Source organism: Vigna angularis, chromosome 4, assembly GCF_016808095.1.
Source record: "Vigna angularis cultivar LongXiaoDou No.4 chromosome 4, ASM1680809v1, whole genome shotgun sequence".
In the NCBI taxonomy this organism is placed as follows: domain Eukaryota; kingdom Viridiplantae; phylum Streptophyta; class Magnoliopsida; order Fabales; family Fabaceae; genus Vigna; species Vigna angularis.
Genome location: NC_068973.1, coordinates 29715295 through 29849215, shown reverse-complemented (window position 1 = coordinate 29849215; position 133921 = coordinate 29715295). Strand labels below are relative to the sequence as shown.

The 133921-nt window shown below is 32.7% G+C and overlaps 8 protein-coding genes, 1 long non-coding RNA gene and 4 pseudogenes across 13 annotated transcripts; 10 read left to right on the top strand and 3 right to left on the bottom strand.

The window, feature by feature from the left end:
* The first annotated feature begins 12923 nt into the window (after nt 1–12923).
* LOC108331398 (histone-lysine N-methyltransferase ASHH2) lies at nt 12924–28484 on the top strand. 3 transcript variants are annotated; one of them, XM_017566041.2, is made up of 19 exons: nt 12924–13229; nt 13413–13504; nt 13594–16365; nt 16535–16757; nt 17055–17221; nt 17345–17424; nt 18117–18248; nt 18339–18455; nt 19248–19340; nt 20454–20531; nt 20796–20852; nt 21594–22365; nt 22442–22497; nt 22832–22911; nt 23037–23119; nt 23237–23316; nt 24190–24269; nt 27051–27096; nt 27246–28484. In XM_017566041.2, exons 3-19 carry the CDS (start codon nt 13647–13649, stop codon nt 28347–28349), a joined length of 5967 nt encoding a protein of 1988 aa, XP_017421530.1. In that variant the 5' UTR covers nt 12924–13229; nt 13413–13504; nt 13594–13646; the 3' UTR covers nt 28350–28484. The 3 variants fall into 3 exon arrangements, with proteins under 3 accessions (XP_017421530.1, XP_017421531.1, XP_017421529.1); XM_017566042.2 differs by having other exon boundaries at nt 13413–14478; nt 14578–16365; XM_017566040.2 differs by having other exon boundaries at nt 13413–16365.
* Nucleotides 28485–29899: 1415 nt separating this feature from the next.
* Nucleotides 29900–33136, bottom strand: LOC108330873 (glutathione S-transferase TCHQD-like). 3 transcript variants are annotated; one of them, XM_052876192.1, is made up of 3 exons: nt 32970–33136; nt 31757–32097; nt 29900–30814 (listed from the first exon to the last, which is right to left on the bottom strand). In XM_052876192.1, the coding sequence occupies exons 2-3, from the start codon at nt 31963–31965 to the stop codon at nt 30220–30222; spliced, it is 804 nt and encodes a 267-aa protein (XP_052732152.1). In that variant the 5' UTR covers nt 31966–32097; nt 32970–33136; the 3' UTR covers nt 29900–30219. The 3 variants fall into 3 exon arrangements, with proteins under 3 accessions (XP_052732152.1, XP_052732151.1, XP_052732153.1); XM_052876191.1 differs by having other exon boundaries at nt 31757–32058; XM_052876193.1 differs by lacking the exon at nt 32970–33136 and adding an exon at nt 32135–32953 and having other exon boundaries at nt 31757–32058.
* An 8963-nt stretch (nt 33137–42099) lies between these two features.
* On the top strand, nt 42100–43825 carry LOC128196269 (putative wall-associated receptor kinase-like 16; annotated as a pseudogene).
* Nucleotides 43826–44024: 199 nt separating this feature from the next.
* On the top strand, nt 44025–44851 carry LOC128196268 (putative wall-associated receptor kinase-like 16; annotated as a pseudogene).
* Nucleotides 44852–44944: 93 nt separating this feature from the next.
* LOC128196267 (wall-associated receptor kinase 5-like) lies at nt 44945–45881 on the top strand (annotated as a pseudogene).
* Nucleotides 45882–58562: 12681 nt separating this feature from the next.
* Nucleotides 58563–62498, top strand: LOC108329951 (protein kinase STUNTED). The gene is made up of 10 exons (XM_017564356.2): nt 58563–58965; nt 59055–59152; nt 59376–59625; nt 59705–60406; nt 60490–60738; nt 60885–61048; nt 61126–61205; nt 61303–61450; nt 61550–61699; nt 61963–62498. Exons 1-10 carry the CDS (start codon nt 58794–58796, stop codon nt 62209–62211), a joined length of 2262 nt encoding a protein of 753 aa, XP_017419845.1. The 5' UTR covers nt 58563–58793; the 3' UTR covers nt 62212–62498.
* Nucleotides 62499–63313: 815 nt separating this feature from the next.
* Nucleotides 63314–64487, top strand: LOC108331061 (NAD(P)H-quinone oxidoreductase subunit M, chloroplastic). Its single transcript, XM_017565678.2, has 2 exons — nt 63314–63852; nt 64039–64487. Exons 1-2 carry the CDS (start codon nt 63400–63402, stop codon nt 64222–64224), a joined length of 639 nt encoding a protein of 212 aa, XP_017421167.1. The 5' UTR covers nt 63314–63399; the 3' UTR covers nt 64225–64487.
* A 13785-nt stretch (nt 64488–78272) lies between these two features.
* LOC108332148 (UDP-sugar pyrophosphorylase 1) lies at nt 78273–85283 on the top strand. The gene is made up of 17 exons (XM_017567311.2): nt 78273–78428; nt 78518–78622; nt 78709–78825; nt 78970–79110; nt 79399–79489; nt 79864–79991; nt 80357–80428; nt 80568–80632; nt 80929–80989; nt 81088–81205; nt 82074–82198; nt 82431–82507; nt 82825–82930; nt 83109–83168; nt 83452–83532; nt 83983–84222; nt 84829–85283. Exons 1-17 carry the CDS (start codon nt 78381–78383, stop codon nt 84994–84996), a joined length of 1803 nt encoding a protein of 600 aa, XP_017422800.1. The 5' UTR covers nt 78273–78380; the 3' UTR covers nt 84997–85283.
* Nucleotides 85284–94332: 9049 nt separating this feature from the next.
* LOC108318851 (probable calcium-binding protein CML44) lies at nt 94333–95152 on the top strand. The gene has a single exon (XM_017556185.2). The coding sequence runs from the start codon at nt 94542–94544 to the stop codon at nt 95007–95009; it is 468 nt and encodes a 155-aa protein (XP_017411674.1). The 5' UTR covers nt 94333–94541; the 3' UTR covers nt 95010–95152.
* Nucleotides 95153–100762: 5610 nt separating this feature from the next.
* Nucleotides 100763–103482, bottom strand: LOC108330079 (BTB/POZ domain-containing protein At4g08455). Its single transcript, XM_017564551.2, has 2 exons — nt 103041–103482; nt 100763–101466 (listed from the first exon to the last, which is right to left on the bottom strand). Exons 1-2 carry the CDS (start codon nt 103356–103358, stop codon nt 101017–101019), a joined length of 768 nt encoding a protein of 255 aa, XP_017420040.1. The 5' UTR covers nt 103359–103482; the 3' UTR covers nt 100763–101016.
* A 12154-nt stretch (nt 103483–115636) lies between these two features.
* On the top strand, nt 115637–126626 carry LOC108331594 (PHD finger protein EHD3). The gene is made up of 7 exons (XM_017566389.2): nt 115637–115717; nt 115986–116329; nt 117773–117952; nt 118052–118384; nt 123229–123318; nt 123450–123494; nt 125400–126626. The coding sequence occupies exons 2-7, from the start codon at nt 116033–116035 to the stop codon at nt 126330–126332; spliced, it is 1878 nt and encodes a 625-aa protein (XP_017421878.1). The 5' UTR covers nt 115637–115717; nt 115986–116032; the 3' UTR covers nt 126333–126626.
* Nucleotides 126627–128034: 1408 nt separating this feature from the next.
* On the top strand, nt 128035–130885 carry LOC108330027 (uncharacterized). The gene is made up of 5 exons (XR_001832287.2): nt 128035–128498; nt 128604–128674; nt 128931–129059; nt 129878–129959; nt 130223–130885. It is a non-coding gene; the product is annotated as an uncharacterized LOC108330027 (long non-coding RNA).
* Nucleotides 130886–132738: 1853 nt separating this feature from the next.
* Nucleotides 132739–133921, bottom strand: part of LOC108330440 (uncharacterized) — an 8525-nt pseudogene continuing 7342 nt past the window's right edge.

Genomic DNA, 133921 nt, shown 5'->3' with positions numbered 1-133921 from the left:
CCTGTTTGTCGGAAAACTGATAATGCACCTTCACGTGGTTCAACTTGCCATTGCATTTCATTTCTGACATGAGTGGGGGACAACATGAAGTTCTTGAAATAATGTGAACAAAAATACGTTGTCTCTCTATGCAAGTAAGCTGCACAAATTGAGCCTTCTACTCTAGCTTTATTTTTAACTGAACGTTTAGATTCTCCCATAAACCTTTCAAATGGATACATCCACCTGTATTGCACAGGTCCCCCAAGCCAAGCTTCATATGCAAGATGAATTGGAATATGCTCCATTGAATCAAAGAATGCAGGAGGGAATATTCTTTCTAATTTGCAGAGAATAATTGGGATATTTTCATCCATCTTTTTAAGGGAATTCTCCTTTAGTGTCGTGCAACACAAATCTTTAAAGAAGTTACTGATTTCTATCAGTGGATTTAACACGTGCATTGGCAAACAACTGAACGCAAGAGGGATGAAAGTCTCCATGAATACATGACAATCATGACTCTTCAACCCTTGAATAGTACTATTCTGAACATTGGCACATCTGGACAAGTTAGAAGCATATCCATCTGGCATTCTAAGCTCCTTGATCCATCCACACATTATTCTTGCCTCGTCTTTTGACATGGTGTAATTTGCTTTTGGTTTAAATAATCGGCTGTTACCTTGCACCTTCAACTCTAAGTCTTTTCGTCCACAATACAAAGGTAAATCTTTTCTTGCTTTCTCATTATCTTTTGTCTTACCTATAACATTCATAACTGTGTTGAAGACATTGTCAAAGAAATTTTTTTCGGTGTGCATGACATCGAGGTTGTGTCTTAGCAAGTTGTCTTTCCAATAGGGAAGTTCCCAGAATATGCTTCTTTTAGTCCAATTATGCCATTCTCCAAACCCTTCTATCCTATTCTGACTAGATTCAGTGACTTTTGGATAGTCTTTCACTCTTCTCCAAACGTGTGATCCAGTCAACTTGGGCGGGGGCATATCCGTTTCAACTTGCCCTTTACGAAATGCCTTTTTGTTTCTTCTAAAGGGGTGATCAATGGGCAAGAACCGTCGATGGCAGTCAAACCAACTACTTTTCCGACCATAACTCAATTGGAATGACTTTGTATGTTCCATGCAATGTGGACAAGCTAATCGACCATGCGTGCTCCAACCAGATAACATGCCATACACTGGGAAGTCATTAATAGTCCACATCAAGACTGCCCTCATAAGGAAATTTTGCTTCTTTGAAACGTCATACGTCCAAACACCATTCCATAACTTCTTCAAATCATCAATCAAAGGTTCCAAATAAACATCAATCAATGATTTGGGATTAGATGGACCTGGTATTATACACGATAGAAACATGTAAGGCTTTGTCATACACATCTCAGTGGGTAGATTGTATGGGGTAACTATCACGGGCCATCATGAATATGGTGATGCAGACGCCTGAATGTACGGGGTAAACCCATCAGAGCTTAGACCAAGTCTGACGTTACGTGGTTCGCTAGCAAAGGATGGATGTTTACGATTAAAGTGCTTCCAAGCTTCACCATCAGAAGGATGAGGCAAAAATCCAGGAGTTTTGTTACCATAATGCCATGTCATGTGTTGTGATGTTTGCATTGAAGTAAACAATCTTTGTAATCTTGGAATTATAGGCAAGTAGAACATGGACTTTATTGGAATTGGTTTTTTTTGCCTCCGTCCAGCATGCATTGTATGATATCGAGGTGAGCCACAAAACTTGCATTCAACCAACAATGCATCATTTTTGCCACTGTCATTGTCATAGAATAACATACATCCATTAACACTACAATCAATCTTCTTGACATCCAATCCCAACTTTGAAACACATTTTTTGGCTTGGTAATAATTCTTCGGCATGAAATTGTTTGGTGGTGTCAAATCTAACATCAATTTTGTATAGAACTCCACTGCTTGAATGGGAACGTTCCAATTAGATTTGCCAGCCATGAGTCTAATGCACACTGACAATTTTGACTCAGATGAACCTTCAAATACAGTTAGATTTGCCTCTGTCAGTAAATTGTAAAACCTCTGCGTCGTTTCATTTGGAGGCTCTTCATCATGACTATCGTCTGCTTCTTCACCATGGTGATGAAGAGCATTGTCGACCATCTCTTGCATATAGGCAAATTGATCTATCTCAGATGTATGTACAATAGTATTCGAACCTGATGCAAGCCGTTTTTCAGCTGTAGTGGAGGTGGAAGGAATTTCTTCACCATGAAATGTCCAAACCCTGTAATTAGGCATGAACCCTTTTTGGTAAAGGTGAACTTTGACGACTTCATCTTTCAAAATCCTTGTACATTCGCACTTGATGCATGGACATCGAATCCCTCCATCAAGGGCATAATATTGATATCGTGGGGCCGTCTCCACGAACTCTTCAACTCCGATGACAAAAGATTCCTTCAAACCTCTCCTTCCACTATAACAACGGTCGTACATCCATCCACGATGGTTGGGAAGATGGGCCATGTTCTGTGACAAGCCAAACAAATAAAAACTTAGCCAAAACAGCAACACTCCATGTGACATAAGTAATAAACATATTACTACTCAAGTCGAACATGGAAGGCAATTTGAACACTATGGTCATAGGCATTCAATAAGGGCATGCAAAGAGAAGTCCTCAGTATTGAAATGCCTTAGACATACTAAGGGGGGGCTGTGTATTAAAGTTGGAGGAGACAACTTATTACTACCGAAGTTCTCTTCTCTAGAGTACTTCCGAATATTTTTTAGGTTCTAAGTGTTTAGTGCATTTTTACCCTTCTCATTGCTTTGAGAATGTGTGTAGTACCATAGGTATTTAAATGACTACTTCACTTAATCAAGTTATAGCCTAATAAATGAAATACAAGGTAAATGAACATACCATATAGACATCAACAAAATTTAGGCAATCAAATATCTATAAAAGCATGGATATATACTACATTCTAACTATGGATATATTTAGGCAGTTTGCAAATTCTAACCATTCTAGTGCATTTTTAGTAGTCATTTTGAAGAAGAAGAAGTTGTATTGGGTGTCTATTTCCGTGCAGCAGGGATTTTGTGCTATTTGGCAGTTTAAACAAGTCATAATTGTTGTATTAAACTTGTTACAACATTCAAAATGAAGCCAGATTCATGTATGTGCAATTTGCATATTCAAACCTCATTTTTTAGTGAAATTGGGAACTAAAAGGGTGAATCTGGTATACAGTTTCGTTTTGAACCCAATTACAGTTCAAACAAGTTTAAATTGATGAATTCAAGTTGCTGAAAATTTATTAGCATTTTGTAGAGAAATGGCTCATGGGACCGTCCACCAATGTTTATGCCACATTCACATACAAAAGAAATTTAAAACCATTTGGTTGGAATGCAAGCTCACGTGAATGCTTCTCGTTTTAGGTAAGTAATATGTTAAGTGGAGTAAAGAACACATGGCCCCGCTAGCTTGGAAAAAAGAAGCCTTCATTTTGGACAAAGAAGCAACAAGTTACGAAGGAAGCAATTCTCATTCTTTTCTTTATGAAAGCAAATGGCCAATGCACATAATGGAGGGGGCCACCACTTTGAAAGCTCACATAAAAAAATAGGAGAGGGAAGTGGAGTTGATGGCTTGTCATGCAAAGTGCTGAATTTGTTGAAGTGACATTGCTACAAAATAATAATAGCACATAACCCCTCATTGAACGTCCAAAGAGCATTTGCTAGAATAAAAGTGGGAGCCACACGGTTTTGTTGAGAGGATTTAGTTGATGGTTTCACGTTGGAAGCAACACATACTAGGCTTGAAGTGAAGTAATGAAGGGAACCACATTGAGGAAAAGAAAGCTCACGTCCACAATGGAAGGAGCTCCAAAAATGTGTTGATTTTAATACAATTATTACATGGATTTTATCTATTCCAGCACAAAAGAAAGAGTTCACGGCCTAGGAGCATTGTTTACATTTATTGCTGGAAAACACGGCCACTTGGTTACAAAGGATAATTCATATTTGAAGGAGTTACACGCTGCAGTAGTTTGGAGGGAGCAACACTTCATCTTTGTTCAGTTTTTAGAGAGTCACGGCCCCACCCAAAAGAAAATGCAGCAGCTGCCACCTAAAGAGGAAACCATCTTTCACACTTCCAGCAAGTGGAGTTCACGGTTTTGGAATTAATTTTGGTCCAGCCTAGGAAGGTGCACACGTGAAAGGCTATACTTCCACGGACCAGCAAGGCAAAAGAGAAGAGTGAAGGCTGATTATTTTGTTGGAAGAAGGTGCACCACGCCAGCAGCAGTGAAGAGGGTGTCTCAGCCTTGCTGGAAGAGAAGAGAAGAGAATAGGGACGTGTTGGAGCAGCTGAGTTTGAAGAAGAAGAAGTTCAGCAGCGGGAAGAAGAACATAACGTCCAACTTGAAGCCACCTTCACGGTGCATTGAAGGTTCACTTTGCTAGAGAATAGGAGTGGCACACATGTTGTTGAGGAAGTGGAGTCCAGCAAGTGCAGCAAGCATAAGAGGTGCACAGAGAATGGATGGTTCACGGCAAATGAAACAGGTCCAACAGCTTGGTTGAGCACTTCACGGTGGTTGCTGGAAAAGAAGATGAAAAGCGTCCAAGGGCAGCATGATATCCAGCACGTTTAGAGGAAGAAACACACACAAAAAAGCATCACCATCCAGCATGCACAACAAAGGAAGCTACAACAGTTTGAAGTGGGAGCCCACATATTTTCTTGGCACATCTAGGAGTGAAGAAAGTCTTCAAGCTATGGAGACAAAAGACAAAACCTTGCTGGAGTCAAGGAAGGCTTACGGGAGTAGGTTCTGAATTTGGGCTATAAAATGGCAGCAGCAGAGCAGAGAAAAATCATTAGATTTTATATTAGAATTTAGGGAGTAGTTTTAGGACAGCAGCCACGTTTTATTTCCTGGAGTTCATTTTTCCTCCTCCCCTTTGGGGAGGTTTGGGTTTTGTCTGTTTCAATTTTCTAGTTTCAATGTATTGAATTTTAATTGTTGTTAATGGTAATTTCCAGTTTCTGTTCTGCTAAAAATTTCAGTTGTGCATTTTAGTTCTATCAAATCCTTCTTCATCAAGTAGTAAGATTAACGGTAAATCAATCCTAAGTTCAGTAATGTGAGACTTCACTCACACTCATACACTATAATTTGTTCTTACAAGGGATTTCCAACACTTTTTTCTATGAGATAACTTTGTTAAACTAAGTTAATCTATATGAGATAACTTTGTTAAACTAAGTTAATCTTGTAATTTTTTTTGTGTCTTGTACATCATCATTTTGTCCAAAATTGTATCAATTATTTGTATTAAAAGAATTAGATTATTGAGGTACTATTATTATTAAACAGAGAAATAGCCATGACATGAATGAAATATGCAGCAAAAAGAGAAGGAGCAAAATTGCATTTCTGTGTTTCACTTTCCATCATACAGAAAACTAACACTTCTAAATATCATACAAACATTACCCAGAAGCAAATTTCAGCAATCACGACTTTATGAAAGAAAGTCTCTCTAGAAAGTGGCTAAAATTTTCATCAGTATCCAACATGGTAATTCTTACGTATTTTGGACTCACCCCAAAGTGTTTTCCACTTCTAGTTAAGATGTTGTGGCTCGAAGGAAGCTTTCGCAATCTTCCACGTTTCCCTCACACTTTAACCACACAAAAAGCTGTCAAATCATCAAATATGCATAAAATATAAACAATGTATTGATGTAAATTGAAGTTAATTACGGATACACTTTTCTTAAAAGCTAATCACAAACAAAATCACTAAACAAGTAACTGAAAACCATATTGAGAAAGACGAAATGAATGCATGAAATTAAATTTGTGATGAATTGAGCAAGTAAGTACCTGGTTGAGGCTCCAAGACCTGATTCAAAAAAGTGCAGAATGATTGTGAAAATTTAGGCAAACTGAACAACTCACTATGCTCCACCACCAACTGCAACAGCAAATCACCTACAAGTCTTATTGCTGCTGATAGGCATCACTTTCCAGACCAAATCAATGCACTAGAACAAGTACCAAGAGAGTGAGGTGTTGGGTTAACTTCAACAACACTTTTAAACCATTCAATCAATATCAAACTTCATTTCTAATAAACACTTTTAAGTAATTAAAAACCACATAAGCTCTACAACCATACAATTCAAATAAGTAATGAGAATTAAAAATGAGAATCAATTATCAGTAAGGATTGTCACATTCTTTTGGTGCAGGGAGAGTAACTGAAGCTCTTCTTCCTCTGCTCCAACTCTTCACTTCACTAAGGATTGTCACATTCTTTCTTTCACAATGAAGAAAGCATCAATTAATCTCTACCAAAGCAATGAAACTAGAAAAGTTGTTATCACTTCTCTTCCTCTGGTTGCATAGATTTTTACTTATGAATACATATGTCTACTTTCACTAAATCCAAATAAAAAAACAAAGTTCTGTAGACTAGTTGCCTTTCAATATATATATATATATCCATAACTTTTCAACCAACGAAAACACCATTGGTTGCTTAACTAATAGAACAAAACCTCTTCCTAAAATGACATACAATTCTTACTACCCTTGTGCATGTTATGTTCTCTACTTGAGTGCATAGAATCTGTATAAACATTTTTCTGGACTAATCTTAATTGCTCAACTTCCTGCATTTGGTAATCTTTTATGAAATAACTTTTATGAAGTTTGTACTAATTTAATCCATAATGGGATCTCTAACATTCTTCGTATATATGAATATTCTTATTAGGCAAGGGCTATCAATTTGATGCACTGTATATGGCCTAAATTTTCAGTGAGGAACAATGCACCATCACACTTCAACCTAATATCTCTTCCTTCCACAGAAACATTACATTCTCTTCATAAAAACTTCATAATTAATTGAGTGGTTTTAGGTCACTTCATATCTCCTAGTTGATAGTCTGCAGCTAGGTCTAGTTTATTAGGACCTTCTTATGCATTTAATTGAACCACCCAGCCTTGACTCTGCTGTTTCTCCATTCTGCAACAATTATTAGTGAAATTTTCTGTATTTATGGGAACTGCCACTATCAATTGTTGATTCTATGTGTTTCTGTGAAGTTTCAATGTTTGTGCACATCTATTTTACCATTTGAAACTTCTGTGTACTGTTCAATTGGTATGTTTCCAGCCAATATGCAAAATCACTTCTTAAACCATCAATTTTCACTAATTCATCTATTGTGTCATGTTTCTTAGCTTCCTTTAACAACTTTAAACTTGTTAGGATGTTTAGAATACACAGTCTTAGGTAACTTTAGGTCAATTCCCATTTTGTAACCTACTAACTACACTTTTTAGGTCTAAGTAGCAAAATTTTGGGAAGCTATAGTGATTTTGATGGCCAAACAGATCAGAATTTAAGTTTAAGTTTGGCTGATCTTGTTGTCTTCAAAGATTTCAAGAGTCTCAACTTGAGCTATAGTGATTGGGCATTAGATTATGCAGACAGTGAAGGTTATTCTACACATTCTATTTCTTGATCACTATGTTAAACATGAATAATTATTTCCATTTAATTTTAATACTTTGCAGGGTTGGAAAATCTGGAAGTCCTTGACTTCAGTGTGAAGATAGAGCTGGATAGTTTCACTGTTATCCTAGTTTGTTTGAATTTCCTTCCATCTCTCAAGTCTTTATATTTATCATCCAACAGGTATTTATCACACAACAGGTTCAATGTATTCAACGGTAAGGATATATATTATAATGATGATGATGTGTGATAAGCATCTTTTTAATTTTTACTTCAAAATTGGTTGGCTTCTTCTACTACCTTTGAGTACTAACACATGTCCATTCCTTTAGATTTTGAAACTCTGTCATCAAAGTTGCTTAGATTAGAAGTCCTTGACATAAGTTGGAACTATTTGACTAATGACATTTTGCAATCTCTCAAGGGATTCACGTCTTTGGAAGAACTCTATTGGTCAGTGTTACTATCTCCTTCCCTCCTTTTCAACCATTGATCATCAAATTTTAACACATGTAAACCTGAGTGTTGCAGGTGGATTTCAATGTTTTTTAAAGCTTCATTCCTTTGCTTCTTATATATGACAAGTTCTATGTGGTTGAAAGTTCAAACTCTATATCAGGACTATTGGACCATCCATGTTTGAAGCAGAGGCTCTTGGTTTAGGAGCTATGTATGAAACAGGGACTATTTGTGTACCTAAGCCATATAAGGTGACTTGCTGCTAGGAGTTGTAGTTTGGACCGCTACCTACTGGTGGTTCTTTCATCATCATGGAATTCATACAATTTGGTGCATCTAGAGGTTATCAGGTCAGAAACCTAGAAATTACTTCTGATTAGGAAAGTTATAGTATCAAACATTTACAATATATAACATTATGTGTACGTTGATTGGAAGCAGGTCAAGGGGAAGTTAGAGGTTGAAAGGTTCACTTCGTAGTTGATGTTTTGCGTAGTTAGAGCACACAGTTGCACGCATTAAAAGCAAAGGCAACAGACCAATAAACTTTCACACTGAAACAACATCATACACTACTGCCACAAGAACATCAAACATATTTAAGAACATTGTAACTCATAATGAATTCTTAAACGCACAACTTACCTCAACCAAGAAAGCCCATGACGATGGCAACCTTTGTACAGCACGACAACCACACAAGACCACAACGACCCCTCCAACAAAGTCCCTCAACCTAGTTCCTTCAAGTTCTGAGCACACTGTCCTGAGGTCGCCACAACACCGTCGTCACGCCGCGACCACCACCTTCGAACAGCCCCCTCGGAATAATGTACTCCCTCAAACACCACCCTCCTCACCGGCCCTATCCTGACGTCGACAGAACAATTGCAGCAAAAAAGGGGTTAATTTTGATTTCAGAACGAAAGAGGAAGATGCTTGGGGTTCAGAGGTCAGAGACAAAAAATTGGGGGAAAGCTTCTGTGGAAACTAAAATTTGGAGAATGGGAGAGGGAAATCCCAAATTTTCATTTCATTAGGTCGATCAATATACCGACGGCCTATGGGGCCTTCGGTAAACTTAAAAAACCTTCGGTAATCAACCACTTACATGACCGTCGATACATCCTTCGGTAAATCAACTTTACCGAAGGCCACAGAGGCCATCGGTATTATTCCTTCGGAAAATAACGCTTTTCCTGTAGTGTTGGAACTTGATGAGTTATCATAGACTTAAAGTCACTTGGAATAAGATTTGAGTATTCCTTGATTTTAACATGAAATTAGAATTGAGATATTTGTGTATGTTTCAGATTAAAGTAAATGAAATATAGTTTTGAAAATTTTAAATAATTTATGTTAATTTTTTGTTGCACACTAATTGTTTGATAAAAATACAAAAAAAAATATATTTCTGGGTGTTTTGGTGATATTTATTGTTTATTTGAGCTATGAATTGCAAGAGTTGTCATCATGTCTTGCATAAGTCTATGTGAAGAGAAGGATATTTAATACTTGCTAAATGTGATTGATGCACTTGGTATTTTCCACTAATATATCGATAGTAACAAAAGGCATGTTATTGTTACCCTTTTTTACTTTCAACAAGAAACTTATGCCTTAACTCCTTAAGCATGTTTTCTTACCCAATCTAGCCTCCATGTACACCATGATCCCTACAAATACCAAGAAGTATTTAGATAAGATAAAGATCAGTCTTAGCTTGCAAAAAAAGAAGCATACTATAAACACATTCATCCGAGGGTGCATCGACTCAAGGACATTGATTTTCTTAGCAGGAAGTCGTCGAAGAAGTTGGTCAATGTTCTCCAAAAATCTTTTATCCTCGTAATTCATCATACCCCTTTGGCAATCATGGTACCTATTAAGGATCTTAGGTCATATAAAAAGAAAACTTTGGCTTCTTATTGGCATAAAAATAACGATGCGTAGTTGGATTCATTATGACTCTATAAAACCTCATTTTAAAATTTTCAAATGATGATAAAAGGATGAACAAACATGACCCGACCTGGCTAACTAAAGATAACTAACTAATTAGGTCACCAAACTGTGTACTAAAATAATGAAGAAAGACTTGGGGTGAGGGCTTTAACTCCATAACCATGCATATGGCACAAAAGGCATGACATGTAACTCGATGAGCAAGGTTGCATACATATAGAAAAGATGTTCCTAGTATCCCTCTCAATTGTGACATACATTATCAATAACATAAACCATATGGACTGAGATGATATCGTCCCCAACATGCCCATTTATCATATAGTAAATGACCATTGGTATTTGGAAAAATGCTCTCTTACTTGAGGATCTACCCAATCATACCCATTTTATGGTGAAATCATCTCGACTTTTTACATCGATAACACCACTATACCTTGACGCACTCACCAAAGACCTCACCATCTTCTCATGCCTATGTGCCTTATCAACATTACTCGAAAACATACCAAAGGTAATGGACAAAGACACACCTGAATAAGCAAAACAATGCAACACTTTCCACCACAATATATCGCCTCTCAATAATGCGAATATCCATAAATGTTTAAAGGAAACCATATTTATAGCCACTATGGACAACCCTTCACCTGATCCCGCTTCATCATCAACTGTTATATCATATCTTACCAGATCCAACAGGTATAATGCTAAATTGTTGTCCTTCCTGAGTAACGACTCTTTCTAACATCTGTTAGACCTAATAATCAAGTCTCGTTATTTTTACGTTTCTCAAAACTGAGGGATACTATACCTATATGGGTAAAGGTAGGCAAAAAATACAAATTTTCTTTGCAAAATAAGATTCTCATATTTATAAAATGTTGAGTTTGAGGGACTAATGTGATATATGACCAAGATGATCTCATCAACTTAAAACAACATCATGTCGGTAGAGACATTTAAACTATAACGACTTGACAACCCAATACAAAGTTATATCGATATAAACATCTCAACAACAACAACAACACACCTTAACCCTAGTTAAAAGAATAAATGAGGATTAAAAGCAAGACTGACAGGGAGATTAAGACATAATATATATTAACAAAACACTAAATAACTTAAGAAAGGTAATTGCCTAAGTGACCTAGTCCCAACAAGATAAAAGCCCATGTAACATTGTTCACAAAGTAATTATTACACATTCATTATATCATTTATTATTGTCCTACACACATTCAACTTATATGTTAAAGTGTCTTTGTAGGTACCACTCTACCCGAATGTTAGATACATCTTTGCCTAATACATCTTAGACTATACTTAATGTTGGACAAAGTGCATCTAAAATTGAAGGAAGAAAGGATGTTTAGAAATACTATAATTAATATATATATATATATATATATATATTAAGATTGAGATGAAATACAATTTTAGTCCATAAATTAAAAATAAAAAATATATTTAATCCTATTTTATATTTGTATTTTATCTTTAATTATATTTTATGGATCCAATCCAAGCTGACCCACCACAGATTTGTTATTTTGTGAGCCAACTTAATCCGACTCAGCTATTAGCGAGTCAAAAAAATTTAAACCCAGTCTGACTCATCACGGGTTGATGGGTTAAACGAGTTGACTCAATGACTCATCTAATTATAATATTTTTCAATTCTAAAATAATTAAAAAAAATTCTAATTCAAATATGAATAAATTGCAATCCAAAATGATGTTAATCTTAAGAGATAATTCAAAATTAAAAAAATATAATACAATTCAAAATCATCTTAAACTCTAAATATAATTTAAAAGCAAAATTAGACGGGTTGATGAGTTAACCTAGCTCATCACGAATTCAACCATGGTGAATAAGGTTCTTAGTAGGCTAAGTTCAAAATTAATTCGTATCAAAATTTTAATATTTTTTCAATTCAATCCGACTAAAACCTGTGATTAACTTGATTAACTCACATATTCTAATCCATTTTAACAACACTTATTAAAATATTATTAATATGTTATTAATATATTAATAATTTTTTTCCAAAATATACAAAGACACAAAATGTTTTTATGAATGCTTTTAAGAAATTGCGTAGTATTTATGATTTTAATTAACCTACTGGAGCATATGCGTCAAATGAAAAATTGTCACGTCAGTTATAATTATTTGGGATACGTTTTTCTGTATATGTGTATGCAGAATACCATTTTTTTTCTTACATGCATTAATTTTTAAAGGAAAAACTGTTTAGCCATTAAAATTATTCTCAAAGCGAAGAGGATTTATTTGTCAAAAACCTAAACTGATAAGTAATAATTTATTACATTGTTATTCAATTAAAAGTAATTATAAAAATGTTTCCATTCCAAATAATGCAAAAATTGATGTTATTTTAGCTTCAATTTACTGAGTGCATATTTAATTTTAGTGGAGAATTAATTATTTTATTTTGAAGCGAAGAAAGTAATTATTATTAGTAGTAGCCAATAGCCTTTAGAAAATTATCAAAATGTTATCAACAAGAAGATATGCACAAACTACAAACAAACCGTCGCAAATATCAACACACTCAAAGACAATTTCTTTGGTCCTTAGCGTGTTCGCATTGAAAGTATTCCAAATCTCGATCAGAAGGATTCTTGTTTATTTTTTCTTTTTCTAGTTAAATAAATTTAATAATTTGTTTCTTTAATTACCTATTTAGACACATCGAAAATTTTGATGTGAAAAAGGTAAGGGTGGGAAGGTTTTAGGACGTGTCCCAGTAGGAACACGAAAAGAAAGAAAAAAAAAAGAGGAATGATGAGAGGCGCGTGGGGGCAAAACGGTCTAATCCACATTGAATTCAGGTCCTACCAGATTATTTATCATTTGTTATTTATCATTTATAAATCTATAAAAATAAATAAAAAGAAAAAGAAAAATAAAAATCTGGCTTGGGTCGCCAAAGAAAGAAGGAAACACTCTCTCTCTTCCTCTCTCGCGCTTTGGTTTTGTTTTGTGCTTTTTTTCTCAAACGGTTTGGTTTTTGTTTTTATTTTTGTTTTCGTTGACAACTTCACCAACCATCTTTTTCTTTCTCTCTCTCCTCTGCGCGCGACGCAGACGAAACTCTTTCTCTCTCTTCGACTCAGAGAGAAAAGAATATTTTCTTTTTTAATATTTATTTTTCTGAAGAAACCATTGTTGAAAACGCTTAAGCCTAACCTCCTTATCCTCAATCTCAATTCTCGCACATCCTGAGAGCAGGTATAATCTCTAATCTACTTCGTATCTCAATTTTCTTCTTCTGTTTTTTATTTTTTGTTTCCAATTTTTGCTATATATATTATTATTCGGTTAACGTATCTGCACCTAGGAACGCGTGTCAGCGTCTGCATTTTCTGTAAGTAGGGTTTTCTTTATCAAAATTTCCCCTCTCTTTCCGTGCAGAGCGTCTCAGGATAATGCCGCTTTCTAGGGTTTTCTTTCCGGGCTGTGGTTTTCCCGTGGAGGCAGTGTTCGCTACTCTGCTTTAATTCGAGGTACCGTTTCTTTGGGGGTGTGTTGTGAGGTATTGGTTGGTGCATTGTTGCGTTTCTTTTACCTTTGTTGGTTTATCGGATTTTTGAAGTTAATCAGAGAGTGACGGGTTAGTGGTGGTGCGGTGTCATTTATGATTCTTGAATGATTGAGATGGGGTCGTGTGGGAGATCTGCTACCGTTAATGATCCCTCTGGAGGGTCTGTTATTGAGCAGCATTTGTACTCAGAGGTTGCGGAGCAGGTTGTTTCTGTGCAGGAGTCTTGTTTGGAAGTGGCCTGCAATGTTGTGGACTCTAATGCTGACCTCTCCACTGTGACCGATGGTTATGTGGGAGAGGACCTTGTGGGTTCTGCAAGGTGTCTAGATGAGGGGTCTTGTGATGCTCTGGGTTTGGCAAGTGAATGTGAAAATGCTGATTTGTTGTCACTGGAGAAACCCGCTGAAGATGATTGTCTGAATTGTTTGGGGGTTTCTTATGGGGGCATTGAAGTTCCCTGTGCAAGCAGTGGCCCTGAGGGGAATTTTCAGGGTGAGGAAATCTTTGATCTGCGGTCGCGGCCCCTGACTACTGATGATTCCCCGAGGCTTTGTGCTCAGCAGGATGGGCAGAAAGATGATAAGAGCCACGTGTCACCTGCAGCAGGAGATGAGTCCCTCGTTGTGGGAGGCAAAATCGATGACACAGGTCTTCTTGGTGATGTTTTCAATCATGTACTTGATTTCAGGGACTCTGAAATGTCTTTGGAATTAGAATCTGTGGCTGACTTGTTAGTTGATTGCAACCAGCAAAATGAGCAGCAGGAAATTATGAGAAATGCAGATTCCTTGTTCAATGTTGTGGAAAAATGTGATAATCTAATTGGGACAGAAGCTGATGGATGCTGGCAGGTATCTCCTACTGCGGATATGGAAGTGCCATCTGGCGCACTATGTGCAGATACCGAAGTAGAGAGCACAAGTGATCCGAAAGATGGTGAGGTCCATAATAGTACTTGTGAAGAAAAGGTTAAATCTTTTGTTGATGAAGAAATCATTGTCATTAATTCATGTGTAAAAATATCATCCTCTCCAGGTTGCCATGGGACTGTTGAGAGCTCATCTGTAGATTCTCCTTGTGAGCCTGCCTTGTTGGATCCAGGTTGTGAAATGAAGAAAGATGTACTACAAATAGAAGATGCTTTCTGTAAATTGAAGGACTGTTCCTCAGAAGAAACTAGCAACTCTACCTTTAGGGAGCCGTTTTCTCCAGAATCAGGCCTGCCCTCGGTTGCTTCAATTGCCAACTGCTCTTCAAAGGATGTTTCTGATCTCCATTTTAAGGGTGATGATGTTTCTACTCCTGCTACCAATAATGCTGTGGACGATCCAGGGCAGATGGTTAATGATGGAAAAGAAGCACTTAATGTTGATTGTATCACTGAAAGCATTTCATTACTTTCTCAAAGGAATAGTCGAAGAAGTAAAGTAGGCCGCAAGACACAGACCAAAAAGGCTTCAAGAAGAGGCAAGAACAAAACCAAGGTGACATGTCCAAATGGGGATTACATGAAGTTATATTCAGAGGCTGCTAGAAAGAAAAGAACTTGTTTCTCCAAACCAGCTCGTTCTTCTATCTGGGGATTGATTGGGAATATTGAACATTTTTTTGAGCACTATAATGAGCACGCAGTTGGTGAAGCTGTATGTCAAGAATTTGGGAAGGCAAGAAGCAAGCGTCAAAGTGGGAAAACAGTTAAGAATAATGCAAGTACTGGCTCATTGAGTTCAGAACAGAAGTGTCCTGTTTCAACCACCCGTGTTCGTCTAAAGATCAAATTTGGTAAAGAACCCGATTTAAGTTGCTCAAATGTCTTGACTCCTGAGTCTGTTGATGGCTTGGCTTCTGCTTCCTACTTGGAGTCTGGTTCAGCTTCTCAGAAAATAGCCAGCAATCTCGAAGATAAAATGTTGAAAGTGGTGACATTGGGCAATACAGAATCTTTCAACAATAACGTGGATAAGGATGATCTTGTTCGAAATGGACAAGTGGCTAATAGCCCCATAGAAGGACATACTGAAATAACCGAGAAGGCAGATGGAGATGTAGAGGAACATTGTCTTGCAGCTCCTCCAGAGAAGGTGGTTGAGGCACTGATTGAACCTATCAACAACAAGGGTATGGATCCTGGAACTTCACCTGATTCTGAAGTGATCAATTCAATTCCCGAAGTCCATGTTGGAGAGAGACATGAAGATTTACATGATGCTGTTTTAGGTTCTTCTAAAGTGTTAAATTCTATAGTGGATGCCACTGTAAGTAGAAGAGGGAAGAAGAAAGACAAACTTATCAGTTCAGGTATTTGTATCACTGAAGATGAATCTCAAGGTCCACCTAGGAACCGTAGACGGAAGCAGTCAAAGAACCGCAGGGGTAAGAAAAATGGTACGGGTGCAATTAGCTCTTTGGATTTGTCTACTCTCACTCAGATAAGCAAATCTACGAGCAGTAAAGAATTATGCCCTGAATCTTTGTCCCTTTCTGGAGAGACTGAACTTGGACGCACTGCTGAGGCTTTGAAAGTTAAAAATGACATGGACATTAATACAAGTTGCAAACCATCAGTTGACAATGGATTTTCAGAATCTCAGGTTTCTGAGAATATGCCGTCTTCTGCAAGGCCTTTGGGTCGTAAACTACCTAAAAGTCTTAGACCCAGTAAAGTTAGCAGGACCAAATTTAAAGCTTCTGACTCGGCTGACAGGAAAAAGACTACATGTACACGAAAGGAGAAACAGAAAAAGCCAATTGTTAAGTCTGAAGTCAAGAGAAAAGGTGCCTCTCTTAAAATTACATGTGAAATGGAAGATCGCGCACATGCAGGTAGTTTTTTATGTCCCAAATTGACAGCATCATGTGTGGCATTTTATTTTTGCATTTTGGGTTAATCTGAGACTGACGTTGGGTCCTTCATGATTATCTAAATTTTTATTTTATTATTTTTTGATAGTTATATGATTTGAGAAGGATATGTTTAATTTTTATCTCTCAGAAGCAAATATTGGAAATCATAAACTGGATGCTGTCAGAAAAATTAATGCCGAGGACAACAAAGTATCAGTCAACGTATCTAGTTTGGACACGCTGTCTGGTGTTGGACTGGGTGGGCAACTTCCGTCTCCCCGTAATGCGTGGGTGCGATGTGATGATTGTTACAAATGGAGGCGAATTCCAGCTGTGCTTGCAGACCTAATTGATGAAACTAACCGTACCTGGTATGACTTGTTTCATTCATGTTACTTTATTGTTATTTTTCTATAATACCTACTCAGAAGCTGAAGAGGTAGGATATGATATAATCACGCATTTGTTTGTAATAGATTTTTTCACAATTCTCTTCACTTTTAATTAATTGACCATGTGCACCAGTGATTATTTGGGTTTTTGCATAGTTTTCATTAATTAGTCATGATTTATAGTTGTAGTTAATTGTTCCAGTTGTCTTATGCCCTAAACATACTTTTCCCAGTTCAAATAACTTATATATTTTCTTGGGTGATCTTCTTTTGAAGGACATGTAAGGACAGCAGTGATAAAGCTTTTGCTGACTGTGCTGTTCCTCAAGAAAAGTCAAATGCAGAGATTAATGCAGAGTTGGGATTATCAGATGCCTCGGGTGACGAAGATGCATATGAAGGCTCCAAAAATTTTAAGGAATTAGAATATCGGCCTCCATTTGGTATGCTTCATTTGTCATGAGTTTTTTTATTTTTTAAATGAAATCTAAGCTTGACAATATACTGTTTTAGGAATATCATTTTTGTCTAATTGTCTGATGTTTAGTTTGCTCTATGCATTGCAGTTTTCCAGGGGTCAACTTTTACCCATATATTCACCAATGAATTCCTGCATCGTAGCCATAAAACTCAGACTATTGATGAGGTCCTGAATTATTCTAGTTTTTAATTATTACAAATGAATATCATATTACATAATTTGATCAAGTTTACCTGTGTTTGTTTTAGAATACACAAGTGCTAATGTTGGATTAGTGAAACTGGTCATGTTGATTTCTTTTATATGACTTGCAGAGGGATTGAGAGCTTTGATTTGCATTACATCTGCATATGATCTTTCCTTATTGAGTACATACATATACATACATATACATATACATACATATACATATACATACATATACATATACATACATATATATATATATATATATATATATATATATATATATATATATATATATATGTATGTATGTAATATTTTAAAAAACACTACCTTACAAGCCAATAGATTTGAGTTATTAAATTACTATCTGAAGGAAAAGTATTGTATTGCTATATTATTGATTAAGATTTTCTCTTGATATAATTTTCTTTATATTTTTACTATTAGTACTATTATTACTATATTGTAAATTTGTGCTTTGCTTCTAATTTCTAAAATGTCTTTCTTTTGCTATTACAGCAGTTACTGTCAGTTTTATTTTACATTTTGATTGTGGTTTATTATTTAATCATGACGGATAGCACTTGGGTTTCAATTAAGCTCTTTGGTATTTGTAAATTGCGCATCTGTTTTATATTCCTGAATTCATTACTCCTCTGAATATGTATCAGATAATGGTCTGTCATTGCAAGGCACCTCAAGAAGGAAAGTTCGGCTGTGGGGATGAATGCCTAAATCGGATGCTTAATATTGAATGTGCGCAAGGAACATGTCCGTGTGGGGACCGTTGTTCTAACCAGCAGGTCTATAAACTTGTTCTTTTTGTGAAATATATACCAATATTTGGTCATTTTGACAAATTGCATGACTGTCAGATAAATGTTTGATTTCAGTTCCAAAAACGCAAGTATGCTAGCCTGAGGTGGTTTAAATGTGGGAAAAAGGGTTATGGACTGAAGGCACTTGGCAATGTTGCTAAAGGCCAGTTTCTTATTGAATACGTTGGAGAGGTAAAATGTACAGTTCCCTTTTATTATCCCTATACTAATTTAGTAGTTTTACTTATTATTTGTTATGATACATGTTCTATTGATTGTTGAGGATGATTATTAATTTTTATGATCATATTTATGCTTTGGTTCCTTATTTAAACTGAAGTTTTTGGGGAAGGAAGATTTAGTATTACCCTCTACGAAGTTATAGTTGCAGTTACGTTAAATTGGTCTAACCGAACTCTTCTCTTATTGTTTCATTCCCCCTACTCATTTCTTTTTGCCGAGTTTTAGTTTAATTACCACCATGCTCATCCTTAAAATGGAGATAGCTTGTCTTGCTTTTTTTTTTTCTTTTACTATTTGAATTACTCTTTAAATAACAGGGAAGAGCCATTGAAAAATATTAACGGTTTGGCTTGATTAGTAAGCAGTGAATATTGTATTGATACGTGATAGCACATGTGGAAAAAGCCATCACGTTTTGAGGGTAAAGAAAATTGTTTTTTTCTATTGGGATTGATTTGGTCCAACTTAGGACCACTGAGCCTTATAGTCTATGGTTATATTGGGGATGAAGAATAGCTTATGTCTGCCAATCAACTTACTTTTCTTGTTAATGGAGGAGTAAGAAGATTGAATGAATTCTGTAATTAATGGATTATGTTATATCTTGTAGTGTTGGAATTTGCACTGCTATTCTTTATTGGGGCATTTATGTGTTTTATGTTGTATATGCAAAGGTGATGCACAACTTGTGCACATCATTCACTGTTAGGAACTTAAATATCTAATATATGGTCAAAACAGGTGCTTGATATGCAAACGTATGAGGCACGGCAAAGGGAATATGCTTTGAAGGGTCATCGACATTTCTATTTTATGACCTTGAATGGCAGTGAGGTATGAATTTAACCTACATATTTGTGTTTTAGCAAAGTAAAATTTAACTGTGGTTGGGTTGGAAGTGCAATGGATTTGTTCATGATAGCATGTTACACAAACAATTGTTTACATGAATAGATAGTTAGTAGATGTCATTTAACTTCTCCTATAATACATTCCTATTCACGTGCTTTGGAAATTACCTTCTCTTCCCTTCTAAGAAAAATTAACAAGGGAAGAAAGCTATTTTGTTGGAATAAAATTCTTTTGCATGTCCTGATCTTCTAGGTGCTATGGGACTTTAGAAGAGCACATCATCCATATTACCTTCCCCTTAGAAATATCCCCGAAGAGAATTAAGAAATTCAGAAGCCATATCATTGTGAAAACCACACCTTTGAAGGGAAACTTGCTCTACCATCCTATAATTGATTGTGAAATGTATCTTGGTTGAAATAATTTACTGTTTGTGGTAAGTGAAATGAATATTCTGTTTTACTTTTGCCAACAACTTGATTGGGATTCCGCCCACAATTGAAATAGAGAAGTTAAAATTATGATTATATTTCTTGACTGAAAATGGAGCATAAAAGGGTGAAAGACCTCTCCTAAAGCCTCTTTTATACAGCACTTGCTGAATTCTCAAACGCTAACAAGTAACCATGTAGAATGATTCCTCTTACCCTTCCATTCTCCTATTTAGTTATGTAAATAATCCTGCTAACTAGCTGTTCTTAACGAGAACCTTTTTTTTTTCCAAGCAAATATCTTTGACCCATCTGTAATAACATAGCTTGTGTGAATGGAAACTTTGAAATTAAAGGATAGCTGTTTGAGGTATTCACACCTTTACTACTGATTAATCTGGATTGTGTATTTATTTTGACCGCATATTGTAACTGCCTGATATCTCAATACCGCAAAGCATATCATATCTGGATTGTTAACATGTTTCAAGTTTTTCAGTTTTTGCTATTTGCTTCATATTGTAACTAGTCCGAGCATTAGTTGGGTCTCGGGGATGGTGTCATATAGCTCTTTTAGCATGATTTGTTATTGTCTCCTTATTATTAGTTTTTCAGCTGTTAGTTATTGTAGACTACTTTGTCATTCACAATTCTTTATTTTCAGGTAATAGATGCAAGTGCTAAAGGAAACTTGGGGCGTTTCATTAATCATAGTTGTGATCCTAATTGTCGGACAGAGAAGGTGACTATTATTACCTTTTTTAGGTTTATTTAATAAAGGCAATGATAGTACTATTCGAGAACCGTTTCCTATAGTTACTGGAACCGTTTTCTTGACTACTTTATTTTTTGCATTTTGCTTATCTTTTACCGGGAAACGTGGATGTTAGCTTTCCTGAACATATTATTTAATGGAGTTTGGCATATTAATTCCTTGAGTATGGATTTCATAATTCCGCCATTGTTTTCAATTACTTGATCTTGTGTTTGATCCTTTTTTTAACAGTGGATGGTGAATGGGGAGATCTGTATTGGACTGTTTGCACTGAGGGATATTAAGCAGGTGTGCATTCTGCCTCCACTCACTATTTTCATGTGTGTTGTGAATTCCACTAAATTTTGCAGTTTTGTGTTGTGGAACATTGTTGCTTCTATGTTTCAGATTATGTGACCTTGGAAGTTTAATCAATTAACTTCAATTTCTTTTCTTGTTTCTTTGTGTATTATGATTATCGAACATGGGAAAATGTGAATCTCCTTGCGAAACTTTTGTATTTTAAGTATGAAAATGGTTGGTTATGCTGCCTTTCCATAAGATGAAATATAAAATATTTGGTCATTTGAGCCAGAAATAATATGCTTAATTGAACAAAAGGTTGGCTGATTAATGGTTATGGCTTCTTTTTCTTCCAATTGAGTTAAGTTATTCCTCTGTAACAAAACTTTCATAGTCATTTAATTTCTTGCTTGTAAGGGACCCGTCCTACCCATTTATTATTGTCTTTTTACTTGTATTTATTATTTCATGCTTGTTGCCTACCCAGAATTATTTGTGAACATTGTTACTTATACAAGATCAGCAAACATTCACGAGGTTAATAAAATATATCAATTCGAATTTTCTCTGTATATACTGAATTGATGTTTTCTATTTTTGGGGCGAATAAGGTAGAAGATTTGTGGTTAGTTTGAGGACTTGGAGGTCCTATTTTCATACCTTATGACTTTTGGATTATGAGACTAGAAAGCTTTAATGTTTAGTACTGTCTGCTAAGCTGAACTTTTTTACCAATACCTTTCCCAGGATGAAGAATTGACATTTGACTACAACTATGTAAGGGTTTTTGGTGCTGCAGCAAAAAAATGTTATTGTGGTTCACCTAGTTGTCGAGGTTATATAGGTGGTGGTGATCCACTTAATGCTGAACTGATAGTTCAAAGTGATTCAGAAGAAGAATTTCCAGAACCTGTTATGCTTACGAGAGATGGTGAAATTGAAGAGGCACCCAAGTATTTTAATAATGATGATACAGAATCTGCTAGAATTATGTTAAAAGGCAGGGATGTATTGGAAAAGTCGACAAGCGCTATAGATTCAGATGGTTCTCCAGAAAAAGAAAGTTTCATGAACCCTGCCTCTGCTGTTTCTCTGTTGCACAGCTCAGCAGAAATGGATGATTCAAAGGGCAAGTTACCATCTGCCATTCGAGTTGAAGAAATTTCTCAACAAATGGAGGATGTAACAAGCAAACCCATGCCTGCCGTACAAGGATATGAAAAGGAAAAGGAATCAGAGTTTGCAGACAAAACTTCTTCCACTCAAAGATTAGAGACTACTTCTCCCCTTACAGCTGCTAGCAAAATGTTATCTAATTCGACTGGTAGTAATAGGGAATCCAAGTCTGAAATAATTGAAGGCAAGAAGAATCCCAAGTTAAATGGTTCTGTTAAAAAGGGAAAGGTCCATACTAGTCCTCCAAATGGCCTTAAAGCCGAGGTGACAGCCAATCGATTGCAGTTGTCATCTGTCAAACATAAAAAGTTTGAAGGTTCTTCCAATGGACGGTTTGAAGCAGGTTAGTCATCCTCATTTGTTTAGCAACATGGTCATTTAAATAATTTTTAATGGATAAACCTCTTTGTTTCCTGCAGTTCAAGAGAAACTTAATGAGTTGCTGGATGGAGATGGGGGAATAAGCAAAAGAAAGGTAAGTACTTTATAGTTGCCAAGTGAACATAATATTTAAAATAGGTACGTACATTTATTTGGAAGCTAGGGCATGAATGTATGCTCCAGCTTGTTTTTTCAGTTAATACAGGTTATGCACCAAAGCAAGAGATATCAATCTCTACTGCTGTAGACCTTAAATATATTCGTTTTACAAAATTACGGGAAATAGTTTATTTGTGTTCTTTTTTTTTTTTCAATTTTATTACTTCTGAATGGCTTAAAGTTGAAGGTATATTGTGGGGCTTGCTACCCTGGCAGTTTTATGTTTAGTTTTCACCGTTTGACTGCCCTCACCCGTTTTCTTGTAACAGGATGCTACCAAAGGGTACTTGAAGCTTTTGTTTCTTACTGTGGCATCTGGTGATAGAAGCAACGGTGAAGCAATTCAAAGGTCGTCTCTTCTCTGCCTTACTGTTTCTTCATTAGAGAACACATTGTATTCAGTTATATTAGATTTTCTCATGCTTCATGGACCTGTCAATACATTGTAAAGGAGATTTTAAACTTTGGTTGCAGTAATCGAGATCTTTCCATGATACTTGACGCCCTTCTGAAAACAAAATCTAGAGCAGTGCTGAATGATATAATTAACAAAAATGGTAATATATATTTGCTTGCTATGTGACGCAGTTTTCTCTGTACATATCTTAAATGTGTAAAACTCATTGGAAATTTTATTGGTTTTCCTTGTAACTAACTATATTGTTGCTTCTCAGGTTTACAGATGTTACATAACATTATGAAGCAGTACAGGCAGGACTTCAAAAAAATTCCAATACTGCGAAAGCTTCTGAAGGTGCTTAGACTCATATTTTAGGTTTTTGTTATATTCCTTCCTACTAAGAGGTTATATATATATATATATATAATATAATATATATATATAATATAATATAATATATATAATATAATATATATATATATATTATATTATATTATATATATATATATATTATACTATATATATATATATATATATATATATATAGTGTTTGGATATAGTATTTCAAAATTTCTTAAGGATTTCTTTTATACTAAAGACGGGTTTAAAATGCATAGGAATTTAATTGCTTCAAATAAATTTAGAAGGAATGTAAAAGAAGTGTGGAAGGAGAGTGGTGCTGTGAAGTCAGAGTGCACATAAAATTTCTGGGTGAGAGTTGACAGTGAGACTCTGGAAGAATGAAGGAATTACTTTTTTAGGAGTTATTTGAAATTTTTTCATTTTGCTTTAAAAAAATCCCGTGAAAAATTTCGATCTTTTAATTTTTTTTTATTAAATACTCTTAAAGTTATTTTGAATTGTGGTATTTTAAACCCTCCTAAAAATTGAATTCCTCTTGAAACTTCTTGCTCAGGGACTTCATTTTTGTGTTGAATTCTCCATTTTATATGATTGTTCTGATGCTATTTCTTCTATTTACCTAAAACGTAAAAATCTATTATGCAATTCTCGAATGGAAATGTTGTGAACTCATAAAGCTCATAATATATTTTATTCCTCTTCATTATCTGGAATGTTTAATCTGGTAATTGTTGCTTAGGTGCATAAATTTGACCATTCTATAGTATTTAATAAATTTGACCATTCTATGCAGTTCATCTTTCTTCATTCTCTAAGTATTAGTATTAAGATAATATATTGCTCGATCACCTCTATTTTTTGCAGGTCTTAGAGTACCTAGCAGCAAGCAAGATTTTGACACCTGAACAGATTAATGGTGGTCCTCCGTGTCATGGGATGGAGAGGTTAGAAAATTTTAAAATATAACCTCCCCGAAATTTCATGGGGCTTGATTACTTTTGTTTTATTGTAGCACTGAAGTATCAGTTTTCATTTATGTTTCTTCATCACCTATTTTTGTTTGGCAAGTATGAATTTGATTGACATAAGATACAAAATAACATTTTTATGTCAAAGTTGTTTTAAGCATGAAATATGTTTTCTTCAAGTCATTACCCTTTTCCTATTCCATATTTTTTGGGAGGGAATTGAATCAATCGACCCTTTGGTTTTTACTTACCTTAAATAATTAGGAGATGTAAAATCTCTTACAACTTTTTTTTTTTTTTTTTTTACATTTTACTAGTATGACATGACGTTTTTAGTAGTAATTGATAAGTATTGATATTCTTGGTGTACTTGAGATATTAGAGAATGTAATAGAAACTAACAATCAGAAGAAAGAAAATAATTTTTACTGAATATTGTTAGAAATATGATTTGATTGCTTTAAATAGAGAGATGTGACATGATTTCATAGCAAAGTAACTTATGAAATATTTCTCATTATTAGATATGGGTGGTGTCTTATTATTGTATCACTGCTTTATTATAAATAAGAATACTCTTGTTTGTAGCCGAGATACTTAATTTATTATATTCTTTCTTGGTTTCTCATTTCTCAACATGGTACTAGAGTGGTGCCATCCTCCAGTGATCTTTTTGTCAGTGATCCTTTCATCAAATAGGATGAATGAACTGTAGGAGAAGAGAAATTTCTCCTCCAAGGATTGCCCCTTAAGAAAGATCTGATGCTCAATTTTCTAATGACAACTTTTCTTAGTGTACCCTTCTTTTCTTCTTCCTCAATTCATATCTAATAAGCATGTTGACCAATTTCGCTTGTATTGCTTTGTGGCTTTGCGGCCCTGAAAATGAACTTTTTGGTCCGTGATCATAATTCCTCTTTCATCAACTTTGCATATTAAGTACTGCCTTGTCTCGTAATTGGAAGGAAATTTTGATTTTTGTAGCTAATATCCCAATGAATTTTTGAGTAGAATCAACTTTGCACTTCTAGTTAAGCATGCACAATATATCTTCCGTCAATATGGTGTCAATTCTGCCCCCTTTATGATTTTGGGCTAGCTGCGTTATCTTTGATGAAGCCCAATTGGAAGAATGTTCATTATGGAATGGTTGCTCACTGGTAGCGATGTGATAACCACACGGAAGCTGGCATCCTGTGGCTCCAGTGGTGGTGGAGAGATGTGTAGACAATATGTAACCTGGGCTTTGACGGCAGCTATTTGTGATATCTGACTTGGCCAAAATTCCATAGCTCTGACATCATTGAAGCTCTCATATTGACAGTGGTTCCTGTCTCTTTGCTCCTTGGCCTGTCCATTGCGTCTCCAACAACACCTTATATTTATTTTTCCCTTTTTCTTGTTTCTTTATTACCCTGACAATGATTTTCAAAACCTAAATCCTTTATTTGGTTGCTCCACCTCTTTCCCAATGTCATGCAATCTACATACCCCAAGTCAAGTTTTGACTTCGTCTCAGTATTGGGTTGTTCATATTGTCTCTGTTGCCTTCATCTACTGCACCTTACTGAACTTTTCAGTGGCACAATCCAATAGGCTTATCCTGCCACTCACGTTTCTTGCCCGAGAACAGGTCTCAACACCAGTTACTGGAGGTCTTGTCACTCTTTACTAGAATCTACATACCCCGAGTCAAGTTTTGACTTCATCTCTGTATTAGGTTGTTCATATATTGTCTCTGTTGCCTTCATCTACTGCACCTTACTGAACTTTTCAGTGGCACAATCCAATAGGCTTATCCTGCCACTCACGTTTCTTGCCCGAGAACAGGTCTCAACACAGTTACTGGAGGTCTTGTCACTCTTTGCTAGATTGGAGCTGCCAGTCTTGCCCTGTGGCATGATTATCCCTTGGATGGGTTTCTGTCTCAATTTTCTGTTCTTACTTCGAGGTAGTCAATTCTTCAAAGGCGTGGCTACCAAAGCTACCTCTAAATATTTTGATCAAAGTTGTAGAAAATTATTCTCAATCTGAATTTAAGATCTTTTTACTGTAGGTGTACAACCAACTCATTGCCACACCCTTCACACTTATAAATGCCAATTACAATGTATTGGATGTGAATGGATTTCTTGAACTTCAAATTTCTCAGTCCTAGCAATCCGCCCAATTGGGTCTGCTCTCACACATATTAACAGCTCTTATCTTCTGAACCCAAATGTGTGCTTCCTCCATCTCTAACTCTGATTGTCCCTTAAATATCCGGAAGGTTGAACCAAATTGTGAGGAACCATGAGATGGATTGATAAAGAAGAGATATTTCATCAAATAGGATGAAAAGAACAAAGACTAGGATAGAAGTTTCTCCTATAAGGGTTTTCCCTCCATAAAGAGCCAATGCTCCATTTACAAATGACAACTTATCTGAATGAACCCTTCTATTCTTCTTCTTCCCACTTAAGTCCTCTTATCCAAATATTCTTCCCATTAGAACTTAAGCTTTTGTAATACTTGGTACTCACGTCTCATGTGCCTAGATGTTTTGCTATTTAAACCAGTTCATAACATTGTCACTTGCCTATTGATGTAAACAACACGAAATTTTCTGCCCTTCTGTAGTTTTTGTTTTGAACCCTAATGTGGAATCAATTATTTTATTGCTGCGAATCTTCAAATCATTTGCACTTTTATTTTGACTAGAAAAGATGTATTTTTTTCTTCAAAAAATTTGCACTAATAATTTGTTTTTACGTTCAGCTTTAGGGAGTCAATGCTTTCTCTGACAGAGCATGATGACAAACAGGTATCTGTTATGCTAACTTGTTCATTTCTGAAGCGCACACAAGTGCCAAGAAATGTTTTAGATGATTTTTTCAACTATTTGTATATATCTGTTTTGGGGACAAATAATAGAATCTTTGAATATTTTTGTTGCTTTGTTTGCACGTGTAGGTCCATCAAATTGCTCGAAGCTTCCGAGACAGATGGTTTCCCAGACCCAACAGAAAACATGGCTATTTGGACAGGGATGATAATAGAATGGAATCTCATAGAACTTTCAATGGTAACAGATTTTCAGCATCACACTCTCATAGACATGAACAGGATTTAAGGGCTGCAGAAGCAATGGATTGTAGTCAGCAGTCTATGCACGTGACAACTCCAGTAGATGCTGATACCCAGGAAAGCTGTCCTGCCCACTCTGTAGATGGGGTTGAAATCAAAGGACCTAAAAAACGGAAGCGCAAGAGCCGATGGGATCAACCAGCGAAGTCAAACTCACTTTCTGATGCCGTTATGAGCTCCGTTGGTGAAAGCCAGAACATTCATGAGGATGTTCCACCAGGGTTTTCGTGTCCAATAGGTCCACTAAATGCTTCTTCCCTAAACTCTGGCAATCTTGTATTGCAAAATGCAAGCCGTTCTGGATGTCCCTCTGATTTAGTAGTTGGTCATTCAAAAAGGAAATTTAATTCTCGCTTGCCTGTGGCTTATGGAATGCCATGGTCTGTTGCCCAGCAATATGGAACACCTCATACTGAATTTCCAGAGCGCTGGGTCACTGCACCTGGCATACCTTTCGTTCCATTTCCTCCACTACCCCCATATCCTCGAGACAATAAAGACTCTCAACCTTCTAATAATTATAGTGCTATGATAATCGATCAGCCTGCTGAAGCTATGACAAGAGATCACTCTGCTGAAGTCAAGGAGGGTGATAACAGTAGTATGGTCACTTGTTGCGCAGATGATATGATTCCCAGCACAACTAGTGCTAACCCTGAAGAGTCAAACCTTCTGTTTGAGGACAACGAAGCCAAACGAATGAAGGGTGACTCCCATGATTTGGTAACGAAGTACTATAGACAGCAGAAATGGAATAATTCAAAAATACATCGACCATGGTTCCGGAGGAATGCATGGAAATGTAATGAGAACAACTCTAATGGTGATATGTGCAGTATAGATGTAGATGTACCAAAAGAGTCGGAAGATACTTGTGATGCGGAGGATGCAATCTGTAGAGAGGAGAAAGGTGGCAATAATATTTATTAGCATGCACAGCAGCAATATTGTTCACAGGAAAAAAAGAAATTATTTTTGTTTTCTTTTTTCTTCCTTATACATTAATGTACTGTCAATTCATTCGTTCCTGAATCTATTATTCAATGAAAATATCATTCAATTTCAGCATTCCTCTCCTTCACTTTTTACCCTACATGGGGAACTCCTGTTCCCAATACTGATCCTGCTCAAACCTTCAAGACGGGGTGAGTGTTTATCTTGACTTCTAATTCTCTCTCAAAATGGAAAACCTATTGATGACTTATAAGACTATTGTTCAACTGTTTCTCTGATAAGTAAAAGTAATTATTACTTCCCTTGCTATCTTATTCCTGTCTGATTTATTAGTTGAATCCCAAAGATCATTTATTTTCTTTGCGTCTCATTTATTTTGTATTATTTTTGTATTATTTTTAAAGTTGGTTCTTTGGTTTTTTCGGATACAAGTGTTTTATATGGTTCAAAACTTTCGAAGTTACACCTGTAAATGTCTTGAGAAGGAGGAAACGTTTCAGTTTTTTTATAGGGATTTCCTCCTTCTAAATTCGAAATGGTTAATGGTTTGCAACTTTATTTTGCAGTTATTTTGTTCTTGTAAAAATTGTTGATATTGATGCCTTCACCAATGTAGGTGAAGATGTCAAACGAGCTATTATTTTTTATTATTTAATAGCCTGCCTTCGATTGTTAGCTTATATCTCTAAAACCGGCCAGAGTTTAGAAATTCAGGTTTCATTAAACGTTTGGGGTTCTAGGTTGTTCCTTTCTATGTTTGTATGAGTGTTTTGTTCTAGTTTCCATTTCCCTTTTTTTCTTCTTTTAGGTAGAATGTTAAAGTTTTATAGTTGCTTAACATTACTTTTTTTCTTTTTAAATATTATGGTAAGATTCTGAATATTTTGAAATTAATAAAATAATAGTATTAAATAAATATGATATTACCATTTTAAAATTTACAAAGTGGAATATTTAGTACGTTTTTAACATTTAAAGCAGATAAACATTATGAAAATAAATTGTTTTGTGCTTCTATGATTATGTTTTAACAAAAAAGTACAATAGTGTGTATGTTAACAATAATAAATATATTTACCTATATTCGTTATTCTTATTAAATGTATTTTTATTTATTTTAAAAGTTGTTTTTAGCTAAACATAAAGTATTTTTTTAAAGTAAACGAATTTTTTACTCGTATTCTAACTTGAGTCGATTTTTATATAAATATATTGATTATTGAACTGATTTTAATATACCAATAAGAAAAGTTTATAGTTTTTTTAACATAATTATCTTAAAAGTTCATTTTAAAGCGTACGAATCTGGATTTCGGGTTAGATGACAGTATACTTCTTTTTCATTTACCTTTTCAACATATTTTAAATTTTTATTATATCTAATATACATTTTCAAGCAGTGAGGATTTGGTCATAAACTTAAACTCCTTTTGATTTTTGATGGTCATACAACAAAACAGAAAGAAAATGTAGAACACTAGAGGGATGAGAGTACGTTGCTTTTGCATTTACAAATACTAAATAAGTGTACACAAAACAAGTAACGATTCTCATATGAAGGAATTCTTCCCATATCAGGGTACAACATTGCACATAAATTGCTAATTGATTGAACTAACACAAATCCAAGCTCAGTACTCAAATCCAAGCTCAGTACTCAGCATCACCATTTGCTAAGGGAGAAAGAAAAATGAATCCCCCTTTTCTCTCCAAAAAAATTATTCTTGTCACCAAAAAGGGAAAATACAAACAATGTTTATGATAACAACAACTCATCTACAACACACAAAAGCTCTTTCTTATATTCACTTATGCAGTTTTCTTTGGGCAACTAACATACACTTCATCAATATCTCTTCAGCAAACTTCTAACGCGAACAAAGCACCAAGTTTTTAACAATGTCTTATGCTTTTTCCAACCATCAAAATACCTACCAATCACTTTCTTATAACTAGGCCTCTGCTGAACCAAAACCCAATACTCAGCAATGTTTGGCCTCCCAGTTATGTACTCTTTCTCTAAATCCAAGAGCACTAAACGAGACAATACTGGAACGAGCATCACATCAGCCATAGTAAACTCTTGACCTGCTAAATAAGGTGTTTCACTCAGCTGCTTCTCTGCTTCATCAAGCAGCCTAATCAAATGCTCCTTGCTCCTTATAAACACATCTGAATCTTTCACTCTCTCTTCAGTCTGATATGCTTCTTTTAACTTCTTATGGTAAGCACCTGCTAGTTCTGGTGACTCAGACATTCGAGCAATCACCACTCTTCTTAAGAACTTAGAAACATATATTCTGTATTTCTCTGGTACATGGGAAAGGGAAAAATACTTTGGATTCCACTCTTGTACCTTCTGCATCCATTCAATCACTTCCTTGTTACTGCTACTGATATTTTCAGACCCAGAGGAGAACACGGCAATTCTTTCTATGTACCTGAAAATCCAATACCACTATAAAATGTCCACTCATAAAGTTAACATAAAAGCATTTGAAAGTAATTCAACTTCAACATTTAGGTTAAGGGATTAAGCTTTATCAAGCAACTGTGGAAACCACTCCTTTATCCACAGTAGCATATAGAATGCTGCAATTGTTGCTCTAAGGGAATTGACTTGGAAAGTGATAAATCGATAACGGATTCTCTCGTGCAGAATTTCCACATGGCCGTGTCATGTAAAAATTGTGTTTTTCTCTGTGAATTTCACAAATTTTAATATAGTCCTACCTACTTAATTTCTATGAAGAGACATTTTTCATTTGAAATTATGTTCATGTGGAAACTCAACATGAGATAATCCATTCCTTGATAAAGATTTCGAAAGAAGCTCTGTCAGCTAAATATATTTCTGTGGGGATAACTTCTAATGCTGCATAAATCTTCAAAGTAGAATAGAATCAAAGAAATAAGAGCTAACCCTATATAATCAGGAACACATATATTATTAAGAACTTTTCTATTTATATCTTTGTTGTCAAAAGATGCCAAATTTTATACATTGTATTGATTTATTTTTTTCAATATAAATAAGACATTTGTACTGTCTGAGAAACATAATTTCAGCTTAATGTTTCTCTTTTCCTACGGTTTAAGATGGTATTAGAACTACTTCATAAGATAGTGTAACAGTTTTTTTCGGTATCTATCCTAGTAAGCTTTATTAAACTTTTAGTGAATTTTCTATTCCCACACTCAAAATATCCAGTTCTCAGCATGCAGAGGGTTTAAATATGACCAAAGTGGATAGAAACTTGCCATACTAAGCCTATTTTGCAATGTTGAGTTAAACTTAAAATCCACGTTTTATATAAATGTTTACAAAAGGAAGAAATAACATTAAGAGGAGGATGACAGAATAAGTTGTGAAGAGGGTATACTGGATTATATCAATAGTCTTGTAAAGAATGTGAGAGCCATTTTGGAAAACTGGGAGTCTTCCACCAGGATTCATCTTGAAGAATGAAGAATCCAAGTTCTTGCCAGTTACAGGATTGACATGGTGTGATGTGTAATCAATGCTTTTCTCTTCCAACGCAAGTCTCACCTTCTGGCTGTCCAAATCAAATGGATGATGATACAATTGCATTTTCTTATCACCTAAGGAATTAGGGAGAAGCAGGATGTGCTAGAGGTGAAATATGTATGCGCCAACACCAGAAATCTTTCAGAACACTGAAGTCTGCAAAACATTGGTATCCAAGTTGTCAGTAAGCAACATCTGCAATCATAATTAAAATTCTATAATTAAAGCTTACGAAATACAAAATCATGTGAAAGGCCAGCAATCAATAAGGGAGAATGTGAGACAGGGTCAAGAAAAGGATAAAACATATTTTTCTAGTCACTAATTATTTAGAAATTAGCCGGCCTGTGCAAGAAGCATCCAGAGAAGAACTAATGCCACATGTCATACATAATAAATAATCGATTCAAAACACAGAAATTTCAAAGCCACATATTTAAGTATGTATTCCTAGAATTCATTTTCTCTGCTAAGGCTGTTTTGTGGTATCCCAGTTGTCAAAATACACTACTTTGATATATTAAAAGGACTTTTAATATATTTTAAAACATCAAAATCATTATATATCAGTGTATTTTATGGTACAGCAGAGAACAGTGAAAAAAACTCAGCAAAATCCAAATTCGTATTCCTATCATTCCAAATACAAGAAAATCGACAGACAGGTAGCGTTGATTGTTAGTCTTATATCAGTTTTAAGCAATGATGTATTATTCACATAAGAAAAAAAATCGATACACATATGAGGTCTACATTCAGACGTATATGAAAAATAAAGGAACACCCAAAAAGAAACCATGATCCAACCCCAAAAGTTAAGGATTGGATAAGGTATCAGCCCAACCCAACCCAACCCAACACAGATAGTTTCAATGATCAGAAGAAGTTAATAAATATTAGATGGGGTTAAGGGTAACGGAGTTCAGAAGATTCATGGAGAAAATAAAAACAATTGATGCGTAGAAGTATAGAATTCCATAAAATAATTGAGAAACCCAGCAAAATGAAGTGAAAGCACAGAGAAGACAAGATGAGCATGAGAAGGAATGAAATGAATGAGAATATACCAGAAGGAGAAGAAGCTGTTGAATGAAGAAGAAAAAAAAGGAGTCTTTTTGGATTGCTGAAATCAATGACAGCTAAAAAGATTGGAAACCACAAACTGAAATACTGATCAGAATTTTTCAACAAATTAAGTCACACTTTAAGGTTGCTGTTGGAACACAAAGGCACACACGGCTACTCGCTTAGCTGAATCGACACCTGTCAAGTAATAAATTTTCACTTTTCTATATATGGACCATCTTTCATCACCCTTTGACTCACAACCTTTTTTTTTTTAACAACATAAATATTCAGGAAAAAATAACAATTTTAATTCAATTTTATGTCAATAATTATTCAAAACTGACTAATATGGAATGAATTTTATAAACATTTTAATCCCCGTATCTGCATCTATTTATGTACACACCAACGACCACACACGTGTTAAATATACATTCATACTTGTATGCACAAGAATAATTATAATGAATTAAACAAAATCCGAAAATTTAATAAACTTTCACTATTTCTTTTGTGCTACACTTAAGCTTTAGAGTGAAACGCGTAAATAAGGTTTATTGGGATAAAATTATCCAAAGATAAAAATAAATAAATTAGTTTTCTAGAGCTGTATTATATACCTTTTTAAATTATATTATTTTTATTTCATTTTGTATATAAACTTATTTTATGAAGAATATTATTCTATTTTATTTTTCTTAATTTTTCTCCAATATTTTTTAAAAGCTAATATAAATATATGTAATAATTCTATTTATAATGTTTAGTGATATTTTAATCGAGGATGTAAGATACTTCTTGGTTTAATATAGATACTAAAATATCGAAGAGCATAACGGGTTGGGCTTTGCCGTTTTCTCTTTGGGCAATTACTTTCTGCATCTGTACATTATTTTCTGCAACTCCCATTTTAATGAAATTATATACTGAGTAGTAACGAGAGCTATCAAACTTCAGGCCGGATCCAACCCAAGAAGCTATTCAAAAAATTTGTTTCAGCCCGTTGGATTCCTTTTTAAGTAGACAGTAATTATATTGTGTGGTGACTCATTTTAAAAATTAAAAAAAACTTGTAATTATTTAAATAAAAAAGTAAAATAAAATAATTTAAATAATATTATTGAATTTAAATTTTACATAAATCATATATATATATATATATATATATATATATATATATATATATATATATATATATATATATATTGAATATTATTATTATATAAAACAGAGTTAGCTGAGTCTATATATCTAACCCGACCTAAGTCATTGTTAGCAAATGAATTAGACAAAAAACTTGACCTACTACTATTTTTCAGTTTAACTTTAATCGTACCAATAATAACTATTTATTTTTTAATTTATTTTATTAACTATTCACAACAAAGGTATTCCATTCGAATTGAATTAGAATGGGTTAAATATGTTTTTAATCTCTAAACTATCAAGCGAATTTGTTTAGTCTCTCTTTCAAAGTAAGGTACACTTTGATCTTTCTCTTTAAAGAAACTATAATTTTTGGTCCTTCAAAACCAACGGCGTTAAAAATCCGCTGAGGTGGCTAATGGTGATACCACGTCATTTTCTTTTTTCTAACACGAATCAACTTTTTCCAGCTTTTTTCCCTTCCTCTCCCTCCCTCTTCCTCAATCTTCTCCTTAAACTCCTTCTCAGATCATTCAACCTTTTCACCGCCATCACCGGCCCTGCCTCAAGCACCACCTTCCTCCACGCCGTCACGAAGAACGCTTCGCAAGGAGGGAATGGAGAAGAGGTCACTAAAGAAAGAGAACAAGAGAGAAAGTTAATGGTGCGGTTATTGATTCTTAACAAATCATTGATCTGTTAATGGTGCGATTATTGAATTTGCAGGTTATGTATTGTTATGCTGTGAATGGAAGGTGCGCTTCTCCTGCGCATCTTTGGCTCACTGGCTGCGACGGGGAAATGGATAATGCTTAGTTCCTGAAATCTTTTTTCTGTTTTGGTTTTGTGATACAGCTTGAGATTTTGAGATGAATTTTGTTTAGGAACTTTTCTATTTTTATTCTGTTTTACTGAAGACTGGAGCTTTTAAGGAAAGATGGGATTTTTAATGGACTAACTGTTCTTATGTTTACAATTTGTTTTTGGTCATGAACAGGTGCTCTTTACTGTGTATGTAAAGATGGTGTGGGTAATCAAGCTCTTCAGAAAGCTATAGATTATGCATGTGGTGTAGGGACTGATTGTTCCCCTATTCTTCAAAATTCCCTTTCTTCTAATTCTTCTCTGTTTGTTGTTGTCCCTACCTCTTTGATTTGCAGCTTCAGCATCCACATGGGTTTACCCCTCAAGCCCTGGGTATGTTCTTGATCATGGATCTTGCCAATTTGTTTAAATTAATACGCAATCATTACTTTATTTCTCTGAATTTCAAGTTCAATTTTTTATTTAATTTTTTCCTAATGGCAAGATGTTGGTTGCTTGCGTGCTGTATTAAAACAGTTTTTTCTTCCATTTACAGAACATGAAGGATGTTAAGAAGAAGATTGAGGGAGAGGGAGGGAGAGGAAGGGAAAAAAGTTGGGAAAAGTTGATTCCTGTCAGAAAAAAAGAAAATGACGTGGTACCACCGTTAGCCACCTCAGCAGATTTTTAACACCGTTGGTTTTGAAGGAATAAAAATTATAGTTTCTTTAAGGAGAAGGATCAAAGTGTACCTTACTTTGAAAGAGAGATTAAAAACAAATTCGCTTGATAGTTTAAGGACTAAAAACATATTTAACCCAATTAGAATTAGAATTAGAAGAATAAATATCTTCAAATATAAATAAGTTTTAATTACTTTCGTATTTAATAATATTATCCCAAACATACCTTGTCAGAACCCTTAAAAAAACCCCAAGTTAGTGGAAGCCAGGTGTCAATGAATGAGTTCAGAATTTTAGAAAGTGGAAGACAGGTGGCTACAGGAGAGTGAACCGATTGGTTTGTGCAGGAGGTATATAAGTGGAAATTTTGAAATTCGGTCCCACTTTCTGCATGCACCCTTCTTCTCCATACTGCTAAACTCCATTTTCTCCTCCTTCTCTCTAGATTCCTCCATCTTCTCTCTAAGAATTCTCATCATTTTCTTCTTCCGATCATCATTTAGGCAACGCTTGAGTATTCCTGGTGCCAAGAGCTACACTTTGCACCGATCAAGTTGTGGTTTAAGCTGGTGAGTACTTCTCTTCTTAAACCGTTCATTTTCTGTCACGTGCAAACCCATATTCTGGTTGCATGAGTTTATCATCTTATTCTGAGCATTTCTGGTCTTTTGTTTGGTTTAGTTTCATAAATCGTGACCGTAGAATTCTAAGATTCCTGGTTGTGGCGAGCCATATACTGCATCTGTGAGCATTCGGCTACATTTAGAGGTAAGGGAAGCTTGTAATTTAATTGTGATTCTTGTTTTATGATTGCTTACTTGCTGGAATGATGTTATGTTTGATGATTTGGTTGATGTTGAAATATTGCATGTTTGTTTGGAAGTACTGATGATTGATGAAAAGGCATAAAATGGGTAGGAATATAGTTTGATCGTGATTCTGCAATAATCTGCAGAATTCTGAAAACTGTAACCGAGTGTCATTTGTGACCGTTCGGTTTTCCTTTGGTGTGTTCGGTCTTAACTGGATTCTCCTTCTAAAGAGAATTTAAGTTGACCGTTCGGTCTTATATTGGTAGGTTGGCATACTAAATACTTAGTTTATGTTTAGTTTTCTATTTCTACTTAGTTATCAGCCTAGTCAGGGTATTCAAATAAGTTAAGCAATCAACATTATAGTCGTTTTCAGTATGTGAATAGATGTTAGGTTGTTTCCGTGGTCGACTTTATATATATATATATATATTTCTATTAGCTAGAGTGTTCGGTCTCTACAGTACTAGATCTGAGACTAGCACTCGGTCTCTTCAGTGTTCGGTCTTAGACTAAAGGTAAGTATTATTAGTGCTCGGTATCGTACTATTTCTCGGTTTCTTCATAGTATTCAGTGTGCTACTGGTATTCGACGTCAAACAATATTCGGTCTTAGTAGTGCTCGGTCATAGACCAAGTGCTCGGTCTCAGTAGTGCTCGGTCTTATAATATTCCATAATATACCTGCATTAGATATTAAGAGTGTTCGGTTAAACTCCAAAGTGTTCGGTTAAAGCTTGTAAGGTTCGGTTTAAGTTCTCAGGTTCCATCAAAAGTTATTATGATTTTCGGTTAAGTCTAAATTATATGTATTCTTTAGTATTTGGTACATTCTTAGGAGTTCTGTCTAGTAAAATATTATTCTGTAGTAACTGTTGAGTCACAAGTAAACGTCCAAATATTATCATGAGTGTTCGGCTTATAATGAGTCTTATCTAGCATGGACCGTTCGGTCCTGTTCTGTGTATAAGTGGAAGACCGCTCGTTCTTACACTAAGTGTTCGGTTGTGTTAGTCTAAAAAGTATTCAAATCGTTAGGTCTTGTCTCTAGGGTGGAAGTTATTGTTCAGTTTTGGTTTAAGATGAGATTTGTTTTTATTTGTTCAGTTTGATTGTATTGATGAATAAGTAAGATGATGTTGAAGAGTGATATGAATTGAGTAATATGGATTTAAAAGAGAATTCCAAGGAGGAATATCTCATGAATGATATTGGAATGGTAAAGTATGAATGTGGACAAAGCTTAGCTGGTGTTTATCGTGATATTCCGTGATTACTCATTCTCACGTAGAGAAGAGTAACTCATGCGTGGAAATGACAGGAGGTCCTAGACCATAAGGTGAACTTGGACGGAACGGACTAACCTTGGGTGGCGACTGTTGAGGGTATCCGAGCTATTACATCACCCGGGTGCAAAAACGTCGTAGCTACACAGAATTCATACAGTCCGGACAGTCAGAGTAAAGTGGTTGATCATTGCATGTTTTGACGTATAATTTTTGTTGGAAATGTATGATTGGATGATTGCATGATTGATTATTTGATGTATATCACATTTATGTGAAATAAATGTTTTACAGAATTAATTAAATTACATAAGCTTACCCTATTTCCTGTCTTGTCTGTTTTGTCCTTTCGGTTGTCATTTTTTTGTTGCAATGATCATCCTATGGATGTGAGCAGAAGGAGAAGAGTTGCTGGAAGAGGCTCCGGAAGAAGTAGAGGTTAAGGTTAAACCTTAAAACCGTTTGGCAAGGGAGTGTTCATTGTTTTGTATAACCGATCAGTTAAGCTACTTCTTGGAACCGTTCAGTCTAGTAGTTAGTTTTGTAAAGTTTAAAACTCTTTAGTATGGTTTAAGGCCGTTCGACCATAAACGTACTTCTTCTTTTTCTGAATTGAACAGTAATATTATTAATTGTGAGTATTTTAGGATATGGTTTTATACTATATTTTTGGAATGCTACGTACCTTAATTTTATTTGTAATGATTTTATTATTATTATTATTATGAATTTGTTAAATAAAGTCGTCTAAAAATATTTTATTTTAAAGTAATAAAAATATTTAACAAAATAATATATATAAAACTGACAAGATAATGTACTTATATGAGTAAATAATATTATAAGCTATAAACATTATTCTAAACGATTTGATAAACAAATTAGAATAAATCCTACTACATGTATTATATTAAACGTTATAATAAATATATAATATTTTAAATGTAATGTATAAATATTACTTCTTTAGATGTCATAAATCATATTTAAAATAAAATGCCTCATATTTTTGAAAAACGGTAAAAATTTTGATATTTAAATCTTGCGGAATTTGAAATCAACTGGATTGGGTTAATTAAAAAAAAATTGTCATATGAAAGAACTGTTAAAGAAAGGTTTTTCTTTTATCAAATTAGATTGGATTAATTTAAAAAAAGAAAAGAAACAGTTTTGTTTTGATCTTTGTATGATATATAATAGAAAACCTCGTAATTCATATCACATGCAAGGAATGAAAGTTGTAAGAGCTTACAGTACAAAAATTATAATATGAAGTTGAATAACTAAGCACAAGTGATATTAAATACACATTTGTTATTCAGAAAAAAAGCTGGAAGCATGTGAATAGGTAGGTCCAATGGAGCCTCCAACCATTCACTTCAAAAATGCTCTCACATTCAACTTCATGCTTTCAGATTCTATTTTAGAGGAATCAATGTTTTTTTTTATGTTCTTTTTGGTGTTCCAGATATATATAATTCAAATTTTTTATCTTTATTCTATTCCAAATAAATTAATGGTAAGGACCTCCAACGGGTCTTTTAACCACATTAACCAGGAACTGGGAGCCATGAATAATTTATAGTTTTTTTTTTCTTTCTTTTCAAATTTGGAAAAGAAAGCACATATATGTTTATGTTTACGTTTTTGTTTTTAATTTTGGAAAAAAGCATAATTTATTCTATTTTTCAATATCTATAATAATGTATATATGGATGAAGAGGGCAACAATAGAAAAAAAAACATCTAATCTAATAAACAATTTTCTCATACATTTAGATATCATTTATCCGAGTTAAACAATATTCAAATCTCTTAAAGTTTCGAATTCAAGTCGTATTTTTTTTTATCAGTAAAGATATATATATATATAGTTAAGCTCACCAGCAGACAGATTAAGTTTCACTGTCATGAAATATTGTTTGCAGAAAGTTAGTTTAAGAAAAGAAAGAGAGATGAATGTGTGGTTTGCTATATATTGCCGCTATCTCTGGTGTTTGGCTTTTGGTTAATATGTCGTTTTGGTTTTCCAAACTCCATTTTAACGCCCATTTATTGCCAGAAAAAGACTCAAACTGTGCCCATAATTTAATCATTGCATTGTTACTGTCATTCTGATAAACATGTTTCCTTTATATTAGGCAGCATTTCAACATAATTTTCTATATTTATTTGTCCCATAAGTTAGAACTTGAAGAAGCTATGTGCAAGAACCTTGTTTTAAGGCCTTAATTAAGCTCAAAGAAACTCTGCCCCATTAATATTTTTACTATTAGTTTTAGCTAATGAAAGATATATAGATAGATATATTTGTGTCTGAATGAATTGAATGATTTGTTAGTAAGCAATGCTAGATATGTTATTCACCTTCTTGCTTGTAACTGCCGATGAGTAGCGGTTACATCTTCATTATTATTAATAACGCCCTCATCATTGTCAACACTGTAGCGTAAACTCAGACATTCCTTTTTTTCGTTTATCATATTTCACTACATAATATACCAATTGTTTTCTTTTCAAGAAAAATGCTAGGAGATATATTCATCATCCTGTTAATACAATAATACATTAGTTTGGCAGGTTTCATGCTTAACTATATATATTTTAATTTTGAACGGAGTCAACTTCACCGGGAGAATATGGGCCATTCTTTTTGTCAAAACGATGATAATTGTAAATAAGATAGCAACAAAAATAGTAATAATGTTTTCATAACCATCAGATCAAACACCCCACCAACCTCCTTCAAACATTGGGCTCTTAACTGTTTAATCCTTAATCTAAAAAATATTGTTTTATGGATTTCAGTGAATCTTTTAGTTCTTATAACGTGGAATACTTGATGCGATTTGTCTCAATACGTGTTGTCATGTTCATAATTTATGACAAAAGTTATTTAAAAGTAAATTAATATGAGAAACAGAATTTATTAATTGATTATTATTGTAACTAGTTGTAGGGGAAGCATACAATAATAATAAGAAGTCCGTGAGAGGAAGGAGAGGCACCGACAGTGAAAATGAGGAAGAAACAGAAATGTATAACTGGTGGTAGACCCACACCGTTTGATTTGAACGACCACTTTTGATAGAAACCCCATGGTGTGCATTAAAGCACCACAACATTAACATCACCCTCCTCAATCATCTTATGGTCGGTTTCACTTGACAGACACGTACGTTGCTACATCAATTCAATGACAATCAATAAATATGTATTCTTATAAATGCATTTACTGTTCCATCTTTTAATATCACTCAGTTCTACGTACGCACAGCAGCTCATCTCTCTGTTGTATCCACATTCCATAAATGAATAATATTAAACAAATTAATTGGGTATTTGGATAAGTAATTTAATAGGATTATTTTTAAAAAAATTAAAATGTTTGATGACAAAATATGTTGTTTAGATATAAAATTTTAGAAAAATGAAATTATAAAACTTTATTAGAATAAATGTATTACTTAAAATAAAAGATTCATGTAGTTGTGTGTAGTTTAATTCAATTAAATATGGATAAACCTTTGACTCGAACAAACTTGGATCTATTCTAAATTATTCTTAGTCGATTCATGTTTCAACTTGACTTGCTTGAGTTAACTAGATTTACTTACCTTGATTTGGTCTTGGTTGTGTTAAGTTTGATTTAGCATTGATCAAACTATGACTAGCTTGAGCCTAAACTTAGTTTAATATGGTTTAATATGAGTTGGTCCCAATTCAAATGAATATGGATTTACCTTAACTGAATAGAATTTAAGCTTGCCTCAACTCAGGTCAACCTGGACTTTGATCGATTTTATTCAACCTAAACATGAATTTACTTGGCTCAACCTTAATTCGGTCCAATTTGACTCGACTTAGGCAAGAACAAATTCGACATGATCTTGGTTCAAGCTAACTCTACCTAGCCTAGACTTTGAGCAACTCAGCTCGACCGAAGCCCAAGTTAACTTCATTCAATTTAGGCTTGGGTCAACGAAGCTCAACTAGTATCTTAACCAACTCAATTTGACTTAGGCCTAGGCTAACACGATTCAACTAAGACCTAAGCCTACTTGGCTTAAGATGGACTTAAAGCAAATCAATTTAACCTAAACTTGGATTGACTTGACTTGACTTTAATTTGAGTAAACTCAGTCCAATATATTAAATTGAAATACTTTATCTAAACAAAACATTTAAAAAATAGGTTTAATAATTATTGAGGTCTCTATTTTTGGCAGGAAGTTTCAAATCGGTCCTTTAGTTTGTTTTGTCTCAGTTAGGTCTCTACTTTTAAAATTTTAAAGTAATGTGTAAGAGAACATTTTTTTTCAACTAAACGGTGGCTTGTTATTACAACAACATATAGACAGTTATGGTGGATCAAATGAATTAATAAATATCTTTACTATGGAAGAACTAAAAGAGGCCACCAACAATTTCAATGAAAGGATGGTCTTAGGCAAATGTGAGGAGGGAACAATTTACAAAGGAATATTACCTAACAATAGAAGTGTAGCAATAAAAAAGACCATAATTAATAACTCAAACCAAATTGAGCATTTCATCAATGAGGTGATTATGTTTTGTCAAATCAACCATAGAAATGTGGTGAAACTCTTGGGATGTTGTTTAGAGACAAAGGTTCCCTTACTTGTTTATGAATTCGTTTCCAATGGAACTATTTACGAGCATCTTCACCATCAAAGCAAACCTATAAGACTTACATGGAAAAGAATATAACAAATAGCAGTTTAAAATGTTGGGGCCCTGACATACTTGCATTCTTTTACCCATGCATCAATCATTCATAGAGATGTGAAAACTTCAAACATAATACTTGATCACAATCTCATTGAAAATGTTTTTGATTTTGGAGCTTCAAAGATCATTCCTCTTGATCGAACTTAGTTAACAACTTTGAGGTTGGGGACACTAAGGTATCTTGACCTAGAATACTTTCTCTCAAGCCAGTTAACGGAGAAAAGTGATGTTTATAGTTTTGGAGTTGTTCTTGCTGAACTACTAACAGAAGAGAAGGCACTCTCTTTTGAAAGGCTAGAGGCCCATAGAAACCTACCGATTCACTTCAATTCTTCAATGAAGGAGGGTCGGTTACTTGACATTTTCGATGGCCAAATAATAGACGAGACAAATGTTGAAAAACTAATGGATGTTGCAAATATTACAAGCCATTGTTTAAGGTTGAAGGGGGAAGAAAGGCCCACCATATGTATGTGTGTGTAGGTGTGCATGAGTGCATGTGTGCTTGTATGCATGTGTGCATATGTGCATGAATGTGCATGTGTGTGAATATGTATGTGTGTGTGTGTGTGCATGTGTGTATGTGTAAAAGAATATTTTTCAATTAAACGGTGGTTTATTATTACAACAACATATAGGCAGGTATAGTGGATCAAATGAATTGACAAAAATATTTACAATGGAGGAACTAAAAGCGGCCACCAACAATTTCAATGAAGAGATGGTCTTAATTAGGTAAAGGTGGGGAGGGAACAATTTACAAAGGAATATTACCTAACAATAGATTTATAGAAATAAAAAAGTCCAGAATTAATTACCCAAACCAAATTGAGCATTTCATCAATGAGGTGATTTTGCTTTGTCAAATTAACCATAGAAATATGTGAAACTCTTGGGATGTTGTTTAGAGACAGAGGTTCCCTTACTTGTTTATGAATTTGTTCTCAATGGAATTCTTTACGAGCATCTCCACCATAAAAAACAAACCTTTAAGACTTACATGGAAAAGAAGATTACAAATTAAAGTTGAAACTGCTGGGGCCCTGGCATACTTGCATTCACCTACCCATGCACCAATTGTTCATAGAAATGTGAAAACTTCAAACATACTACTTGATCACAATCTCAATGCAAAGGTTTCTTATTTTAGAGCTTAAAAAATTATTCCTCTTGATCGAACTGTGTTAAAAACTTTGGTGTTGGGGAGACTTGGTATTTTGTCCCAAAATACTTCAACTCAAGCCAATTAACGGAGAAAAGTGATATCTATAGTTTCGGAGTTGTCCTAGCCGAACTACTAAGAGGAGAAAAGGCACTCTCTTTTGAAAGGCCAGAGGCTCATAGAAACCTAGCGATTCACTTCCATTCTTGAATGAAGGAGGGTTGATTACTTGACATTGTCGATGACCACATAATAGATGAAGCAAATGTTGAACAACTAATGGATTTTACAAATATTGTAAGCCATTGTTTAAGGTTCAAGGATTAGGAAAGGCCCACCATATGTATGTATATGTGTGAGCATGTGTGTATGTGCGCACGTGTGCATGTGTGCTTGTATGCATATGTTCATGTCTACATGTATGCATATGTGCATGCATGTGTGCATGCATGTGCATGTGTGTGTATGTGTAAGTGTGTATGTGTGTATGCGTGTATGTGTGTGTATGTATGTGTGCATGTGTGTATGTGTGCATGTGTGTATGTGTAAAAAACATTTTTTGCAACTAAACGATGGCCTATTATTACAACAACATATAGGCAGGTACAATGGATGAAATGAATTGACAAAAATCTTTATTGTGGAAGAAGCAAAAGAGGTCAACAACAATTTCAATGAAGAGATGGTCTTAGGCAACGGTGGGGACGAAACAGTTTACAAAGGAATATTACCAGAGAATATAAGTATGGTAATAAAAATGTCCAGAATTAAGAACCCAAACCAAATTGAGCATTTTATCAATGAGGTGATTATGCTTTGTCAAATGAAACATAGAAATGTGGTGAAACTTTTAGGTCGTTGTTTAGGGACAAATGTTCCCTTACTAATTTATGAATTTGTTCCCAATGGAACTATTTACGAGCATCACCACCATCAAAGCAAACCTTTAAGACTTACATGGAAAAGAAGATTACAAATAACAGTTGAAACTGTTGGGGCACTAACATACTTGCCTTTAGCTACCCATGTACCAATCACTCATAGAGATGAGAAAACTTCAAACATACTACTTGATCACAATCTCATTACAAAGGTTTCTGATTTTGGAGCTTCAAAGATAATTCCTCTTGATCGAACTCTCTTAACAATTTTGGTGTTGGGGAGACTGGGTATCTTGACCCGGAATACTTCCAGTCAAGCAAGTTAAAGGAGAAAAGTAATGTGTATAGATTTTGATTTGTCCCAGTCGAACTACTAACAAGAGAGAACACACTCTCTTTTGAAAGGCGAGAGGATCATTGAAACCTAGCGATTCACTTCCATTCTTCAATGAAACAAGGTCGGTTACTTGACATTGTCGATAGCGACATAATAGATGAGGCAAATGTTGAGCAACTAATGGATGTTGCAAATATTGCAAGCCATTGTCTAAAGTTGAAGGGGGAGGAAAGGCGCAATATGTGTGCATTTGTGTATGTGTGCATGTGTGTTTGTATGCATGCATGTATGCATGTGTGCATACATGTGCATGTGTGTATGTGTGTATGTATGTATGTGTGCATGTGTGTATGAATAAAAGAACATTTTTTTCAATTTATAAATGGTGGTCTGCTATTACAACATCATATAAACAAGTACAATGGATCAAATGAATTAAAAAAATATTTACTGTGGAAGAACTAAAAGAGGTTACCAACAATTTCAATGAAGAGATAGTCTTAAGCAAAGGTGGGGAGGGAACAATTTACAAAGAAATATTACGTGACAATAGAACTGTAGCAATAAAAAAGTCCTGAATTAATAACTCTAACCAAATTGAGCATTTCATCAATTAGGTGATTATGCTTTGTCAAATGAAACATAGAAATGTGGTGAAACTTTTGGGACGTTGTTTAGAGACAAAGGTTCCCTTACCTTTTAATGAATTTGTTTCCAATGGAACTGTTTACGAGCATCACCACCATCAAAGCAAACCTTTAAGACTTACATGGAAAAAAAGATTACAAATAGCAGTTGAAACTGCTCGGGCGCTAACATACTTGCATTCAGTCACCCATGTACCAATCGTTCATAGAGATGTGAAAACTTCAAACATACTACTTGATCACAATCTCACTACAACGGTTTCTGACTTTGGAGCTTCAAAGATTATTCCTCTTGATCAAACTCTGTTAAAAACTTTGGTGTTGGGGAGACTGTGTATCTTGGCCCAAAATACTTCAACTCAAGCAAGTTAACGGAGAAAAGTGATATCTATAGTTTTTGAGTTTTCCTAGTTGAACTACTAACAAGAGAGAACACACTCTCTATTGAAAGACTAGAGGCTCATAAAAACCTAGCGATTCACTTTCATTCTTCAAAGAAGGAAGGTCGATTACTTGATATTGTCGATGACCACATAATAGATGAGGCAAATGTTGAGCAATTAATGGATGTTGCAAATATTGCAAGCCATTGTTTATGATTGAAGGGGGAGGAAAGACCCACCATATGTATGTATGTATGTGTGCATGTGTGTATATGTGTTTGTGTGCATGTATGCATTTGTGCATGTGTTCATTTGTGCATGTGTGCATGTGTGCATACATGTGCAAGCATGTGCATGTGTGTATATGTGTGTGTGTATGTATTTACGTATGTATGTGTGGATGATACATTTTTTTGTGTTTATCAGTAGAATGTATCATTCAGCAATTAACAGATACTTTCTACTAAAACATTCTATAAGAAGTAACTCATTGAAAATCCAGAACACAAATTCGAACATAAATTAAGCAATAAAGAACAAAAATAGTGAAAATACTAAGATACTTCCGCAAAATCTCAAGTCTCGTTATCTAAAAAACAAAGTAAACAAATGCGAAAAAGCACATACTGTGAAGCACCCTAGGTCGCATGCTACATGTCCACCCTACCCACCTTTCCTCCTTCAATGCTTATGGAGTTTACATTGAAAAGGTAACTTTCACAACAACATTTTCAATAATTAGAGTTTTCAAGGAAAATGGGGAAAACAAAAATAGAAAGGAATTGGAGATTTTTTTATTTTAGAGTTTTATAAAAAGGAACTCCACCATAAGTCAATCAGTATTAACATCTACAAATGTATGTATCGTTTAGTATACTATAAGATGTTTAAAATTTGCATCAAAACTAGTACTAACAAACTTAGAGTTCTATATCATTATATCCTCTTGATTTTAACTCAAGAGTTTCACTCAAGTACTTAAAATGATTAAGATTAAGAAAAAAAATTGAACAAATGTAAAAAGAAACTAAGATGGAAGAGGAACGAAAACAAAAAATTAGGACCTCAACCAAACTTTTCTCAATTTTTCTTTTTAAAAATACGGAAATTCCTCATCATCCAGCTACATTGTATTAACGTTTCATATCAACGTAGTTTTATTATTGTTCAATCAATTTAATCGTAAATGTCTAATTATTTTAATTTTTCACAAATAGAAATCAATTAAAAAGATAAATAAATGAAAGATCAATATGAAATTTAATAAAAAAATAGAAATATATAGAATGATCAAATCTAAAAAATAAAATAATTAAATAAGATCCATTCAAATTTGGTTTCTTTTAAGTGTTTTATTATATGTGAATTTTCCCATCAAGTAATGATTTTCTTTTGTATTATAGTATCACCATAAATGAAAGGTAAAAGGAAATGCAAAGAGTATTAAATTCAATCGCGACATCACTGCCCTGTATAAATGTAAAGAATATGCTCATCTAGTGTTGCGTGCAATGTTCTGTTAAATATTTAATACCATTTTAATTTCGTGAATGAAAAAATTCGTATGATGTAAAGTGTATTTAAGCTATTTTATCGACTTTGAATATTAAGTGGAAAATATTCTGAGGATAAAAAAAACATTGAATGTGAGATAAAATTGTAGATGGTTTTAATTGTTTAGGTTCATAGTCCATAGAATTAATTTATAATATATGTAATAGTAAAATTTATTTTGCAATTCGTTTTATAAATTTAAGTTTAAATCCATCTCTTAATAAAATATTAAATCTAACAAAATTTATTATTTTATTTATTATCAGACCATTATCATATATTAATATCTAATTTTATATTTAAAATATATATTGAAATCTCACGTGAATAAAAATATAATAGTTTATAATATATATATATATATATATATATATATATAAATACAAACCTCATTTTATAATTAAATTTTATAAAATTATATTAGATTTAAATCTTATTTTTTAACAATTTAAAAATGAAAATTATAAATTAATAAAAAGAAATAATTTTTTATATCTTTCTTTTTAGTTGAATCTAATTAAACTGGTAAATATTATTACAGATAAAACCTGGGAGTTGATTTTAAATGAAAAGCAACAAACTTATTATATCATGAAGCGGATTCCCTACTAAATAATGAACAACTTTTCTACATATAATTCTAAATTATAGTAATTTTTAATTTTTAATTTTGAGTGAAATGTTGATGGATGCTATATGTTATTAATATTAATATAACTATTATCATATATTTAATTAAAAATTGTATATTTATTTTGAATTTTAATCATCAAAATACGATTATATTTTCAGTAGCTATAAAATTGTTAGAAAGAAATATGTCTAGAATTATATTTTTGAAAACTAAAAAAGATCTTTTATAGTATAATAACTTTTTTCTAATATGATTCTCTTGTGAAATCTTGTACAAATATTTACACCGAAGAACAAAATTCTCTTTATGAAAAACGTTTGTAATACAAACAAATGCAATTGTACTTATGGGACTTTTTTTCTCCTTACTTTATGTGGGATATTATTAATATATATAAATTATATAATATTTTCTTTTTTTTAATGCGAGAAAGAAACGAGGTGCGGATTCCTGTTATTTGAAAAAAAATAAAAATTTGAGGGATCATATTCAAAGAAGAAAAAAGAGATATTATATATATATATATATATATATATATATATATATATATATTATATATATCATATTTGGAATGCTTAAAGAAGAAAAAAGAAATATTATATATATATATATATATATATATATATATTTTATTTTTTTTGGTTTGTTAAGTCGCGTATGTTTATTATTTAGTTGGTACATTTTAGTAATGTGTATTGGATTTTAGTAGACAAAAATACTTTTATATATTATAGATTCTAAGTTTTAAGGTTAAGGGTATTTTAATAATTTTCATTCTCAAAATTAAAAAAACGAAACTCCCAAACCCTTCCTCACCTCTCTCATTCCTCTCAACATGAATTCTCTTTCATTTCTCTCACTCCAACCTTTTCTTTGTCTCTAACATTTTGTTTGTCATCCCTACTGTAGCCCTAATTGAAAAGATTAGAAACACTTCCCTTAAACAATTGTCTTTGTAAAGAGTTGAGTCATTAACATATTCACCTTTAGACAAAGGTTCATTCAAGATCTCTTTAATTTCACCATCTTCACTAACCTCTCTAATTTCATCATGTGCACATGTTGAGTCATCATCTCTAAAAAAAACCCTCCAGGCCAATTACCAATTCCTTCAGATGTCATTATGCTTGTGAAAATTAGATAAAATTATATACGACAAAAATTATAAAATGAAAACTCATTATAAAATAAATGAGAGTGTTTCTGATTTTTTACACATCAATTACTAATTCTTTTGATGTCATTATGCTTGTGAAAATTAGATAAAATTAGATAAGACAAAAATTATAAAATGAAAACTCATTATATAATCATATTTTGTAAGAAATTGCTTAACAGCCCGTGTTTATGAATCTCCATACTCTTCCTCGCCCACACACAACAACCAGTGACATTGCAATTTGTTGCTTTTGCTCTGTTCGTTCATTTGTTTTACACTTTAATAACAAAATAATTGATGATGTTGATGTTTATTTTTGATTGGAGAGTTGTGTTATATATTTTTCCTTTTGATTATTATTAATTTTCGATTTTAAATTTTAGAATTTTGTTGTGTTACAAACTTCCCATCTACAGGCACACTATCATCAATAAACCAAGATCAAAATCAAACCAAGTTTAGCCAATTAAAAATTAAGTCAGAAGAATGTAATGGTAAATAAAACATTTAGCTTCACAAATCACAAAAACAAATTAGATAAGTGAGGAAGGTAGATTAGTGTTATGCGAGTTTTTCTGATTTTTTTCAGTTGAAGCTACCATAGGATGACAGAGAAAATGTTGGAGTGAGAGAGATGAAAGAGAAAGGGTTAAGAGGAATGAGGGAGGTGAGCAAGGGTTTAGGATTTTTTTTTTAGTTTTGAGAATGAAAATTATTAAAATACCCTTAACCTTAAAACTTAAAATCTATGATATATAAAGTATTCACATTAGTCACATAATTGGTTGTATGAGTAGTTTAGAAATAAGTAAAAATGTAAGAATAAACTGAAAATTATTAATGAAAACCTGATAGATATTAAATTAATTGTTTATAATTAATTAACATTTATGTACTTGACTGGTTGTTTATAAGATTAAAATGTAAATTTCCAATATTACATTTTTTATATCAACCAGTTTAATTTACATAAAACATCATTTTTTTATCTTTTTAATATGGTTATTTGACCAATTTGGTTCATAATTATTTAATATAATATAATATAATATAATATAATATATATATAATATAATATATATATATATATATATATATATAAAAGAGAATAAAATTACAATAAATTATATTATTTTTAAAATTTAATTAAAGTTTTGCAATGGGGCTAAACTCACTTTAAACCTGATCCTAACCCACTTGAGAGGGGGTTTTGGGGTTGGAGCTTTTTTATGACTCCCTACTTAATGGGCTTCTTAAAATAGGACTTTTTCAATAATAGGGTGGAGACTGGCCCTGGAACCATAAGTTAAATTGACACATCTAGTAACGTCACATTGATAATGTTACGTGACATAACTTTGATTTGACAAGTTTAATTTTTTTTTCAAAAAAAGTTAAAAAATAAATTAATAAAAGTCAAATAAACTACATAGTGACATGTAATATTGTCTTTAACATTGGTAGTACTAAAACAAATTATTTAATTATATTAATTATATTAATTTGAGATTAAAAAAAGTTAAATGACAATTTGACATTTTTTATCAAAAGAAAAATAAAATAACTAATTAAATTTTTTTGAGCAGAGTTTTTCAATAATAAAAGAAATAATTATTTAATAAAACATGGATAGTGAGTATAAATAACTTATCATCTTAAATTGTAATTTTATAATTTCATTAATTAGAACTTTTTTTATTTATTATACTATAGACTCTCTTTTTTCATTACCATTTTTTTCTTAATTTAAACAACTTTTACTTTCATTTTCTTTCCATTCATTCTCATCAATATTTTCACTCCTTCAAATCTCCCTTTATCAAAACAAACACATCCAAGAGACGAGAAACTTAATAGAGCAATGAAGCCAACTCTTTATTCTGTCGCCAAATTCACCAGTTTTGATGCTTCTTCTCTCAAGAAGAGAGAGATAAGGCAATGTTGTTAGTTATCAAGAAAGAAAGATATAATTTATGTATAATGTAAAAATGATATAATATATGCATACGAAAAAAAAAACAATATCGAAATTACTAGTTGATTTTTTTTCTTTAGATAAAAAGAATCTCTAGTTCATATAAATAGTATGATTAATAACTTGAGATAATTAATTATTATTACTAAATTTATAGTTTATTATATATCTTGTTTGTAAAATTCCAGATGGTATTTTAAAAGTGATGATAGTTTAAAAATAGTGAGACTCGGATATTTTAATATTAAATGGTTTACTTATAAATAGTTTTGTTATAAACGAGTTTTATTATTTTAAAACGTATATCTAGAAACCACTTTTTTAGAGTTCTCTACTTTCTCTCTAAGAGTTAGGGCTCCTAAGTCATCTGTTTGACGATCAGGAGGTGTCTAGACGATCACGACATCAATGTCTACTTTCTACTCATTATTACCTTTTAGCTTCGGGCCATGATCATGCATGGAAACTATTTTGCATGTATCATTTGGCCTTCCTTTCTTGTTCTTGGTTAATCTAAAGTTCTAAGGACTATGTCCGTTTCTAATTTGTTGTCTCACAGGTTCGTCTAAAGATTCCTTGCGTTTCAAGCAATCGACAGAACGTTTCTTTGAGTTAGGCAGTTTATTGCAAAGTAAGGGAAGCTAGATTTGTCTTAGATTGTGTTGATTTATATTAAAATAGAATATATACGAATAATATGATATATTTGATATATGAAATTGTGATAGTAATATAGTATTGGTTAGGTGTAAATAGCGATATTTGGTATTATGAAGTGTTTGTGATTGTAATAATTTGAAATTGATGTTCTATGTTGTTATGAAGTTGTGTTGTTATTTGAAATTGAATTCAAAATTATTGTGATAAGAAATGGTGAAATTCTTTGGTTTTAGGCCTAAAATAGAGGTTTGTATGTGTGAGTTTGAGAGTTTGGGGTTGAGGTGAGGAAACTATTGTCTAGGTGCTTTCATGAGGTAAATTGGGACTTGTTAGGAGGGTTAGATGGTTGAAAGCTGTTATGTAGCAAATGAAGGGTTTATAGTTGAAGTTTTCAAGTGTTTTTGGTGTAAAAAAGGGGTTTTGAGTAGTGAAATTTTGAAGTAGTGAGTATAAACTATTTTGGACGGTTGAAGGTCTGTTATTATATCTATTAGGACTTGTCTAGGTACTAAAATCAGTAAAATATATCATGGAAGTAATATCGGCTTCATAAGTTGAGTTTTTAATCCATTTTAGAGGTTTTAGGTGTTGAGAATTGAAAGTAGGAAGGTTGGGATGGAACTGAGGTGTTGGAGGGTGCTAGCAAGTGTATTTAGACTTGTCTATGTAGTGGGTAAACTGATATGTGGGTTAGAAAGTGTAGAACTGAAATTCGGTAACTTGTGAAAGTGAATTTGGGTTTTAAAGTGTCAAATTGAGTTATATGAGGGTTTTCAAAGTTTTCTCAAGGTCTGAAGGGTCCTAGAGACCTTTAGAAGTTAGGGGGTAAAATGTTTAAAGTGAGAAAATTGGGTCTTGATCTTACTGATAGCGTCTAAGTGTAACACCCAAATAATTTAAAGGGTATTACTGATAGTAGAGACTAAATTAATTTGATATCTCTTATAAACAATCAAACTTTATTTCAATTACTCCAAAGTACAATACCAAACTTACAAACTTTAAACAATATAGTCTTCACCATTGAAATTTCAACTTATAAGTTTTACACAACATAATCTTCCCAATACAAATTTATTCTTTTTACAAAAATCCCTGAAAGTTTTTCCCCGCATCTCTCTCATCTCTAAGCTTGTTCAACCGCATCTGCAACATTATCTAATCACATATAACATGAGTTATATGATCATAGTACAAACAAATAAGGGTAAGCCAACCATATCAAAAAAATCATTAAACTTGTAATAAAAATATTATAATAATGTATTTCTACAATTGATAAAATATCATTATTCCGATGTCATTAATTCATCATTATCAAAATCATCTTTCTCATTTCCATAAATCTTACAAGTGTACCATGCTTACTCATGAAGCCTTATGGTCAGACCGCTCTCTGCCTGCTTCCTTAAGCCTCACTTATATACTATGTCTTACTTTCTGAAGCCTTATGGTCAGACCCCTCTCTACCGGCTTCTATAAAACTTATGAACCACATATTTATGTCAAAGCCTTATGGTCAGACCACTTGCTGCCTGCTTTCATAAACCTCAGGTGTTACTTTGCTCATATCAAGCTCTCATGGTATAAACCGAACATACTACTTCCCGTAGGAAACATCATTTCATAAACAATGATTTCTTATATCCACTCCAACATTTCATTAAATCAACATTTCATACCCTCTTATCTACTCCAACATTTAATCAAATCAACAATTCATAACCTCTTCCCCACATAACTCGATCATGTTCATTCTCTAATCATAATTTGACAATAACCTAATTTGGTGTCAATAAATTAAACATATTGCCAGATATCATACTTCATATTATAAACTCATTTTGACCATAACGAGTATAACTTAACATATTTTCACCAATCAAAGATTCATAGATCAGCCAAAACATTTCAACATATCTTAGCAACTACATATTAAAGTCTGAGCTCAATGTAACGACAAATAAAATATATATGAAGTTTTTACCATGATAACTTTATGCATCTATAATTGACTTATTTTATTTTATTTTCATCCTATTAGAGATCTTTCTTTACCCCAATTGGTCACCGGAGAGGACCCAGATGTCTGAACGCATCAAACTCACCTTCGACGCCAGCACATATGACTAGTCACAACTGACTGGACCAGGCCAGGGCTGCTCTATGATCAGGGATGTGCCAACTCAGGTTTTTAAGGTTCCTCTATCCTACCAACAAAGGGAGGCCCTTAATAATTTACAATTTATTTATTTAATTTATCTACCTTGTTCTCTTATGCTCTAAATCTAAAATGCCTAATTTTAATATTTTACTTCCTCTCACAACAACCTCAAACAGTATCTGTATATTTAATACACATATACAAGTTATTACAGAACCCTTTCTCCAAACCTTCCAACAAGATCAATTTCAGCCAACAAACTCATTCAATAAATTCATCACAATAAACATCCATAATAGAATTCATACAAGATAATTATAAATAATTAACAATAATAAAATATTACTATAAATGGTCATAGAAGAATACAATATTTGACAATCATAAAAATAATCTTAATATAAAATTTTATGGGGAAACAAGAAGTTGAATCTGGCAGAGCCGGTTAGACAACTTCTAATCCATCCAACAATACAATATAATTAAATAACAAGAACAATACATGTCTGGGGAAATAAGGAGTTGAATCTGGCAGAGCCGGTTAGACAACTTCTAATCCATCCAACAATACAATATAATTAAATAACAAGAACAATACATGTCTGGGGAAATAAGAAGTTGAATCTGGCAGAGCCGGTTGACAACTTCTAATCCTTCCAAAAATTGCAATAAAATAAATAAGTAAAGCAATAAATAGTTTGGGGAAACAAGAAGTTGAATCTGGCAGAGCCGGTTAGACAACTTCTAATCCTTCCAAAAATGTAATAAAATAAGTAAGGAAAGAAATAAAAAAATTTGGGGAATCAAGAAATTGAATCTGGCAGAGCCGGTTAGACAATTTCTAATCCTTCCAAATTACAATAAAAATAAATAAGGAAAACAATAAAATGTTTGGGGAAACAAGAAATTGAATCTGGCAGAGCCGGTTAGACAATTTCTAATCCTTCCAAAATACAAAAATAAACAACTAATAACATACAAATGGCATAACATATTCAACATCACAATTTACAACTATCACACTTGGATATCAACACAAAAGCATACTCTCATTTAAATTCAAGATCATAAAGAAACAAAATACTCCATATTCAAGATTTAAGATCAGACAAAAGCAAAATATAGCATATTCAAGACTCAAGATAATACAAAAGGAAATACTCAAAGTTAGCTCCCCTTACCTCTATTCCAGACTTAGTTTCTTCTTCTCAAACCGTTCTCCGGAAACTTCCAGAATTTCCCCTCTTCAACTAAAATTTCCTCCAACTCTCTTCTCTCACAATTTCTCTAGAATTTTGGTGTAAATCTTCAGCCTCCCCCCTTGGCTATTTATAGCCAAAAATTTTACTATTATCTCTGAATGATTAACTCTACGTGGAGTGTTCTCTTCCACAATTTATTTTAATATATTTTTTTTTTAACCATTCACTATTCACTATTCACTATTTACTATTTACTATTCACTATTCACTTTTCTTAAAAAAAATCCTAAATAAGTTATCAAAAATTTGAAGCTCTCCCTCTAGAATTACTATAATTTTATATCCAAAAATTTACATTTTTCTATCCATTAAAATTATTATTACTAGTAAAATGCTAAAATTTACTATTATAAATATATATATATATATATATATATATATATATATATATATATATATATATTTTATGGGTCTTACACTAAGCGCCCAAATTGGGCGTTGAGCGCCCATTTCCAGAGGCGCCAACGCTGAGCCCTGTCATGCACCACTACACCAGTTTCAAGGGGGTTTTTAGGGTTCTGGATGTCCATTTTAGACGTTCTTTAGGTCATTTTAGGGGTTTTGGACCTTCCATAGCTGTTGGTGAGGGTTTCAGAGTTGTTTTCCTACATAAATGTGAGTATCAAGATGCCATGAAAAATTATGTTATTATTTTTTAATGTATAATCAAAGGTTTTTTTTGTGATAGTATGCCATGTTTGTGTGAAGTATATATATATATATATATATATATATATATATATATATATATATATATATATATATATATATATATATATATATATATATATATATATATATATATATATATATATATATATATATATATGATTATGAGAGGGATATGTTGATGATGAATATGTGGTTGATTAAGTAAATGATTGATGGATGTAATTCCATGATTCTCGTGGAGAAGATACATGGTAGTGCCATGTGTTGTTTTTGTATGAATGTATGGAGCTTTGTATTGTTGGGTTATTTTGACACTCAATAAGCCCAACTTAAGTCGAGATGGATGGTTATGTCATAGAGAGTAGCAGCAGGAGGTCTTAGCTTGAGGAGTCTTTCTTCAGTTGGCAAAAGAGCATTTGAGGACTAATCTTATGAGTGGTAGGGTGAAACCCATTAGCAAGGGCAATGCAAAGCAATAGAAACCACCATAAGTGCAGGAACCACCATAGTTCAACATTTATACTATCTGGATGAGTCAAGTCAAATGTTGTGATGTGATTATGATATATGTTTATTATGTGTGTAATATAATGTATAATGAAATATTTATTAAATTATGATGAACTATTTTACCACTAGCTTACCCTTAATTTTTTGTGTTGCCTGTCTTTGTGTGTGTTTTCTCTTTTGCGATGATCACCTTAATAGTGTGAGTTTAGGGGGACATTCTTTACGATTGCTCCAGCAAGAGATGAGAGTGAAATAGTTGAGAAATCAAATAATTCTACCGGTATAGATCTTGTCTTTTATAAGTGTATTTTCTTACAATAATTCCATATTTACGGTTAAAAATGGGATATTACAATTTTCTTCACATATACATATTTCTCCATCTTATGATACAATAACTTTTTGTTACTGAGTTTCAATTATATTTCAAATGTGATATTATAACTTTGTTCAGAAGACTCTACTTACATTTTTTAAGATATATCTTTTGACATAAACATTTGTATATTTGAATAAATTTTCTAAGATAGCGTATGATAACAACTTACATCATATAACAAACAATTAATTTAACTTATTTTGGTAAGTGCTTACTTAACAAGCATAAGTTCAATAAGCTTTTAAATTAAATCGTGATCCTTAATTATATTTGAAATTAAGTGTTTATAAAAATTCGTTAGCTAACGGTTTGCTGTCTACTATTCAAACCAACCAGTACACGTCTCTTGAAAGGAATGTTTTTAACATAAGTAAAATAGAAAATGTATTTAAAACTCTTCATTTTTTCAATAATTAAAATTATATTAAAATAAAAAAATGGGAATGGAATTTTGATGTTCTGAAAAATATTGATATAAATATTAATTTTAATTCAGTTCATACATGAATATATAATTTACAAAAGAAAAACAATATTTTATAGATATTTGGACATGGTTTTAACGTTTATGATAGCTGCAATGAGATTTGATGAAGTGAAGGAAGATAAAACAGTGTGAATGGTTGTTGAATAATGAAATATGAGAACGTGAAAAATGACCTAATAAAAACTTAAAAAGACAGTGAATAAAAGGTTCTGAAGCAACTTAAAGCGTGAAAAATTCGTATATGGATGTTAACACAATGATTGAAAACGAAGCAAATTAAAGCGTGATGTTATTCAAATGAGAATGACGTAACAAAACTCATTCCTATTCCTTCACCAAATAAAACACCAGCAATTTGTAATTTCTTATTCATACACGGAATATTCTATTCTATCATAAAATAATAATAATAATAATAATAAAAATAATTTTCCTACATTAGGTATCCCACCATCATTCAAATTTCTTATCCATATTTCATTTCAGAAAATCCTTCATTCATTTCAAAACTTTTAAAAACCTAATTCTAATTCAAGAGAGATTCGATTTCAACTCAACTAATTGACCTATAATCTGAATATCTAAAATAATGTTTCACTAATTTCGCCTTACAATTTTTTTAGTATTTTTAAATAATTAATTAAATTCAAAATAAATAAGTATACAAATAATATACAATCTATATTATAAAGCATTAATGATGATTAATAAATATTTTAACAGAAACTGTATTTTATATTGATGATAAATTATGAATGTAATAATATGATATTTTTTTATTGCTGCTAGCTTTTCTTGGACAGTATTGAAATTCAAGTTAGAATTAAAGATATTGAAAGTGATATGGTAAAGTATTTATGAGGTTAAAAGAAAAAAATAAGTATTAAAAAAATAATTAAAAACCGTTTAATTTATGTGCAGACATTATTAAATGATAGTGACTTTAGAACAAGTATTTTACATATTTTATTCAGTGTTAACATTTTAAAATATTTTCCTGTATTTTGATAAGACAAGACACTTTTTCAAAATACATAAATTTATAAGAATAGATAAGAATATTTATTGTTAAAAAAAGAAGTAAATTTTAGGTTAAAGAAGATAATTGGGTCCAGTCAGTGGTCAAAACCGAAGGGCTTTAAACTTGGTTAGTAGCATCTTGTTTAGAAAGTCACCTAGATAAATATAAATATGAAATATGAAATAAATAATAATAATAATAATAGTTTTAACAGAAGTTAGAAGCTTCAGAGTTTGGCGTGGGAGCTTCAAAAGCGAACTGAACCAACGACAGTTAAGCCGAACAAACCTTAGTAGTTCCAAACCAAACCCAAATCATATAACAGAACACAGCACAAAAGAAGAACGACAAGCTCACTTAATTCCTAGTAGTATTACTCACCCACGGTCTCTGTCTGAGAGAACACTCGCCACCAACAAAACGGCGTCACTCTGATCGTGATCAACGTCAAAAATGCCTCAAACGGCTCCTACCGGAGAACCCTCCCACGGAGGCTCCGGTGGCCGCATGGTGGTAGTGGGGGTGAAGATGGACTCCCCCAGCAAGGAATTGCTCACGTGGGCTTTGGTTAAAGTGGCTCACCCTGGTGACACCGTGGTTGCTCTGCATGTTCTTGGAAACCAGGGTACCTGGGAATTTCAGTTATTTTTCTTTTTTTGCTTTGGGTTTTTGTTTTTTAACGTGAATATTGACTGGTGAAATGGGATTGCGTAGAAACTGTGAATGGAGACGGGAAATCTTCGCTGCTTTCGCTTGTCAAGGCGTTTGACTCTGTTCTTGCCGTTTATGAAGGATTCTGCAACTTGAAACAGGTTCAATTTCTGAATCTTCGTTCTTTGTGTGGACCTTTTTCAATTTCTATAAACGGAATATGCAAATTCATTTGCTGTCTTCAAATTGGGTAGGAAATGCGGGACATAAAAATGAAACTTCCTAGGGAAACAAAAGCGTAATTTTGAAGTTTGTGGAAGTGCTTCTTCTTTGAAGTCCCTGAACAAAACATACTGAATTTTATGGTTTTTGTTATTTTGTTAGGTCGACCTCAAACTCAAAATTTGCCGTGGTTCATCAGTGAAGAAAATTTTGGTTCGAGAAGCAAATGGTTACTCTGCAACTCATGTTGTGGTCGGAACAACTAATGGTTTGCATAGAATCCGGTCATCTACCTTTGTAGCTAAATACTGTGCTAAAAAGTTGTCCAAGGATTGCTGTATTCTCGCGGTTAACAATGGGAAAGTTGTGTTCAAGCGTGACAGCTCGCCACCGAGTGTTGCTGACTTACAAGGTGTCATATTGTTCTTAGTTTTGATTTTTGGCATTCTAACGGACACGGCAGAATTCTCAGGCTTGAGTTTGTTTTGCAGGGATTGATCTTCAGCACAGAAATGGTTTGATCGATTTGATTCATTGGACACTCAGTAAGAATACAAAAGTTCTAAGTGATGACAATTCAGGGACGGATGCTGATGAGAAGAAACCTGGCCAAAGTTCAGATCACAGTTTAGCTAAGTTTTTCCTAGATTCTACAGAAACTGTTAGAAAACCGAACTGTTCAATTTGTGGCACAACCTTGGCATTGCCAGACCCTTCTTGCAACCAATCTGAAGAAGGGTTTTCTGGTGATGATGGTAAAGAGAATTCCTTGGCTATAGTACCAGTGCAAGTGCAACCCACTGTTGCTGCAGAAACGGAATTGAAACCTGGTTGGCCACTACTACATCGGAGAATTATATCGGACACACAATCTACTGATAGATCATTGATGCACCCCAAGATTTCCGTGGTCCAGTGGGCAATGAGGTTACCTTCTAGAAATATTTCATATGCTTCAGAACGTGATGAAAAACCTGAAAGTTGTGACCAAAGCCTGGATCAACCTGCGGCTTTAGATAGGGAAAGTGGTGCTCTTGTTCCAATAGATTCTGAAATCGGAACTGCTTCTTCGCCAGAAAGCAATTCAAGAAACATTCCTAAAGAATTGGAGGGCCTTCACGAGAAGTACTCCTCAAGTTGTAGATTGTTTGGGTACCAAGATCTTGTATCTGCCACATCAAATTTCTTACCGGGTTTGTATCCTAGTTAGTTTGACTTAGTTCAATGTAACAAACTGGGTGGTTTTTCTTTAATGTGGTCACTAATGTGATTTCAGAAAACTTTATTGGGAAAGGAGGAAGCAGTCAGGTTTTTAGAGGCTGCCTTTCTGATGGCAAGGAACTTGCTGTCAAGATTCTAAAGCCTTCCGAAGATGTATTGAAGGAATTTATTCTGGAAATCGAAATCATCACTACCTTGCATCACAAAAACATAATTTCCCTCCTGGGATTCTGCTTTGAGAATGGCAAATTTCTTCTGGTTTATGATCTCTTATCAAGGGGAAGTCTTGAAGAGAATCTTCATGGTACGCAAATATACATTTTCTATATATATATATATATATATATATATATATATATATATATATATATATATATATATATATATGTATCCCCTTTTGTTTTTCTATGTGGCTTGTTATTGACTTCCTTCTATTCCTTGCCAAAATAGGTAATAAGAAAAGTTCACTTGCGTTTGGTTGGTCGGAGAGATATAAGGTAGCTGTGGGTATTGCTGAGGCTTTAGATTATCTGCATTCTAAAGACGATCAACCCGTGATCCATCGGGATGTAAAGTCATCGAATGTGTTATTATCCGAGGATTTTGAACCCCAGGTATTTATCTTTTGATCACTTTTAAGTTCAACATATTCTGTATTATTGAGCCTCATGATCTGCTTGATTTTCTTCAGCTTTCTGATTTTGGACTGGCAAAATGGGCATCAACCTCGTCATCACAAATAACCTGCACAGATGTTGCTGGAACCTTTGGGTTTGTACATTTAAACCCTGCATAACCATGCTAGAGAGAGAGAAAATACATTTGAAATGGTCCTAAATTATTTTTATGTATTGTACTTATCATGCAGTTACTTGGCTCCTGAATACTTCATGTACGGCAAAGTAAATGATAAGATTGATGTTTATGCATATGGGGTGGTGCTCCTTGAACTTCTTTCGGGGAGAAGGCCCATAAACCGTGATTATCCTAAAGGCCAAGAGAGTCTTGTCATGTGGGTATGTTTCTGTAGGCCTATGCTATGGCATCACCTCAAATACTTCTATTTCCTAATCATATGTGTTGTGAAAAAATATAACAGAAACGCACTTTCGCAGGCAAGTCCAATTCTAAATAGTGGAAAGGTGTTACAATTGTTAGATCCTAGTTTGGGTGATAACTATGATCATGAGGAGATGGAAAAGATGGTGTTGGCAGCCACACTGTGTATCAAACGTGCTCCAAGGGCTAGGCCTCAAATGAACCTTGTAAGTGGTCCACTTTTGACTTTACTGCATATTGTGGAATCTATGTCATATCATATATAATACTAATAGACTCATTCGTTGCATATGGAGTGTAATTTCCTGGACAATGACCTGAATGTTTGCCTTTTGCTTATCCTAAATCCTGTGGTACATATCTTGATAGTGCACGCCACAACTTTATCTTCTTGTTTGATTACCGTAGAAATATTCAGAGAATTAGTCCTTAGTTGAAAATGTGATGCATTGATTATATTGGACCACAGATCTTAAAGCTCCTTCAAGGTGACATTGAAACAATGAAGTGGGCAAGGTTAGAAGTTAACAATGGTTTGGATGCAGCAGAAACGGTTGATGATGAAGCGTGTCCACCTAGTGATAATCTGCAGTCACATATAGATCTTGCACTGCGTGATGTGGTGGAGGAGTCACTCTCCATGTGCAGTGTTGAGCAGGGTTTGACATTGGAGGACTACTTGAGAGGCCGTTACAGCCGTGCATCAAGCTTTGACTGAGCAAATCACTAGCAAAATGCTAGAAGAAGCTCTATGATTTTTATTTTTTCATGACTTGATCTTTTTGGAGATTAAGTCTTCTTTGGGTTTTGAATGGATTTAGGATGAGAGGTTGTTTGGGTGTGCCCTCCTCCTATACTTAATAACGAGGAAACTAGGCCAATTCCACCTTGTCACTCTATTTTCTCTGGTTTTTTCCACGATCTCAATTTGATCAAGTTTTGTAATATATATTGGTAAAGAGATGAACAAGTTGTATTTTAGAGCGTAAAGATCATTGCTCTGCATCCAATCCAAATTAGGCTACAGCAACTTCCTCCCTAAATTTATAAACTAAACCGTGTTAGTATTTCATGCTTTGTTAGTCAATCACGAATTCTAACTCAATTAAGATGCAATGTGAAAGTGAAGAAACATTTACAAAATGCATACTTTTTAAATACTGATTTATCTAGTTATTGAAAATTTTAAGTTTAAGTATATTTTTTTCCTTAAATTTATGCTGAGTTTAATTTTGTTCCCTTTAATTTTAAATCAAATTTTTATCTTTCATTTTGGAAATTGTCCACTTTTGATTCTTATTGAGGACTAAAACTACCACAAATTAAGGATAAATCGTGGATTACTTTCAAATTACTTCCTTTTAAATTTAAAATATCACTAACAAACTTGACCAAAGTTTAACAGATCAAAACGATATTTCTGCTCATATTTTTATTTTAAATAAAAAAATAGATATTATATTTAAGAGTTGGATTTTCCCTGTTTACAAATTATGTTACTTTGTTCTTTAGATCTATCTATTTTCTTAAAAAGAAATTCAATATTGTTTTCCATTTTCAACCCGTCGAATACATGATGTTTAGGCATTATTGTTAACATGTTTTATATATATAGCAGAGATAATAATATCGTACATTAATAAATTTAATATTTTGTAGTGAAATGTGGTGAAAGAATTTAAAAATAAAAAATCATAATATTTTCTGTATCTTTGTTTGAGATCATATGACTTAAAAGTATTTATACAACATGGGTAAAATTGGAAGTGCCATATCCATTCGCAGACCACAAAAAGTTCCCTCCTTGAGTTATGTAGGAGAAATCTTATCCATAGCAGTGGGAAACTAATATAAAGGCAATCACCACGAAATTAAACCTTAGCAACGCACAACACATCCTTAAATCATGGCCACGAGTTGCTCCTACATGGTTTCCACCAAATTGTCCATGTTGGGTTGGAGTGGAGGAAGAAGAGAAGTCAGAAACCGGAGAACAGTTTTAGTATCAGCCCAACAACAGAGCGATGTTCAGGAAGCAGAGGACGTGAAGGAGAAAGAGCAGGAACAAGTGCAAAGTGAGAAACCGAAGCCAAAAGGAACGATACCAAGGCCAGTGGAACCTCAGGTGAATGTGAAGAGCAAAAACATGATAAGGGAATATGGAGGGCAGTGGTTGAGCTGCACCACACGCCATGTCAGGATCTTCGCAGCCTATATCGACCCTGTAACTTTCGAGTTTGATCAAACCCAGATGGATAAGCTCACCCTTATTCTTGATCCTACTGATGAGTTTCTGTGGAACCCTGAAACCTGCAACATGGTCTATTCTTACTTCCAGGAACTTGTTGATCACTACGAGGTACTTTCCTTAAACACAATTCATTTATCTTCGATCTGTTTGTCTTAGGTTGGTGTCACAGTTTGGTGTCACAGTTTCTGAGAGTCTAATTAACAAAATATGGAAGGAAAGAGGATGTGAGATTTTAGATATGTGCTTTAGGTTGTTGTGTGTGTTGAAATACTAAGGTGTGATTATCCAAAACAGGGTGCTCCATTGAACGATTACACCCTTCGTCTGATTGGTTCGGACATAGAGCACTACATAAGAAAGATGTTATACGATGGCCTAATCAAGTACAACATGAATGCAAGGGTTCTGAATTTCAGCATGGGCAAGCCACGGATCATGTTCGACAATGATATCAAACCTGAAGTTTCAATGGAGAAGTGATTTGTGAATACAGCAAGAAAAGTGAGTAACCATGGATGGTTTGCACGTGATTGTTTTGTAGATTATAAAAAAGAAACTCTAATCCAACATTAGATTGTTTTTGGATTCGAGTGAAACTAGTGCAGACCAAAATATAGTTACAGATACAGAGTATTCTTACTGTCTGTAATATAGCTTCTGTTCATCGCTTATGTTACTAAACTGGTATAATCACCCACCCCTCCTACACATCCATCTTATCTTAAAATTTAGTTCTTTCTACAGACCAATAAGTTTCATCACAGAGGACGGATAATTAAATGTCATAAGTATATTAACAGGGTTTGATTGTATTGTTTATGCATATGAAACAACTTTATTAGAAAAGTTAATTTATTTCAGTAACTTTTAAGTTTCTAAAGAGTAATACTATGAAGATACCTTATTTTAGAAGAAAAAACAATCCGTTTCAAACTGTGTTCTCCTTCGTAGTATTGATTAACATCACCCTACTTTCCTTGCTTGATTCTAATATGCTGTTTCCCCGACTTAAATAAAAGGTACATTATGAAATACTATACCAACATAACTAGGAGGGAAATTTTTCCCTTTAAATATTGAATTTCTTTCTTTCTTTCTTGAACACCTTTCTTTAAAATTAGGTTTAATAGCCAATTTAGTCCCCACTTTGGTTGAAAAATCTCAATTTAGTCCCTCGTTATAAAAGTGTTTTACATTAGTCCTAACTTTTAAAATAGTGGGTCAGATTGGTCCCTTTCGTTAAATATAAGTTAACGAAATTAATGGATGATGATGTGACACAGCTTAAAGCTGATGTGTTAGATTGGTCTCTCGTTAGCTTTAAGTTGTGTCACATCATCATCCATTAATTTTGTTAACTTATATTTAACAGAAAGGACCAATTTGACCCACTGTTTTAAAAGTTAGGACTAATTCAAAACACTTTTATAACGAGGGACTAAATTGAGATTTTTCAACCAAAGTGAGGACTAAATTGGCTATTAAACCTTAAAATTAATGGTACTTTTCCATTTTAGAAAAGGTGAAGTAAAGTTGATGTTAAAAAGATAGTAAGTGTCAGCAGAAAGGAAAAAGAAATGGCATCAAAGTTAATTCTTTCTGTGCCACCACTTTTATTCGTGATAAAAAGAAATGTATATCCAAGTATGTTTATTTGGAAAATAATACTATAATACCATTCATATATATATATATATATATATATATATATATATATATATATAATTTGTTGATTTTCTTTTTTAAATAGAGATAACATCTAAATTTGTCAGGACCCTTAAAATCCCCTGTTAGTGAAAGGCAGATGTAGGTACAAGAGTTTCTAGAATTCAGAAAGTGGAAGACAGGTGTATAGCGTTGAGTGGCCGATCGGTTTAGTGACGGTAGTATTTAAAGCAAAATTTTAAACTTCGTGCCATTTTTCTGCATGCACCCTTCATCTTCAACCTTCTGAGTTCTTCATTTTCTCCTCCTTCTCTCTACAATCTTCTTCTCTCTACAAATTCTTACTTTTTCTTTCATCCGATCATCATTCAGGCAGTGCCTGAGTCTTCCTGGTGTCAAGGGCTTCACTTTGCACCGATCAAGTTGTGGTTTTAAGCTGGTGAGTTCCTTATCTTCTTAGAACGTTAGTTTTCTGACATATGCAAGCCAAGTTCTGGTTGCATGAGTTTATCATCTCATTCTAAGCACATTTCTGGTCTTCTGTTTGGCTTAGTTTCATAAATCGTGATCCATAGGATTCTAAGATTTCTAGTGGTGAGCGTTCGGCTAAGTTTAAGAGGTAAGGGAAGCTTGTAATTTAATTATGATTCTTTGTTTTGAATGTTGGTTTGGGTGTTTGATGTTCTGTATATATATTTGGTTGAGATGAATTATAAATGTCGTTGTATGATTGTCTGTATGTTAGTGATGGTTATACATGGTGAAAACTGGGTATGAATAGAGTCTGAGTTTCAATCTGTAGTATTTCGTAATTGTTTCTGAAAGTCAGTCTTGACTGTTCGGTTTTCCTTTGAGCATTCGGTCTGAACTGGATTCTTCTTTTGTAGAGAATTTCAGTTAATGACCGATCGATTTTATACTATTATACTTGTAAATAAGCATTCGGCCTACGTATAGTTTCCTATTTTTACTTCTTAAATCAGCTTAGTTAAGGTATTCAATAATACTTAAATTCTTAAATATTATATTTATCCTTTGTTGAAATTAAGTTATATGTATTTGTATTTAGAATATATTCCTTCATTGTATAAGTTCAGAAGTGCTCGGTCTTGAACCAAGCGCTCGGTCTTGTCATAATCCTCAATTATGTACTTATATTTGAAACTAGGAGTGTTAGGTCCAACTTAGTAGTGTTCGGTTAAAAGCTTGTGGTGTTCGGTTTAAGTTCTTAGGTTTCGATTAAAAGCTCTCATGATTTTAGGTTAAGTCTAATTATATGCATTTCGTACATTCTTAGAGTTCTGTCTAGTAAAGACCGTTCGGTCATAACTGTTGAGTATCGAGTAAATGTTTTGTGTCGCCAAAGTTTTATCTAGTATGGACCCTTCGGTCCTGTTCTGTGGATAAGTGAAAGACCGCTCAGTCTTACACCAAGTATTCAGTTATGTTAGTCTAAAAAGTATTCTCTTGTTCGTTCCTGCTTCTAAGATTTAGGTTATCTATTTCAGTTCTATCCCAAGATGGCATCTTGTTTTCTGAGTTCGGTTTGACTGTATTGATGATGAAATATGATGATATTTAAAATGTGATATGAATGGAATAGTATGGATATGAAAGAGTATTCCAGGGAGGAATATCTCAGGATTTGTTATGGAATGGTAAAGTATGAATGTGGTCATGCTAAGGTGGTGTTTATCCTGATATTCTATGATTACTCATTCTCAAGTAGAGAGGAGTAAGTCATGTGTGAGAATGGTAGGAGGTCCTAGTCTATAAGGTTAAAATGGGTGGAACGAACTAACATCGGATGGCAGCTGTTGAGGGCATCCCAGCTACTACACCCGGGTGCAAAAACGTCGTAGCTACACATAATTCATACAGTCCGGACAGTCAGAGTAAAGTGGTCAGTCATTGCATGAATTGATGTATGGTTATGGTCGGAAATGCATGATTGGTTGTTGCATGCTTGACTATTGAATTATATTAGAATTATGTGAGATATATGTTTTACTGAATTAATTAAATTACATAAGCTTACCCTATTTTTCTGTCTTGTCTTGTTGTCCGTCCGGTTCTTCTTTCTGTCGCAATGATCATCCTGTGGATGTGAGCAGGGGCGAGTGTTTGCTGGAAGAAGCTTTGGAAGAAGTGGAAGTGAAATTTGAACCATAGGACCGTTCGGTCATTAGAATTTGGTTCTATTTTGTATAACCGATCGGTGTAAGTTAGTCTTGGAACCGTTCGGTCTAGACTTTTGTTTTGTAATATTAAGCTGAGGCCCAAAATGGTGTGCACAGGAGGACGGACCAATAGCGAACGGCCCGTGATGTGGGTAAAGCCATCCGAATGAAAGACTCGTGCAAACGTTTCAGAGGCTTCTACGCGAGAGAGGAGAGAGAAGGGAGCATCCAGAGACTTCTTCCCTCTATGCTGAGAAGGCTGGCAACGACGCGGTGGTCCGGCGGCCTTAGAGGCGTTGAACGGCGGTGGCGCAGAAGAGAAAAATGAAGAGGGCAAGGAGAAGAGTAAGTAAAACGGAACCTTTCTTGTTTATGATTAATTGTATTCTGTTGTTTGTTATTATGTTACCATCTACTGTAAAACGTAAAAAGGAGCTCTATTTATAGAGCTCTGATAAACTGAAATCAGCCAAAATAACAAATGAAAAATAAGACCTAAAACAGTATGGACTTTGGTCCATTTTACAGTAGAGAATCTATATGATTCTCAACAGCCTTCCCTCAAACTGGACGGTGTATGGTCACCAGTCCAAGTTTGGGAACAATAGACTTGAATTTGACGCGATGAGGGAACTTGGTGAAGATGTCGACAAGCTGCTCGTCGGATCGCACGGGAAGAAGGGTGAGTAGATGTTCCTGAATTTTTTCATGAACAACATGGCAATCGAGCTCAATATGCTTGGTGCGTTCGTGAAAGCTTTGATTGTGAGCTATGTGTCTCGCAGATTTGTTATCGCAGTACAAAGCAGGGATCCCTGACTCTTCAATTTGGAAGTCTTGTAGGAGATAGCAGAGCCACTGTATTTCACATACAATGGCAGCGAGTGCTCTGTACTCAGCTTCTGTGGACGATCGGGAAACGGTCTTCTGCTTTTTAGATTTCCAGGAAATGAGAGAGGATCCGAGGGAGATACAGAATCCTGTTGTGGATCTTCTAGTATTGGGGCAAGTAGCCCAGTCAGAGTCACTAAAAGCCTTTGCATAGGAGAGTCAGCAGCGAAAAATAGCCCTTCAGAGGGCTTGGACTTAATGTACCTAAGAATGTGCTGAATGGCACGATAATGATATTCAGTGGGTGATTGCATGAATTGACTAAGTAAATTAACTAAGAAACATAAATCAGGTCTAGTATTTGTAAGATAGAGTAACTTTCCTATAAGTCTTCGGTATGGACCTAGATCATCCAGGTAGCTGTCCTCCTTGTATAATGAGGTTGTATCGCTGAGGAAAGGAGTAGAGGAAGGTTTGCATCCTAACATCCATGTCTCCTCCAGTATGTCCAAGGCATACTTCCTTTGGCATAAATGAATACCTTTCTTTGACCTGGCTACTTCCAAACCTAGGAAATACTTGAGTTCTCCAAGGTTCTTTATTCGGAACTTCTTGTGTAGGAGCTCTTTTATACAGTTGATCTCTATCATAAAGTTCCCTGTCAAAACAATGTCATCCACATATACAAGTAGAGCAGTGACACTGGTAGGGGTTGTTCTAATGAACAGGGAGTGGTCAGACTTAGATTGAGTATAGTTAACAGATGTTAGAAAAGAAGATAATTTCTCAAACCACTGCCTACTGGCTTGCTTTAAGCCATATAAGGATTTTCTCAACCTGCAAACCTGCCCTTTATTGTGGTCAGTTAAACCTGGAGGTGGCTCCATGTAAACCTCTTCATTGAGGTCCCCATGTACAAAAGCATTGTCTACATCTAGTTGATGTAGAAACCAATTATTTGAAGCAGCTAGGGCAATGAGTAACCTGACTGTGGTCAGTTTAGCAACAGGGGAAAAAGTGTCAAGATAGTCTATTCCCTTCTGTTATGTGTAACCTTTTGCCACTAGGCGAGCCTTGAACCTCTCAATGCTACCATCCGCTTTGTATTTCGTCTTATACACCCACTTGCATCCTATAGCAGCCTTTCCTGGAGGTAGCTGAGTTAGAACCCATGTGTCATTGTCTTGCAGGGCTTTGATCTCTCTCTGCATGGCCTCTACCCATTCATTCATGCCTTTTGCCTCACTGTAGGAACTAGGCTCCTTGTTTACAGTGACAACCATGGTGTATTTTAGATGCTTCTCTGAGAGATTATCACAACACAACAGATTGGACATCGGGTAAGGAGTTTTAAGACCATTCTTCAATGATAGGGATTGATTGACCTGATGAACATAATCTTTTAGGTAGTCAGGGGTTTTTCTGGATCTGTTAGACCTTCTTTGCAACTGTACATCTTGACTGTCTCCTGTACTGTCACTGTTGTCTTCATCAGCAATGAGTTGTTGTGCCTCTTCCTGGTTAGCAGCATCAAATTCGGCATGTATGTCATCATCAGTGTGACAGTGATCTTTTAGAAGATCACTAAGAGAGTCAGTTTTGTCCCTTCCACCATCTGAATTTGTATTGTTGTCCTGCAAATTTCTGTAAGGGAAAGTCTCTTCATGAAAGACAACATTTCTGCTTATAAGAAGCTCTTTGGTGTTTATATCAAGTACAAGATAACCTTTGACACCAGGTTTGTAGACTAGAAAAACAACTTTTCTAGCTCTTGGGTCAAGTTTGCTTCTATTATGTTCAAGAGTAGAGACAAAACACAAACATCCAAAGATTTTGAGATTTAAATAGGAAGGGGGCAAGTTATAAAGCAGATCATGAGGGGTTTTGTTATTAAGGATGGGAGTAGGCAACCTATTTATGAGGTAGACAGCATGACTAACAACATAGGACCAGTAAGCACTAGGTACATTGGCTTGAAAAAGGAGGCCACAAGTAACATTTAGAATGTGTTGGTGTTTTCTTTCAACAACAGAGTTTTGCTCAGGAGTTTCAACACAGCTCCTTTGATGATTGATGACATGTAATTTATAGAAATCCACACACTTAAATTCAGGACCATTATCTGACCTAATAGTCTTAATCCCTTTGTTGAACTGATTTTTAATTTTAGCCACAAAACTCTGCAGTAAATCTCTAGTTTGGCCTTTATTATTCATCAAAAAAATCCACGTCTGTCTACTATAGTCATCAACTATAGTGAGAAAATATTTATGACCATGAATAGAGACAGTACCAAAAGGGCCCCATATATCACAGTGCACAATATCAAAACATTCAGCAGTAGTAGAAGTACTTTTCAGAAAAGATAGTTTTCGTTGTTTAGCATAATGGCAGGTATCACAAACAGTATTAGTACCTAATTTGACATAGGGAAAATTATCACATATTTGTTTTATAACTCTATCCCCTAGATGGCCTAATTTATAGTGCCACAGATTTACATCAACATTCTTAAACGAAAAAGCAGTCTTGGCAATATATCTTTGGTCTGGTTTAGGAAAAGCCTGCAGATAGTAGAGCCCTCTCCAACAACTAGCATATCCAATCATCTTCAATGTATGGTTCTCCTTTATCTGGCAAGTCTTAGAGGAGAAAGTCAGACTACAATTCAAGTCTTTAATAAGACTTTGAACTGAGATCAAATTGAAATAAAATTCAGGAATATATAGAACATTGAAAATGACAAAGTTCTCAGAGAATTGCACAGTACCAACATGCTTAGCAGTTAGGGTAGTATTGTTGGGTAATCTTATAGAGATAGGTTTAATTTGGTAAAACGTGATAAAATTCATTTTATCATGTGTCACATGATCTGTGGCACCAGTATCTATTATCCAGGAAGAATTACCTTGCTTATTTTCACTGTCAGTCCTTTGAACTTGATTAATTTTGTGGGTTGGCTCATCATCTTTGTCTATCATTCGGAGAAGCTTCTGCATCTGTTCTGCAGTGATAGAGTTAAAAATATTGTTGTTATTAGTAGGTTGTGTTCTCTGATTCCCATCTGGTTCAATGGTATTCTGGCAAGCATTAGCAGAACTCCATTCATTCTTTCTGTCTTGACTGCCCTCTGTTTTCTTGTACCAAGGTGGATACCCATGCTTAGAGTAGCACTCATCAACTGTGTGATTCATCTTGTTGCAATAAGAACATTGTTTGCCATAGTTAGGATTTCTACCTCTTCCTCTTCCTTGACCACGGAACCCAGAGCCTCGTCCTTGGCCTTTCCACTGATTGTTTCTGTCAGCAGCATTGGCCAGAACTTCAGCATCAGCTGAGCCATGCTTCTCTTGTCTCTCTTGTTGCATGATAAGGGAGAAAACCCGATTGATGTTTGGAAGGGGATCCATTAAAAGAATCTGTGTTCTAACAGTGTTGTAAGATTCATTCAATCCCTTTAGAAAACATATTACATGCTCCATTTCTCTATACTTCAAGAAAACTCTTGAAAGATCACAACTGCATGGTATCTTGCATGTGCAAGTGGGTATGGGTCTCAAAGAACTCCAATTCCTCCCACAGAATCTTTAGATCAGTGAAGAATTGACTCACTCCTCTTTCCCCTTGTCTAATGGAGTGTATATCTTGAAGTAGGTCCGAAATCTTGAAATGGTCACCCTTGGAAAATCTTTCCTTCAACTCATCCCATAATTCTTTTGCTTCTTCCACGTATATAACACTCTCAGCAATTTGTGGGGAAAGGGTCTTGGTTATCCAAGATAATATCATCATGTTGCATCTTTCCCATGCATCATACAGGGTGTCATCTTTCTGGGGTTTCTTTATGGACCCATCAATGAATTTTACTTTGTTCTTGGAAAGCAAAGCTCTTCTCATGCTTCTGCTCCAAGAAGAATAGTTCTTCTCGTTCAAAGTTTGTGTGATGAGAGTGAGACCGGGGTTCTCACCCGGGTGTAGATAGTAAGGGCTGGATGGGTTGTTGAACTCAGCCTGTTGCAAGTAGTAAGTGTTGGATGATTGACCCGCCTGTTCCATGAGGGCCAAAGGTGTAAGAACCAGCCCAAGAAGGTATCAAGAATATCAGCAGAGGCAGCGGAAGCAGAGCAAGTACTAGACCTGCTCTGATACCATATTAAGCTGAGGCCCAAAATGGTGTGCACAGGAGGACGGCCCAATAGCGAACGGCCCGTGATGTGGGTAAAGCCATCCGAATGAAAGACTCGTGCAAACGTGTCAGAGGCTTCTACGCGAGAGAGGAGAGAGAACGGAGCATCCAGAGACTTCTTCCCTCTGTGCTGAGAAGGCTGGCAACGACGCGGTGGTCCGACGGCCTTAGAGGCGTTGGACGACGGCAGCGTAGAAGAGAAAAATGAAGAGGGCAAGGAGAAGAGTAAGTAAAACAGAACCTTTCTTGTTTATGATTAACTGTATTCTGTTGTTTGTTATTATGTTACCATCTACTGTAAAACGTAAAAAGGAGCTCTATTTATAGAGCTCTGATAAACTGAAACCAGCCAAAATAACAAATGAAAAATAAGACCTAAAACAGTATGGACTTCGGTCCATTTTACAGTAGAGAATCTATATGATTCTCAACATGTAAGTTAAATTCTGGAGTATTGTTGTAAGGTCGTTCGATCATAAACGTACCTCTTCTCTTTCAGAACTGAACTGTAATATTGTTAATTGTGAATATTCTATGATATGATTTTATATTGTAGTTTTGGAATGTTACAAAATTCATATTTTTTTTTATATTATTTTAATCAATGAAATAGATAATTAAATTTTATATTCGTCTTTATTTTAAATTATTAAAACAGTTTATTATATTAACATTTTTATGCTATACAATTTCCCAGGACCTTCAATTATTCAATTCATTCAATATCTACTTATTTCATCTTTAAAGTTTTTTTTTTCTCTCATCACAACCTTTATCACATATTTTCTTCTATATACAATTTAAATCATGTGTTACATTTTAAGCTATATAAAACTTGTTTAAATGAAAGTAAATCAATTAAATTGTTACACATTTGATCATTTGTTCTATTTTTAAGTATTTTTATTTGTTGTTTAAGTTTTGTCAAGTGAGAATCTCTCACCATCAATATCAAGCTTTTAATTGTATAAATCCTATTGAATCATTTTATTTTCTCTTTTTTTCTTTGTTATTCATTTCACTTTGTTTGAAAAAATATTTCTTCACCATAGTTTGTTTCATAAGTTTAATTGGTTTAATATCCATCAAAATCACTCAAATTTTTGGAGTACTTTACTTCTCAATATTTACAAAAATAACAAATATTATAGTTATCATGAAATTTTAATTATGTGTTATTATTTAGGCTTTTATATAATTATTTGATATTTATAGTATTTTTATTTGATAAATTTTAAAATTTTAAAATTTATGCAATTATAATCTTTTCCTTCAATTTTTACATTAAAAAAAATATATCATTTAAATATTTGATGATAATGTATTTTATTTTCCGAGAAAAAAATTATTTATTGATATTTGAAAAGGATATGTATGTGAAAACAAAAACATATAAAACATATATTTTATAGTCAATGAAAATGAAAATAAATATAAGTATAAATATGAATGACTAAAATCAAACTTACATTTATTCCGTTATCATCTTACCATAAGCATGTCTTTACTTCATGTTTTATTAATGGTTTATTTTTTCCAGATCTAAAATTAATTATTACAGATTTTTTTTATTTTGAAAAATATTTGGTCATATTTGAAAAATCTATAAGAAAAATTTACTTAAAGACTAAGGGATTATAAATTAATTTTATAGAATTATTTTAATAGTTTCATTTTGTTTGAAAATTGAAATAAAAAATAATTTAAACATTTTTTTCTCTTTTCATTGTTTTGATATGTTTTTTAAAAATAAAACTGTTATAAAATTATAATCTTTAAAATTGACGATACCTTGAAAGATGAGTTATTAATCTTAGTTCATTTGAGCTCGGAACAAATATATTAATGTTCAATTTAAAATTAGAAAAACGAATTTATCTTAAACTTGAAAATAATAAAAAACATATTTGAATTTATATGTATTTTCATCATATTATTTATTGTATTACACACTTATATATAGTTCTCGTGCATAGATATTGTATGAATTCTTGGTATGAAGCGGTGGATTATACTACTTTTTTTCTTTTCGGTTTTATTACTTTGTTTCCTAAGCATAAAAGAAAAATACTAATAATCATGCTAAGTGTTCTTTGAACAGAAGGTTTACAAATTTTCAACTTTGAATTGCTTAAATTGAATTCAAGCTACACGAACCCACCGCCCCTAAGAAAATCCTAACCTAACCAAGTTTTGCTTTTACTACAATCCATGTATTCAATGTACCTCTTTTTTAAAAGAAAATTTTCAAATAGTTGTAAAACCACTTTCAAAAATAAAAATATAATTAGAACCACAAATTTAAAGTACTAATTAAAATCTATTTTTAATTACAACCCTTAGGACCTTTAGTTATTATGGTAAACGAAAACATTATTTTAAAACAAAATAAAAATAAACTATTCAAATTAACAATTTAACTACAAATCTCACAATTTTCTTCATTGTTTCTTAAATTGCATTGATATTTTTTAAGGAAAACTGTTTTATAGCCTATTATAATAATTTATTCAAATGATAGTTACCTATCAAACTCATTTGGGTTGACAAGAGTTAGGTTATCTCTAGTTAAGTTAAATTGGATTTATCTTATCTGATTTACGTCATGTTCATCTTTATTTATGTTGATTCAATCTAAATTAAGTCATATCTACTTTGAATTAAATCAAGTTGAATTCATCTCAAATTGAATGAGTTAGTCCACTTCAAACTTAGTCAAGTCAAATCCATTTTGAATTGAGTTAAATTATGTCTAATTGAGTTAAGTTCATTAGATTGAGTAGAGTTGTGTTCTTGTTAATCGAGTAGAGTCAAACATGTCAAACAAAGTCGAGTTAAACTAATGTGAGATTGAGTCTAGTTGGGTCCATATTAGACCAAGTCAATTTAGTCCACCTTGAACTTAGTTGAGTTAAACTTATCTTTAGTTGTATTAAATCAAACTAAACCAAGTCTTGATCACATTAGGTCAAGTTAAGTTAGATTGAGGACAAATCGAGTTGAGTCGAACCTATGTAAACTAATGTAAGGTCGTGTTCAAGATGAGACAAAATTAACTAAGACTAAATTGACGTTGATCGCATTTATTCAAATCAAGGTCTTAACCATATATCAGAATATTGTGAATTATGGTGAGGCCCTAATCGAGTTTCGAAATTCGATTAAGGGTCTTCCAAATATAAATCCTAACCTCGAATGTTGACATTAACGAGGAATTCACAATGACAATACCACGACGACATCCACCACGACGATAGTTATCACCATTATGACCACCGTCGGGACCATTACTGGAATGCACAATAGAAGTAGAAAAAATAAAGGAGTAAGAAAAACATAAGTGAATAAGTGAATTTTGAAATCAAAGTATAGATATATAAAATTTATTTAATTTGGTGGTAAAAAGTAAACACCATCATTAATCATAACTCATTTACATCGGCGGTGTAATATTCTTTTAAATCAAAGAGCAACAATAACAATATAAATTTAAAGGTGTAAGATGAAACTATAAAGATGAAGGAAGAAAACTTCTTTTAAATAAAGAACAACAATATAATTTTGGAGGTATATGGTGAAACTATAAAGATATAGAAAGAATGCTTCCCGAACCTAATGTCATCTTATATTTTTATATTTTACATATATATATATATATATAATTTGATTTTATGTGTATAATATGTTGTTCTAATTTACTCGTTTTTAGAAAACTACCTTATTTTTACTCGATATATTATATAGTATATTTTGAAATTAAATATTAATAATCAAGTACTTATATTTCTGGGAACATTATAATAAGTGGATTTGCTAACAACTTTTAATTTCAATAAAAAAAACAAAAATATTTAAATGCAACCATAAAAAGAATAAGCAACCATTCATATTTTCATTATTTAATTATAAATCATACATTTTGTTTCTCTTTTCACCGTATATGGTAAGAGGATTTTACTGTTTAAAGTACGAGAAAGCCTATGAAAGATTAAATTAAAAAAATAAATATGATAATAATTATTGATTACAAAATTAATAACTGACACTGCAATTAAATTTATATTTTATTTTATATGTATATGGTTTTAAGTAGTTGTTTTCCTTAATAATTGTAAGTGCTATTAAAGTGCATGTCTTTAACACTAGTTTTCAACCTTTTCTATATATTTTAAGCCGTTTTACCATTAGAATATTTATTAACGTTACTTTGATTCTTTCTACATAAAGTATGAATTAAGTATACTAACTAATATAAGAAAGTAGGATATTTCTTTAAGTGTATCTTATTTTTATTTCGTTTAAACTTAGTTGAAAACATTTTAAGATGCATGATATAAAATTGATAGTAGAAAGTACACTGTAAAAATATAATTAAGAATAATTTTTTAACAAAGGTATAAGTTTCAAATTTCTTAAAAAGCTAAAACTATAACCTATATAAAATAAAATTAAAATATTTACATAAACATATCCATCTAATAATTTTATTCTTAGAAGTCACTTCAACAACATTTTTTTTTTCAAATTTACTAATTTCAGTATTTCCTTAAATTACTTCTCTAATATATAAGATAGATATTGTAAATTATATAAACTTAAAAGTTCATTTAAACTGAAATAAACCAATTTCTGAAATCTAATATGAATCTAAGATGGATATAGGATGTGAGTATATTCTGAGATGTGAAATAAATATGATGATACTTAATAAGAATTTTTTATTAAAAAATGAAATCTAAAATGAAATTTTATCTTTTGCAACAAAAAGATCTTGTTTTTTTTTACACCACCCTGCAAAGTGGCTATCATCGATGTCAAAGTTACACTGAAATTTTGATATAGCACACTTTTTTCAAAAAAAATTCACCTACGCTTTATAGAAAAAGAAAGCTTTACGCTAACAGGAATTTTGATATGCTGCACAAGTACACAACACTCGTGTAAAAAAAAGCTTTTACTTTGTTAAAGAAAGAAAGGGATTATATAAAAAAATTAAAAGAAAAAATAAATAAAGAGAGGATAGCTTTATGCTAAAGTCTTAAACCAAAAAAATATGCTTTGTCTAAAGTGGGGAAGAAAAATATAGGGTAAAAAATTACTTAGAATAATTAAAACTGAAAACCAACAGAAAAATGGAGAATTGTGAGCATGACCGTTATGTTTTGAATTCTTAAAATTCGAAAATGTTTTTTTTTTTACAAGTTAAAAGAATTTTTTTTTAATAAAGTAAAACATTGATGAAATTATAACAGCACGTTGAAGAAAAGATATACGTAAGATATGAACTAATCCTATCACAATTTTTACCACTTTGTTAATGTCTTTTGAGATTTTGAAATTTAAATAAATGAAAACGTAAAAATATTTTTCCGTTTTGTGTTTTACATAAATTTTTAGTTATTTATGAATAATAAAGGTATCTTTGAACTATTACTCATAAAAGTGGATAATCTTAACAACATTAGGAGAAAAAACGAGACGTAGAGTGTGGGTCTCATTAACTAACTGACCGTGACCCGTGCTTTCCGGTCCGAACCGAAGTTGAGGATGTTGGATCTCAGACTCAGATCCACGTACTCACACCGGCACCGCCGGTTCACCAGCTAATCCCAAAATATAATTGATGATAAAATAAAATAAATAAAATAAATGTCACACAACAAAATCCTAAGAATATAAAACAATAGAATTTGCATTTATTTTCATGTTTGTTGTGTTCTTCTGTCTCCACGCACCACCACCTTCCCCTGCCACTCTCTTCTTCTTCTCCAGCCATGGCTACCTCCCTCGGCGAGAACCTCAACCTTCTTTCTACTCAACAGGTTCAGTTCCTCTCTCCTTTTCTCTCTTTTACTTTTTGTTTTCATCTTTGAACGAATGCTTCTGAATTTTAATTCGGTTAATCATCCAGCAAGAGTTGGTGAAGATGCTGTTGGAGAACGGCCAAGACCACCTGTTTCGAGATTGGCCTCCTCCCGGCGTCGACGACGACCACAAGAAAGCGTTCTTCGATCAGGTTTCGTTTATTCCTGCAATTCAATTGAATAGATCTGCCGCTTCCTTCGTTCATTCTCTTTCTAAACGACGCTGCGTTTTCATTAGTTGACTCTACTCGATTCGAGTTACCCTGGCGGTTTGGAATCATACATCAAAAACGCTAAACGGCTCTTGGCCGATTCTAAGGCTGGCAAAAACCCTTACGATGGTTTCACTCCTTCCGTAAGTCTCAACAAACCCGGTTTATATCTGCTTTTGTTTTCAGCATTGCGCTTATGAAGTGTACTATTTTCTTCCGTAATAACGTTCGAATTCTCGGTTTAACCATGGGAAAATGCGTGACACTGTTTGGTGGTGTTTCTGAAGGTTCCAACGGGTGAGACTTTGACTTTTGGCGATGAGAATTACATCAACTTTGAGGAAACAGGTGTGCGTGAGGCTCGGAAAGCTGCATTTGTTCTTGTTGCTGGTGGTCTTGGTGAGCGTTTAGGATACAGTGGGATTAAGGTATGTCTTGTCGCCTTGTGTCATCGTTGTTTTTGTTGCTAGGCTATTGTGTGTAATGCGGATGTAAACACTGGTCAGAAGATCGATTATTCTAGTGAATTTTATCTTGCTTTGATTATAGAGTAATCTTCTTTACCCTCCTCCCAAAACGGAGTATTGTAATGTGGTAAATGTATATATGTATTTAAGAAAGTCTGAGTTTATATAAAAAAGAAACTAACTTTCTTTTTTGTATATATATAGGTTAATTCCTGATTCGTAAATCTTAATCGTAGGTTGCTCATGCAGGTTGCTCTTCCTGCAGAAACCACTACTGGAACATGTTTCATTCAGCATTATATTGAATCTATATTGGCTCTTCAAGAAGCCAGCTCACAAGGTAGTATCAGTTGCTTATGTGGTAAAGCAAAAAGAAATATTGATGGATTTGTGCATTAACTATTTAATGCAGATAATCGATAAATTATTTAAATTATACACAATTCAGATGCCCCTATCACTTTCGGTCGTAAAATTGTAGAGAATGACTTGATTTTTGAAAATTTCCAACTGGAAAATAGCTTCCTTCTAGAAAACATTTTCTGGTAATTTTTTTAAAAACATATTTTGCTGTTCCGATTTGTCGTAAGTTACCGAAGACTTTATTTTCTTCCGCCTGTCATAGAAATAGTAGTCCACTCTATTTTAGCTATTAATGTTAAGTATCATATTTCAAAATCATTTGGAGTAATCTTGGTGCTTTTCAACTTTTAGGTGAATCCCAAACTAAGATTCCTCTTGTTATTATGACATCTGATGACACTCATGGACGCACTTTAGAGCTATTAGAATCAAATTCTTATTTTGGTATGCAACCCACACAAGTAACACTTTTAAAGCAGGTATGTTATTTGAATGTCTCTTTCAAAAATTCTATGTGGATAAACTCTACATTTTGTTCTTCACATAAAAATTGTTTACAATTAATCCCTGTCATGTATCGAAGTTACAGGGGTATAAGAATTTTTTTCCTATTGGGACCAAAATGAAAAACAAAAAAATGGTGTCAAGTACAGTGCCTAAATCTAATATTACTGTAACTTTGAGAAACTCAGGGATCAATTGGTAAAGGTTTTTTTCATATTGGAACTAAATAAATAGCTTTTTCATTTAGGAACTAAATTGAAAAAATAATATTTGATGCGGGGACCAAAATTTTATTTTGATATATTTTTTTTTTTATTAATTCTTAACTTTTGTAATTCAGGAAAAAGTTGCATGCTTAGAAGATAATGATGCCAGGCTTGCACTGGAACCACAAAACAAGTACAAAATTCAGGTAGTGATATACAGGGTACCAGTATGATTGTGACTGGGAAGTTTATTTAGCAAAAAGTAATGAATGAAGGGCATTTTGTTAACGTCATAGTTATATTTTGAAACTAAGATCAATCAAATGACCATTTCTCTTTGTGTAGACAAAACCTCATGGGCATGGTGATGTGCATTCACTTCTTTATTCAAGCGGGATTCTCAAAGTATGGTATGACTCAAACAGTTCATTTATCTTTTAGGATCAGCTTGTGTGTCAATTTCATATTTTCTATGTTGTACATTTGAAAATCTTCTCAATACATGTTTCTAAATAATTTAAAGAATACTCTGAATATATTTGGTCACACCCAAGAAACTAAGTAAAACTATAAATATTGATTTTCAATTCTGCAAATTAATGGGATTGTATTCTGGAAATCCAAGAAATTAGAAGCGCAAAGTGGGGTATATTACTAACGTTAACTGATATATTGATAATTTTGTATAATGACTCTCATCTGTTAGGTATGATGCTGGGTTGAAATGGGTTCTATTTTTTCAAGATACAAATGGGCTTCTGTTCAAGGTGAGTTATTTTGGAATTTTTGAGTTCAGATTCTGACACACTTGGTTTGTTTATCAATATATTTTAAATATTCATTGCCTAATAATTTGAGGATACAGGCAATTCCAGCAGCACTGGGTGTCAGTGCTTCCAAACAGTACCATGTTAACTCTCTTGCGGTACCTCGGAAAGCAAAAGAAGCTATTGGTGGAATCACCCGACTCACTCACTCTGATGGTAAGCTAACAATTTCATCCCTCACAGACAAAGAAAACAATGCTGATTCTGGACTTATGTTATTAATGTGGCTGAGAATAATACGATTGCTTTTTGCGCATGTCACAGTGGGATGTAAATGCTCTCTTACCTGTAAAGTAATTTGAAACTGTAAATTTGATGAACATATTATCATTTATCATAATTAATGGGGGTCGGGATTATGGCAGACAATGTTGATGTATGGTTGGTCATGTAAACCGCTTGCAATTTTTTGTGACTGATAAGAAAGTTGTAAGTACTGTGCATTAATAGGCAATCTTGTCTTTAACCGACTGTTATACAAAAATGATGATTTAATGTGTATTAGTATCTTCTTTGATTACACATAGGTATTCATAATGCTGAAACGTTTGATGCTGATCTTCCATGTGTTCATTTGAACTGATGCAATTCACATTGTCGAACTGTAAATTTGTGAAAACTAAATGTGAACAGTTATTTCATCCCTCTTATTCTCTCCATCTCTCTGTGCCACTCATTTTTCTTTCTCACAAGGATTGAAAATGCTACCAAATTTTATTCAATGGTTACTGGGATGGATCATTTTCTGAGAAAAATTATTTGAAGTGAGTTCAAAGTTTGAAATCCAGAACAATTGTCTGAAGCTAAAGTAATATTTTGCCATATGTTTTTACAATTTAACGAGACTTTTAAAGTAGTATTTCTTATAATTTTTTATGCTTTACAGTTTCATTCAAATATATATTAATATTATGTAAGTAATGTATCTCTCTATCTTGGCTTCACTATGTTAGTGCCACTTTTATGAATTTTCCTGAATTTGTATTTTTACATTTATTGATGATTAATTTGAATGCATTATCAGGAAGGTCTATGGTGATAAATGTGGAGTACAATCAGCTAGATCCTCTTCTCAGAGCAAGTGGATACCCTGAAGGCGATGTAAATTGTGAGACTGGCTTCTCCCCATTTCCTGGCAATATTAACCAAGTAACCTCTTTTTCGTACTTCAACGTTGTCCCCGCACCCCAACCCCTCACTCTCTTTGAATTTGCCTTTTTGATTATCTATTGTTGGGATGATTATTATTCTTATCCGCATTGCTCTCAAACACCACATGGCTGTGATAGCATGGTTTGGTTATAACTGTATCATTATAATTATGTCCTTATTTAGCTGAACTACGCCATGATTCCATAGTGACAATATCTTATTCAAACAGTTGATTTTAGGGCTGGGTCCTTACATTGAAGAGCTCTCTAAAACAGGAGGTGCCATACAGGAGTTCGTTAACCCAAAGTAATTCTTCTTTCTCATACTCACTATACTTTTATGTATACGTTTTAATAAGGAAGTTGTTTCAGATGACTAGTGTGCTCAGGGTGTACCTTTATTACTTCTCACTGGTAGTTCATTATAAGCTGAATTCATCAGTTTCCTAGATTTCATTTAGTATATTGATATTGATGTGGACATGACTATAAATAAGTAATATCAATTTTTAGTCATATTGTAGTTCTTGAACGTCTGTTACACTTTAAGGAACTTATGGGACATGTCTTCTTACGGTTATATTATCAATGCTTATGTCATCATTCTATATTTTCTTACTGCAGATATAAAGATGCCAGCAAAACTTCATTTAAGTCCTCAACTCGACTTGAATGTATGATGCAAGACTATCCAAAAACATTGTCCCCATCTGCCAGGGTTGGGTTCACGGTAAATTGTCTGTTTGAGAACAGTGAATAAATCGTAGGAAATCATTGCTTATCGAGCTTGACGTCATCCTTGTACTTAACCTTGTTAGGTTAAAGATGCCGTCCGGTCATGCTACTTTGTTAATGGATGTTCGGCTGTTATACTTGGTGCTATCTAACTGGTCCTATATATTGTGTAGGTGATGGAAACATGGCTTGCTTATGCACCTGTGAAGAATAATGCTGAGGATGCTGCTAAGGTACAACATAAATTCTAATATACTAATTTAGGCATGGAGAAACAATGTTGATAAAAGGAGACATAGGGGAAGAATGCGTTTTTAGCCCTTGATTCCCTATTGAAGTGTATGCAATTCTTAATTGAACTAGACTGGAAAGGTGTAACTATAAGTTTGTATGCAATTAATAAATTTGGATTTGAAATGCTATCTCAATCGTAGAGAATTTGAATAATGTTATCTTAATTCACTAAAGTTTTAAAAGAGAGAATATTTCTTATTTATTTTGTTAATTTTACTGAAGGTACCGAAGGGAAATCCATACCATAGTGCAACCTCTGGAGAAATGGCAATCTATCGTGCAAATAGCATTATTCTCAAAAAGGTAATCTAGTTTTTCATGACGCGTTGGTTTATCTTGTTATTCGTAATGTCTTCATTTTTTAAAGATTTTATTACAATTATGGTAGGCACTAGTTTTGAAAATATTGGCTTCTTATTTTAGTTAATTTTATGGTATTTGTGATAGAATTGCATTCTTTTTAGAACTCTATATGGATTATAGGAGAGTTTTATAAGATTATTTAGTTGCCAATGAAGCTCTCACATGTCTATAATAGGGCCTGCTATATACAGTTATTTTTTCTTCAAATTTTATTCCAACTCCAAGGATCTAACTTATCTCCAGGTTGATTGTAAAATGCCTACATCTGTATATCTATAAGATCTGGTCTTGCCTCATTTTGTGCTTTTGTCTGACTCTGAGATGCCAATTGTTAGAACTACAGCCTGCATCAGACAACTGAGTAGCTAATACTGCATTTTCTCTTGCCAGGCCGGTGTCCAAGTAGCAGAGCCAGTTGTGCAGGTGTTCAATGGCCAAGAGGTTGAAGTTTGGCCTCGCGTCACGTGGAAACCCAAATGGGGTCTAACTTTTTCTCGGATTAAGAGCAAAGTCAGTGGAAATTGCTCCATTTCCCAAAGGTCTACACTGGCCATCAAGGGTCAAAATATTTTTATTGAAAATCTGTCGTTAGATGGGGCTCTCATCATTGATGCTGTGGATGATGCAGAGGTATGGCAAGACAATTTATCAATATTTCTATTTCCCGAATTGCATATTAATAGCTTGAGAGAACCAGTTTTACCATTTGATATATGACAGACATTACTAGAGTGTACACCTCCTCATCCACCTCAGTATTATGTACTATACTTCTAATTATCCAAACCAGATATGCTTTTATTCATGGTTGCCCGTGCCAGGTTGGAGGATAACTTTTGTTGAGTAGTCAAAAACAGTTTCAGCCATAGTTGATAACACAGATGTAGAAATGGGGTGTACTAACTAGATAACTAGGGAGATTTAGTTTCAATTTTCAACAGCATAATATAGATTGAGAACTCAAATTACACAGCAATCCATAAGACTAGGTGAATCTAGCTTTTCTTAATTAATACCCAACTGAATAGTCCTGTTATCGGTATTTAAATGAAAGACTTTAAAAACAAATGAATCTCCTGAACACTAAAATCCCAACTTAAAATTTCCTACTCCAAAAATTGCACACGGTCTAGTATTTCCTATTCTTAGTTTTATTATTATACTCCACCACTGATGCACATGTTACTGAATGTTGAATATTTCAAACTGATGCTTGAACTTATTTAAATAAATTAGGTAAACGTGAGTGGTTCAGTTCAAAACAACGGTTGGATCCTTGAAACTGTTGATTACAAAGATACGACGGAGCCTGAGGTATTGAGAATCAGGGGTTTTAAATTTAACAAAACTGAGCAGCTGGAAACGAAATACTCTGAGCCAGGAAAATTTCACTTGAAGGCTTGAAAATACATGCTCTGGCAAACAAGTTTTAGCTCTCATGCTACATCCACTATTATTTTTCTCTACTGTAACGTGTGCTTGCACTCTTTGGTTCTTGTGTCATAATCAGTGGCATAGGAAGTCTTGCAGAGTTTATCTCCCTTCTCCTAGCCTTTGGTGCACTATTTTGTTCATAAGTTTTGTCCCCACTTAGATAAGAGAAACTATTTTACATTCCTGGTTCAAATTGTAAAGAATCTGACTCCATTTTTATTGATGTGATAGAAATTTATGCAGATTCATTATGTGTCCATATGAGACTGGTTGATGTGAATCTAATAATGTGCCAACAAGAAGTTTAGCCATCCAATTATCTCAGTCTATGGTTCCTTTTTCATATTTTGTTTCATCAAAGGAGCAAATTTTTTAAAGGACATTTAATACACAATTTAATACAATTGGAGATATTGCTATTTTATCCAAGTGTTTTTTCCTTCTTTCTATAGCCCTAATATGATCAAAATGGATTATTTTTAAATTTATAATTTTTTTTCTAGAGGATTTGTTATTATTTATTCGTATTTGGTAATTTAGATTTTTAAAGAGGGAAATAGCTTTTGTAATAAGTAAACTAAAGATTATAGGTTGGTTTGTTACAGGTTTTTTCAACAACACATTTAGAAAAACTACTTTAATGTTTTGTTTCAGTTTTTAAAGATAATCAAGGCCAAAAATAATTTGGAATCCAATTAAAATCGTAAGCTCTTTGATTAGCTTCACATGAGCTGTTACTTTTAATTTTTTCATATTTTAAATAAATATAAAATAGCTTCTATTTTTTATAAAAAAATCTCTAGAAAGTAATGACTACACAATTTATATTTTTAAAAAATTTACAAACTAGTCCTGTCATTCTATCTTCTTATTTTAATTTCAACAACTTATCAATTTAGAGGCAGAATTAGCTATGATGAACAGTTTCATGTTTTGTTGTTGTTAACTTTACTTTAAAAATATTCATTTATGTAATAGAAATCATATAGATTTTTTAAAAAATACATATTTTTTCTCATATGATTTAAATAAATATTGCAAGCCCAAATACATATAAAACTTCTGCATCAGAATATTATTCAATAGCATGTGTTATTCTTACATACAAAATCATCTACTTATACTTTTATATAAAATTTTCACAAATGTAACAAGATTGAACTAATTTTTCAAATATTTGTAATTCTAAATATAAGTTTATAAACACACATACTTATCATTAAATCGTCACCACACATATTTTCAATATAGAACGATAATATACATTTTTGATATTAAGAACATGATAAAACTAATTAGACAAAATTCATAATTTTACATTGAGAGAAACTCTAATTAAATCTTATATGACATCGAGGTAAGTTGTTATACTCAATATTTTCTAGAAGACTCATATAAGTATGTTTCACTGTCGAAAATAATATTGATAATTTAATCTTAATTATCTTACATGAGAATGATTTCTTGCACTTACTCTACAAATTCTTATGTAAGAATCTCTTTGAGTCTCTCATAACCAAATATCTTAATCTATTTTATTTAGATTATTAGTGAAACGTGGATATCACATTTCCTTAATGTGTTTCTCTACTCTTCTTGCTACGACCACAATTAACCATGATATCATCCTAGGTATAATTAATATATAATGTCATGTATATCATATCATCTTGTGTCATTACATATATATCTCAAGTGTTTGTATTTGTGATGAGTCCATGACTCACCGTGAAATTTTAAAGGACCTTCTAAGAAGAGTTACAAGAAGCATGACTAGGAGGGATACCTCTAAACCATCATCTTTGTCTTTATTTTTCATTTCATTATGTTGACTTTTCTTGTAAGTTGAGTTGACTTGACTTAATTTGCCTTGTTGACCTTTGATCTTTGGTATTTGTTTTGTAGGTCAAGCTAGTGTCAAATTAGAGGAGAATAACACTACATGGAGTGGATGAGTGTATCATCCTTGGAGCCAACCACACCTAATGTATAAGGGAGAGCACAAGGAGTTGACCTTGTCTTCTAGAGGGTCAAGGGTGGACATGAGAGGCTTGATGACAAAGCAAGAGTTCTCTCCTTTTAAAGACCTCCTTTTAACATAGTTTCTAGAACATTAGTTTGTCTTTTTATGTGTACCCATTTGGCTTTGTTTTTTTGCTAAGAAAACTTTCATCATCAACTATACATGAGACTCTTCTAGACTATTGTTAGGATTGAATATCTTTGGAGTTTATACACATATATTTAACCATTGTTTGTGAGAGTGCTCTTCTTGTAAGTGTCATTTTTTCTATCCTTATCTTGAGACTAGAGCTCAAGTGGGGGCATTCCCACTTATATTGGGTTGGTAAGCCTTAATGCTCCCCTAAGTGGCATGCTACCCTAGCATCTTCATCCCTTTTCAAGTATTTCGTCTTTTACTCCATCTTTTCTTCATTTTGGTTACTTATGTTCTATGTTTTGTGCGCATACTATGCTACTTTTGATGTATTGTTTTTAACTTCAATTAATTGAATTTCGCTCCTTCTTTAAAGCTTTTGGAAGTGAACTTTCACATTTAGACAACCTTTGTTATCTTAATGTCAAGTTTGGATCTTCCTAGAAACTTTTTAATCATCATAACATCATATCTTGCTAATTCTAAAATGGGTTTTTATCAATCTGTTGTATAGGTACCATAAAAAATACATGTCAAAATAACCATAGATATATTGTTTGAATGAGACTACCTCTCTTAAGCAACTAGTTTTCTCTAAACAGAAAAATAATAATTTCTCAAATTCTAACATTATCAATTAAGTGACAACTCATTACTTAACCCAATTCACATTGCTAAAGCAATACAATCTATAAAAAGCATAATTAATATGACATCAAGTGATTGGATTCCAAATAAGAGAGAATCAACACTAATTATTCCATCACCTAAGCATCACACAATTTCTTAAGCCACGTGACTCGTTGCATAAGCCATCACTAACTATTCAATCAACCAAGCATCACACAGTTTTTTAAACAATGTTACTTGTTGTACGAGCCACTGAGTTCTAGAATAATCTTTAAACTCAAACTCCTGATTGATGGTCTCATAGTTTGGATGAGGAACATTATCCCTTGAGTGACCTTCAAACACTTAGCAATAGTTCTCGATGCAAGCAATGTTACCCATTGCTCAAGAGCCATTGTAATGCTTAAGTGAAAGTTATGAAAAAATCACAAAACAAAACAATTCATCAGTTGGTAAATAACTTATATTTAGCAATTTCAAAGTACCCCACATGATTTATTTAAACATATAAAATAAGTTATTTTTCATATAACTTTGAAATCATAACTACATTTAATTACAATACAAAGAAATATCAAATTTAATCCACAACAATCATATCATCTTATCACATATAAATCAAATTAAAGAACTAAACATAAACTATCTATTAAGAGGTAGTTTGTCATATAAGAAAGAAAAAACTTCTTCCAACTAGGTTGATAAAACTTCTAAAACTCTTGTCTACACAACTAACATTTCTCCTTATTCATATTACTATTGCACTTCCTTTTATTAGTTGATTAATACAATAAGAGTCTGCAACTTCCCAATCTCAAATAATAGAAGAAAAAGAATAAAATTAATTATAAGAGGAACAATAACTTATCCTTATTAATATTATGACAGATCTATTAGTGTCTTTTCAAGGATGTAATTTATTGGTGAAACAAATTACTAGTCATACAATAAATTTAGAAAGAAAGTTTTAAGAAAATAATAACTTATAGAGTGATGTAATTTAAGCTAAGTAAAAAATTAAGCATCGTAAATCTTTGTATAAACTGTTTAAAAGACATTTTCATTCATTGTTTACTTTATAATCACATCTCTAATATAAATACATTAGATATTTTATATTTTATTCCATATAAGGCTTTCTTTAGTCAAATTTATTTTTGTTGATTGAAGATCCCCCAACATGGGATTTAGTCACTTTATTATTGTTCACCAAATTCTTTACAACAATTTTCCTTTTTCACCATGATTGAAAATCCTTTAATAGACATGACACTAATGCAAGTAAGGGGCTTTAACATCAATTATTTTGAAAATTATATTTTGATTATTTAACTAAAACATATTTAGGCAAGGTAAAAAAATATAGGACGTTACTCCCTCCACCACCACATCTTTCTCCCTCCACCTCTCTTTTACTATTTTGTTCTTTAGTAAAATTTTATTTTTAGGGTTATTTTTTAATTTTACCCATTCATAACCTATTTCATTAATAACCTATTCTAGTCTCGTACATGAGTAAAATATTTTTCTTTCATTTTAACATTATATTTCTTCCTCTCTTTCTTTCGTCGTTGTGAAATACTACAAGTTGCAAAGGTTGGTGGTGGTGAAAAGAATTATCAAGCAGTCTCCCTCTCGTGGTGCAGTGCGTGGAGTGCTCCCTCGTATTCGAATAAACTTTGAAATAAAACCCTAAAATAAAAAACGGATGTCACATCCTGTTTAAAGGTTACGTTTTTTATTTTAGAGTTTGTTTTATGATGTCACCTCTGTTGATGTATACTTCCTCACGCTGATTGATGCTCTTGACGTTCCTCGATGTTCCTCCACACCATGGCGGCGACGCTCCTTCACACCATGGCGGTAATGGAAGCTTTCAAACCAAAAAAAAAAAACTGGAAAGAAAAAGGAATGGAAGTGCGGGAGGTGAAACGAAAATGGGGAAATGGGAAGAGAGTTTCGTTGGTGGGTGCTGAGAAAGTAAAATTAGGGTTTCAAATTATTTAAAATAGGATAAAAGTGAAAATCTTTTTAACTTAAGGATATAATTATATTTAAAATAATGTGGAGAGGTGGAGAAGTATAGGATGGTGGTGGAGGGAACAACACCCAAAAATATATCACTTTAGACTTTTATTCATAATAGAAACCTATTTTTTACTTTTATGTATTGGTTCTTACCTTTCTCACCCCACATTGAATAAAAAACATTAAAAACACATGTACTAGGAAAAAAATATTATAAAACAGAAAGAAAAATAAAATACAAATGGAGAAAATGAACCTCTCATCACTTTCATAATGAAAAAGAAATAATCGAAGCATATATTAGTATAGGCATATACTTCGATTATTTTAGAATCGAAACCTAGCAAAACAAATTTCAAAAATATCACAATATTTTAAAAAAATTGTTTTTCTTGAAATCAACGTATATTAAACAATTTCAAAAGTATTTTTTTTACAGTAGTATAAAAACTAACACCTCTTTTTTTAAATCATGCCTTAAAGCCATAGTTAAACTTTCAACATCTCAAGTCTTAAGCATGACATGAGTGTACATTGCTTATTAAATTTATGATTACAAAATTAAATTAAGTATGTTTAATATTACTTAAAGTATGAACTTATTTTCATGCAATTATAAAAAATTGTTGACTTTATGAGCTTAACAATATCTTTCCTCTGTAATTAATATATATATATATATATATATATATATATATATATATATATATATATATATATATATATATATATATAAAGCTCATGTTAAAAGTTATTATTTTCTATATTTTAGTTACTGACGTTCCAAATCACATTTATCAAGAAAAATGTTATTAAAAAATAAAATATAAACAATCATAGGGTCAAACCGAACATATGAACAAAACATAAGTTTTCAACTAAAACTAAATCCATATACATTGAAAGTTGATATATATTATAAAAAATACAAACTAATACTTGAGTGTAAAACAAAATACCATTTAAAACCTTCTTTATTTACCAAATTTAAATTAGTCAATTTTTCAGCATAATGATTGTTTTCTATGTGAAACTCTAATATTTTACAAAAAGTTAAACATTTTCTCCCTTTATCTCTAAAATTCTAAGGAACTATCTTTTGAAAAGAAAAAAAATGTGTATACCAAAAACAAAGTTATATTTTAACCAAAGGCCTAAAAATCGTTCCTTCCAAACATACTCAATAACATACATAACTTTTATAAGTTTCGTATAAAAGAATTTTGCAAATCCAAAAAAAAGATTAAAAAAATTATTATGTTTCCTTTACCACCTCTCCAAATACAATCACAAACTCTGTAGTTAAAACAACTTAACTTTTGGTTGCATTATCAATATTTACTTTGAACCAATAATCTAAATAAAATTAAATTACTTAAATTAAAAAAAAAATGTCTATGAGAACAAGTTTATATATAAAAAAAAGGGTTAAATATGTTTTTGGTTTCTTAACTTTCAGCGAAAATTGGAATTAGTCTCTCTTCAAAACTTTGGACTAATTTAGTCCCCAAACTTTAAAAATGTGTGAATTTAGTCCTTTTAACCCAATTTTGTTAACTTTATTTGATGTTTCAAGTGTGTTTCATGATAACATTCTGAAAAATGAGTTTGAAACATCAAATAAAGTTAACAAAATTTGGTTAAAAGGACTAAATTCACATATTTTTAAAGTTTGGGGGACTAAATTAGTTCAAAATTTTGAAGAAGGACTAATTCCAATTTTCGCTGAAAGTTAAGGGACCAAAAACATATTTAACTCTAAAAAAGATTAACACCTTAAAATTAGATGTCATTATGTATGAAATTAAAAGAAGAAGAAACAATCATTCTTACAAATCATAAGATGAATGAAATAGCAAAAGATAAATTAAATATTTATTAAAAAATCCATAAATCTAATATGATTTTGGATTAAAAATGGTATTAATGCTTTATCTAGAGTCATTTCATACCTCATTATATATTTGGTTTAATAGGTTCGGAGATCCCTATATTTGCGGGTTCGTTTCAATTGGGTCCTCTAATTTTAGAAGTGATCAATTAGGTCCCTTATTGTGAAAAATTGAATCAATTAAGGCCTCGCCGTTAGTTTCATACTAACACCGTTAAAGGGGGTGACACGTGTCAGTTCATGATTTTTTTGAATTTTTGAATTATATTTTTATTATTTTTTTTTTTATTTTTTTTTTATTTTTTATTTTTTTAAAAGTAAAATTTTTAAATGCCACGTGTCAAACGGATAGTGTGCCACGTGGCAATGGCAGTGTGACATGGCACTGACAGTGCCACGTGTCATTGTCAGGCCACGTGTCATTGCATTAGTCTCAATTTGGTCCCTGTATTTTTATTATGTTGCAATTTGATCCCTATATTTTTATTTTGTCTCAATTTAGTCTTAATTTTCAAAATTAAACAATTTTTTCCCTCCTCAAATTCAAACAAAATTTAAATTGTATATAAATCTTAACAAATATTTTTATGAAAATTGATATTTTTAATAAATATTTTTAACAAGATTAAGATTAAGTTTAATTATATTTATATTTACTTATAGGTATATTTTTAATGAAAATTCACACCAGTATGTTATGTCACTGTTTTATTAAACCCTTATAGGTATATTTAAATAACATAATTAACATTTATATGATTAAGTAAATATAAATATAATTAAACTTAATCTTAATCTTGTTAAAAATATTTATTAAAAATATCAATTTTCATAAAAATATTTGTTAAGATTTATATACAATTTAAATTTTGTTTGAATTTGAGGAGGGAAAAAATTGTTTAATTTTTAAAATTAAGACTAAATTGAGACAAAATACAAATATAGGGATCAAATTGCAATATAATAAAAATACAGGGACCAAATTGAGACTAATACAATGACACGTGGCCTGACAATGACACGTGGCACTGTCAGTGCCATGTCACACTGCCATTGCCACGTGGCACACTATCCGTTTGACACGTGGCATTTAAAAATTTTACTTTTAAAAAAATAAAAATAAAAATAAAAATTAAAAATAAAAATAATAAAAATATAATTCAAAAATTCAAAAAAATCATGAACTGACACGTGTCACCCCTTTAACGGTGTTAGTATGAAACTAACGGCGAGGCCTTAATTGATTCAATTTTACACAATAAGGGACCTAATTGATCACTTCTAAAATTAGAGGACCCAATTGAAACGAACCCGCAAATATAGGGACCTCCGAACCTATTAAACCTATATATTTTTAGCAAATTTTATGGAAGGATCCGTAAATCCGCATCAGACACGTAAAACAATCAGTTACTGAAACAAAATTATATTTCTTTTCTTCGTAACTACAAATACAATAAACCCCAAAACCGACCTTGACTTAACACACGCGTTCTCAACGCGCATTGCCTCCTTTTTTTTAATGATATTAGCACCACGTATCTTCCATTTCACATTCAAAATTTTATTTTAAAAACTCTTATCAAATACCACCACAACTCTTTTAGCTATTCCAATTTACTTTCTTTTACGTACCATTAAAATAATTCCTAAACTTACATCCTAAATTTATCTTAGTTTCTTCATTAACTCGCTTTTTAATCAATTCCTTCAGTTCAAATAAAATTAAATCTTCAGAGGGTCAACCATATGATAAAATGAATATATGTTATAATAGTAAAACAAATATATGACTCGGTAAAGAAAAATAATATATATAAGCCGTTGTCAAATAATTATATGTTTATTGAGGTAGTATTTGCGACTTCATACGTATTTAACTAAAAAAAAGGAATAAGCGTCATTCACAGTTCTCTGTTGACTGTCATTTCAACAAAACATTTATTTTTATTTAGCACTTGATTATGTTCCTACCTCTTGTAATAGACATATTAATAAGGTTTAGAGAAATAAAAGAAAACCCTATGTTTATTAACATAATATAATTAATATCGACAGTTAAATATTTTATAGTTATTATTTATGATAAACATGTTATTATTAATTATTTTATTATTATACTTAAGATAAATATTATTTCAATAATAAATATAAATCTTATTTACTGATTTTATAAATACAATCAGTATTCTTTATAAATAATAATTCATATTTATTATATTTTTAAATATTTAAAATTTTTAAAGTAAATCTACTTCTTTTAAACAGAAATAAATTTCATTGCAACTATAATAAAAACTTTCAAATATCATAGTTAGAATTTTGTCATTTGTCCATAAATTTTTATTTAAGATTTTCGCAAATTTCTGCTCAAGATCTTGATACCATTTGATTTTAATTCACCAACTAACATATATATCTTCCAATAATTAATGCCAACATTTTTTTCCTACAAAGATTAATTACAAAATAATATTATCGTAAACACCATGTACTTAGATTAATAACGGGGTGAAATAAAAAAGTAGAACAGCTTTCTCAGAAAATAGTAGGAAACTTCGCACAAACAGGGTAGGCGTAGACAATTCCCCTTGCACAAACTACAGTTATTCCCGTACACAAAGTACAAATCCCAGAATCTATAAATACTACAGATACAAGACATGGTTTGGTAAACGTAAACCTCTGTTTTCATATATAAAGGTATTCGTGAGTAATAGGAAGCACCGAAAGAAGAGCAGAGTGCATGATATTTATTTGTCATACTCATAAACCCTAAAGGCTTTTTAGATTTCTGTTGTTCAGAATATGTGTCTGCTAACCCAGTCTGATTTGAAGCGTATTTTTGAGAAAGTCGACGTCAATGGCGATGGCTTGCTGAGCCTTGAGGAGCTGAATCGGATGCTTGAAATCACTGGTACTTGTCAGTACAGCATACAAGAGTTGGAATCGCTGGTGGAAACGAAGAGCCTTGGTTTCAGCGAGTTCTTGTTCTTTTACAACTCCATTTCGGAGCAGCAGAATGGAGAAAGCAGAGGAAGTGGTGAGGCAGAGGAATTGGAGAGCGACCTGGTCAAAACCTTCAAGGTCTTTGACTTGGATGGCGATGGCTTCATCACCAGCCACGAGCTTGAGTCTGTCTTGAAAAGGCTTGGCATGTGGGATGACACCAACTGCAATGATTCTACAACCATGATTCGATTCTATGACACCAACTTCGATGGTCGTCTTGATTTTCAGGAATTCAAGAATATGATGTTGGTTTCCAGAGCCTGATCCTCCTCCTCTGTTTCTGTAAATATGTGTTTTATCATCATCAACGGTATTCATAAGTCTTCTCTCTGTGCAACTCTGTTGCTGTTTATATTACTTTCTCCTTTTTCTTTTCTTTTTTATGTAGGAAAGAAAGAAAATGAAAGTTTTGAAATTTAGTTTCAATGACAGTAAATAAAGAAGAAAAATAAAGTTTTGAAATTTAGTTTCAATGAAAGTAAATAAAGAAGAAAAAGAAAGTTTTGAAATTTAGATTCAATGAAAGTAAATAAAGAAAAACTTATAAACAATCCGATTTTTATTCTTTGTATTTTATTATGTCATTGATACTTAACCATTTTTTAGTTTGTATACAACTATAACTATTTATTTTCAATAGTGTTTTTCTTAATTGATAAAAATTATTACATGAATTTTAATTCGTTTTAAAAACATTCTTGAAAATGTGTGACGAATAAATTTTTTTGTTAAATAGTAAAAAACGACGTTAATGTAGATGGTTTTATTATATGGAAATGAAATTTAAATTATTATGTGAAATTCAGTAAAAGAAAAGAAAAAACAAAAAGTAAAGGAAAGAAAAACAAAACAAAGTTTTCTCTCTCTGTTCGTCATACACCCTGTCATGTCATGATTATCAACCTCAGAAGTCGTCACTGGACCAACTAGCCTTAAACAGAACCACCATAAGGTCATTAGAAACCACTACATGAGTGGATTTGAAACTTTTCATCGCGCACAGAGAGAAAACCCTTAAATCGCGAGTTTCATCATCTCCCCTGCGACAACCTCGCCTACATCTCCCTCCTCACACAACCGTGAGAACCACTATTGTTCAAAACCTACAAAAGAACACAGTCACAGATCTATGAATTCGAACTACTTAAACCCACAATCTCACTGTGAAGCACAATGCCTTTATGTAACCTGCAAAAACATCCAAATCACAAAACCCAGATTGCGAACTCGTCTTCTCCTCCATCGTGCCTCCATAAGCAAGCATATCACACCTGCAATCAAAATCAACCAAAAAATCCTTCATCGCAAACTAGGCAGATCTCCATGCAAAACCACCATTGACTTTGTTGTAGTCCAAAATCACGTCACCACAAATCACTCAGGTTCGTTCCTCCGTAATCCACAAAGCTCAATCGCGAGTTCATTGCGAATCATAAACTTATCATCTACGAAATCCAAATCCAAAATAATCTCGCACCACCATGATCCACTTCGCACCTGCATTCGCGATCCATACCTGCAAGGAATAAAACTCAAAACGCGAACTAAAGGGACACCGCGAAGAACGAACCAAAATGCGAACCAGAGAGACACCGCAAAGGACGAACCAAAACGCGAACATGTTTATCATTTTCTTCCTCATGAAGCCTTCGCTGCCACCAACACACCATGAAAAACAACCTTGTTACCCGAAATCCCTACCTAGGGATGGCAACGGGTCGGGTCGGGCACGGATAGTGCCTACCCGCAACCCGACCAGACAAAAAAAAATCCACCCGCTATCCGATCCGCTACCCGCACGGATACCCGCTTAAAAAATATCCGCGGGTATTTTAAAACCCGCGGATACCCGTGGATATCCGCGGATACCCGCAAATATTTTAAAAAAATATATTTTAATAAATTATTAAAATAATTTAAATAGAATTACAAAAAATATATAAAATATAATATAAATTAAATTAAATATAAATTTTAATTAAATTTTAATTAAATTTAATCTTGTAAAATATAAATTAATGTTAATTTTAATTAAATTTAACTTAATAAAATATAAATTAAATTTTTATTTTTATTTTTTGCGGATAGCGGGTATCCACGGGTACAAATAGTATAATACCCGCACCCGACCCGTTTATAAGCGGGTATTAAAATATCCGCTACCCGCGGATTGTGGATAGTAAATATTCGCGGATATCAACTATCCGTCGCAGATTTTATCCGCAGATATCCGTGGGCGCAGATTTTTTTGCCATCCCTATTTACCCCTAATTTTCACTGTACCAAATCTTTAATGTTTTTTTCTAACCTCGGTATCCAATTAAATAATATCATATCATAAATTAAACCTCAAATTTCACATAATAATTTAAATCATATTTTCACGTAATAAAACTATTTACGTGATATAAAACGAACTATTTACGTGATATAAAACGAGATATCCGAATTGAAATTCTTGTACTGATAAACATTAATTGAATGTGAGATTTTAATTCCATATTTTGTTTCATAAATTTAAATCTACAAGAATTTGAATATTCGAATTTTTAATTTTGAAAGCATGAATAAATTTAGCAAAATCAGCTGTCATGACGGGATGAAGTTCCATTCCATCCGTACTAAGTTTACTTCGTGTCAAGAAAAAAGAAAAAAGAAAAAAGAAGATGATAAAATGTTTGTATTTGCTTTTTCCAGTTTTAAGAATACTTATTTAAAAGTAGTTTCAAAATTTAAGACAGTTTGGGTGGAAAATTAATTGTATGGAAATTGAACAACTTTTTTTTTTATATTTCTCTCTTACTAAATAAAAAATATCGTGTCTTTCTCCTTTTTATTTTCTTTCTGGTGCCTTAATGATAAAAACTTAACAGAAAAATACATAAAAAAGTTAGTTGAAGCAGTTTTATATGGTTAAACTGCTCTAGAAGTACAAGGTTGAAGAGTTTCGTTTCTGCGACTGAAAGTATGTAATGTGCGACCAAAACTGGCTGCGTGGGGGCTTTGTAGTTTTTTCTTGCATTCACTAATCTTTTCACATTTACAAAAATTAGGAAAAATATTTTTTTGATGTGATATTCTTTTGACTGTAATAGGCTAACTTCTAAGTCTTTAATTGTAGCTTTCTTCTTGTGTTTATCTTTAAAGAAAATAGAAAAACCAAAGACGACTTTTTTATAAAATGATCTCACGTATTCTAGAGGTACCATTTATAGTTGCATTTAACTAGCTATCAATGAAAACATCATTTATTAATTAACATTAAAATCATAGACTTGGTAAATTAAAACCAATAATATTGACTAGCTACGTCTTTTATTAATCTCAATGCCCAAACTTTCAATTTTAACTTAATCAAATATTTATTGATTTAATTTTTAAATTTATTGATAAAGCAAGTGTACTACTCCTTGAAAGTGGCAGATTGAAGGTATTTAAAGCAATTGGATGGTATTGGGGTGATCTTGAAATACTGTACAACAGTTTTGACCGTACTTTCTGAGTTCATTTTGAAAGACCTATTTTCTTCTTCTTTGTATATAGTCATTACTGCGAAAGTTCTCCAAATCAAGTTCACATTCTTTGACAAAATGTTTAACTTATGAAAAATCTTCTCTGTGCATTTCTAATTTCTTTCTATTAGTCACAAGAATTGATGTTTAGTCTCTCTCTCTCTCTCTCTCTCTCTCTCTCTCTCTCTCTCTCTCTCTCTCTCTCTCTCTCTCTCTCTCTCTCTCTCTCTCTCTCTCTCTCTCTCTCTCTCTATATATATATATATATATATATATATATATATATATATATAAAACAATTTTTCTTGAATAATACAATTTGATTATTCTTTTTGTTCTTAATGCCATGCCATGACTTCAAGCATATATATATATATATAAAACATTTTTTCTTGAATAATACAATTTGATTATTCTTTTTGTTCTTAATGCCATGCCATGACTTCAAGCATATATATATATATATATATATGCGTAAACGTGTATGAAAAATGATAAGTAATTGTTTAACATAATTAACAAATTATTGAGATGTCATGTATACCATCAACCAGCTTGAACCTTAATATTAAAATTACGGTGATATTAAAATAAAATAATTCATACATTTTAAATATTGTCATGTTAAATTATATTAATTTAAGAATTGGTTCATGTAATTTAAAGTATAACTTTGATGTAAAGATTTTGATGTGATAATTATTAGAATATACAGGTATTAAAGTTATAGGGATTATTTTAGAGTTATTAAAATTAATTCTCTTTTCTCACTTCAATAAAGGGTATTTTAGTATTTTATTAAAGTTAGTAAAATATCATAAAAGAGAAAAAATGTTTTACTTCTGTAGACATGTTAAGTTTCTGAAAAAAGAGAAAAAGTAAGGTTCTTAGAAAGAGAAAGAAACAATGACTTTGATAGAAAAAAACATACTTGATAATTTCTATATCATGAAGAAAGCATAGAATAGCAAGAGAAGGGAGAATAATTGACATGAAAGAACTATACAATAGATCCAGGTAAGTTATCTTCTACTATGTATGTAAAAATAGTGAGAATCATGAAATTTCAAAATCTGTATATTTTCATTTAACTAAAATTATAAAAATTGCTTGTATGTCATACTATTTTTGACTTATACATTGTTAACAACAAATTTATTGACTCTATCATTATTTAATATAAGGTAGACTATTTTATTGATATAATATTCAATTATAAATAAATTTTGATTAAAGACTATTAAGGAATTTATAATAGAGAAATCTATATTTTTATCGATCATAAGTTAAAAAAATAAATTTACTATTTATTCTATTTTTTTATTTAATATAACATTTTGAAGCACATCTTGTTATAGAACTTATGCATGTGACTCAAAGTGTTAATGAGACACTTTTAAAATAATTCAAAATAATTTGTGTATTTATTTGTAATCATTATGATATGTTTAGACATGTGATTTGATGTATAGGTAGTTAAACTATCATGAACAAGAAATATAAGAATAGTCTTAATTAAGGCCATTTGAATCTTACTAGTTGTACTGGTTGTGATGAAATATGATTGAATTGGCAGTGTAATTGGTGTATTAAGGTGTACTAATTTGTTGATAAAATAATGTACATGTTAAAAAATGCGTGGTGTTGTTTGATCTGGTTGGTAAAGTAAGAGAAGCAAGGGTGATCTTACCAGTGAGATCAGGCTTCCTGGATGAGTTTGTGAAAAATGCTTTCAGTAGTTTATCACTAAACAAAAGTTTTAAACAAGTTTTGGTGAACTCAGAAAAATCATGGTCGTTGGGGTGAATTGAGAACTCGTTACACAAATTTCTAAGAATTTGTTTCCAGTATTATTTGCAGTTATTTTTATTTCCTTCTTATTGTTCTTTCTCTTCAACTAAATACGTTTATTTTATATATTACTTTCAATCGTTTTTATTTGAATAATGCTATTTCTGTTACCTCTACAATTTATCATTTATCACAATTATTACAATAGTTCATATAAAGCCACCTCTTTTCGTGAATCATTGAGCCATAATTTCTTGGAGTAGACTCGTTAAATAGATATGATTCTGGTGAATTATAGACATACAAGAATCTAACATATATTCTGCAACTGCAAACCACGTTTAGCAACAGTTTTCGCAGTTTATTAGCCTCGTGTAAATACATTTACCTAAACAATGTGCCCCTGGTGCTTATGATGTCAATGTCAAGCTGGATATCTTTAACTAAGTTAAATCAGGGATACAAAATGCAACAAAATTGTTAGGAGACTCACTGCAATTTTTGAGTCAGAACCAGCACGAAGCTTATTCCAAAGCCCACAAAGAAAAACATCATCACTATCACTTATCACACCTCCAACGCCACACTTCCCTGACTTGGAGCCTGCCATAAATATCTCCACCTATATCTTTTATATTTCTTATTCCTCCCAAAGAAGTCAGTCAGCAACAACAGCACAAACGGAAGAAATATGGTATTTCAACAGTAGAAACATTTAGAAGAAACCATGGGGAAGCCCCATCACTACTCACGGCATTGATACAAATTATCTATTATCCAGTCCATGAAGAACCGAAAGGTTATCTAGAAAGAACAGTACTATTGCATGTTTAACTGTAGCAGTGTATGAAAATGTACAATTTATATACTACCACAGACTAATTGCCAATCAAGAATCTAATCCCAACAGAAGTGCCACCCCAGCTTAAAGCTGATTTCACTAACTTCCTTAGCTTTGTTCCTATAACCTAAAAGGTGCCTGCGGTGTTTAACTGCTTGCCAATATATGTTTCATATATTTCCACAACAAGACGAGGATTGGTGTCCACGAGCTCCGCATAATATTCGTTTTGAGTGAGCAAATCCATTTTGTCCAAGATCACTGCCAAGGACGCACTTCGTAATTGTTTGCAATTGTATTGATATGCAAAGGCATAGTTTGCAATAGCCCTATTCCAATTCATTTTGGCGATCAAATACTTCTCACAATATGTCTTCAGATGCTTCACTTGATACTTTTCTCCCAAAACCAACAGGTTACAGGCCATTTGGTTATCAAGGGCCGCTTCGGCAGTGTATAAGTAGTTAACAAAAGCGCGGAGGGTATCATGTGATACGTCAGAAATCTTGATGGTGCCACTCCGCCTTTCCTCCATATCATTCTCAAGCATTGCATTGAAAACAGGAGAGCGACTAACCTAATTGTATCATAAAATATCATTAGCTTCATTAAGAAAAGCCAAAACACAAGAATAAACAGTAGCAACGTCAATTTAGAAAATCTAATCAAGGATGCCAAACTGCACCAGAAAGCAATATCCAAAGAAAATGTCGTGCGTGTCTCATCTAATGATTAAATAAAACAGGAAGGGAATAGAAGATTTCGTGTTAAATAATGTTAATCAATTTACATATCCAAATTGATTCCAATTAAATGTGGTGTGAACTACAAGTTTCTTGAATTCAGTCTACATACAGCTTCAGGGTCAATTCACCAGCCACTGACAAGGATTTCTTAATGAACATTTGAAAAGCAAAAATAAGAAACAAAAATACAAGGATTGGATTGGGAGACTATTTCCTCCTGTTTAGTTAACAGAGTGTAAGCACTAAAAGTTCAAATGAATGATTGAAACAAGTAATGGCATCAGTTTATTTAGAAGTTTCAGCATTTCACGAGCCATAAATACCCTTGGTTAAAACTGTTTGTCAATTCAATTGATCATTATTATGGCATATTATACCACTATTTCACTCACTGACATTACTGGCCTGTGGTTTTGAATGAAAAACCATATCCTCAATCAAATGCTGGTATGGGATGGATAGAGAGGACTGACCAGAACCATGAAAATTTTGATACCACTACTTCGGTACTATCCGGATTTTGAACAAGATAGATAAAACAATCTCTAGTATGGCAAGCAGGACAAGGGAATTATTGCTTGAGTGTCATCACCTTAAAAACTTGACTGTTTAGCTGTTAAGAAGCAGAGGTTTTGACCAAAGACATTTTGTCACCTTTAGCAAAACAAGTCTTGTCCCACGTTTTAACATGTTATTGCACAACATAAAATTTCTGTCAAGCAACCATTATTCACACTGCTTAAAACCTAAAACCAACAACATAGTCCTGAGTTGTTGTATAACTTAGTTATTTGGTTCGGTCCACAAATTTTATAACAACCTATTGTCAGGTTGGCTAACCGTTAGTTCTATTAGCTTATTTTCTTTCATTGCAGGCTTTATTATGTTGAGAAGCAGATAGATTTTTGGTTGCCATGTCTATATGTAGATAATGTTGCATGGCTTTGTCTGATTCCAGAAATTCTTCTAATTTTCTCTAGTAACAGAATTGAGGAAGTTTGGACTCACTGGAAATGAGTTTGATATGAGTATAGTGGCTGCCGTGGATGTAGGCTAGAGCGCATTGCCCTAATTGAACCACGTAAAATTTAGGTATTGTTTTTCTCCTATCCTAACCGTTTCATGGTTTGTTCTTGCTCCTTTGATTACTCTCGATTCTTTGGAGCAAGATTTGTGGTGGTTTATCTATTATTGGCTTAATTAAAAGTATACAATTTGAGCACAGAATTTGATCAATTAAAAATAATTAGACAAGACTAGACGAGGGATGAAGATCAGTGTTCTCCATACACAGTACCCACTACGGAGACTAAATCAGAGAACAATACATATATTATGTCGAAGTTGATTACGAATTATCAATACACAAACACAAAAGCGCGACCAAAAAGAAAAATTGACTGACCAGAACATGCTTGTGAGCGGGAATGGGAGTGGCGTCGGAGTCGTCGACGGGAACGAGGACGATATCAGCGGTAGAAGGATTGAGAGTGGGAGAGGAGAGTGTGAGGAAGGAGACCTTGGACTTGAGGTCATCGATCTCGAGGCGGAGCTCCTCCTCGGCCTCGTTGGCCTCTTGGTAGCACTCCCTGCAGGTTCCGGAGTCCATCATGTCGTATTGCTCCTCGCAGGAGAGGCACCGCATAATAAACTCATCCAAGTCGCTGTCGCTGTTCCCCGTCTGCCCCGCCGCCGCTGACGCCGTGCACCGCCGCGGAAGCATTCTTCGCTGATATGGTGTGCTGAATCACGCTCCTAACGACAAACTACCCTCGCCGATATACACAGTCAATATAGCCAATGCTACTCGAGAGAAACCTCCTTTTGTGAACCGTCATTGCCCTGCGTTTTCTGTTCCATTATATAATGAAGATTAAGTTTTACGCGTTTTCTCTACAAATTTTATCTTTTCATAATCGTTTTTTAAATTAAAATCATTAATTTATCAATTTTACTCTTTAATTAATTAATTTTTAAAAACTTAATTATTTCAATTAAATTAAAACAACTATTCATGATAAAAAAAAAACTGAAACTATTTTTTATTCCATATCAGTAGTCGAAAATTTGTGTAAAAACACATGAATATTTTGTTTTCCAGTTTTAACAATTTTTTAAATTAAAATAATTAACTTACCAGTTTTATTTTTAAATAACTGTCTTCTATTTAAACAGTTTTTAAAATTTAATTGATTTTCTAAATTAAAATAACTATCTATAATAGGAGATTAAAATTATTTTTTATTATAAAAAATTTTTATATTCATTTTTTAAATCATGATTTTATTATTGTTTAAAATTTGGTGGAATTTGATTATCGTAAGCATTAGTTTTTTTTTTACCATGCTCTATTTTTGTTAGTAGTTCAGCATTTAACAATTAAAAAATAGTTTCCTTTAATCTATGATACAAATAATTTGTTTTTCATAATTTACTTCAGTTCAATTAACTATTTTTTTTAAGTTTAACATATTTAACATTTGTATAAAAACAAAATTTATATAGATACACATTATCTTCATATTATATATATATATATATATTTTAATTGCTTACTTTATTCCTAATTTCACTATTTATAATTTTATTAATTAACGTTAATTTCATCCCTACCTTAAAAACATATCAATTACGTTATTTGCATCAATCAAGTTAATTTTGCAAAAACAAAACGAAATTAATTATGTAATGACATGACAAAGAAGATATGCATTTTTTTTCTCTCTTTTCTACAATGGAGACCCATCTTTTTCTCTCTTTTTAAGTCAAAGAAAAAAGAATAATACATTAATTGGTGCATAAAGATTTAAACTTAATATAATTAAAATAAGATATTTTTTTTACTAAATAACGTAACTTAAGTACACAACATTAAATATAAATAAAATATAATTGTAATTATAATTTTGACGAATTAGAAATAAATAATAAATTTATATTTTAAATTAAAAAATATTGAAATAAATTTATCAAAGTTTATTAATATATATTTTTCAAATAAATGTAAATTAAGAATGAATGAAAACGATTATGTTATTATTTAAATATTTATTATCATTGTGAGGTATTTAAATGTTGTTGTCTGTAATTAATAATTTTAAATAGGTTTACTATTAAACGTGTTTTATAATTTTTTTAATTAATATGAATTCTATTAAATAAATATCGTTATTAATTATTTATAAATAATATATTTATTGATTTTAACTACACAAGTTTTATAACTTTGAGTTGCTTATCTAGATATTTTCAAAATTAAAGACTTAAATGATATTTTTATTTGTTTATTTATAAATTTTAACTTCTATTATTATATTTTTATATCGTACTATTAATTTCATTTTTTTATCTAAAAATATGTATAATTAAGTTTAAAGTAGAAAACATTATAATGTTAAATATATGTATACATTAGACATTTACATTAGCTATGTGTTAGGTGAGTAGTTAAACATAAAATATATTAAAAAATAACAATGGAAACATATACTATTACTAAAATTTCAAATATAATATTCAAGTAATATTTTTTTAAAGTGATGTTTAAAATAAAAGTATGATATAAAAAATTGAAATTAAAAATAGTGTTAATACAGATTGAATAAATTAATGAATCATTTGAATTTCATCCATCATAACTTGCACAAATAAATTATTAAATTAATAATTTTAAAATCTCACACGTCATGACCAAGCATGTAGAATACGATATAAGATGTATTTCTTGTAATCATAAATAAAAGAATCTAAATTTTTATATACACATTAGTTAGTTATAGTACTTAACATACCCATAATATTTTTAACATAATATAGATTTAAACCTCATTAGAAGATATACAAATTATTAAATAAAAAAAAGAATCACAAAATATTATAGTAATTATTTTCCAATTAGTAGGAGATTTGCGAAGAACGAAAAATGGAGGTTATAGATGTTTAAAAAAAGGTAATTGGCATGATAATGGAGAAATGTTGTACTTAAAGAAATGTCTCTAGCACTTATTTCATCATTGAAGATGGTAGTTAAAATGTGTGTTCATTAATGTCGTGCAATAATTAATGCATTATTCTTTTTTATCTGACTCGAAGAGAGAAAAAGAGATGTGTATGCGTTGCGAGGAGTATAGGAGAGAAAAAAAAATGTAGGCCTTTCTTGTGAGGTCACCACACACTTAACTCTGTTTTTTCACAATTAATATAATGAACTTCATTGGTGCAAATTAAACAAGGTGAGGACGAAATTGATACTTTTTTAACATTGGGAAGGAAATTGACTCTAAACAGTGAAACTATATATATATATATATATATATATATATATATATATATATATATATATAAAAGAAATTAGTGTAACATTCTAAATATATAGTATTAAACTATAAAGAAAATATCACATAATTAATATAATATATCACTTAATAAATAGGAGAAAATGAAGTTCTATTACAATCCTTAATATAATCATAAATTAAATTCACTAGTGCAGAATTGGGCTTTAACGTCACCGCGTAGATGTCGGACCACAAAATAACTAACGTAAATTATTGACCGGTGGCCTGACGTCTAGCTACAGAATTGGGCTTTAAAGTCATTTTTTTTCGCCTTAGAGACGACTGATCCTGCCACCCCGACGTCTATATTCGATTATAGACGTCAGTGTCCCTCCTAACAGACGTGTATATGTCTGACAGGTGGATGAAAAGTTATTTTTTTCCACCGTACAGACGTCGGATCCCACCATCCGACGTCTAAATGACCTGACAGGGTAGGTCAAAAGTTGTTTTGGACGTCATATTAGTGAGGGCCCCGACGTCTAGGCCAGAATAGACGTCGGTTCACCTGGGGAGCCGACGTCTAGTTTGCTGTTAAATCAGACATCAAACCCGCAGTTACGAGCACTTCATCGTCTTCCTTCTCACCTTTTCTCTTCACGGCATTGCTTTTTCAGGTGCATTTTTGTCTCTTTTAAACCGTTTAAACGTACTTTTATTCCGATTATATTAGTCTTTGGTTGATTATCTTTCATTTGAACTGATTAAAATGAGTTTTTGTTGTGTTTTGGTGCAATTTTTCTCGTGTCTTTGGGTAGCGTAGTACCACATTCTCCCTTTGCTAGTTTCCTCGTAAGAAAAGCTTGCGTCTTTTGGATGTCTTATAGCGTTTCAACCCAAAACCGAACTTCGGTCCTTGCCTAGTTCTATTGTCACCGTTCGTTTTCATTGGCGGTTTTAACGGAACTAGGCAAGGATCCAGATTCAGTTTTCAGTTGAAATGCCATAAGAGATCCAAAAGACGCAACCTTTTCTATGACGAAACTAGCAAAGGAAGAAGGTGCTGCTACGCTACCCAAAGACACGAGCTGCAGTAGACGTCGGTTAATGCAATGTTCGACGTCTATAGAGCCCTTTAGACGTCGGATCATGCAATAACCGACGTCTATAAAGACGTCGGACCTGTTGAGTCCGATGTTTGATTAACGTCACCCACGATGTCGGTTCTGGAGCTCACGTTAAAAGGCCAAAATAACAGACGTTAAATGCCCTTTCTGCACTAGTCATTTCTTATACAAACACTAAATCCAAACTATACATATATACTCTCCATTATAACTAAATAAAACATAAAGGTACTAAGGATCTAAACGTCAACACCTTCTTCACCTGAGGCTTGTTTTACTTATACATCATCACCCTGTGTTCACACCTAACCAGATAATCATAGTCAATGCACAAACAAGCAACACAATACAAGCACAAAGAAAACAAACAAGGTAAGCTAATGTAAACAAAATTTATAATAATAGAAAGATTAAGACCTCAACACAAATTTACAATTCCGAACCAAGTAATCAAACATTCTAAAAACATATAATAACCATAGACTTGATTCATCTAGAAATAGTATGAATATTGAACTATATAGATTTATGCACTTATAGTGGTAATAATGTTGACTCATCCCAAGTTACAACATACGGTTAGTCCGTTAACAAATGTCTTTGGCCTAGGTAAAACCCCTAGACTAGGACCTCCTGCTACTCTCATCACATGTCTTACCTCTCTCTACTTGATAATGGATGAACATTAAAGTGTTAGGATAAACCCTAATACTTAGCTCCATACATTCATACAAACAATACTTGTAACCACTAAAAAGAATTCTCCTTAGAATTCTTACACACCTCATTCCCTTCAAAAATATGTTACAAACCTTATCACAGATAATATAACAAACCATTAAAACTTTAAAACCATACACATAAAAATAAAAGATTCAGAAACATTCAAGAACACAAATCCACTTGCCCAACGAACAGCTTCTGCTTGCCCAGCGAGAGGCAAAATAGCAAGCCTCCCAAGCTCGCTTAACCTCTGCAACTCTCTGCCAAACACCCCAAATACTCGTCCAATGAGCTCTTTCACTCGCCTAGCGAGAGCCAAAACAACAAGCTCCCCAAGTTGAGCGAGTTGGCTCACCCGACCATTGGAACCCATTTCCAGAACTTTCCTAAACTCGCCCAGCGAGCCCATTTTGCTTGCCTAGCCTCAATGCATAATTCTGCAACATCAAAACTATACAATTTTGCACCTTTAACCACCCTATTCTTGGGAATCCAAGTGTGAGTCTAAGTCCCACATTGGATAGAAAAGAGAAAGTAGAACACTATATAAAGGTGAAAGACCCATTAACTCATTGCCTTAAGGTTTTGGATAGAGAGTGGTGTCAATCCCTTATATGGTTGGGCTCATATCTCATTGGTGTTTGTGTCTCCCCGGTAAACCCCCTTCTTGATAGACCCAATAGTGGTATCCGAGCCAGGTTCGTCTTGGTGACCTACTCAGACGAGTATAATGATCCCTATACCGAAAATCTTCCTAGCAAAGGATATTCAGGTAAGCAAGTCCTGTTAAGATGAATGACGGTACGAAGGGCTACTCGTGGTTGTGGTTGGTTGGGAATGCTTCCGCTAGGGAGTGTACCTATGTGGAAGGGACTCACCCTTGAGAGGGAGATTGTTGGGAATCCAAGTGTGAGTCTAAGTCCCACATTGGATAGAAATGAGAAAGTAGAACACTATATAAAGGTGAAAGACCCATTAACCCATTGCCTTAAGGTTTTTGGTAGAGAGTGGTGTCAATCCCTTATATGGTTGGGCTCATATCTCATTGGTGTTTGTGTCTTCTCAGTGAACCTCCTCCTTGATAGACCCAACACCTATGACCTATTCTAAACACTTTTACCAACTTCTAACACTTCTAGATTGGATTCTACACTGTTATAGACCTAACTAAATATTATAAACCCAGCTTAAACAAATTTTTTAACATGAATAACAACAATATTCTAACTTAAAACACTAAAATACCACTTTTAAAGACCATAATTCAAATCTAACCATTCTAGCTCATAACCAAGTCATTTTAGGGGTCTGAACAAGACATTCTCCAAATCCCTAAACACTTCCAATCCCTTCAAACCTTTCAATTCAAAAATCTCACTCTCCAACACCTTTAAAATGCACCAAAATTCATTTCAAAAACTACCTATTGTTTACTACATACTTCTAGACCAATTCTTTACTAATTCACCACACAAATAAGTCTCAAATAATCACACTACAATTATTAACTTGCCTTATCTCCATTGATACTATTATTTCTCAAACTCACCTATCAAAATCCCCATTTTTAACCAAAATTGACCTACAACCAAACTTAAACATTTTTTTCCAAACTTAAAAAAAATATTATCACTAGCTTCTCAACCATAGGAAATTCAACATTAGAGTCAATTTCAAACAGATTCATACAACTAATTTCATTCAATCAAACATGCATACTACAACGAAACACCCAATTTAAGCATTAAGGATAACATACATTCAAGTCACATACTATCAACTACCAAAGCATACTTTGTAACTCAAATTAAATGAAACACTAACTTCTCTTACCTTAAAGATAACTACATAACTTTAAGATCACAAACAATTACTTCAAATGTAATGAACACTAAGAACACCTTCAAATCACCAAATTGTGATCAGATTGAGTCCTTGGGACCTTAGATTGACAAGAAACTAGGAAAAGATAGCAAAAGACACATGCGACAAATATTCAACCTGCACAATCACAACCTAAGAATGAAAGGAAAGAGGAGTCGAAACTTAGTTGTTCTAAACCAAAAATTGATCGGATAAAAATGGAAATTACTTTGGTATGATCTCCTAGACACGTCCTAATCGTCAAACAGATGATCGAGGAGTTACATTTCTTAGAGAAAAAGGAGATAGAACTTGAAGGAAGAGTTTAATAAAAATGATATGAGTTTTAAATAATGAGACAAATTTAAGAATTTCTATTCATAATATTGTATTATTTTAAAGTTAAATACTTGATTTTATTATTTTAAACAACTATCAATTTTAGTACTCTATTTTCTAAATTCTTACAATTAAAAAAATACAATAACTTTTTTATACATAACACTTTCTTATATATTCTCACAAAAAATTCAAGAAAGACATTATTTCAAAATTCTGACTGTGAACACAAAAGCAACTTCTAACTATACTCATATTACATATTTTATTAATTACGTACGGGGATAATTTCAATTAATAATTAGTAGTTTGATTGTAAAATAAAACAAATTTTTTAATATATTTAAAATTTTAAACCAAAAACAAAATAATTAAGTAATTAAATAATCCATTATCTATTATATCTATTTATAATACAAGAAAATAAAATATTACGAAATCTATTTTAATACTTATTTTATTTTGTTGACAAATATTTTAAAAATTAAATTTTTAGTCATTTGATATTTTTAACTTATTTATATTTTTTTTACTTGTGTGGATGTGTATATAAGTTATTTTATTTATTATTTAATTTATTTAATTTTTTAATTTATATTTATTTTGTTATAATATGTACATGAAAGTTATTTTAATTTTATTAATTTATTTTATATTTTCTTTTTATATTTATTTTGTTGTGTATAAAATTATTTTATCTTTTCATATATTTATTTTATTGTTAAACTATTTATTTTATTTTTTAATTTTTTGTATATTTATTTTATCGTCACATGTACATATTTATTCATTTATTTTGTTTTTAAACTAAGTTTTTATTCATATTTATTTTCTGCTATATGTATATAGAATTATTTTGTTAATCAATTATCTATTAATTATTATGTAAAAATTAAATTAATATCTAATATTTATTACAATATAATAAATGAGAACATTCTGTTAACAAATATATTAATTGGCAGTTTGTTTTGTCATTTGATATTTTTCTGATGTTGATTATTTTATTCTGTTTTATTTTTATTTCTTTTGTGATATTTCATTAATTAATCACTTATAAAATTAAATTTAAAAATATATTTTAATTTTATTTTGTAAATATTGTCTTAAAAATAATCATAATAATAATCTTATTTTGAAAAAACTATCAATAATAAAATATTTATAATAATTTATAATATAAATATTTTTATTATTGAATATTCTTATATGTAAAATGTCTACATAAATTTTTGTATTAAAATTGTATTTAATAATTCATTTTGAATGTTTAAAATAGTGCATCTAACTTAGCTCAATAAAGAATCTCATATCATTAATTAATAATGGAAAAATGGTACTAAGTTTGAATGTTTTTATCTCTTATATTGCATACGTGATTATAAGATTACATACGTGAAATTCCATAAACAATGGATAAATTTTGTTAATTCAATAAAACAATAACACGACGTAAGAACATAACATAATAGTGAAATTCAGATTCTAATATGTTTTATATTATTAATTTATTTGATTTTTAACTTTGAGTTTTGGATCATCATCATTTTATAATTTGTCTGTTTTAACTCTAAAATCCAAATAATTACTGAGATTTTAAAATATTGATCAAATCTCCATGAATAAAATACTTGGTATTATAATTGAACAAGTTTACTTGATGGTGTAATTATTCTCTAATCGAGACGTCACTAGTTGATAAGAAGTATTATAATGATAACTAATGTTGGTAGATAATTTTAGTTTATATAGCAAAATATTTTCATGAAAAATGATATTTTGAGATACTGACAACTCTTTAATCTTATCATAAACAATAACAATAAACCACTGACATTAACTTAACACATGATATTGCACTGACTTGATACGAGTGTTGTAACGTCCTAGATTATATAAAACTATATAATATAGTAGTCCACATTTTAATGTAATAGAACAGTTAGAAGAAGACTTGTAGATAAAGTCTTAAGGTTACAATCATTCCAAAATGGTTATAATTTAAAACTTTAAACACCCATAAGAGTATTTCAAAATAATATAACTTAACTAAGAAATCCTAAACAAACTAAGTTGCAGCATCATTACCATCCAGGACCTGCTCCAGATGTACCTCATCTACCTCTGCTCACATCCAAGTGGATGATCATTGCAACAGAAACACAACACAAATAACAGACAAACACAAGCAGAAGGGTGAGCTAGATATACAAAAATCATGTTATAACAATCACACACAACATGCAAGTTTAATTCAAAGTTAATGAACCATACAACACCACTTGTTACACTTTACACTTGACTCGTCCGGACTTAGAATGATTGTCGAGCTATGGCGGGTCATTCACTCGTGGTGGCCTCTACTGCTTTGCAAAGTCGTTGCCAATGGATTTCACCCTACCACACTCACGAGGTTAGTCCATTATCACTCACCTTGGGCCATACTGGAAGCATCCAAGACTAGGACCTCCTGCTACTCCTCACGACATAGATCGATCCTCTCTAAGTGAGAAGAAAGACTATTCGAGCTTCAGGATAACCCCCAAGACTGAGCTTCCATGCAAATCATTCTAAACATACTAAGGGCACCACCATGGATCCCCTCCTTGAGGATCATGGAATTACGTCCAGTACATAGGGCACCACCATGTAACCTCCCTTTGAGATCCATGGAATTACGTCCATCAACCATACTGTCACTTTGAAACTTAATTCAAGACATGAACAACCAAATACCATAATACTATCACATTGAATCCAAACATATGATTTCACTGATCATACACTATCATAGATACTTCTACAACATTCTAATAATCAAAACATAGTTCAAGGTTATCAGAAAACATGAATAAAAAGAATAAAAACAGGTTCTGGGCAAGCCGCTCAGCGCACCAAACTCGCTGTGCGAATAACAGAAACAATGGATTTTACTCATTCACATTCGCTCAGCGCACCAAGCCTGTACGCTCAGCTAAGGTCCATTCGCTCAACGCACCAAGTCTGTGCGCTATGCTAAACTGAAAATTCTGCTACACATTATGAGACCCTAAACCCTCGCATAACGTCCCAAATTCCCTATTCGAATTAAACTAGCATTTTCCTAGGCAACCACCATTCACACAGCACCCATATTCGCTATGCGAATCACCAAACAGAGAGCATCACCCTCAAGTCATTCGCATAGCGCACCAGCTCGCACAGCGAATAACTCAAACAGAGAGCACCCTCGACAAGGACTCACTATGCGAGGCAATTCGCATAACGACTCTGCATCATCTACAGAATGCAAATTATGCAGAATTATGCCCTCACGCATCCCCTTACCATTTCTAGGCCTTTTCTCCAACTTCTAACACATGTAATTCATGTTTTATACTTGATTAAAACTATCTAGATGATTCCAACCCTTCTTACTACAAATCTAGAGTGATTAAGACTCAAATTCAACTCTAAAACACTAATTTCCACAACTTAGGGACCCAAACCAAATTTTAACACTTTGCACCTATTTGGACCACTTTGGTGACTCAAACAAGTCACAATACACTTGCTAAGACTGTCCCAACAACTCAAATGCACCCTAGACATCCAATGCTCAAAATTACTATTTCACTTCCTCTATAATGACCTAAAACACTACCAACTCAATTAACTCTCCACATGACAACTGTCCCAACCCATTATAGTTATCAAACATATTTAAATGCAGTTGCACATCACATCTATAACAGTTCACAGCCTCAATTTCACAGATAAGCATTACAGTACAAATCATTTCATACACTCAAAACTTAAAATGTAACCCAAACAGCAGAATAATGCATAAATCAATCTATACACCTAACATACAACAAATTATAAGAAAGTATTTTAGCTCCCTTTACCTTGGAGTTGAACAACCCAGCTCACAACATCGCTTCCACAGTACCCTACTCGGCGAAGAACCTAAACAATGCCCTACAACCACCAAAACAATGATGGAAACAACTCTTAGAGCTAGGATTGAGTGGAAAATGATAAAGAGGAACGCACAAGACACATGTAACCAGCAGAGATTGCATTTGCTAGGTTTAAAACAACGGAGGAAAGGGAAAAACTACTTACCAGTCAGAATGAAGAAATTGATCGGTCGAAGACGGAGCTCTCTACGCTGTGGACGCCTGGACACCTCCTGATCGACAATCCAACGACTCAGTAAGAAGAAATGGTAGAGAGAAGGAGGAGAACTTAGAAGAACTTGAGATTTTAGAGAGATAGTGGAAGTAGCTAATGAACCAGGTTGTTCATAAATCTATTTTATACTAAAATAAAAATATGGTTCTATTAGTCTAATACACTAACCCATTCTTTTAAATCCCAAATTTTGGGTTCTCACAAGTGTTGACACTGTCACGTGACACAATACTAATGTGACACGTGAATAATTTTTTTTAAATTAAAAAAAATTAATTAAAAAAGTCAAGAAGTGACACCTCACACACATTATTCATCTTCCGGTAATAATTTAAACACGTTACCAAAATGACCAAAATTAAGACCTTATTAAGTAAAAAAGAGAGGACCAAATTGAAAGACCAAAATAAAACAAAAATTGTATTTTAAGTCCATTTATTATAACTAATTATTATGAAAATTTTGTATATAATAATTACTATTTTTATATGAAAATCTAAAAGTTAAGAAAAAAATACGAGAAGACAAAAAAATATTTATCAACTAAAAAAAATAATTAAATAAAATTGGTTAAAAACACCCACCAAATTATAATAATTATTAAATAAATAAATAAGGTTAAAGATACACTACTTAACAAATACAATGAACTAAATAAACAAATAAATAAAATGATATTAAAGACACCATTATTAACAAAAATAATTGTAATTAGCAAATAAATTAATAAAATAAATTTAGAAACACTACACTAAACATATATAATTATAAAATAAACAAACAAACAAATAAAATACTATTGATAACATTTTACTAAATAAAAATAATTATAAAATAAACCAATATACAAACAAAATGATAAATATTTCGTTTTATTACCTTAATAACTGTAGTTTTACACTAAAATTAGTTCAAAAGTACTTTTCTTATTTTTTTTAACACCCCTTTACGCTTATCTTTCTCTTTAGAATCCACGCCTTCACTCCATCCATTCATCAATTCTATGTTGGTAACTTAATTTTATTTATTTGAAATCTTTCTAATTATAAAGATTGGATTTTTCATTTTTTTATTTCTTTAGTTAAATTTAGATTTTTCTCTTTTAATTTTGTTTGAAACTTTTTAAAATTCTTTTTATTAATTAAATAATTGATCAAAATTAAAAATGATAAAATTTTTAAATTATTCAAAATAATGTAATTTAATATATTATATTTGTAAAATATTATAGGACTGTTACATATGTAATTAATTAAGAAATTTACAGAACAAAATATCAGACAACATAATTACAAAATAATATGGGTTTGAACCCCTGTTTCCGCCCATAATAATGAGAAAATGCTTAGAAAAGATCCGTAACAGCAGTTATAGAAAAAAAATAAATAAAATGAAGTAAAACAATACACGGGTTGAAGCAGTAACAAAGACAGCCAGTGCAAAGGAGACTGGGCAGACGCGTCCTTTGGTTTTTGGTTTCGAAATATTAAGGTACACATATACATTTTTTCTTCTTCTTTGGATTAACACACTCACATATGACAGAGTAGTTACTGCACTTCAACTCAGATTTCGCTGTAACCTCCTCCTCCAACTTGCAGTTTTTGTTTTCGTTTTTAACTGTCATCATATATTGCGGGCAACTGAGGGGGGCGTTTTGACTTCTAATAGCTTTTTTTTGAGGGTTTAGAGGCATTTGGGTATCCGAATCCTTACAAAATTTTGGATCTCTGAAGGTTGGCCGATGGGAACTTTAGAACCCTAATTTTGTTCTTTTACAGCGATATATTGTTGTTATTTGTATTTTATTTTTCTTTTTGGGAACTGAGGATGGAAGCTATGCAGATAAGCCTGAATGTGATGAACGAGTCCAGAATTTGAAAGATGAAGGCATGGATAATGAGGTGACAATTGAAGATGATAATTGTGTTGCTGAAGAGGGAAAACATTTGAATAGTAAAGCCATGAATGATGATGTTGCAATTGCTCATGCAAATGGTGTTGCTGGAGAGGTTAGGGTCTTGAAAAGTGAACCTTTTAGTAATGGGGTGGGAGTTGGAGATAAAGGTGTTTCTGGTGGAGTGGAATGTTTGCGAACTTATAAGAGGCGTAAGAAGTCAAGTTCAAGAGGCAAAACTCAGGAACAATGCAGAGCAGGCATGGCAACTGCAAGTGGGATAGCGGATCAGGTTTTCTACCCTCTTTGTTGAGACTTGTCAATTTGCCTAATTTTTCTATGCTATTTGTTGCTTACATTTTTCTGGATTTATTGAGTTGTTTCCTGCTAGTATTTTAGTTTTGTGTTGACATGATTGGAGAAGGCACACATGAGTAAAACCTAAAATTTGTTCATTAGTTTGTAAAATACATTCAGTGCCGTCAACAAGTAATTGTGGCTAGTTGTTTTTTGGGTGTGCATTAGTAATTAGTGATGATTGTTTTAGTCGTCAATGCTAAAAAAAGGAAGAGGTTTCGTCCTTCTTGGGTTTTTTGGAGCAGTCTTAGGTTTCTTATTCTTTAGGCTGTGTGCTAATGAATCAGGTTTTAGGTTTTTGGTTACTTGCTGAGACTTAGGAATCACGTAATATTTATAAAGCTGTGCGATTGATACAAGACAGAAAAATATCATCTGGAAAAAAGGCTAATGTTTAGTTTGAAGTCAATGCAACTTATGTACATATTTTTTCATTGATGCTCTTATTTTTTAGATGATTTGCGGAGTTACTTGTCATCCCATTTATATATCTTTCAGTATATTATGTATGCTTATAAAGACTTGCTATTTCAGTAGATGAGATGTAATACATTTGATTGACATATTGGTTGCTTTAGGTTACTGTGAGTTGAATTTAAATCTTTAAATTGAATGACACAAAAAAATATAATTATGGCAACATGCACTCGCAAAATTCTGGTTCATCAATTTTGTTTTAATTTTTATATTACTATTCTCTATTTCCTGTTTTCCAAGAGTAGATTATCATGTACCTATGCTATTTTGGTTAAAATTATTATGCTGATAAATGGAGTTAAGTTGCAACTTAAGATAAGTATATGTTTGGCCACATATAAAGGATATATAAGAACATATTGATTATGGACCATCCATGAACTTTGATGACAAAGAGGACTAATTTACTAACTTTGCTTTATTCGTGTATGGCATTACTGCGACACGATCCTCGTGTATCCACACATTTATTCTGGTTATACTAAAAATGGAGTCAGCCTAGTTGCAATCTATGTGCTATATATTTAAAATGCTAGGGATGTGATTTACTTTGTCAAATTCATAGTGGATTTATGTTGAACTTTGGTTGTACAAGGGGCTACATTCTTGGTTTGTATAACAGATGGCTCAACTTTCAATAATTTTATTGATAATCAGATTACATCCAGGTTAACCATAAAATGATACCATATTGGTTGGTGTGCATGATATTTTTAATTCGGGTTGAGATGCTAAATGTAGGGTAGTTAACACATGGTAAAATTATCTTTTTTTTTTTTCGTAATTCAGTATGAATACAGTATGGGATGACTCATCCTGGCAGATAAATGTCCTGAATAATAAAGTGTCTTGGTGATATCTTCAACATTGTATTTTGAGTGTTATTACTATTTTATTGCAGGATGTGAAGAAACCATGTGATCTAGCTTTAGGCAATACTTCAGATGATTGTTCCCAAGGACAGTGGGGAAATATTGTACTAAATCACTTATATCAGTCATTAGGTGATAGCAATGGTGGTGTGGAGGGATGCATAAGGGAAGCACTTAATCCTAAACAAAACCTTGCCCCTACTGTTATGGTTGGTTCTTCAGTTGGAACAATATATATCCTGCTTACTCAACTTACCCAAAAGTACTTTTTGCCACTTTATTTATGTCCCTTCTTATTTTGTCTGCAGGAAACCTTTCTAATTGAAAAAAATGGTAAAAGATGCTCTTCGCAATCTGAGCTGCTTTCTCATAGAACAGGGAAGGAAGCTAATCGACATGCAGATGTCATGTGTAATGGATGTTCCAGTGAATTACCTGACCATGGTGTGACTGAGATGTGTCAACGTGTGCTCTGTAATATCTTAACCTCAGAAAAATTCCGCTCATTGTGTAAGGCTTTGCTTGAAAATTTCCAGGGAATGAAGCCTGAAAGTGTATTTGACTTTACGATCATGAACTCAAGGATGAAGGAGCAAGCTTATGAACAATCACCAGCACTCTTCTTGTCAGATATTCAACAGGTAAATTATGCAGTCTCTTTTGAACAATTTCTTTACTCATATGTTGTTAGGCTTCTTTAGTCAAGAAGCCGATCAACACTCTCCTCCTCTCAAGCACACACGAAAAGAGACAAAACAGTGTGTATATTATTGATGTATGAATGAAACAATGTACAAAGAATCACACCAAGGAAGCCTCTCTCCCTCCACTGGAACAAATTTCCAGTCTATACCCAAATGAATACAAAAATGAATAATCCCCCTGTACAGAACCCACATGCTATTTGTACAGTCTCTCTTCCCCCTCCCACTAACTAACTAACTGTCAAACAACTCTTTCCTCCTAACTGTCCTCTCATTTCCTTTTCCTTCTATCCTAAACCCATTATATCCTATCACCCTATATCCTATCATATGTATATGGTGATTGGTACAAAATTTAAAAATTGTAAATCGCCAAATATCTGGTTTACCTAGACCCATGACGTTGAGGTCTAAGTCTGTTAGCTAATGTTTACACAATATTGTTATCAATATTATATTGCTCTTATTTCTAGTTATTTTAATTAATGGAACTTCAATCATGAAGATTTTAGCCATCAAATAATGTTTGAATTTGATCAGCTCTTAACTCTGCTGTGAAGTGATCCTTTCTTTGGACTGTAAACTTGATTTCAGTTTGTTAGGACTCGACCTCCTATTAGGAAGGTCTATTAAAGAAGAAACAAGGGAAAAGGAAAATAAAACTGATTGTTTTAATTAAAACAGCTGTAAACTATGTTAGTAGTTATGTTGCTGAGAATCTTGTATTTATAGGTGTGTTTTGGGGTTTTGGGGTGAGGAATTGCAAAATTAGTGAATAGTGAGAGGATCCTGGACCTTGGAATTGCCAATGGCTTTCTGTAAATCTTTCTGAAACTTCTATACGAAATTCTCAGATTCTCTGTTTGAGTTTTCTTTCTTGTTTCTGAGTTTCTGGTCCAGTTTCTATAAACTGGTATCAGAGCTCTTTTTGGGCTCTGTTACCCACAGTGACGACAAGAATGATGGAATCACAAGTGGAAGCACTGGAGAAGTCTTTAGCAAATGGGCTTCCGTTACCAGAGGGTTTTAAAGCAAGATTAGATGCAAGATTAACTCAAATGGCAGCAAATTTGGACTTTCACGCATGGCATGGTTGGAAAATATTGTGGAAAGATTTGTGAAAGAAGGACGTGGGAAAAGTGCTGGTGCAGCAAATTCTATGAATCAGAGATTCTCTGATGAAGCTACACAATAAGAATAGCGAGTGCAACATTCTTGGGAAACAAGAATTGTGATAAATGGAGGCAGTTGGACATTCCTGTATTTGAAGGAGAAGATATTGTGGGATGGATAGGAAAAGTTGAGCACTATTTCATCTTGAGAGGGGTACAAGAAGAGGAGAGAATGGAAGCGGTTATGGTGGTGATGGAAGACAATGTGCTACCTTGGTTTCAATGGTGGGAAGTGTGCAACCCAAATCAGTCTTTGTTTGGTTTGAAGAATGCTTTCAAAGATTCCAACCAGTTTTGATGGGAGACCCTTTCAAAATCGTTGTTGGCCCTGAAGCAGGAGAATTCATTGATTGAATTCATCACCCAATTTGAAAGATTTGCTGGAGTCATTGAGGGGTTGGATGAGCAGTATTTGATGAGGATTTTTTCTAATGGGGTTATGGGAAGATTTAGAGAAGAATTGAGGCTGTACAAAACTAACAAACTCTCGGAAGTGATGAACAAAGCCCATGCTATTGAAGAGAATAATGTAGGTGTAGTAAAGGCAGTGGGGATAATAGAGACACAGGAAGGGGTATAGGCGTTTTCTTATTCAAAGAGGAACAAAGGAATGGATAGCAGCACCTCCAAGATCAATGGCATCAGCTAATTCAGCACCACTCAATTTATTGGCATAGGCAAATTCTTTTTCTCAATCTGGTACTAGCAAGGGCAGTAATGAGGTAAAGGCTAACAGTGATGACCACAACAGAGGCAACTTTAAAAGGATGACACAGTCAAAGCTTCAAGCAAAAATAAAAAAAGAGAATGTTTTCGCTGTCATGAAAAATACGTGAACCATGTCTGCAAGATCGAACAACTAAATGTCATGGTGTTAATAAAAGGGCATGAGGAAGAAGAGCATGAAAATGGAGGAAGTTTATGCAATTGTGGAACTTTTGCCATAGTTCCACCTTGAGGACAAGGTGAATCTTGATGGGCCAGGTATTGTTAGGATACGACCTCCTATTATGAAGGTCTATTAAAGAAGAAACAAGGGAAAAGGAAAATACAGTTGATTGTTTTAATTAAAAGAAATGTAAAATATGTTATGCGGTTGGGAAGTTTGTATATATAGATGTGTTTTGGGGTCCAGGGTGATGAATTGGAAAATTAGTGAATGAACAGTGGGAGGATCTTGGACCCTCGAAGTGCCAGTGGTGTGTCTGTAAAGATTTCTAAAACTTCTATACAAAATTCCCAGATACTTTGTTTGAGTTTTCTTTGTTGTTTCTGAGTTTCTATCTAGTTTCTATAACAGTTAAACCTGGAAGAAGGACAAAATAATTTCATATTTTACCAAATAATTTATTTGTAAAACTTTGTAGTGTCAGGTTGTTGGATTTAGGTTTTGAAAGACTGATTATTTATGATATATCTATATCTATATATAGGCAGAGGATTGTGTGCAACTGTGCAAGTGTTAGCTTTTTGACAAGTATACCAATCCGTTACAAGTAATAAATAGAAGTTCTAAGTATAGTTTCCCACAGGATTTATGTTTGTTTTCTAAATATGCTTAGTTACCAATTTTAACTTGGATACAGTACATTGTTGAAATCATAATGAATTATAACAGATTACAAACATAAAAAATTCTAAATTTGGTAAAGTGATTTAGGAAAAACTTTATTAGGATTAGATTCATGAATCAAATGATGCAAATACATTGTACAATTTATCTCCATTTCATTCAAACATTCATATCATAATTTTACAAGTTCTAATCCCCTAGGAACAAGTTTTAAATCAATATGCTAAATTACTCATTCCTTAGTTCATTTAATATACAATTTGCATTAAGTTCAGATATCTAGAATGACCAAGAGTACTTGAACCCATTCGTAGAATCAATTCTCTTGGTTGCTTTATCTGTGCCCATGTTCCAACTCACTTCTAGTAAATAGAAACATTCAAAAGTATGAAGTTTCCAAATCATAAACATAAAATACGAGATAAAGCATATGAATGAACAAAGATTCAATTTTACAGGAACTTTACATGAATTTGAGTATATTACATCCAATCCTAATGAAAATGGAGTTTAACTACTTCTAGTCATCTAAAATATTCACGAATAATGGAAGCACAACGTCTTGATGAACTTGGAGTAATCTCTGGCAGAATTCTTGAGTTTCTTCGTATTCCCACAACCAGAACTGCCTTCATTTCCTTCTTTCTCAACTAATTAACCACTTACACAATTTGACTTTTCGCTGGGAGAGCAAACATGGATTCTCTAAGCGAAAAGTCAACTGTTTCACTATTAACTGCCCATGTTTGTTGAGCGAGACAATTCACTCGCTGAGCGAGTATTTTTATTCTTAGCCGAGTGACCATGTTGTGGTTGAGCTAGAAGATCCTGACAACAATTCTAATTCTCAAAGATTTTTCAATATCCTGTACCTTGATCTAAAACAAACAAACTAACCTACCAACATTACAAAAGAAGAAAATATTACATCTTCCCATGAGGAGAACACATAATTCATGAATAAATACAAATTTAAGACTGTAAATAAGCATGAATAATTAGTATTTTTCACACTTATCAGCAAGTATGCATGCATAGTTGACAAAATGATGTTATTTTTTATGGTTTGTACTTGTATTTGTACATGGTAGTGCTTTCAGGTATTTACTTGAGTTTCTTGATATTCTTCTATGTTGGTTGGGTGGGCTCATGTGTGCATTTTATGTACCTTTTTCATTTTTGACTAATAGTTATGATTTTGGAAAAAGTCTAGTAGTTCTTAATCTCACTTATAAGAATCTTAGGATTCATGATTTGAAGTTTTTTAGTCAGCTACATATGAATTCATAGGAAGAATCTTAAATGATTTTGTATGTCATGATATACATGAATGAATCTGTGCAAGTTTGTATCATTAAATATGAATCACATGAATCAATAATTCATTATTATATGGTTTTTGCTTTCATCAATAATCTTAAATTGTCCATGAAAAGGAATTCGATGAGCACCTTTTGAATTTATCTTCTTTGATTTTTCCATATTCCCACTACTTTTTTGTCATCCACTTTTTCAATGTATGCACTTTATTTGGTTATTACATTGCTCCGTTTCCATTAAACTGAAATAGAGGAGGCTTTACAAACTCAATTGTAACTAATAATTTTGTTTGTTGAGACTTATGGTTAAGTTGTTTTTATCTGTTAATAGTTTAAATTTATTATATGGAACATTATATATCATCTATATGATATATTTCAAGTTTTGAATTCAGTACAAATTATGATTAAGGATTAAAAATTGACCCAGGAATTCGGTATTTGAATCTCAATTTGATAACAACCCTGCAATCTTCCTGATAACTTGGTCCTATTTGTATTTATTAAATTTTAGCTAATATTTTAAAATATCGTTCTGATTTTTTATTTGAACATCCTATTTCCTCCTAATTTGGGCTGTGTGGCCTATGGTTATATCTTGGAGAACTCTGCCATAATTTTGTTTATGGTTTGTTTGGTGTATTAAAATGTATAACCATTGCACAAACTAACCATTTTACTTTCTGGTTATTGTTTTTGTATTAATTATACATTTAGGTTTGGGGAAAGCTTCAAGACACGGGTAATGAGATTGTTGCTCTTGCCAAGAGCCTATCAAGCATGTCAACAACTTCCTACTCGGAGCTGGTAAAAAATTTCTTTCAAAGCTCATAAGTTTCATGATGTGTTTTGATTCTGGATTTTATTTTCTTCTTCCTGTGTATGTTGCTACCATCTGCTTTCCTTTTATTCAAACCCTAGTTTTTCTTTACCTCTAGGTAGGAGTTTCAGCACCGAGCACATTTCAAGATGAGAAGCAACCGGTAATAGTTTTATAACTTTGATCTGATGTTTCTTTTGATCATCATGAAGTTGTCAGATTTTGACTTATCTCAAAATTTGTTTTATGATATAGTTTGATACACTGTTTGTGTTGTGATAAGTACAATTTGATAGATGATATTTTGAGAAAATATTAAGTAATACTGTAAATGCAATCCATCTTACCTTTTGATGGCTGGCAATCAGATAGGTATATCATTCTATAAAATTGAAAAGGATTATCAAAGAAAAGTTTAAGAAAGTTTGCACATGGCATGGTGGAGATATCCTATCTTTCCTTTCTTTGCTGTTTCATTGTAGCTGTAACTCTTGGAGTGGGCAATTTCTGTTTCTGTTCATCAGCTTTTGTTTGTCTGTTTTGCCGGCCGTAGACCAGAAATTTCTTTGTTATATGCATGTTTATCTTTTGGAAAATGTTATGGTATGAAGCATGAAGGCATAGTTATATCCCCATATGTGAACAGACAATAATTATGTTGAAAATATTTTAGTTAGATAACTATTTTCTGAAATGGTCTGCTAGACACCGGCCCTTGAGAGCAGCGGGACTAAAAGAAACATTCTCGCAGGCCCAGTTAGCTGAAAGCTTATATTGAGTAGAATCTGGGTTGCAGAGGTGTGGATAGTATCAATAGGACCGTTATATCTTCTAGTATCAAGAAGTCATCCTGACACTAGTAAATACTGAATAAAAACATCTCAGTATATATTAGATCAATCAACGAGTGTTTGAGTTTGTTTACACATAAGAAAAATGGGTAGAATTACTGAATAAAACCTCAATCGTTTACTAGAAATAGAAAATTCAGTGTATATGAAATTTGAGCCAGGTACTGCAGCAGCATCAAAGAACCTGATGCAATTGTTCAGAAAAGAATCAGAACAGAGAAAGCATACCATGCATAGCCTCCCCCTAGAACACGTAGTCCCTTAGAAATACATTTTCTTTCTTACGTCTCATGCTTTTCCTGTCTCCCTTTCCTTATGGATCACGTGTCATGTTATCTTGTGTAACTGATTTTCCCTTGACGTCCAGCTTATCATTTATGATACTGTCGTTGTTTTTGCACATTACACATCTCTATTGGATTGGAAACGAATGAAATTACCCTAATTTAGTCTGTTTATTTTCTTTCTGCTTTAGCGTAACCTAGTTGGGTCCTTGGTTCCTTCTCTCATTTTTATAACAGGCTAAAATAGGGTAAATTCATTCACGTCCAATCCAATACAGGATAGAAGACCTAAAAGTCCTATTGATACTACCCTACTCCTGTACAGTCCATGTTACACTCATATAAGCTTTGAACCAATTGGGCCTGCTGCTCGCTCTAAAGGCCTGGCAGGCTATCATGGTCTAATTCAGCTTTATTTGCCAAAACTTTCTAAATGCATAATGGGATGATAGACTACTTGAAATTGAAGATAATGGCACTTATGGTAAATGGTGCTAACTACTGATTGTATCTATTTGATTTCAAAGGTATATATTATTATTGGGGACAATGGATTGCAACCGTGATTATAGTATTTGTTTCAAAATGAAAAAAATTAAACCCACATATTGGAAAATATTTTTTAAAAAATTAAATTCTCTGATCTTTGAATGAGAGACACGAATAATGCATCTAGTGTTTCCTACGGCGTTTAAGGATTTGCTAAAATAAGACAGGAAGGGAGACTCGTTTGGTTATGTAATACTTTTCTGCTGAAAGTCCTGTCTGTAAACATGCTAGATTTTGCGAACTTTTGCTATGAATATGTTTAGAATGTTGCACTTGAAAATCCTTGCCTATCTATACTAATCTTATTTGGTACTATTAGAGTTTCTCTTGAAATATTTATTAAAATGGTCTTGAAAATTGTTTTAATCTTGTTATTTCAAACAGTCCTGCAACCGAGAATTTGGCTTTCTCGTGAAACCAGAGCAGACGCAAGACATTTCTATGTACAGAATCGGCAGTTGCAGCCGTTGTGGAGAGAAGGCAGATGACAAAGACTGTTTGGTTTGTGATTCATGTGAGGAGATATTCCATGTGTCCTGTATTGAGCCGTTAGTGAAAGAAATAATACCCCACAAAAGCTGGTATTGTGCCAGGTGTACTGCTAATGGGATTGGATCTCCACATGAGCATTGTGTACTATGTGAAAGGTTAAATGATGAACAGACCCCAAATGGCATAATTGGGGATGAAAGCTTTCCTACAATTAAGGAAACAAAACATGAATTTGAAGAAAATTCAAATTGCACCTCTGATGGGATTGAAGTTTCTGTAGGTGAGAAAACAACTCCCGTTTGCAAAATTTGCAGAAATGAAGTGGATGGTAAAAAGAGAAAAAAGGTGAAAATATGTGGTCATAAGTTTTGCTCCAACAAGTACTACCATGTAAGGTGTTTAACAAAGAAGCAGTTAAAGTCATACGGTCACTGTTGGTACTGCCCTTCTTGTTTATGCTGTGTTTGCTTAATTGATCGAGATGATGATCAGATCGTTATCTGTGATGGCTGTGATCGTGGATATCACATCTATTGCTTGACACCTCCACAGTCTTCTATTCCTAGCGGGAAATGGTTCTGCAGACTCTGTGATGCTGGGATACAAGCCATTCACAAGGCTAAAAAGGCGTATGAAAGTAACGAGCCAAGCAGAAAAGGGAGAGATGCTGCTAAGCCAAATGCTAAACTTGATAAGAAACACAGAAATAAACGAGCAAGAGAATTGGAAAGAGGTGGTGCAATGGACATGCTTTTAACCGCAGCCAATACTCTGAATTTTGAAGAGAAAAAGGCAGCAATCCAGATTGAGTCACAGACAACATGAATTTTGTGGAGGTCTTTGTTGTATTTTGCATTTGCTGTATTTTTGAATGACTGATATTTTGGTAGGCTGTAAAAGTGTTCAAGATCTCCTGACTTTTTTGATACATTACATGGAAAGACATGACTATAGAGGCTAAAGGTCAAGGCATAATCTGAAACTGCTGTATTGTAAGTAGGTCAGATACTGTATTATGGACATGGCTTATATGAATTCTATATTTGGCTGCTATTCTTGTTTCGTTCAGATTGTAAGCCAATGTTTCCATGGTTGAAAGAATAAAGATTTTTTTCCCCATGGTTCAGAATTCAATAATTCAACATGGATACGATTTGAGCAGAGACTAATATTTTTACAACCAAACTACAATGTTCTTTTGGGTTCTGAACTTTAAAAGTATTGAATTCTAAAGCACTAACAGGCATCCATGTAAATACCATTGTTCTAAAGCACCACTGTACTTCCATTAAGAAAACTAATTTACTGAAATCGCAGTTTGAAACACAATTTCAGTTTATCTTTTTCCCAAATTTTAGAAGTGAAATTTGTAAATAAAAGACAAATGACTTGTATTACTTTCCAGACATCTATAGCTTTATTTTTAACATATTATCTTTTACTGTATTTTTGTTAATTAAAATATTTTTAATAGTTAAAATAAATTCTATTTTAAAATAATAAATTCAAGTAATAAGATTTACATGATTAAAAATATTTCATAGTTAATATTTTAAAAATTTAAGAATCAAGTTGAAATTGTAATCTTTGAAATTAACTCGTACTTCAGAATTTGTCTGATAACTATTGTGAAAGTTATCTATTTGACAATGTACTTAAGCAAATTGCACCACAAACGTAAATAACTTGGGTGTCTACTTAAAAATAATGCGTATTTCCAAACCTATCACTAATTCATTTAATATATTATAACTAGAAATATAAAAATTTAAAACAAATGAAATCAATAAGAGTATATACAAATTTGTAATTTATTTTAATTAAAGAATACTAAATTTTTAAAATAAATATTATTAAATTTAAAGAATAAATAAACTTAAACCCAAATAGCATAGTTAAAATATTATTCTAATTAACAAAACTTAACCAAGTAACGTAACTAAATTATTATTCTAATTAGTAAAATGTTCCTAAACTAAACTAAAGTTAAGCTTAAAAGAATTAACCTACAATTAAACTTAACCAAAATTAATTTCTAAATCTAATCAAAATTAATTTATGACTAAACTTATAAAATCAATCCCTGTTTGTTAAAAACTATCTAACTTAGGGTTTTAACAAAAAAAATTCAAGTATTCTATCTTGAGAATATATTTCATGGAAGCCATCTTCGCTTATCTCAAATTCTCTATCCTTAACATAATCTCTCAAAAATTGTGAAAAGTTATGTTATTTTTTTTTTAAATATACCCGAAGCCTAATTCATTATTAAAATACATCGCTATAACAAAGACTACGGATACAAAACACAAAATGAAAAGAAATCCAGAAGGAATAGAAATTTTTTACTGAAAAGTACAATTTGATTAATTGGTTGATTTTACTTTCAAAAATGATTCTTTGACACGGTTTAAGTAAATGACATTCATTTGACACGCAGTGGGACCCATTCAATGTCAATGTCAGAAAGGGTAAATTTGTCATTTGCATGCGCTGGTTTGGTAGAAGAATAAATGAATCTGTGCGTTTCAACGAAGAGAGCTGCTGTATTAGGGTCCTCTCTCAGATTTGAATTTGTCAGGTCATCCATTTGATTTTGAAAGAGGAACTCTTCGTGTGCGTGCTAGGGTTAGGGTTGGGAGAGAATGCGAGAAAGAAAAAAAAGGGAGAACTTCATGACTGCCACTTAACCGGAGGCTGGACCTGATCGGAAAAGTTCGAACCAGCAAAGTCAAAGTAGATGATCGGTGTGGAGCGCGGAAGGCTTTTACCATGCTCTCCGTCCACCGCAATGTTGCTATCAACGACCTCGCCCTACATTCGTCCAATCAACGCACCATCACCGTTGCCCGTGACAACTGCCTTGCCGTCGTCAATTTCGTCCGCGGTCGCTGCAACTGATGCTTGCGCCTCAACAAGGAACTTACTTTGGTCAAGTTCAATGCGCCCAGTGACCACTTTTTTATGCTTGCGCCTCAACTGATTTATCTTGTATGTTAAAAATCCCTAGGGTTTGGGTAGCATTTGATAAAGAAATTTTGGTATATTGTCACTAGTTATGTTTTTCGGGCGTCAAATATTTGTGATGTTTTGCAGTGGGAAGATTTTACGCATAGATTGGAGACTATTTTGAAGCATCAATGAACCGTGAGAAGTTCCCGGAGAAGGTGCACTCATAAACTAACTATTTGTAACTTTGGATGATGGAGATTATAGATATTTTACTGTGTCTTATAGAACAACTTAATACCTCACTGTACCCATGTCAATTCTAATTCTTCTAAAACAAATTGCATATAAAATTTAGATCTGATGTAATTATTGATTTGTTGCTTGCTTACTACTTCTTCATCAGTTCTATTTTGTTTTCTTCCTATTTTGTTCAATGGTGGATTCTTGAATTAGATGTTTTCATTTTTTTAGTTGATTTGGTGGACTCCATTGCTATATCCTTCTTCATATTGTGTATATCTCTACCCTTGCACTCTCAGATGAACTTTGCGTCCATCTCCATTGCATCCACCTTTACGAATCTCTCTTGTCTCTGTTTTGGTATGTGTTCCTCATTTCCATTTTTCTCTTTTATTTTTGGCTTTTGTCATTTTCTCTAATTTTCACAATCACGGAAATCTAATATCGCTTTCTGCAATGCAATCTGATGTGATGAATTTATGAACCTGTAATTGGTTGGAGAGTTGTGTGTTGTGGTAATTGAAGGGCTGCAAAGCCGTGTAGTTTATAAGTTCACAAGTGCACATAGCATAATTTTTATTTAGAGTAAAAATGCTACATAATCATTTTCTTTCCTGTTAAATATCTCCACCGAATGTATATTTTCTTTCCTAGGACTGGTCGTGTTTGATGTTATTTCTGTATATAAGTTGTATTCTATAAGACCCCAAAATAAATATGATAAATATTTCTCTTCTTGCACAAGTAATGTATAGTAAGAATTTCTTATTGTATGTTAGTATTTGTTCATTTGTTTTTGCACTAGTGAGTATCAGTAGAACTTGATTCAACACTTAAAGCTTTGAATTTTTTGACTATGATCACTATATAAAATTCTCCAAGTCTGTCAAAGGTTGTGAAGTCCAAAAATTGTTACTTCTGGAAAAGCAAATGATTAAAGTAAAAGAAAAACTTGACAATGTAATAAGGAGAGGTTATTAGAATTCTGTGATGTGCTTGACATAACAGTTATGCTATATATGACTATTGTTTCACCTATTTTTTATGCTTGCTTCACTATTTATGTGAGTAGAAAAGTGTTGTCGGTTTAAATCAATTTCTATGTTGAAGTGGAGTAATTGATTCTCGCTGCAACGTGATTAATTTAAATGTTCATGATGATGATAATTTTTTTGAAGGTCCAATTCTATTCTTTGGCCGAGGATCTAATGCAACTAATCACACTATAATCTTGGAGCTTGAATCGCAAGCTTAGACAGAGTATGAAGTCCTTGTTTTTTATGAGCTTTGATTGGCCAACTCTATAGTTGCTTTAAAAATGGACAATTTATTTTCACGACTTTCATCCTCACTTTGTCTGACATTGGTCATTGATTTAATAATAATAATAATTTACAAAATAAATATTATTGATTGAACTCCATGACATGGATTACTTTAAGTAATTTAGTTTGATTAAATAGTCATAATCTGCATTAACAATTTATTTCAACTGATATCATTTTGTTTTCTGCTATATGCAGACTGCAGTTACTAGAAGATGACAAATACTTGCCTTCCACCTGACACATCATGACAATGGTTCCTAGAATTTGTAGTATTGAGAAAGCACACCATCCTACTTTGTTTTCATTTCCAAGTCTAGCACACTTTCATCTGTGGAAGCCTAAAATAAAAGCTTTCAAGTGTTGGTATCATTGAGAAAATAACACTTCAAAGAAGATTAACATAGACATCGAGCTGTTTAAAGTATATATGGAGGTTCCATTGAAGTTTAATTTTCTTATGAGTAGGAAATTTTCAACTGATATTTTATTTAACTGTCTCCCCTGTAGAATAGTGGGGAAGAAGTAAAGAACAACTGTTCTTAGCAAAAGGCTAGAAAATGTTGTTGTATGGTATGAGAAAACAACTGATAGTATCATAACTTTGTGTTTAGCCATTTTGGCACAAGTAGCCTTGGTTCCAGGGAGTACATGTGGAGATGATTCTTTGTTCCGCATTTGTTATGCGGAATCCCTTACTACCCTACAAACAGCTGTAGAAAGAATTAAGAAGGATTATTTTGTACTGAAACAAGGAAATTGTAATGGGGTGTTCCCAAGTATTAGACATTTAAACAGTGATACTGTGATCTAAATAGCCAGTTATGTTTATTGAAATATAGTACTGCATTAGGTGATTTATGAGTTGATGTTATCTAATCCAAAGCTTGTACTTAAAATAAGTCGTTTCAGTTACTAATTTTCTTTTTATTAGCTTAGCATTTACTATAAAAGGGAAAAATGTACTGCTATTATATAACTTGAGTTATAAATGAAAAGTGAATAATTAAAAATAAGAGGAATAAGTTAACATTCAGCCGCTTCTAATGGAGTAATGAACGAGAATCACAAAGAACATTCTTAAAAGTAAATATAAAATAATGGAAATTCAATTAACTTTGTGCTTCATCAGAGATAAATAAAAACTAAAAAAGTTGAGTCAATGTTTTAAAACACTTGATTTTTTTCCTGTCTTTAGTAAGTGGTTATTCCATTCAAAATTTGTGGTTGGTTTACAGACATTTCGTATAATAATAAATATATATATATCAACTTGATTTCAATTGCTTTGATATCAAAAGTTTACTAAGTACACATGATGTGGTTATTTCTGAAAGAGGTTTTGTACAAGAATAAAAGTTGTTTAATTCAATATCAATCATCATATTTCTTAGGTCCAGTAAGTGGTTATCTACTAAGCCCTATGTGGTTATTTACGATAGAAGTTTTGTACAACAATAAAAGTGGTTGAATTCAATATCAATCATCACATTTCTTAGGTGTAGTAAGTGGTTATCTACTAAGCCCTATGTGGTTATTTCTTAGAGGTTTTGTAAACAATAAAGGTGGTTTAATTCAATATTAATCGTCACATTTCTTCGGGTGCAGTAAGTGGTTATCTACTAAGTCCTATGTAGTTATTTATGAAAGAGGTTTTGTACAATAATAAAAGTGGTTTAATTCAATATCAATCATCACATTTCTTAGGTGTAGTAAGTGACTATCTACTAAGTCCTATGTGGTTATTTGTAAAAGAGGTTTTGTACAAAAATAGAAGTGGTTTAATTCATAATCAATCATCACATTTCTTTGGTGCAAGTAAATGGTTATCTACTAAGTTCTATGTGGTTATTTCTGAAAGAGGTTATGTACAATAATAGAAATTGTTTAATTAAATATCAATCCTCACATTTCTTAGGTCCAGTAAGTGGTTATCTACTAAGTTTTATGTGGTTAATTTTGAAAGAGGTTTTGTGCAACAATAGAGATGGTTAAATTCCATGTCAATGATTACATTTCTTTGGTAGAGTAAATGGTTATATAATAAGTGTTATGTGGTTTTTTTACTAAATTTCTTATAAACAATTTTCTTGTGGTTTTTGAGGATTCGTTTCAACAAATTCATTGTTATAGTAAGTGGTTATCTACTCATTCCTATGTGATTAACTTTGAAAGAGATTCTGTACAATAATATAAGTGGTTAAAATCAATATCCATTATCACATTTTTTTGGTGCAATAAGCAATTATATCATAAAGTGTTATGTGATTTTTTACTCAATTTCTTTGGTGCATTAAATGGTTATATCAAGTTCATCACCATGAACTATCACCTTCTCGTATAAATGTAGAGACTACTATATGGTTGGCATCAAAACTTTTATGTTTAACCAAACTTATATTTTAAACCATGAAGCATTTTATATTGAATCATAAGATTCATAAACATTAAATAGTACAACATATTCTTCATTACACAAACTAAACAACATGAAAACCAATAACACAAATTGTATCCTAATCAATCATATTTCATGGAGTATGTGTTCAATATGTACATCAATGAAGTCATGTTAACCTTCTATTACAACTTTTTCCCCTTCTTTAGTGTATTTAACTTGTTTATATTCTCCTACTTCATGATTTCATTGCATATAGCATCCCACATTTCTTCATGACAGTACTTTGATGAACATTTTCTTCGTGTAATACCCACTAACAAACCATCTGTTGTCGTAGAAGTAGAAGTTGTACTTGTTCCTGCAATAACATTACTCTTGTCAAATATTCCAATTATAAATCTCTTATCATAAATTATATTAAATGAAGATATACATAAATAATACAAACCGTTGTGTAATCAGACATTTCATTCCCATCAAATTTAGGTATGTCGTCCCATAACTCCATATATTTAATCACCAACATACCACAGTCATACCTACACATTAAAGAAATATTAGAAACATCACTTATATCACACAACCCAATAATATTTTAAACATATAAAAATTGCATCTATAAAATTAGTAAATCAATTAATATTTTAAACAATAATATCACTTTGACTATTTTAGCATAACATTTAAAGTTTGTCACTAATTCTATTATACACTAATCAACATAAAACATCACAATTATACCATATAACTTTGTAAAACCATACTAGCATAGCGTATAATATCATCATGATCCATTCTCACATGATAACCTTTAATTTCTAGCAATCCATCATCTAAGATTAACAACAAGAATTGTTTATTTGCTCAAATGAACTCAGTTTTCGAACAGCCAATCTCATATATACAAATCACCTATTTAAACCACCACATCTATTAACATCACATTTCATGCACGTTAATCCAACAACCATGGTCAATGCTAAACTTATGTACATGTGATTTTACAGCAATTACAATGAGTTTTTTATGCACGTTTCTTAACCAAAACAGGAAGGAATTTTTTTTCTATAGCACTTTTATACTAAAAAAGCAAGGATTTTACGATAGTAACAACAACCAAAACAACAACAAACAACAATGTTTTATACAGGATTTTTAACCCAATAGAAAGACTTTTATGGTGTAAAAACAGCAAGGAATTTACAGCATTTATAATAGTTAATAGACAGACTTTTTGGCAGCAAATAACAAAGTTTTTATGGAGGTTTTCAGCAAAGGTTTCTGCAAAATTGTAGTATAAAACAACAACAATTTTCTGCAGCATTTTTACGTCAAAACAACACCATTTTCTACAGAATTTTATTCTAAAACAAAAACCATTTTTCTGCAGAATTTTATTTTAATATAGCAAACAGCACAGTGTTTTACATAGATTAATTTGTTAAATTTTTTTTTCAAACCTTAAATCCCCAAGTACTGATTGCAGGTTTGATATC

Bases quoted from the DNA above. Each gene is read 5' to 3' on its own strand.
- LOC108330873 (XM_052876192.1), bottom strand. From the start codon at position 31,965: ATGCAATTGTATCATCATCCATTTGATTTGGACAGCCAGAAGGTGAGA. The intron at 30,815-31,756 runs GTATACCCTCTT...TTGGATTTTCAG, and splicing joins AAGACTATTGATATAATCCA to GTACATAGAAAGAATTGCCG.
- LOC108330079 (XM_017564551.2), bottom strand. From the start codon at position 103,358: ATGCTTCCGCGGCGGTGCACGGCGTCAGCGGCGGCGGGGCAGACGGGG. The intron at 101,467-103,040 runs GTCAGTCAATTT...TGATACAATTAG, and splicing joins CCGCTCACAAGCATGTTCTG to GTTAGTCGCTCTCCTGTTTT.
- LOC108331061 (XM_017565678.2), top strand. From the start codon at position 63,400: ATGGCCACGAGTTGCTCCTACATGGTTTCCACCAAATTGTCCATGTTG. The intron at 63,853-64,038 runs GTACTTTCCTTA...TATCCAAAACAG, and splicing joins AACTTGTTGATCACTACGAG to GGTGCTCCATTGAACGATTA.
- LOC108329951 (XM_017564356.2), top strand. From the start codon at position 58,794: ATGCCTCAAACGGCTCCTACCGGAGAACCCTCCCACGGAGGCTCCGGT. The intron at 59,153-59,375 runs GTTCAATTTCTG...TTATTTTGTTAG, and splicing joins GATTCTGCAACTTGAAACAG to GTCGACCTCAAACTCAAAAT. The intron at 61,049-61,125 runs GTATTTATCTTT...GATTTTCTTCAG, and splicing joins CCGAGGATTTTGAACCCCAG to CTTTCTGATTTTGGACTGGC.
- LOC108331398 (XM_017566041.2), top strand. From the start codon at position 13,647: ATGATTGAGATGGGGTCGTGTGGGAGATCTGCTACCGTTAATGATCCC. The intron at 18,456-19,247 runs GTAAAATGTACA...TGGTCAAAACAG, and splicing joins TTATTGAATACGTTGGAGAG to GTGCTTGATATGCAAACGTA. The intron at 22,912-23,036 runs GTCGTCTCTTCT...CTTTGGTTGCAG, and splicing joins AACGGTGAAGCAATTCAAAG to TAATCGAGATCTTTCCATGA.
- LOC108318851 (XM_017556185.2), top strand. From the start codon at position 94,542: ATGTGTCTGCTAACCCAGTCTGATTTGAAGCGTATTTTTGAGAAAGTC.
- LOC108331594 (XM_017566389.2), top strand. From the start codon at position 116,033: ATGGATAATGAGGTGACAATTGAAGATGATAATTGTGTTGCTGAAGAG. The intron at 118,385-123,228 runs GTAAATTATGCA...TTATACATTTAG, and splicing joins TCTTGTCAGATATTCAACAG to GTTTGGGGAAAGCTTCAAGA. The intron at 123,319-123,449 runs GTAAAAAATTTC...CTTTACCTCTAG, and splicing joins CAACTTCCTACTCGGAGCTG to GTAGGAGTTTCAGCACCGAG.
- LOC108332148 (XM_017567311.2), top strand. From the start codon at position 78,381: ATGGCTACCTCCCTCGGCGAGAACCTCAACCTTCTTTCTACTCAACAG. The intron at 78,826-78,969 runs GTAAGTCTCAAC...GTGTTTCTGAAG, and splicing joins ACGATGGTTTCACTCCTTCC to GTTCCAACGGGTGAGACTTT. The intron at 80,429-80,567 runs GTAGTGATATAC...CTCTTTGTGTAG, and splicing joins AAAACAAGTACAAAATTCAG to ACAAAACCTCATGGGCATGG.